Genomic DNA, 141,471 nt, shown 5'->3' on the forward strand with positions numbered 1-141,471 from the left:
TTGTTGTTTAAAAACCGTCGTCTGTTTACTATATTATTTGCTATTAAAACCTTATATAATCTGCTATAGTGATAGTCATTGCTTGTCTTTTCACCTTATATATGTTGTGTTCTGAATATATTTTGGGTTCTTGAAAATAAACTGGGATTTCGATATCTTTTTATACATACGATGACGGTTTTTTTAACAAACCGTCGTTTGTAAATATATACCACGACGCAGTTTTTAACTACCGTCGTGGTTCAAGTTCACTGGCGTCGTTTCTTGCTAGCATTAGACGACGTTTCTTTTAAAACCCGTCGTCTATATATGTGTAATACGTCTGTTGTTGTTTAAAAACCGTCGTCTGTTTACTCTATTATTTGCTATTAAAACCTTATATAATCTGCTATAAGTGATAGTCATTGCTTGTCTTTTCACCTTATTATAGATAATAGGATATAGTGTCGGAGATGGATAAGTCATGGATGCACTCGGATAGAAGATCGAAGGCATATGAGTTAGGGGTGGAAGCATTTTTGCAATTTTTTGGAGAAAATCTTCTAACTACAACGCATATCCGTTGTCCATGTGTTAAATGTGCGAATTTGAAATTTTTTGGGGTTGGAATTATAAGGGATCACTTATACTTTAATGGAGTTGACCAAAGCTATAAGAATTGGACATTTCATGGAGAACCTTGGGAACCAATTGCAACTAGTAATGCTAGTAGAAATGTTGAAGAAGATGATGACCATAGTAGGTACAGTTTTGTGTCTGAAGAAATAGAGATGGATGATAATGATTTTGGTGATTTTGGATCCGATCTTTATGAGTTTGCTAATGTGATTGGGGATGGAGATCAACCATTGTACCCTGGTTGTAGAAAGTACACCAAGTTATCGGCATTAGTGAAGTTGTATAATTTGAAGGCAAAACATGGGATGAGTGATGTATGTTTTACAGAATTATTGATACTTCAGGGCGAGTTGCTTCCAGAAGGAAATACAATACCGGCCTCTTTGTATGAGGCAAAAAAGACTTTGTGTGAATTGGGGCTGAGTTATGAGAAAATCCATGCATGCCCCAATGATTGCATCTTGTATAGGAAGGAGTATGAAGATTCAACTAATTGTCCTACTTGTGGTATCTCAAGGTGGAAGGAAACCAAAGATGGATTCTTGAAAGAGGGTGTGGCAGCGAAGGTGTTGTGGTATTTTCCTCCAATTCCAAGGTTTAAAAGGATGTTTCAATCACATGAGACAGCTAAGAATTTGACTTGGCATGTTGCTAGAAAATCAATTGACGGTCAGATGTCTCATCCGGCGGATTCCCCGTCTTGGAAACTTGTTGATGATAAATGGCCCGAGTTTGGTAATGAGCCGAGAAACTTGAGATTGGCTCTTTCATCTGATGGATTCAATCCCCACAGTTTTCTAAGTAGCAGATATAGTTGCTGGCCAGTTATCTTAGTTACATATAATCTCCCACCATGGCTGTGCATGAAACGAAAGTTCATGATGTTGACTTTATTGATTTCCCGTCCTAAACAACCCGGAAATGATATAGACGTCTACTTGGAGCCTTTGATTGATGATTTAAAATCTTTGTGGGATGGGATTAGAGGAGTGTATGATGCACACATAGGAGAATATTTTACACTCAGAGCTGCATTCTGTGGACCATTAATGATTTTCCCGCCTATGGAAACTTATCTGGTTGTGTTGTTAAAGGATATAAAGCTTGTCCAATATGCGGCGATGATACACCTAGTCACAGGTTGAAAAATGGCCACAAAATTTGTTACATTGGGCATAGAAAATGGTTACCAATTAATCATCCATATAGAAGGCAACGTGCAGCTTTTAATGGGAAACCTGAATATGGCACGCCTTTGGAGCCATTAAGGGGAGAAGAAGTGCTGCATATGGTTGAAGATATTAATTACATATGGGGATCGAAAAAAGGGGGAGGTGGAGGTGAAAATGATGGTGACAGAGTTTGTTGGAAGAAGAAGTCAAAATTCTTTGATCTTGAGTATTGGAAATACCTTCCAGTGAGGCATGTCCTCGATGTTATGCACATTGAGAAGAATGTTTGTGATAGTATCATTGGTACATTGCTGGAGATCCCTGGAAAAAATAAAGATGGGATTGCTGCTCGGTTAGATTTATTGAACATGGGGGTCAAAACTGATTTGCAACCCGAGTATGGAGAAAGAAGTACTCGTTTGCCTCCAGGGCCTTGGAATTTGTCAAGAGCAGAGAAGAGAGCGGTTTGCAATTCTTTCTATGGTATGAAGGTCCCTGAAGGTTATTCTTCAAATATAAAAAATCTTGTATCTTTACAAGATTCAAGACTTCTTGGCCTTAAATCACATGATTGTCATACCTTAATGCAACAATTGCTCCCTGTGGCAATTCGTTCTGTTTTGGAGAAGCCTGCAAGGTATGCAATAACTCGTTTGTGCTTCTTCTTCAATGCTATATGTGCAAAGACGGTTGATGTTTCCAAGCTAGATAAGTTGGAAGAAGATGTAGTAGTTACTTTGTGTTTGCTTGAAAAATACTTTCCATGGTTCATCTAGTAGTACATCTTGTTAGAGAAGTTCGTCTATGTGGGCCAGTATATTTTAGATGGATGTATCCGTTTGAAAGATATATGAAAGTTCTAAAGGGGTATGTTCAGAACCGTACTCATCCCGAAGGTTGCATTGCGGAGCGTTATATAGCTGAAGAAGCTGTAGAATATTGCACTGAACATTTATCTGATATTAGTACAATTGGAGTGCCATCAAGTCAGAAGATAGGAGTTTCAAAGCCATTATCAGGTTGCACAGTGAGCTTAGTTGATCGGGACCTGTTGAACCAAGCACATCTATATGTCTTGGAGAATACGGAGGAAGTTCTACCTTATATCGAGTATGAGTTTTATTCCTTAAGTTTCCATTTTAAATTATTCCTTATGTTTATCTTATATGTTTGGGACCGTAATGCTTGAATTTTTCGTGTCATGTAGGGAACATATGATCCACATCAAGGCCGCTTATCCAATATTTAGAAAGAGAACAAAGTGGCTGCAAGATAAGCACAATAGCACTTTCATTCAATGGCTACACTTCAAGGTATATGTTATTCAATAACATATTGGACTTTTAATTTTCTTCTTTCTATGTTAGATTGAATTAAGATATGATTAATTTGCAGGTTCAAAGTGAACTTGATGAGGGAGGCAATCATGGGGTATCAGAAAATTTAAGGTGGCTAGCAGCTGGTCCAAACATGGCAGTGCCATTATATAGGAGCTATCTTATTAAAGGTGTTAAATTTAACATCAAGGCACAAGATGATGTGCGGACAGTTCAAAATAGTGGAGTTTATTTACTTGCACATACCATGCAAGTTGCTAGTGCCAAGGATAAAAACCCAATTCTCTCAAATATGGGTTTTTATGGTGTCATTCAAGAAATTTGGGACCTTGACTACCAAAAGTTTACAATCCCAGTCTTTAGGTGTGATTGGATAGATAGTACTTCCGGCCTTGTAGTCGACGAACTTGGATTTACCCTTGTAGATTTGAGTAAAATTGGATATAGGAATGACCAATTTGTTTTGGCTTCTCAAGTCAAACAAGTATTTTTTGTTGACGACCCGATGCATCATGGTTGGTCGGTAGTGTTATCAGCGCCTAATAGAGAATATAATGATGATGTTATTGGTGATGATGTCTTAGGTGATGTGAGAATTGAGCGTGAGCCATTTACTAGAGGGATGCCAAATGTTGACACATTTGATGAACTAGTGGGTGAGTTTGGGAGTCAAAATATTCGAGATGGGTGTGAAGATATATGGATTGAATGATGCTCTTGTAATTTATGAAATTATTTATGCCCTAAACAGCACTACTGTATGAAATTAATTTTGTAATAAATTGTAATGTGTTTTCTTCACTTTCATTATGCAGGTTTTGGACACAAAACAATCAGTACATAAAATACTGGTTCAGTATTATAAAACGACGGTCCTTATAAAACTGTGAAAAACAGACGTCTGTTGTCATAAAATTGTCAATAAAAAACGACGTTTTGGAGCATTCAACGACGGCATTGAATTTACCGACGTCTAAAAGCGAACTAAAAGTGAAAAAAGACGACGTTATTGTGAAACTGTTATTAACGATATCATGTCGGAGAAGGATAAAGAGCCGACATGTAATTACAAATAACACGACTTCAGTACAATAATACCGACGTCTAAAAGGACAGATATCGAACCTGAACGTTACAAAAGACGACGTCTTGGATGGATTAGACGACTATTATTTTACTAAAGACGACGTATAAATAGAGAAACACGGCTGTCTTTTACATGATCACGACGTTGTATATCACATACTACGTCGTTTATAGAAATAAATATGTCGTAAGTCATGAGCCTAACATATTTTCCACGTCGGTTATGTAAATATATAAGACGTAGTAAATATTAATAACGTCGTATTTTATTTATTTAAAGACGTAGTATATAAATACACACGACTGTGTTTGTATAAAATAGGTCGTCTATTCTTCTAAATGAAAATTTTTTGGTTCATTTTTCAGTATACAGACGTCGGTTGTTTTTGTAAATGACGTTGTTTATAACAACAACGACGGTGATTTACCTTAACCGCTATTTCCACGTCAATATTAATGGAAAAACTGAAGAACAATACTATTTCACGACGGTTATATAAATATATTCGACGTCGTATGATTTAATAACGTCATATTTTATTTATTTAAAGACGTAGTGTTTTCTTTTACACGACGAATGTTGTATAAAATAAGTCGTCTATTCTTCTCCATGACAATTTTTTGGTTCATTTTTCAGTGTACAGACGTCGGTTTTTTTTGTAAATGACGTTATTTGTTACAACAACGACGGTGATTTACCCTAACCGCTATTTCCACGTCAATATTAATGGAAAAAACGAAGTGGCATTACTATTGCACGACGGTTATATAAATACATTGGACGTCGTATGATTTAATAACGTCATATTTTATTTATTTAAAGACGTATTGTATTCTTTTACACGACGGAGGTTGTATAAAATAGGTCGTCTATTCTTCTCCAAGACAATTTTTTGGTTCATTTTTCAGTATATAGACGTCGGTTGTTTTTTTGTTAATGACGTTGTTTGTTATAACAACGACGGTGATTTTGCGTCGTGGTTTTACTTTGCAAAAGACGTCGATCGATTTTACGACGGTTTGAAAACCAAATTCACGACGGTGAATTCCCGTCGTCTTTTGCCTTTTTTGTAGTAGTGTTTTAAGGTAGGTAAGAATAAGAACCTGAAATCACGTCCAATTTGGGGTTTTTCTCTTGCAAGAATTAATTGCGTGCTTAACACGGCACGGCTGCTGGAGTTGAAGAAACCGTAAATTTCGCTCCTTGTCTTTCGTTGAACCGTAAAATAATGGCTACCACTTCGCCCCAATTTTCTTGCAAAAGGTATGTAAGCTTCCTGCTTGCCTTCTTTCCTTCCTCTTGCTCCCTTTTATTATTATTATTATTATTTTTAAATGTTAAAATATTAAATATTGAGATCGATAAATATTGTTTCTTTTTTTCTTTTTCTGGTTAAATGGAAAAAACACGAGAAGCATAAGAATGCTATATTGAGACCTATAGCTACCAGAAGCATAAGAATGCTAAAACACTAGATACTTGGTTAAATGTGTATATATACACACATATACATTGCTAATAGAAATCATCATTGTTTGCAGTTTCTGCAAGAATACTGAAATGGCAGCCGAAGATGCTAAGAGCTTCGTAAGGAGAGACACACTCAGAAAGATTGAACAAAAGATTCAAAATTTGTGGAAAGAACATGATGTTTACAGGGCCGAATCTCGTCAAAAGCCTCCTGAGCCAGGGGAGAAGTTCTTTGGGAACTTCCCGTTCCCTTACATGAATGGTTTTTTGCATCTTGGACATGCATTCTCACTCTCAAAGCTAGAGTTTTCTGCACGTTATCATAGATTAAGAGGTGCCAATGTCCTCTTGCCTTTTGGTTTCCACGGAACTGGAATGCCCATCAAAGCCTCAGCCGATAAAATCGCACAAGAGATCCAACAGTTTGGACATCCACCAGTCTTTCCTAGCAACAAAGAGGAGCAAGGGAACCATCAGGAAGCTGAAGATGCAAATTCAGGTGCACCTACAGATAATAAGTTCAAGGGAAAGAAGTCCAAGACTACATCAAAGTCAAGTGGACAAGCATACCAGTGGGAAATCATGCGCAGTCTTGGCCTCTCTGACAATGAGATAACCAAATTCTGCGAAGCATCTGAGTGGTTGAACTTCTTCCCTCCAATGTTAATGGAAGACCTCAAGGCTTTTGGCTTGGGATGTGACTGGAGCCGATCCTTTATTACTACAGACAGAAACCCATATTTTGATAAGTTTGTGGGGTGGCAGATGAGGAAATTGAAAGACATGGATAAGGTTGTGAAAGCGAAACGTTACGCGATCTACTCTCCATTGGATGGGCAGCCATGTGCAGATCATGATAGGGCAACTGGTGAAGGAGTTCAGCCCCAAGAATACACGATCATCAAAATGGAGGTGGTGGCACCTTTTCCTTCTAAGTTGGGAGTGTTGGAGGGGAGGAAAGTGTTCCTTGCTGCTGCAACATTGAGACCCGAGACCATGTATGGGCAAACAAATGCATGGGTATTGCCGAATGGGAGGTATGGAGCCTTTGAAGTTAATGAAACAGATGTGTTTATTCTTACGCAGAGAGCAGCACTTAATCTTGCCTATCAGGGGTTCTCTAAGGTACCTGAGAAAACTTCTTGCTTGATTGAGCTCACTGGTTACGATTTGATTGGCCTTCCATTGAAGTCACCACTTGCACGCCATCAGATTATTTATGCCCTTCCTATGTTGACCATCATAACAGACAAAGGTACTGGGATTGTGACCAGTGTACCTGGGGATGCTCCTGATGATTATATGGCCCTGCATGATTTAAAATCGAAACCGGCTTTTAGGGAAAAATATGGTGTGAAAGATGGATGGGTCATGCCGTTTGAGATTATTCCAATCATCAATATTCCAGAATTTGGAGATAAGGCTGCGGAGAAGGTCTGTGGGGATCTCAAGATCAAAAGCCAGAATGAGAAAGAGAAACTAGCAGAAGCCAAGAGGTTGACATACTTGAAAGGGTTTACAGAAGGAACACTGCTCGTGGGAGAATTCGCTGGAAGGAGAGTGCAGGAGGCAAAACCGTGGATAAGGAGCAAACTAATGGAGGCAGGTAGTGCAATCATGTATAGTGAACCTGAGAAGCTTGTAGTGTCACGGTCGGGTGATGAATGTGTTGTGGCTCAAACAGAACAATGGTACATCCCGTATGGTGAAGAAGAATGGAAAAAATTGGCTGAGGAGTGCTTATCCAGCATGGACTTGTATTCTGACGTGACACGGCATGGATTTGAACACACATTGAGTTGGTTGAATCAATGGGCATGTTCACGTTCTTTTGGGCTTGGAACACGTATTCCCTGGGATGAAAAATACTTGGTGGAGTCGTTGTCTGATTCAACCATTTACATGGCTTATTACACCATTGCTCACCTGTTACACAATGGAGACATGTATGGAGATTCCAGAACATCTGGGGTTACACCTGAACAAATGACCAATGAGGTATGGGATTTTATCTTTTGTGATGGCCCTTTTCCAAAATCATCTGACATATCATCATCAATTCTGAATAAGATGAAGCAGGAGTTTGAATATTGGTATCCATTTGATCTTCGAGTTTCTGGAAAGGATCTCATCCAGAATCATTTAACATTCTGCATTTACAACCACACGGCAATTATGCCCAAGAAGCACTGGCCTCGTGGGTTTAGATGTAATGGGCACCTCATGCTCAATGGTATGAAGATGGCCAAGTCCACAGGGAATTTTATGACATTGCGCCAGGCTATTGAGGAATATTCTGCAGATGCAACACGATTTGCTTTGGCTGATTCTGGAGATGGTGTTGATGATGCAAATTTTGTATTTGATACTGCAAATACTGCCATCTTAAAACTCACTAAAGAGATTGCATGGATGGAAGAAATTTTGAATGCAGACTCTTGGAGAACAGGTTCTCCATCTACTTTTGCGGACCGGGTATTTTTGAATGAAATAAATATCGCTGTGAAAATGACTGAGCAGAATTACCAGGCTTGCATGTTCCGAGACGCCCTTACGACTGGCTTTTATGGTCTTCAAACTGCCAGGGATTGGTACAAGCTTTCATGTGGTGCTGAGGACATGAATCGAGATTTGATGTGGCATTTTATGGATGTAGAGACGCGCATGGTTGCTCCAATCTGTCCACACTATGCTGAATATGTGTGGAGGGAGCTTTTGAAGAAGGGTGGGTTTGTGGTAAATGCAGGTTGGCCTGCAGCTGATGCTCCAGATCCAATCCTCCAGAGTGCCAATAAGTATTTGAAAGACTTGATTGATGTAATGAGGAAGAAGCTTGAAAAGTACAAGTCAAATTTAGATAAAGTTGATAAGAATGGTGCTCCAATTACATCTTTGGTACAAGGCAAGAAGCTAATAGGCCTGATATATGTGAAGGAGCAATTTGATGAGTGGAAAGCAGAGTGCCTGAGGATACTCCAGAATAACTTCAACATAGAGACTTGTACTTTTGCTCCGGACAGGGTGATATTGGAGGCATTGCAAAGTAGTTCTCTCGGACAGGCCAATGGTTTAAGACAAATCCAGAATCTTTGCATGCCTTTCGTGAAGTTGAAGAAGAAGGACGCAGTTCAACTTGGAGCTCAGGCCTTAGATTTGAAGTTACCATTTGGAGAGGTTCAGGTACTTGAAGAGAACATAGACTTGATTAAGAAACAACTCGTGCTTGAAGAGGTACAAGTTTTGTCTGCTACCAATCCTGATGATCGTGCAAAAGTTGGTCCTCATGTTAAACAGTTAGAGCAGAATCCTCCATTCCCTGGAAGCCCAACTACGATCTTCTTGACCCGATAATTGTAATCCTTTTGGCACATATCTGGAACTTTTATCAGATTATTTTACTTAGCATCTTAAGTTAGTTGGATCTTATTTGAAGAATTCATAATTCAGTTTTCTTACTCTTTTTTTCGTGTCGTTTGCTGTTATGGTGTTCAGTAGTGGTGTTAGGAACCAAGTATTGTCTTTCTGGAGAAGACACAAAGTTAGGAACGAACTAAGTGATAGATATGGTTGCCTGAAATTTTTTCTAACAAAACTGAAGAAAAATAAAGGTAACACCAGAAAATCCTAACTTGGTGCTACCAAGGTAACGGGTAACAACCACTTTTCAGGTTTCATGTGGAAATAAGGAATATATAACTGAATCAAATGTGTCTCCATTTTCTCTTGATCGAAAAGAGAAACTATGAGGCAAATTTTTCTGATATTTCATTTGTTTGTAGGCTCCAGGAAATTCTTCCAGCAGAACTCCTTCATGATGGTACTTTGGTTTCGGCTTCAATTTAACATTGGGATTGGAAGACAATTCCAATCGCCACGAAAAAAGACTAAATAAACATCCATGTGACTCGAAAAACTCCATTCTAGAAAACATAAGAAAGAAAAATAAACTAAGGGGCAGACTTACTGAACTGTCGTTATGAAAGAATGACAAAGTAAGCAAGCAATAAAGAAAAATAAAGGATTTTAAGGATCTACCAAATTTAAGTAGCTATAAGAGAGATTAGAAGCCTATAGAAGGAACAAATGCATTTGGATCATATCTAGTTAAGCTAAGCTATAAGCCATAGGAATCCACGGTTGAACTTTAAATTTGTAGAGAAACCCATATGTTATATTATACAAAGTGCACACACACACACACACACACAAAACTTACTCAAAAGGGAAAATGCATTTTCATTAAATCAATGAGCTTTCAAGTTGCACTATGTTTTCTATTAGCATTTGCCAGTAATGTACCTAATTCTTTTATTCTTGTATCACCAACATACAAATTATTGTCAAAACACACACACACACACACTGTGACACCATAATAGACCCTTTTAAACTAAAAGTGCCATTTTGCGTCATCAAACTAAGGATTTTGTGTTACAAAGAAAATTTTGCGCATTTTTCTAGCCCTAGGATGTTTCCAGCACGTTTCAGATGTGTTAAAGAAGTTTTTTTGGTCATTGGTTGAAGTTAAATGCCAGAAAATAGCAACATAGCTAAGTAGGTTCTTATTTTGGTCAAAATCAAAATTTCTGCCTAATGTCTTTTTTGTTGTTTTTCAGGTCAATCTGAAGCCACCGACATGTTTAGAATGGTTATTATGATGATTTGGACCAGGTTTGGGGATCTCAGGTGGCCTACATTATATTTTAGGACGATTTGAAGCTCAAAAAAGGACCTAAAACCCAAAAAACCCAGCTGCTGTTTTGCCCAGAAATTTGAAGTTTTTTCGTCACCAAAGGTTTTTAGCGACGGATGTTCATCAAATTTTTCGTTGCTAAACATTTTCTGCAACGGTGTTCTTCAGATTTTTCGTCACGTCACTAAAAGTCAAATTTCCAGATCAACTTCAGACCAAATGTCATCATGATCAGAGACATCTAGGAGTTATTTCAGGTCCGTTGACATTCCAAGAAGCAAGTTGTGGGTGTTTGAGTTCTTCTCGTTGTCTATGCTGAGATGCTAATTGAATGAGCTGACAGCTAACTGAAGTGTCCCTGGATCAGACTTCATGTGCGTTGTTTGGTTTCAATTCAAGTTGTGTTAAGGTACCTGATTTTTTGTATTTCCCCGATCCTGGTTATGCCTTGGGCTCTGGCCAATTGCTTATTAAAATGTATGAGTTGGTTTATGGTTACAGGTTTCTAGACTTATATATACAATTTGTCTAGTTTCTTTTTCTATAAAATGTAATTTTTATTGATACAGAGACATGGAAGACTGATTAAGCTCCATTTCTAAAGCTGCTAGTCAAGGATGCTTTTACAAGCAGAGCTCGAACTTGAAGATGTTGGTCAAGATCATGCACGCAAAACTGTGAGTTGATGCGTCAGAATCATATTATTCCTTGCTTGTATAACTCTGTTTTGACAGTCTCTTACGTGAAACCATGCCTTGTGGATAATGCCACATCAAAAGGATGAGTTTACTTCATTTGCAGGACACAACTGTTTGTAAAGCCTTGACTTATTGATGTTACCCTTTTTAGGCTACTAATTTGTTATTTGTTGCTTGACTTCCTTAGGTAGACCTTTCCAACTCAGGGAAGTGATGAGATCTTCATCTAGATTGCTGTGTTCGTCTTCCTTATGTTATGTTATATTTCAGGTACTTTTATCAGGTTCTTATTTACTCGATATTCACACACTTTCTTCATTGCAAAAGAGTTAACATTGGCTGTTAAGTGTGTATTGACTTCTATTAACCTATGCGCAAACGCTTTGCTACTATTGATGCCGGGATGGGGATGAATCACTAGGGTGGGGCTGAATCACTAGGGTGTCAAGACCATGAGGTGGAGTAATGATGTATATACTTATCAAAAGGACAATGCAATAATGTAAATTATCATTTTTTGGGAGTCTATCAGAAAATTTGTTCAAGGTGCTCCGAATTATCAATAGTATTAGTAATGTACTTTGCAAAGGAAGAAAATTCCTTTTCTATGGCATGTCAAAAATATTGTTTCATGTAGATGCTGGACAGTGGTTTGGTTTCAAAGTTGCTGCTGTATGTCATTGTTTATAACCTACTTTACTGGATTTCTGTTTGGATTTGAAGGGGATTGTAAATGCACTCAGGCGAGGTCAATTGGAGTTGGAAGTTAAAGATGATATAATTTAGACTACTGTATTTGACTAATTCTCAGAGTCTGCTCCCGATTTTGTTATTTTGACTCTATGTACAGATGGCTAAATTTTTTATGTGAAATTCTCTCCGGTGTTGATATTTGTTCCAGTGCATAATTTCCCATCGATTGTTTGATAGGGTGGATTTAAAATTCCTATAAATTGTTCGAAGGCAGAGTGCTTGAGGATACTCCAAAATGACTTCAACATACATAGAGACTCGTACTTTTGGTCCGGACAGGGTGATATTGGATGCATTGCAGAATTGTTCTCTCGGACAGGCTAAAGGTTTAAGACAAGCCCAGAATCTTTGCATGTCTTTCGTGAAGTCAAAGAAGAATGGGGCAGTTCAACTTGGAGCTGAGGCCTTAGATTTGAAGTTACCATATGAAGAGATTGAGGTACCTCAAGAGAACTTAGACTTGATTAAGGGACAACTCGATGTTTGAAGAGGTACAAGTTTTGTCTGCTACCAACCCTGATGATCATGCTATAGTTGGTCCTCAATTCCCTGGTAATTATAATCCTTTTGGCACATATCTGGAATTTTTATCAGATTATTTTACTTAGCATCTTAAGTTAGTTGGCATCTTATTTGAAGGATTCATAATTCAGTGTTTGTTTTCTTTTCTTATTTTGTCATGTCGTTTGGTGTTATGGTAGTCAAATAGTGGTGTTAGGAACTAAGTATTTTCTATCTAGAGGAGACACAAAGTTAGGAACCAACTAAGCCATAGATAAGGTTGCTTGAAATGTTTTCTATCTTTAAATCAGAGTTCAACTCAGAATTTCTTCGATTCGATTCCGCCCCTACTTCAATTAAAGCTAGATTACAAGGTCATTCTTTGATATGTTCATCACAACTCTCTTTGGCTCTTTCAATTCTTTTTATCTTTTAATTTCCTCTCTTTTGGATATGCATCTATCTATGAGGTGCTACCCTAGTAAAATATAAAGCGAGATCAGACCTTCTTGGCCTCCACTGCTAATTTAGATAAGGTGAGAATTAGATGTCTGGTTGATAAACAAAGATAATGCTTGTGACATGTTCTGTGGCTGTGGGCAGAAGGCAAAACTTAGCATCTTAAGTTAGTTGGATCTTATTTGAAGGATTCGTAATTCAGTTTACTTTTTCTCTTTTTCGTGTCGTTTGTTGTTGTGGTGTTCAGTAGTGGTGTTAGGAACCAAGTGTTGTCTTTTTGGGGATTATAATATTCTGGCATAATAATAATGCTAGTGCTCAATGTTTTGTACCATTTCCTTTTCATTTTAATCATTGATATATGCCACCTTTATAGTGATCCAAACAAGGAGATTTTTTTGTCTTAAGTTTTGTTTTTGGCCTCCAAAAAAGTTGAAAGTGAGCTCAAGCAATCCAATTAGTCGGTGTTAATCCTCATTGAATCAACAACCATTTGAGCTAACTGCCCAGTATTGTGTGTGTGGGTTTCTCTCTCTCAACTATACACTTCAAGAAAACTGCTGCCCTCGCTTATCGCTTAAGCTATAAATAATGCTTCCCTTGTGCCCCTGTACCTTTAATTACACTGGATGATCTGTTTACTTCTTATTCAGTTTCTTACGGAGGGCTGCATCTGTTGAAAAGGAGTATGAAGCTGCTTGTATGGAAGTTCTTCTTGATAATGAAGATAACGATGGCTGGTTGGCAACCCATGGGAAGCCAAAGGCTAAGTTACTTCCGTAAAAAATGTACACATTATATTTTCATATAACCATTGACTCAGACTATCTGTTATCTATCGAAGACAGAAGTTGCGATGCAAGGAGGAAAATTTATCCTCCATTAAAAAGTTTAGAAATCAGCAAGAATAAGGCTGTGAAGTTGGTGCGTTCGCATGTTGGAGGGGAAGATGATAAGACGATATTCCTGACATGGCTCACTATGAAGAAGCTGACAATATTGAAATAGATCCTGTAAGTATTTTATATTTTAGGTACTTTGATCAGGTTCTTATTTACTCGATATGCACACACTTTCTTCATTGCAAAAGAGTTAACATTGGCTGTTAAGTGTGTATTGACTTCCATTGACCTATGCGCAAACGCTTCGCTACTATTGATGCCGGGATGGGGATGAATCACTGGGGTGTCAAGACCATGAGGTGGAGTAATGATGTATATACTTATCAAAAGGACAATGCAATAATGTAAATTATCATTTTTTTTTGAGAGTTTATCAGAAAATTTGTTCAAGGTGTTTCGAATTACCAATAGTAATGTACTTTGCAAAGGAAGAAAATTCCTTTTCTATGGCATGTCAAAAATATTGTTTCATGTTTTTAGGACTGATGTAGATGCTGGACAGTGGTTTGGTTTCAAAGTTGCTGCTGTATGTCATTGTTTATAACCTACTTTAATGGATTTCTGTTTGGATTTGCAGGGGATTGTAAATGCACTCAGGCAAGGTCGATTGGAGTTGGAAGTTAAAGATGATATAATTGAGACTACTGTATTTGACTAATTCTCAAAGTCTGCTCCCGATTTCGTTATGTTTGACTCTATGTACAGATGGCTAAATTGTTTATGTAAAATTCTCCCGGTGTTGATATTTGTTCCAGTGCATAATTTCCCATCTATTGTTTCATAGGGTGGATTTAAAATTCCTATATATTGGTCGAAGGCAGAATGCTTGAGGATACTCCAGAATAACTTCAACATAGAGACTCGGTACTTTTGGTCCGGACAGGGTGAATTGTTCTCTCGGACAGGCTAAAGGTTTAAGACAAGCCCAGAATCTTTGCATGTCTTTCGTGAAGTCGAAGAAGAATGGGGCAGTTCAACTTGGAGCTCAGGCCTTAGATTTGAAGTTACCATTTGAAGAGATTGAGGTACCTCAAGAGAACTTAGACTTGATTAAGAGACAACTCGATGTTTGAAGAGGTACAAGTTTTGTCTGCTGCTAACCCTGATGATCATACTAAGAGCATCTCCCCGCCAAAAGGGCAAGGGCAAGGGCAAGGGCAAGGGCAATTCCTATTCATTTTCTATTTTTTACACTTAAACCATTAATTTTGATAAGATTTTTGGATAAAATTTTTAGTTGCCACGTGTCACTATTTATTATAAAATTCTCATCTCAAATTTTAAATAAAATTTTCGGATAAGATTTTCGGTTGCCACGTGTCCATATTTATTATAAAATTTTCGAGTGAGATTTTCAGTTTCCACGTGTCCATATTTATTATAAAATGCACATCTTACTCATCATATAATTGAAATATCTACTCACTCATCATACAATTGAAATACTCTCAGTTCTCATAGTCCGACACAATTGAGTACAATGACGACTCAATCATTGGCGGAGGCGGTTCCATTGGATCACGACGTGGGGGAGTATTTTTCCTTCTGAGGACATAATAGTGCCATTATTTCCGACACAGAACGCACCACTGGAACCAACTGCGGGCATTGTTCACTTGAGGAGCTATGTGTAATGGTTTTCCTCTTTTTTTGTTTTGCCTTCAATAATCTATTAAAAAAATGAAATTGGAAATGAAAGAAATATTATAAAAAAATGACATTAAATTGAATAAAACGGCAATTAATATTTTTTTACCTCGTCGCTAAGATTTTGACCGCTTCAAACTCCGGCTTCGATGGAAGAGGCCATTTGTATTTTTACACAAATGGAATTTTGTAGTAGACAATTTGGTGTGGAAAATGAAAAATATTGGAAGGAGATGAATTTGTATGAAGATTTGGTGTGGAAAGTGAATAATATTGGTTGGTATTTATAGAAAAAATTTCCATAATTTTTTGATATTTTTTAGCCAAAAATTGGATGGCTGTTGGATTGGATAAGATTTTTGGATCGAAGACTCCAAGAGAAGCCACTTGGCTTGTAGCCGTTGCTTTATGGCAGTTGTGGATCAGCGCTAACGTCAGCGGCTGAAATTCAAATTTTTTTTATTGTTGGTGTGTGGAATGCACACACCAATAGTATTTATAAATAATTAAAAAAAAATCCCTCGCTGACGTCAATAGCCTTCGAGCTAGAGCCCAGGCAATTCTTGCCCGGGCTAGACCTTGGGTGCTGGAGGTGTTTTTTGGGCTCGGGCCCCCCCTTGCATGCCCTTCCCCCCCCCCCCCCCCCCCCCCCCCCTTTGCGGTGTAGGTGCTCTAAAGTTGGTCCTCCTCATGTTGAACAGATAAAGCAGAATCCTCCATTCCCTGGTACTACCTATAAGAGATATTTAGTCATATACCCATTTTTAGCACTAAAACTATAAATAAACCTTACATTATTTAATTTCTATAAACAAACCCAAAAAGAACCCAAAAAATGACAGCTGACCCTATTGACTTTAATTTGAATTATTAAATTACTTTAATACCCTATTGAATGTTTTGGGCTTTTTTTATGAGATTTTGGGGTTGTGTTTGTTTTAAGAAATCAATGACAGTTTTGTAATTTAAAAAAAGTTAAAAGCCTTTTTGTTATGTTGTAAATGGGCTTTGGGTGTGTTTCTAAAGTCCATTTTATATAAGGTTTTTTTTATAATTTGGACTCTTATATTGGGTATAATAGTGAATCTCCCTAATTATAATCCTTTTGGCACATATCTGGAATTTTTATCAGATTATTTTACTTAGCTTCTTAAGTTAGTGGCATCTTATTTGAAGGATTCATAATTCAGTGTTTGTTTTCTTTTCTTATTTTGTCATGTCGTTTGGTGTTATGGTAGGCAATAGTTGTGTTAGGAACTAAGTATTTTCTATCTGGAGGAGAAACAAAGTTAGGAACCAATTAAGTGATAGATATGGTTGCTTGAAATGTTTTCTATCTTTAAATCAGAGTTCAACTCAGAATTTCTTCGATTCGATTCCTCCCCTACTTCAATTAAAGCTAGATGAACACATCACAACTCTCTTTGGCTCTTTTAATTCTTTTTATCTTTTAATTTCCTCTCTTTTGGATATGCATCTATGTATGAGGGTGCTGCCCTAGTAAAATATAAAGCGAGATCAGACCTTCTTGCCCTCCACTACTAATTTAGATCAGGTGAGAATTAGATGTCTGGTTGATAAACAAAGATAATGCTTGTGGCTGTGGGCAGAAGGCAAAACTTAAAATGGGGGCCAAACTTGAATCCCTTGTTGACTGAAGCACAAGGTCGGATGAGAACGAATCTGCGTCCAATTAGAGGAAGTTGCTGCGGCAAATGTCATAAAAACAAAGAAGATTTATGCGTAGTGAAATTAGGCTTAAAATTTCAGCCCAACCCTTTTTCGAATTCGAATCTTGAATTCATGCCTCTACATTTTTTTTTTCCGGAGAAAAAACAATAGTAACTTATTGATAAAACAGAATAAAGTACAGAGTAGCCATAGTGTCAAATATGAGTACAACATCTCCAGTGACCAGACACAAAAACAATTTAAGAGAGAATTACGCATAAACAAAAAAAGGCTTTAAACTCCAATTTGGCAAACAAAAGCACATGTACTCAGACTTACAATACAGATTTACTGCGCAATGGTAGAAACAGAAAATTCATATTGAAAATTCGAAATGTAAAATACAAATTTATTTTGTCGACTTAATATTTTATCATTTTTTATGCACAAAACTTGTTCTAACAAGTTAGTTTCAAACTTTCAAGTTAAATTAAAATCACATTGTTTGATGGCTTTTGTTTTAGGCTGACCTATATAACTCATCTCACTTTGGCTTGAAATGTAGTTTTGTTTGTAAACTAGAACCTTAACACGAGTTTCACTGAGAATGATTCGACTGTGGAACCCTAATCACTTGAAAAAAAGAAAAAAAGAAGTCGTTTTAGCTAGCTTAAAGCCCAAACCCTATTGACATTACTCAAATGGGATTCAAATTTAAGCTAAAACCAATTCTCTCATTGATGGTCATGGTTTCAGGGAAGAAACAAACAAGAGTTGGCTTTGGGTTTTGAATTTTAAATTCTAGAAAGAAAAAAGAAAAAGAAATTGTGTGATAAAATATTAGCATTGTGGAAGGCAAAACGCTCTCACATTCCCCTGGACCATAATGTCCTTTGCTGTAGTTGAATTTTGATAGAGACTTGACTCAACGTAAGTTTAGAAATGTGTCGTTGCATGTCCACCGCAGGCCTTCTTCACATGCAGATCGCTCTCAGTAAACCAAGACACAGACATGGCTTTCACACCACCTCAGGACGCATTTGCTCCCTGTGAGCCTAAACGTCCACATTACAATGTCAAATCTAACGTGTGTACTGTTTTACATTTTCCCTAATTAATGTCCACATTGCTCCCTGACACCGTGATCGTTACAACTCTTTTTTAGTTGTATTAATGGTAAATTTACGTGTGGACGACTTTCAACGGTGTTTGCATTGATAGTCATCGTGCGAGTAGGCATGCATAGTCTCACTCAGGATTTTGTTATTTATTGTTTTTTTTTTCTCCATAGTTTACATGAGATGTAGAGTATCAATTTCACATAGTCTACTATACTATTTAATTACATGTAACTCCAAAGCTATTACAAGAAGAGGTCCACTTAACCAAGTTAATGGGAAACACAATTAGCTGGTGCGGGAACATAACAAGATGTGACCAAAATCAAAACTTTGACACCTTTGATATGATGGATTGGATCAACCAATCTTCTGCTCCATTGAAATTTGCAAAAGCTTAGGCACCTTGAAATTAATTTGTCATCTCCCTCCCAATGTTAGGTTTTTTTTAATTATCTTTTTGAGTTTTGAGTATAACAGTAGCTAACTTGTAACATACAATATAGGTTTTTATTATTATTATTATTTTTTCGGGTTTTGAGTTTTACCCCCTGAAACGGACACTCAGTCTCACTTTATCCCATGAAACTGAAATTTTCTCACTTAACCTCAGGATCTCTAAAAATTGCTAAAAAGTTCTCACTTTATGACTTCCATCCATTTCCGTTCACAAAACTGTTTAGTGTACTAACATGACATGGACATTTTAGTAGTTTTAATTATTAAAAACTCCTTTCTTCCCCTCCCCGTTAGCTCACCAACCATCACCTCTATCTTTTCTTTTTTAACTTTCCAACCATCACCTCTATGAGAGAGAGAGAGAGAGAGAGAGGAGCTAAAATTACAAAGATGCCCATGCCACGTCGGTATATTTAATGATTTTGTGGATGAAAATGGACGAAAGTGGGAAAGTGGGAAATTTTCAGTAAATTTTAGAAATTATGGGGGTTAAGTGAAAATTTTTCAGTTTTAGAGGATAAAGTGAGACTGAGCGTCCGTTCTAGGGGGTAAAAGAGTAATTAAGACTTTATCATTATATTATGTTGTTTGAAAGGTGTCCATGTACTCAAAATATGAATTGTAAACCGCAATTTAGAGTTTTTGAGGCTAGCTCAAGTAGGTGACGGAGGGTGGAGAAATGCATGTCTTCAATCCTTCAAATGTAACAAATAAGAACCCGCAAGGTTGCAAAAACTATTACTATATAATAACAATATAAATCAAATTTAATGAACTAAATATTTAAGTTTAAAATGTATTATGCAACCAAAAATTTGGAGCTAGAAAAGCAATTGGTTTATCAAAAACATACATTTAATTGGAAGAAAAAAAAAACACTTTCAAAAGGGGAAACTCGTTGAAAGTACAACTTTTCTAGGGAGCTCATTGAGAATTAATTTACCATTTCTGCCGAAAGTATTTTAGAAAATTAAGATCCCACGATCAAGCCTGGCTCTAGAGAAAATGCTTTTTTCGATGGCGAAAGGACTCGGAAATAAGGATTTTTCCATAATATATCCATACCAAGCCTCCCAACCCATTCTGCACTCTAAGCCTTGTCTTGTTTACCATACACCTAATAATGCAAGGTGGTCAATCAGAAAGCTAGCCCAAGGACCAACCGTGATTTGACACGTATTAACTATTTTGTCAGTTAATAATTAATACCCAGGCACCACACTCCTCAAACTCAATCCTGCATGGAAGGTTTGCATTGTTCTTATTGTCTGTTATATGCAGTCAACTTCCATAGCTAAACGTAACTTTCATTGGTTTATTAATGTAACCAAGATAATAAATAATTATAAAATCAGGTTTACAAAAGAAAATGTGAAAATAGAAAACTTCAGTAGTTCCGGAAAATTAAGGCAGTTTCTATTCACACTCTCAATTTATCGTCTTGCCGTTCGAAATCAATATTTTTTTACATTTTAAAATATTCATAAAAAAAAGAAAATAGAATGACAAACTGAGAATGTATACGATAATTTCTAATGTTTCATGAGAATCAAATGAAATGAGGATATATGCTCAAATTTTTATTCTGCTCTTTTTTTCTTCTCGAGTTTTTCATGAATTTTGTGAACAACAATCGGCCAGGCATGCGTATACTATACGTCTTCCTTTTGTCATTATCTCATAAAGGTAGACACATCATAGTTTCCCAGACAAATGTATAAATAGATGCAAGCCCAGGGAAAGCAAAAGAAAATGAAATGGTGAAAAAGAAATAATTCATATAAGTTTCGTCAATTATTTTAAAATTTGCTTAAATTGATGTAACTGATTCATTTTAGGACAGTTTGATGCATATAGTTTGTCATTGAGTTGATTAAAAAAAGTGATCCCACTTTGTATCTTATTACGTGACAGTGTTTGATGGTGAAACAATTTAGAGAAATTTTCCTATATATCAATTCATGTAGACTTGATGGCACGCAATCTTTCAACTGAATTATTTTGCCCCTTATCATGTTCACATGCCAAAGAATGGCATTATACAAGTCTTCCTTGGTCCATAGTAGAAACAGATTCTCTGAAAAAGCCTCATGAGAAATTGTATTCTCTTTTCCTTTTTTAGGTGAGATCCAAGGGATCCACCGCCGACAGTAGTGACTAATCCCTTTCGCCGCGGGAGCTCTCTCAGGGCTCGTTTGGTACACGGGACTGTCTTGGCATGGACTATGCTTAGGGACTGTCTTGGCTTGGCTTGGCTTGGTCTAAGTTGGATAACACTTATCTTGCGTTTGGTGTACGCTTGGACTAGGACTAGATTTTTTATTTTTTATTTCAAAACTATCTATGTATATGTATATATGTATAAATACATATATTATGTATGTGTACATATGTATTTTATAATATATGTGACATGTATGTGTATATACATGTATATATGTATATTATAAATAATATAAACATATGTACGTATATATATATGTACACATACATGTATATACATGTGTATATATATATATATATATATATATATATTATAAAATACATATATATATTATATTATAAAATACATATATATATATATGTATATATATATATTATATTATAAAATACATATATATTATATTATAAAATACATATATATATATATATATATATATATATATGTATTATACCCATGTATATATGTATATTTTATATATTTATATATAACATATATATATATATACATACATTATACATATATAATATATGTGTATATAGGTGTATATATGTATATTATAATATATACATGGGTATAATACATACATATATATATATGTATTTTATAATATATATATATATGTATTTTACAATATATTATATATATTGTAATATACATATATACATGTATATACATGTATATGTATATACTAGTATATATATAATATACATACATAGGTATATATACATGTATATGTATATAATATACATATATATATATATATTATATATATACACGTATGCTATATTATATATATAATATATGTATAATATATGTATATTATATTATAATATATATTACATATATACACGTATGCTATTATTATAATATTAATATGTATATGTGTATATGGGTATATTATAATAATAATATACATGTATATATGTATATGTATATTATATATATTATATATGTATATATGTGTATGTATATATATATACATATATACATATATGATATATTTATGTGTATATACATGTATATATGTACATTATAGTATATGTGTAAGTAAGTTTAATAATAATAATATATGTTATTAATTTTACAATATAATATATGCATTTTATACATTGGTCACCATTAGGACTAGCTAATCCTCCCTTTCCACGTGGGATTAGTAGTCCCCTCCTAATGAGGTGTTTTTGGTGGGCCCGGTATTAGCAATCCCATCTAAGACTAGGATTAGATAAAACAAACATGGTACTAAATTTAGTCCAAGCCAATCCTGTGTACCAAACGAGCCCTCAATGGAGGTAAACGGCTGGCCAAAATTGTATTCTCTTTTCCTTTCAATTTCTGTATTTCAAAATGATTTCATAACGGAAAAAAAGAAGACGAAAATAGATTGAAAGCAGATAGCAAATCTCAGCTTATGTCAATTTTATTCACAAAACTGGATTGTTGTCCTTTCAATTATTGTTATACTAATAATAATATATTTCTCTTAAAAAAAATAAATAATATCTTTAAGATCTAAAAAATACATAATTCCATGATTTTTGAGTCAAGTAGACTAGTACTTTAATTTATTCACTCTTAATTTATTTATGCTATGATCTTATTAGAGATTTTAATTTCTAGTACATGTTGGAGGCCAAATGGCACTAAAAAATTGCTAAAAGCTAATTAAAGAAATCCCTCACAAACTATCACCAACCACACTATATATGCAAATTTGCATAAATCTTTGTTTAGAATAACCTCATTTGGTTTGCACATGTGTTTCATAAAACTGGAGGTTTCTTTTTTTCTTATGGGTTGGAAATGATTTGCATGTGGGGTTGTATGACGAAATTCATACTAATAAGTGCTTAGAGATCCTTATGTTCCTAAACCGACATCATTGATTTCAGACAAGAAAGCAGCGGCGAAGATAGAAATTTTATTATCGGGGTCAAAATTTAGAATTAATCACGTCAAAATGTGCAATTTAGCAACGAACATGTCTCCCCCTATATCTCTCTATCACAAAAAAGGAAACATGGATGCATCAAAAGCATACAAGTATCTCATGATTAATTGAGCAAAAGCATTTGATTCCCCTCTCTCTCTTTCCAACTGGTCAATTAAAAAGAAATGAGAGATTCCTTGCTCATTGTAAACGTACTAATAATAACTCGATCGCAGTTTCCAATTAATTCATTAGATATGAACCTTGATTAATTATCTTTTAATATACTTGGCTAGCAGTAGTAATTAAGCCATGATTAGTGAAATAATTAACCAATATATCTTTTATCATTAGATTCTTCATGTGTATTCACTGTCTTTGTCCCCTCATGTTGCTTGCTTTCGTTTTTGGTCCAAGAAAGAAAATAGATTCTTCATGCTTGTGGGGTAATGATTTCATTTTCATGCTAGGACACAATGCCAGATCTGAGTACCTAGATATTGAACAATGGTACTATATGTATATATATGGAGCAAATTATCAAGATTTTCTTGTTAGTATGTTATAGATGCTTCCAACTGATGAATTAATTATAAGTAATAACCTAAAAATAATAATATCAGAGCATACAATTATGACAAATAATGTAACCAAAACAAAATATCATCAAATATTATAAACTAATTATTAGGATTTTGGAGGTTTATACTTTGTATAAGCCAACTATGGTGATCATATATTATGGGGTATGCATAACAGTTTGTAACTTTATGATTGGTGTTCCAATTGAAAGACATGAAGAAACTGTTACATGTCCCAAACCATAAGGCCCTGTTTGGTTCACGGAACATATTTGAGGAGAAATCACTTCCCATGTCATTTCCTAAGGGATGAGAAATGGAAGATTTCTTTCCCACGTTTGGTAATGCCGGGAAAGTAACTGGAAGATTTCACTTTATTTCCTTTCCCTTGTTTGTTTTGAGTAGGAATGGAAAACAAAGTTTGTATAATTTTCCAATTATATCATATTAAATCAAATAAAAAAAGAGTGCATTTAATGATATATTGTAATTCTAAATTGTTAATGGAGACAAAATGGTCATAAAAGTGTGCATTGAATGTTGGTTCATTTTCCCAAACTTTTCCATGATGAGGGAAAACAAAACCCAAGTTGAGAGGAGGGCTTCACTTTTCCCCCTGCTTTCCCATGTGCTTGTCAACCATTTCCCATGCCCGAACTTATCAAATATGAGAAAACAATTGATTTCCTATCACCAAGTCTCCTTTTTCATGAACCAAACTGGGCCTAAGGGTACAAATTGTGCATATCATGCATAATTTTGTGATGGATATCTAGAAAAGAGAGTCAACGAGGTCTAATTTAGTGGAAAAGGGCATTGACTTGCATATAAGAGGTGTCAGGTTCGAATCTCCATGTCATCTTAGTTGTGTGTGTGTGTGAGAAATTATTCATCCCCTTTAGTTAGACTATCGCTTGTACTAAAAAAAGAAAAGGGGAGAACAATATGTAAATATCATATGCATGTATGTTTTTTCTTTCCCGTGAGGTTCGATTTTATGCTTCATTAATTAAAATACTTGGAAACTTTGAATGGAGATTAGTTAATGAAAGATTAAGTTACTTTGTGCTAGCTAGCTTGATATACATTGTTGACTGTTTCTCTAATTAACCACGGGCTTATAAGTGATTGTTTAATATGATAGGAGTTTTAGTTTCAAGGAGTCATGCTATGTAACTTTTAAATCTCATCCCTCACAAGCAGATGTATAACCCATTTTCTTAGCAACTTAAGTTTTTCGGCTTCAATTGTTGCATAACATTTGGACAAGTAATATAAAAATGTTTATCCATTTAACCGTGATCAAATAAATCACAATATGTTTAATAAACAATCAAAAGTACCTAATCACAATGATAATCAAATGACGACCTTTCAATTTGTTTAATATTTAATAGGAATGATTCTTGAAAATTGACCTACAATATATAAAATGAATTATTTGGATTATAAGATCGCATTGTGGAGTACATCTAAACGAGTATTTAGCATCATATTAACTTATTAACTAATAATTAGTGTTTGACCGACCGCGTGCAAACAATAAACAATAAAATAAAATGCAAGAAAAATTATCGTTTCAAAGAGGGTGTCAAGAGTAATATCTCAGTATTAGTAAAAACCAATCATCTTCAACTTAGGGTGAGTGCAAAGGACAATTATTTGAGTGATTGTCAAGACCAAATAATCTGGTACGTTAATCACATGTCTTTAATTCTGACTGATTGTATGTGTAAAGAGCAATTATTTGGTACTACTAGAATTTACCTGTCTCTAATTGCGATGACAAACCAACCATAAAAAACACGATGGTTACTGTCAGTACCAAGTAATACAGGAGCCTCAGCTTCCATGACTTTTTTTCTTCATGAAAATTCCACAAATCAAACTCCAATCATCTTTTTAATCAAAAAGGTTTGTCATCAACTATGCACTGTCATTATCATTTTGAGCAACACCCTTATTGCTTACTGTAGCACAGAGAGAGAGAGAGAGAGAGAGAGAGAGAGAGAGAGGATTTAGAGAGGATTTTGGTGTCCTTATTTTTGTCTCATGCTGCAGTGTTTAGCTACCTCCTAATTATTATTATTGTTTATACAAGATGAAATAGGAGCTCAATGATTAGATACTTGTGGGTCTTTTTAGCATTAGCGCTTGCCAGTGTGGTTATGCAAAGAAGATTTAACATGTGGGGACCTATAAACAATTTTTCTGTCTCTCTCTTGAATTTTAGTCCAATGGGCAAATTAAGTGTGGCAAATGAAGGGAGGGAAGACAAGATGGAAGAAGATAATGATGGTGAGATCACTCACCACTAATGCACATTGGAGCAATGGGGCCCTTAAGTTTTTGCTATTAAATTAATTCAATTATAAAAACAATTCTATATTTACATATATTCACATTTGTTAAACCTACCAATTTATTTAGTTTCATGATATTGTCACCTAGCTTTGGGTACCTACATTGGTGTCTACATTCTCTAGAATCCCCCTTAATTAATTTCATTATCTTAATCTTATATAATTAAGAAAATGTGAAATAGGTTAACCCTTGTAATTAGGTGAAATAGTTATAGCAAGTACATGAGTACTATCTCAAAATTGGATTGTATCACTTGAGCTATATATGGGTTTTTCCACCACCAATGGAATCTTGAAGTGTTCACATGGTTTAACTATTTAGGCTTGAGTTTAGCTCAACAAATATTTGTTCTTTAGTGGCATTATATAAATTGAAGAGAAATAGAGTGGCCCTCACCCTCTTCAAGTTGACACTTGAACTTTACAACCCCCTTGAGTGATCAATTTCTTCTAATAATTTTATAAGATTAACTCTTACTGTGGGTAATGATTTAATGCTTTATCACTGACTCTACCAACCCATCACAATCTTCTATACATAAAATTCCAAACTTTTCACTGAAGTTAATCTTTTGACATTGGAACATTAGGCGACTCTTTAAGCTTAGCTTAAAAAGGGGTAGTTTCTACATTTGTATTTGGGTACCTTGTGGCTGATGGTCTTGATGCTCACAGGCGGAATCAAGTTAAAGGTTACCATGTACTCTAGCCCGAGTAGCCTTTTTTTAAAATTAAAATATAATAAATATATTTTAATGTGATTTTAGATTAATTTGCTTGCTCAATTAAGAAATAATCCCTTAGTAAACACTCATGACTTTAACTCTCTACCTTTTTTTATTTTTTCCTATTGTTTTCTTAATTTGTTTTCATCAATATTCATTTTAACGACACCCTTTTCAATTAGGTAGTCCAAAGGGTGGGCGTGGTGCGATTCATATGAAGAATGAGTTTATAGCAGTTTCTATTATTGTCTACATTGAAAAAGTATTTGCCGACAATATCGATTCATACACAATAACAAAAGATCTCAATTATCTCAAGGATCATACGGTACAACTTGAATGTGTAGAATTTCAATTTTGTTGTTGAACATATTTTCATTTTGATACTATGTGTGTTTTTGGGTGCATTTCACAGGTATTTATTTTATGTTAAATTTTATTGGAAATTAGTCAATTTGAGCTATGAACTAGCGTGGTTTATATGCTTTAATATATATTTTATTTCTAAAAAAAACTATAAAGTACAAGAAAAATTATCATTAGATTTTAAGCCAAGAACTTTAGTTAGCCCACCCGTTGAAAAATTCACAGTTCCGCCCTTGTTGATGCCTAAGTTATGAATACAATTATTGCTTATTCTCAAAAAAGAAAAAGAAAAAGAAGGGGGTAGTTTCTAATTAGCTAAGGAAATAGGTGCCACAGTGTTCCTAATGCATAATGGCATAAAGCAGAACAGTTTCCCTAAATTTTCAAAAGATGATAAAGGAAAAGGATTTGTAAAGACATAATTAGTACATGATGTAATTCATCCTCCCAGTATCTTTCCAACAAGATAGAGAAATTGAAAGAAAGAAAAAGAAAAAGAAAGAAGGGCATAATGTAAACCTTAGAAGGTGGGGGTAGCTTTTTAAAAGCATTTTAACATTAAATTTCCATAAATCTGTGAAGTATCTAAATCTATCAAGATGACTAGCTTTATGGTCAACTTCTCTGAACCCCATGAAAGTTGCAAACCTCTTGGTAAAGAAAACTTGGACTAGAGAGTAAATGTTTCTTCAATCATGCAATAAGAAACTAATGACTGTTTATTCTGCTCATATAGTCCATTGCAGTAAAGATTATGCCCTTTTCTCTTTTCTCAGGGCCAATCATAATAAAAGAAACAAATGGTCACACTTCTTCTTCTTCTTCTTCTTTTCTTTTTCCTATTTTTTTTTAATCTCAAATCTCTGCAGCTGCAGGTCCAAAACTGAACAAAACCCATTTCCAATATGCAAATGTTAATTCTTCTGAATTGGTCTGGTGTCTATTTTTGGACCATGCAGTGACCAAATGTGATGAACTTTGAAACTTAATTATTTCTGTTTGATAAAAAAAGAAAAAGAAAAAGTAGATACATAGTCTCTCACTCTCTACACTAGGCACTAGCTAATACTCCCACAAGAAGGGATCCTCTAGCCTGAATCCAGTGTCAGCTGCACACAAATGCCATGTTGAAGAAGAAGAATAGCAAAACTGATCACTTCCATTTGTGCCATCCATGAAAAGATCTGGAAGGTCAAACAATTTGTCATCATCATAATCAGTTGAAGCACAAGTACTAGTTGATTCTTGAGCATTAATGTTGTCCATGGACAAAGTGGAATTTGAGGACATGGGAAGCTTGACTTTGCTGCTGGGCTCTGCTTCTTCAGCCTCTGCTTCACATATAATCTGCTTTTCCTCAGAAGCATCAGCTGCAGCTGCTGCAGCCTTAGCAGCAGCAGCTTGAATGTCCTTTGGAGACTTGGAGTCTGGTTGGGGAAATGTTTGAGCCAATTCAGGGAAATTTAGAAAAGCAGAAGCACCTTTGATGGCTAGAGCTGCCACATCATGAGCTCTAGCTGCCATTTCAGCTGTTGGGTATGTTCCTAGCCATATTCTAGATTTCTTCCTTGGCTCTCGGATTTCGGACACCCATCTTCCCCAGCTACGCATTCTTACGCCGCGGTATGTCGGGTGCTTGCCATCACTCTGATCACTGCTTCTCTGCCTCTTCTTCTTCATGCTGTTGTCTTGCTCATTCTCATTGTTTGGTTCTTCTTGCCCTTTTATTGATGAGCCTTTTTTAGATGTACAATTCTCTGAGTTTTGAGTGTTTTTATCAGCCAAAGAATCAGAAGTTGTTGTTGTTGTTGAGGAGGAGGAGGAGGAGGAGGAGGAGGATGAGGTAAGGAGGTTTTCTTGAGCATCACTCTCTATGTTGATTTGCTTAGCCATGATAGGGGGGGGAGGGGGGCCTAGCTCCAAAGTTAGAGAAAGAATGTGAGTGGTGCATAAAAACAGAGGTCTTGTGTTGGGCTTTTATGATTCTCTAGAAAAACAAGAAGCATTTAAATAAGAAGAAAAAAGGAAAAGAAAAAAAAGAGAATATATATAAAGAAGGCATGGTGTCCAATCGCATAAGAGAAACTACAGTTCAGCTATTTTGTTCCCCATGTGGGAATAGACAATAGAGTAGTGTGTGCTTTGAGACCATCTTTTGCATCCATTTGCTATTCTTTGCTCTTCTTTGCTTTTCTTTATTTTTGTTTTTGTTTATCCCATCTGCTTTATTTCCTCTCTCTCTCTCTCTAAGCTTTTCCATCTGCCCCTTGCTTGGTCTCTCTTTTGCCCTTTTTCTCTTTTTTCATGGTAATATATATGTTTGTTTACTGGTTACAAAACCATTTTCCATTTTTCTTGTTTCATGTGAACATTTAGTATTCCTCCAACAAACCAGTTCAAATATTGGTAGGCCATAAGGTTTGCCATGCCATGAATTTCACATAAAACTTTTCAGGGCCCTCACCACCAGACTCTCAATAATCTCACCATAGATTTTGCTTGGTCCACTGATTTGAATTGAAACCACCTTCTTTATATTTTATGAGGGTTGGGGTGTTCATGTTAACATAGTAGTTAGCACAGTACATATATATCAATCTCCCCAAAATAAAAAACTCAAATTCGAGCTCAAGTAGATAAGATAGCATTTACACCTGCATCCGAGGTTCTAGGTTTGATTCTTCTCACTTTCAATATCTCTTGTGAAAAAAAAAAAAAAAAGAGGAGAAAAACTTATATTTGAGTATTCTAAGCTTGTTCATATGCCACCTTCAACTTGGTCCAATTATGTCTCCAAATTGCTCTGACCTCTGTTACAATCTTGTCACCAACTTCTGCAGAATATATATTTATACATACATATATAAATATATTTATACATACATATATAAATATATATATATATAAATATATATATATATATATATATATATATATGTTTTTTAAACATAATAATGAAATAACTTAAATCAATTGACCAATTCATATGGCTACTGTAATAGAATCTTTGGCAGAAGACAGCATTAGATAATGGTGAAGTGTCGAAGTACCATCAAGTATAGCCATGGAAATATCTCATGTGGGTTTTGGATTTCAGGGAAGAAGACAATGGATGCAGCCCATATACACATGAATATTCAATACTAAGCAACTGCCACCTCATACATATCTTCCCTACAAGAAATTCTACTAATTAATCACTGTCTAAATAAATATATAAAATCAGTATCTTGTATTTGCTATCAACATATCTGCTGTGATGATCTGAGCCGTTGATCTGCATCACCATTGATCATAGTGGAGCACATGCCCTGTGGGACCAGTGACAGATTTTCCAGCAAATTGGTTCACTCTGCAAGCAAAATGTTCTCAACTCCTTTTCATATTCCTCAAAAATATTTATTTTTCTCATGGTTAACTTTTAATTCGAATTTTGTATTGGAGATTCAAGCTTATCATGTTACTTTGACATTTTATTATGAAATCCTTAAACATATATGAGAACACTTGGCTCTGAAGGATTAGTGGTTAAAATTGTTATATTAATTGCAGGGACCATGATTAATTTTTCAGTATTTTGTTGTGCTTGACAGCTTTAAGAGAGTAATTTAGCTCTAATTTTTTGGGTTTTTGTTTGTCGTTTAATCACCAATCATATATAATGCCTTGAAAATTTCATCAAAATATTATAATTGTTTTTGGCAGTTCAACATATCCCAATTATATATTTATATATATATTTTTTAATATGGGAAACAAATAAAACCAAAAATCCCAAGAAGGTGTCTTAGGTGGGTCTTTACCATCATATTAATAAAACTTTCCTCCTTCATGTAATTTCTCTTCATATTCAAACTGTGTTCAGACATTCGGTCAACTGACAGGGAGAGGGAGTGGGCTTTGAGTCTTTAACCAACTCATGCTTTTCATGGAGGAGAAAAACTTACCTATATCGTATCGGAATGTTATTGTAACGAAATTTTAAATTAATCACATATTATTATGTGATAATGTGTGATTGACTTGCATGGAAGTTATTATTCTTGTAAAGAGCATTGACACTTCTTGAGAGGTTTTTAAGTCATCGTCAGCAATAATGCATCCTAGAGGAACCCATCCAGCTTGAACCACAAAAAAACTTGGGACACTAGACATGTGAATGTCACTATTATCATAGTGGATGTTGAATTGAGAGGTAATAGGGAAAATTTGGACCCTGGTCCCCGGCACGTAACCCGAAATATGTATATGTAACAAAGTTATGAGAGAAATAAATTGTTTGTTTAGGGACTTGTCCCAATAATTGTAATTGATGTCACACAGGTGCATGGACCGCATGTCATTATTTGATTCAATTCACTAGTTGTCCCATGTACAGAGAACCTTCAAACTTTCCCTTTTTTAGCTCAAGTCCCAAACTTCTATGCCCCATAAAGTGACTTCAGCTCATTTCTTAGAGCACTTCCATTGCAAAGGGGGAGGGCAGGCAAAATAGGGCCCCAGGCCCCGAAAACCCCTCCTGCGCGCAAGATTCAACCTGGGCAAGGGGTGGGATCCATCAATCCAGGCAACCCACGGGCAAGAATCGCCTGGGCTGTGGCCCAAAGGCTGCTGACGTCTCTGACGTCAGCGGTAAAAAAAATTTGAATTCAACCGCTGACAGAAACCAACGAGAAGAAGCCATGTGGCGCTTCCTAGATGCTCCGATCATGGATATCTGAGAAATCCAATAGGAAAAAATTCGAATTTTTTTTAAAAAATACCAAAAAATTTTGAAATTTTTTCATATAAATACCTACCAATATAATTCACTTTCCACAACAAATCTTCATACAAATTCTTCTCCTTCAAATATTTTCACTTTCCACACCAAATATTTTTCTCCTTGGGGATTTTTAAAAAATACCAAAAAATTATGAATTTTTTTTTTCTATAAATACCTACCAATATTATTCACTTTCCAAAACAAATTTTCATACAAATTCTTCTCCTTCAAATATTTTTCACTTTCCACACCAAAATTTTTTCTCATTCACTAAATTCCATTTGTATCAAAAAATAAATGGCATCTTCCATTGAAGTCGGAGGCACGTGGACAACCGTTGAAGATATTTTGTTGTGTGAGTGTTGGGTCAAAGTTGGTCATTGCCTGATCACTGGCAATGAGATGAATTTCTCTCATATGTGGAAAAAAATTCATGAAGAATTTTGTGAAAGATCGGGTTCGACTTGGACCGAAATGGCATTGGCTAGTAGGTGGAAAATTTTGAATAAAGAGTTAGGGAAATGGAGAGATGCGTTGGCAAAAGCAAGGGAAATGGTTTGAAGCTGTGAAAATCTTGGCGACGAGGTAACAAATTTCTAATTGCCGTTTTATTCAATTTAATGTCATATTTTATTTATTTATATTTTATTGGATTCCCAATTTTAATTTTTAAATAGATTCTTCAAGCACAAATGTGGTTTTGTGCCATTGGCCAAGGTAATAAAAGATTCAAAAATCACCAATGTTGGGACGTTGTGAAGAATTGTTCAGAATTCACTACACGTGGTTCATTCAATTGTGTGAAGAAAACCATTACACATAGCTCCTCAAGTGAACAATGCCAGCAATCAGTTCCCGTAGTGCGTTCTGTGGAGGAAATAATGGCAGGATTACGTCATTCGAAGGAAAATACTCCGCCATGTCGTGATTGGTGGAACTGCCTCCACCAATGATTGAGCCGTCTTTGTACTCGATTGTGTTGGACTATGAGGACCGGGAGTATTTAAATTGTATGATGAGTGAGTAGGATGAGAATTTTATAATAAATAGTGACACATGGCAACCGAAAATCTTATCAAAATTAATCGTTTAAGTATAAAAAATAGAAAATAAATTAAAGTAAATAGTAATTGCCCTTGCCCATAGGGGTGGAAACAAAAAAGTCAAGGGCTGTCACTATTCATATGAATAGTGACAGACCTTGCCTTTTGCCTTGACCTTGCCCTTTGGGGTGGAAGTGCTCTTACTATGAAAAAGAAGTGCCCTTTGGGATTTAATTCTTGTCCCATCCACTCAAAATGAAGGAGTTGTCACAAATTCTAGAGAATTGACACTCACAAAGGGCACTGCCAATAATGCAATCTAGTGAACCCCAACATTTTCATCCAAAATGTTACCAAAAAACCTGGTGAACTCCAAATCGTTCTAGTGGTGTAAACCAAATACAATAAATAGTTTTATACCACAAGTAACTTTTGCCTTGTTTTTGAAGTTTCATGCTCTATTTGGTAATGCCCTTTTATTGGTGAGTGACTTGAGAAGCTTGGTAAAGTGATGGCTGGGATGTAAAGATAAGCACAAATGAACAGTATCAACTTGACTTGAAGTTGGTAAAGATCAAGTTGACTTCTTTCTCTCTCTCTCTCTCTCTCTCTCTCTCTCTCTCTGATAAATTTATAGTGTTTTGAATACCAAATTGGTTGTGTGTTGGCAAAGATCAAGAATCCAATAGCTAGTGTTCATGTCCCTTTTTCTTTTTCTCTTAAGTTCATAGCAATTGGAGTTGAGAAGTTTTAGCAGCTGTTCTAAAAACTTTCCTGATATTCTCAACAAGAATGAAAAAATAAGCTTAAGGGATAGGCAGAATAAGTCAAGGAAAACATTAAAGAACAATATGCATGCCACTCGCAAAATGCGTTCTCATTTATTTACTTCAGGGTGAAATTCTAAGAGATCAAGGTGAAATACAAAATGTGGCTGGAGTAAGCATAGGGTTTATTATTATTATTTTAAAAAATACAAAATGTGGAATCAAATTGCTAGAGTAGCCGTGGAGAAGATCAGCAATTCCTAAACAGAAACAAAACAGACATAAAAACGCTTACCAAGCTAAGCTTTTCAAATTACTACATATTTATGATATTGGATATGGCTGGCCAGGCCCTGTGACAAATGACATTGTCCCAGTCTTGAACAACTTTGGGGATTTTAAGCCCGTACAAAAGAATCTGCAACATGAGCAATAAAATGGAGACGCATCTGTTGAACCTCTGAAGCTAAAGAGGGAAAAACATGAGCAAAATGAGAAGAGGGATAAGCCAATGCTTCATGAATAAAATCTCTAACCAGAGTTTTAAGATTGGAGATCATGCAAGAAGAAATACCAAGCCGAACTGAAAATTTGAATGTTGAGGACACAGCACAGAATGGGAATTTGATTCCAAAATCAACTGTCATTGATTAAGTACACTAAGACAAAAAGTGAACCATTGATCCAAAGTTTGCACACATCATTCAAGACAAGAAATCCTAAAATTTAAAGGTCTTTGGTCTTCATCTGCTGGGAGGATGTTGGATGCCAGGCTCTCTCGGGTGAGTTGTGAAACCAAGATGGGAAGATAAATTCAATAAATCTGAACGTATGCGCTGGAATTCAGGATGCTGCACTCTATCTCTCTCTTCCATTGTCTGTTCAAGATGTGAAAGGCGCTCCACGAGGCCATCGAGATGCTGCACCACCGTAACAAGATCAACAGTGGTGTGTTGAAACTGTGATGATTGTGAAGGCTTCTCCACAACAACTACCTCTTCCTCTTCTTTCCGTACTTGTTGTAGTCCTCCTTCCACCTCTCTTAGTGCATGTCCAATGCTACGTCGTTCAACAGTGGACTGTGCAGGATGTGAGGAGGATCGCTGCTCCTCAGAACCTTGGACCTCTTCCTCATCACCACTTCCTTCTTTCTGTCCTCCAGCTTCTTCCCCTCTCCATGCATGTCCGATCTTACATCGTTCAACATGGGGTTGTGAAGGCTGCTCCTCAACAACTAGGACGACCTCCTCTTCTACCATCCCTTCTTGCTGTGCTCCAGCTTCTTTGTCTCTCCATTCATGTCCAATTCTACGTCGTTCAACAGAGGGTTGTGGAGGCCGCTCCTCAACAACTTGGACCTCCTCCTCTTCTACCATTCCTTGTTTCTGCGCTCCAGCTTCTTCCTCTCTCCATGCGTGTCTAATTCTACATCGTTCAACAGGGGACTGTGAAGGCTTCTCAAAAACTTCGACCTCCTCTTCTCCCATTCCTTCTTGCTGTCCTCCAGTTTCTTCCTCTTCCAATGCATGCCCAGTTCTACCTCCTTCAACAGGGGGCTGTGAAGGCTGCTTTACAACAAATTGGACCTTCTCTTTTTCCATTCCGTCTTGCTGCTTTACAGATTCTTCCTCTCTCCATGCATGTACAGTTCTGCATTGTTCAACAGGGGCAGGTGAAGGATGCTCTTTAACCAAGTGCATTTCCACTTCTTCAACCATTCTGTCTTTCTGTGTGGGCTGCTTGTCAACAGCTTGGACTTCACCCTCTTCTGCCGTTCCTTCTTGCTGTCTTTCTCCAGATTCATCTCTGCATAAATGTGTGACGCCATGGAGCCCCAAAAATAAAATTCAAAGACGAAAATCCAATAAAACAAGTTAGAATTAACCCTATGTTCAGATTCCATTAATACATAAACGCAATATCTAAACTACACATCAACTTATACTAGTTCACTAACCTCATATTTTGATCCAAATCCTTCACAAGCCATCGCACAGAATGAACAATCATTTTCTTCACCTGTTTCAAGAGGATCAGAATAATAAGCCCTTTATAACAAAAAAAATATTTCGCATCAAATAATTATCCTGTGTCCACCACAATATCCTAGCCCTCTGTTCCAACCGGAATTGTTTTGAAGTTAATGGTCACTTAGGTCTTATCTCTGTAATATACCTCCAACAGAACATGAAAAAGGAAAAACCAACTGAAACAGGCATACAATATGGTAACAAAAACCTCAAAATTACACCACAAATCATTAACCTAAAATGAATATAACCTCCCTCCCTAAAGCATTCACCTAAAATGAATACAAAAGCATTTAAACCCCCCCTCCCCAAAAGCATTCAACTAAATTGAATACAAAAAGCATTTAAGCATTCACCTAAAGGCAAGGGGCTTGTAGCTTAAGTGGTTAAGAGCATTTATCCCTGCATTTGAGGTCTTAGGTTCAATTTCCCCCTCCCCCAATATGGCTGGTATAAAAAAAATGAATACAAAAAGTACACAAGGAAGCTTCTTTAGGCAATAATGATTGAATAATCATACCAACCCACAGAATGAAAAGGCCACTTACAACTCATATTATAACAAGTGACATAAGATTGGCGTGATTAACCAAACATATTTGTTGACAGAAGATGGCGTACCTCCAATTTGTCCTCTTTAGCCCTATGATTTTGTGGAAGTGTGCGGAATTCATCTGTCAACCGTATGCACTCCCCAACATTTTCAGGAGAGACAAATTCAAGTGCTACTTTAATGCAAGACTGGGGAGAAAATTAGTATTGTCAAGATTTATGTATATTTGATTATGGAAATGGACCAATCAATACAAAACAATTTCATATTTCACAAACAGAGCAATAAATTTTTACATTGACCATCAAGCATTTTTTAAATCTGAGATGATGTGTTGTGTGTTCACTGCAAGATTGATAGGAATTCAGTACAGAGACGGCCTATGAATGATAAACAGGACCCAGAAAGTCTCAAAGATACTAATTTTTTCTTTCCAATTTTACATAGACAATAAATATATCACCCTCGAAACTGAAAGACTTAAATGAAGGAACGGGTCTCTTTATAACTTATCAAGAAAGCTAATAAAGAATATCTTATTCCATGTCATGAGGAGTCAAATGGGGTAGAAATAGCTTAAATGAAGTGGGTAGATGTAGTTAAAAAAAAAACTTTTGAACACAGAGAAAAATGGATTTGTTTGTTGCTTTTGAAAATTGTTACACCATGGGTCCTAGCTTCAAGCCTCCAACCCCAAACCAAGGCCAGAGTTCGAATCCCTCCTCCCCCATTGTCCTCCCTTGTAACAAAGAAAAAGAAGTGAAATGGTACACCATATATGGAAGGCAAGCATTTATCTTTTTGTACTACAAGTTACCTTCAAGTTTCTCACTTGGTGTGGACATCCTGCCGGAATTAAAACAGCATCCCCCAGTTTTTGGATAAATGTCCATGGTTCAATTCCTATTAGATAGCACAACAGCAAAAGATATATAATTTGAAACCCAGATGGATTATAAATTTCAATCCAACTATACAAAGATATACAATGGAGCAACCATATTCTTCCTTGAGCTTCCTTTTGTGCTCCAGAGTCAGATAAAAGGTCTGATCATGTATGGGATGAATAACCTACAAAAAGAAACTAATATATAATGAAACAATGTTCATATAAACAAAAACATATCAATAACTTTCCTTTTTTGAAATACTAATTCAAATGGGATACAATTTTGCAATTGGAAACAGTAGAAAATAAGATGCAGAAAATTTCTGATGATTGATTCATCTCCAATGTGAGGTATTTATAGCTATACAAAGAGTAGAGATGCAGCTGTACTAACACTAACACAGCTGTAAAGATAGCAGCTGTACTAGCACTAACATAGCTGTACAAACAGCTATACTAACACTCACTAACACAGCTGTACAAACACAGCTGTACTAACACTACACATTCTAACACTCCCCCTCAAGTTGGTGCATGGATATCGCACATGCCCAATTTGTCTAGTGAAGAGTAGAGTTCTCTGCTAGAAATAGCATGAGTCATCATATCTGCAAGTTGGTCTTCACTCTTTATATACGGTACTCGAATGACCTTTTTTTCCAAGTAGTCGCTGATAAAGTGTCTGTCAATATCAATATGCTTTGTTCTATCATGATGTACTGGATTATTTGCTATCTCAATGGCAGCTGTATTGTCACAATATAGAACCATAGGCTTCTTAGGTTCAAACCCGAGTTCCCTCATTAGAATCTTTAACCAAAGAAGCTCAGTTATGCCATGACTGAGTGCTCTATACTCTGCTTCAGCGCTAGATCTTGACACAACCCCCTGTTTCTTACTCCTCCAAGTTACAAGATTACCACCGACAAAAGATACATAACCTGAAGTTGATTTTCTATCAAGTTTTGAGCTTGCAAAGTCAGAGTCAGTGTAACTTTCCACATCTAAATGCCCATGTTTTGAAAACAATATACCCTTGCCTGGAGTATACTTTAAGTACCTGAGAATTCGATCCACTGCACCTTGGTGTGCTTCACTTGGATTATGCATGAACTGGCTGACAACACTAACGGCATAAGACAGATCAGGTCTTGTATGAGCCAGATAAATCAGCTTTCCAACCAACCTCTGATACCTCTCTTTGTTAGTAGGTATCTGATCTGGATAAATTGACAATCCATGGTTAACCTCCATTGGAGTATTAATAGGTTCACACGCCAATTTTCCAGTCTGTGCTAGTAAATCAAGAACATATTTTCGCTGAGATAAGAAGATGCCTTTCTTAGAACGTGCAACTTCAATTCCTAGAAAATACTTGAGAGATCCCAGATTTTTCATTTCAAACTCTTTGGCCAAGTAACTTTGAAGATTCTCAATCTCCTGTTCATCATTACCTGTAACCACCATGTCATCCACATAAACAATTAGTAAAGTAATCTTGCTGCCAACATGTTTAAGAAATAGTGTGTGATCAGCTTGAGACTGTTTCAAGCCATAGTTTCTCATGGAATGACTGAACCGGCCAAACCAGGCCCTAGGTGATTGTTTAAGACCATATAAAGCCTTCCTTAACCTGCAAACCTTTCCCCCTTTAGGTGTAAACCCTGGAGGAGGGTCCATGTAAACCTCTTCTTGTAGATCTCCATGTAGAAAGGCATTCTTGACGTCAAACTGTTTTAGTGGCCAATCTAAGTTGGCAGCCAACGAGAGAAGAACTCTGATCGTACTCATCTTGGCAACAGGAGCAAATGTCTCCTGATAATCGATCCCATAAGTCTGGGTATAGCCCTTTGCCACAAGTCGGGCTTTATACCTCTCTATCGAACCATCTGAATTTTGCTTCACTGTGAACACCCACTTGCACCCCACAGTTTTCTTATCTCTTGGTAACTCAATCATCTCCCATGTAGAGTTTTTCTGAAGAGCCTTCATTTCTTCTACCATAGCAGATTTCCATTTAGGATCATCAAGGGCTTCCTGAAACTTATTAGGAATAGACACAGAAGACAATTGTTGTGTAAAAGTCAAATGAGACTTGGAAAGACGGTGGTATGAAATATAGTTGGAAATGGGATACTTAACATTGTTGGATGAAGGGAAACCCAATTTTTCAGGAGGGTGACGATCACGGGCAGGATATCTTCTCCCGTGGTCCTCATCATGTGGAACCAAGGGAGTTTCTAGTGGAGCTAAATGATCATATTCAGATAATGAGTCAATATCAGAAGAAAGGGATAAGATAGGGATAGAAGTATGTACCTGAAGATCAGTCCCAGAAGAATCAGTCGATTGGTTGGTAGGATCATAGAGAGGAGGATCCAGAGAAGGAGGTGGCTGTTTCTTTTTTCTTCTTTCAAATGTTTTCAAAGTAACAGGTTCATGTTCAGCTAATATCTCCCCCTCACCTTGAGTAGGGAGAACTTTAATTTCAGTTTCAAACCACAACTTCTCCTCATCCGTACTTCTAATCTCCCCCTGAAGAGGGGAAGTTGTGACTCCCCCTGAGAAATATGATTCCTGTTCACAAAATTCAACATCCATAGACACATATGTCTTACCCGAAGGAGGATGAAAACACTTATATCCCTTTTGAGATGGGGGGTATCCGAGAAAGATACACTTAAGGGCACGTGGATCTAATTTGTCCCTGTGAAGAGAATGAACATGGACATAGCAAAGATTTTTGGAGGCAAATTAAGTAATGAAGGGATTGAGTGGAAGTGAGACAATACTTTGATGGGTGTTTGATAATCAAGCATACGAGTAGGCATTCTGTTAATGAGGAACGCAGCAGTCATGACAGCATCAGCCCAGAACTGTTTCGGAACTTGCATAGTAAAGCATAAGGACCGAGCCACATCGAGAAGATGGCGGTTCTTACGCTCTGCTATACCGTTCTGTTGGGGTGTGTAAGCCGTAGTTGTCTGGTGGATAATGCCATGCTGCTGGAAGAACTCAGTAAGAGAAAGATTGACAAACTCACGTCCATTATCAGAATGAAAAACCTGAATTTGGACATGAAACTGAGTATTGATTAGTTGATGGAATTTAGGAATAATAATACTAACTTCACTTTTAGATGTCATCAAATAAACCCAACACACTCGAGTGCAATCATCAATGAAAGATATAAAATATCGACAACCTGAAGAAGTAGGAGTAGAAAATGGTCCCCACACATCAGTATGAATACGAGAAAAAGGAGTAGTACTTTTATTAAAGCTTGGTGGAAATGAGACCCGATGATTTTTCGCATAAATGCAATGTTCACATCGAAGACTAGAAACTGAAACATTAGCAAATAGATGCGGAAATAAGCGTTCTAGATAGATAAAAGAGGGATGTCCTAAACGGCGATGCCATAGCAGAATTTTTTTTCGATCTAAAACTGGATTTCCAGTCACCTGAAAACCACATCCATATTGAATTCAATAACGCTACGGGCACCAACTTATTTACCAACTTTTGGATACCAACACATGTGGCACATGATATGGCAACACATGTCATCTGCCATCTCATCTATTTTAATCACATAATTTGTTATATAAATAAAAGAATTTCACACAGCAAAAATAAAAACAGAAATAAAATAAATTAAAAAAATAAACCCAGCCATTTAATATTTATCGTCCTTCCGTCTTCCTCCTTCGCAAAACCCCCCCCCCCCCCCTCCTCTTCTGTGAAAAACCCTAGAATTTCAACAGTTGGCAGCCACCAATTGAAACTTCTCAAATTCAAAGCACCGAGCCTTTGTGGTTTAGCGTTAAACCACCTTCTTCCTCTCTGAAAAACCGTAGAAATTTAGCAAAAGAATCGAAGCTGTCATCGCACCATTCTACACAACCACGATAACGTCGTCCTCTTCTGTGAAAAACCCTAGAATTTCATTTTCCAGAAAAACACACAAAAACTCAATCTGATTTCTATTATTATTTTGCTCAACAAATTCTCTCCTTCTATTATTATTTTGCTCAACAAATTCTCTCCTTCTAGTAAGTCTCAAATGCTGAATAATAATTAATACTCTTTTTGCAGGACAGCACCTTCTCTTGGAAAGCTTTTCATTTGCAAGGTTCCTTTACGTGTCATTTCCAAGGTAGGGTTTACCATTGTTCATAGACATTTGCAAGGGGAGATGGAAAGGTTCACCCGGAGTATCTGGATTGACACATTCCTCTATTGTTGTTTATTTGGTGCTCTTTTGACTTTCAGAGGTGTTTTCATATTTGTGAATTCAGTAAATGCATGCGTACATATATTGAAAGTATTCCACATGATTTCTTCTCGAAGAATTATCGCGATAATATTTTCTTTTCAGATTTCCTGATGATTGCAACACCTTCTAATTTCTTTTTCTTTGCATTTAGAAGTATCTTGCTGAGCTGAGGTATGGAAACAGAAAGTACTTTGGTTAACATCCATATTGAATAGCGGTGAGAAGAAACAAGATTTCAAAATCGGATGCTGAACCTGAACACATAATGTATCAGAAAACACATGAAGGTAAAGCTCTGTGCATGATCTTTTCTTTGCCTTTAATTTCTGGAGGGGTCTTAAATTTTGCCATTAGCAATTGGAATAATGGTTGTCATTTACCGACAATTTAAAGTTGGGGACCTCTAATCACTTGGGATAACCTTTGGCCATGCCATTCTTTGATTCTGTCTTGTTTTATGGGCAGGTATCAATGTTGGGGACCTCTAATCACTTAGCTTGCATGTCTCAGACGCTGAATTTGAAGTTCATCGACAATTTCTCAGAAGCTTATGAGAGTTCTTTTTATTTGCAAGGTTTCTTTACATGAGCTTATTTGCAAGGTTTCACCCACACAATTTGAAGTTCACCGACAATACAAACTTGATTAACAAAATGGAGTATTAGAACTCATGGAACTTTTATTGTTTTGATTAGTTATGAAGTTTGTCCCACTACGAAAACAACTATAAGTACATAACTAGAATTCTTAGATTTATAATCGCAATTCTGTAGTTGGTGCATTTTCGTCAGTCATTAGGATGACCATATCTGTAGTCGCTACATTCTCCACTCCCGGAAGTTGTTGAAATGCATCCACACGCGCTTGGTACCTCGAGTACAAATGTGTTATATGTTTTAGTGAATCTATTCCAACTTTCTTCGAATTCCTCACATGTTAACGAATCATAAACGATACTTTTGAAGGAAGACTTGATAGGCTCGTATTGTGTGTAGCTTTTGAACTTCTCAGGTATCTTTTTCATTATATGCCATAAGCACCACCTATGTCGTGTATTAGGGAAAACAATCTCGATTGCATTTTGCATAGCTCTATCTTGATCTGTTATTATTCCATTGGGAGCACATCCAGACATACTTGTAAGCCAAGATTGAAATAACCATGTAAATGTTGGAGTATCCTCATTAGAGATTAATGCACATCCTAGCAATGTCGAATGCCCATGATGATTCACCCCTACAAAAGGTGCAAATGGCATGTCATACTTATTTGTTAAATATGTAGTGTCAAATGTCACAACATCACCAAACTCCCTATATGCAGCTCTACTTCTTGCATCTACCCAGAACACATTCTTTAATCGACCATCTTGGTCCAAATCCATAATATAAAAGAAATTTGAGTCACTACTTTGCATCTTCATGAAATATTGTTGGATTGCAATAGCATCACCCTCTCCAAGCCGTAATTGCCTCATTTTTTGAATATAATTTCTACAATCTTTCTCCAGAAAGGGTAATTTGTCATAGCCACCTGCCTCAAAAACAAAAGAATTATAATTTTTATTCGGTCTTATCCCAGCTCGATCATTCACTTCTATCTTTCTTTTCATATATGGCTTGATTGTTCTGCTACTTCTAAAAAACCGAGTTTTACTTGGAGTACTGAGCTCATGATTATGCTCAAGCACAAAAGAGCACACCTTCCACTTTCCATCAAGGCATATACATGCTCTAACTCTAGCCTGACAATCTGTTTTTGTTATTGGATGCAACTTAAGGGAGTTCCTTGAATTACACTTTGACTTTCCGGAACGTGAACATGCCAAAGTCAAATATTTCAGTTCCCCACCATCTCCCTTACTTGAGGTTCTTATAGTAACTTCAAACCCCTTTTCTTTCCCATAATTTTTGTAATATTCATCTAGCTCTTCCAATGAATCAAATATTGCTCCAACCTCTGGGTCCTTCACTTTATTTTTCATATTTGTTGGATCTTCCATTTCATTCACAGCACTTGAATACTCTTTCAAATTAGCTGCATCTTCCATTTCATTGAGTTCATTTGAGTTCTCTTCCAAAAATTTTGTATCTTCTATTTCGTTGAGCTCACTTGAATTATCTTCTAAAGATGTTATATCTTCCATTCTATTCATATTTTTTTCCTAGTAAGTGTTGCCAAATAACTCAAATTAGAACCCTTACAAACCAAATGTACAAAAAAAGAAAAAAAAAGAAAAGAAAAAAGAATAACTCATATAAAAAACAAACATCAAGATTATGCAATCATTCGTAAGGACATATTATCAAGTCATCAAGATTTAGGAGTATTTATGTCATTATGAATAAGCTTATGCAACCATTCGTAAGGGTCCAACAAGAAAAACGATGCCATTGCTGCAACTAATTAAGCTTAATGCTATTGTAGAACGTATCTGCATATATTCATGTCTATTTGTATATGAATCACTGTCTATTATATGCTCAAGTACGTACCTATCGACGACGTTATCGTGGTTGTGTAGAATGGTGCGATTACAGCTTCGATTCTTCAATAGGACTGCTAAATTTCTACGGTTTTTCAGAGAGGAAGGTGGTTTAATGCTAAACCACAAAGGCTCGGTGCTTTGAATTTGAGAAGTTTCAACTGGTGGCTGCCAACCGTTGAAATTCTAGGGTTTTTCACAGAAGAGGACGACGTTATCGTGGTTGTGTAGAATGGTGCGATGACAGCTTCGATTCTTCTGCTAAATTTCTACGGTTTTTCAGAGAGGAAGAAGGTGGTTTAACGCTAAACCACAAAGGCTCGGTGCTTTGAATTTGAGAAGTTTCAATTGGTGGCTGCCAACTGTTGAAATTCTAGGGTTTTTCACAGAAGAGGAGGGGGGGGGGGGGTTTGCGAAGGAGGAAGACGGAAGGACAATAAATATTAAATGGCTGGGTTTATTTTTTTAATTTATTTTATTTCTGTTTTTATTTTTGCTGTGTGAAATTCTTTTATTTATATAACAAATTATGTGATTAAAATAGATGAGATGGCAGATGACATGTGTTGCCATATCATGTGCCACATGTGTTGGTATCCAAAAGTTGGTAAATAAGTTGGTGCCCGTAGCGTTATTGAATTTGAGATTGCCCTGCCCCATCCAAGTAGTAGAGACCCCCTCTCTCCTTACCAGTACCAATCGTCATCTCCGTGAGACGATCCTGAAAGATACAATGAGTAGAAAAAAAGGTTACTGAGCAATTTAAACTGTTGGTAATTTGACTGATAGAGAGAAGACTATTAGAGAGGTTAGGAACATGCAAAACAGAAGATAAAGGTAAAGTAGACGAAAGTGATAGGGAACCAGCCCCTTGAACTGGAGTGAGAGTTCCATCTGCAACCTGAACTGAATGACGAGATGGACAGGAAACAGAGGTGAACTGAGATGAGTCACTAGTCATATGATCGGTTGCCCCTGAATCAATTATCCATGGATTTTTAGAAGAAATAAATGACACTTCATTCTTACCTTTACCGAAATAAACCTGAGATGGTTGTGGTGTGTCAGTAGAGACTGAGTTAGCCTGGGAGGACTTTTTTTCCCTTGCGTTCAGCCTGTTTCAACTTGAACCATTCTGGATATCCTACAATTTTCCAGCAAGTTTCCTTCTCATGACCCTTACGATCGCAATGAGAACATTTTCTCTCTGAAAATGTTGAAGAAGTCTGAGGTGTTGTAGAAGTAGTAGTTTGCCAAGGTTGAGCCCTATGAACTGCCAAGGCTGAAGCTTCTGGGGTTCCTTCGGCAGCCATGGTGACCTGGCGCTGTGCTTCTCTACGAACCATAGAATAAGCTTCATCAATATCAGGGAGAGGTGATGTGGCCAGAATACATCCACATACTTGATCAAGATTATGATCAAGTCCAGCAAGAAATGTATAGACACGTTCTTCAGAGATACGTTTCTTCAATTTGGCAAAGTCCAATGGATTCTCCAAGTCATTTGGACGACGGAAGTCAAGCTCCATAAAGGTGGAATTGAGTTCCGTGAAATAGATGGTCAATGGTCGGCCATCTTGACGCATCTGGAAGGATTTCTTCATCAACTCGTAGACTTGGGAAGCATCATGATACGTTTTCTTGACGGTATCCCAAACATCTTTAGCGGTCTCACAATGAATAAAATTCATCATGAGGGCAGGGGCCATAGAATTGATGAGCCATGACTTCACTAGTGCATTTTCGGCCATCCACTTCTCAAATTTAGGATCTGAATCCTTTGGTGCAATCCTAGTCCCAGAGATGTAACCATATTTTTCACGGGCAGCAATATGCATCTCAAGAACTTTGGACCAAAGACGGTAATTGGTGCCATTGAGCTTTACCCCAATTGAGGAAGGTGTATCTTGCTGAAAATTCATCACTGGGGCAGATGTTTCAGCACCAGGAGAATCTGAATTTTCTGATTTTTCAGCCATAATAGCAGCGGAAATTTGTGTTTATGGTAGAGATAAATAAAAAGGAAATTTCTGATGTAGAAGTTCAGTCTAGCTGCAACTACAGAGCATACTCAGAGATTTCAGTAAGAAATGAAAGAGAGAACACCAAGGTCAGTATACCCTTGGTGAAAAAGATAGAGATCTGTGGTAACACAAAAATAGGAAGGAATAAGAAAGTAAGAGAGCAAATTAGTATGCTCTGATACCAAGTAGAAAAAAAGATGCAGAAAATTTCTGATGATTGATTCATCTCCAATGGGAGGTATTTATAGCTATACAAAGAGTAGAGATGCAGCTGTACTAACACTAACACAGCTGTAAAGATAGCAGCTGTACTAGCACTAACATAGCTATACAAACAGCTATACTAACACTCACTAACACAGCTGTACAAACACAGCTGTACTAACACTACACATTCTAACAGAAACCAAAGCTAACAATAATCCTATTCCAAATTAACTCTTCCTCATCATGCTTGTCCTCAAGAGAGCCAATACAGAACATCAACAAAGATTCAACCAAATAAACCCCCAACCACAACATAAACAGCTTCTAGGGAACATCCAAACAAAGCCAAACACCTCCAACAGATCTGTCTGGTGAACCTGCAGTGCTAAAAATACATGGTCCAAATACTGTGCCTCCTTTGCACACAACACGCTAATGTGCATGCACAGGACCTTCTTCTCTGTAAGATGTCATAAGTGAAATTTTTCAGCTTAGTTGGGACACCGACCTTGAAGAAAAGCTTGAATGAATCAAAGGGAGGATCCACTAGACTCTAATTTGCAACTTAGTGCTTCATTATTATTATTATTATTATTATTATTTATAACTTAACCCTTTTCTGAATCCTTTGAAAAATCCAAAACTGTCAAATCAGAAAGGTCTTTTGGAATTCTGAAATTTTTCAGTCTGAAGTAAAGTGTCTTTGGAATTTTGTAAGTTTGTCTGAAGGCTTCTATTCTAATCTCATCTATCTGAAAATCAACCCTACTTTTGAGAAATGATAATTCAAGGTTTATGTAATTTTACTTTTCTACGTCATAATCATAAAGATAGCAGGCCAAAATGCGGGCCGAACATTCTCTCTCATTCAGAAGGTCGACTCTTGGTTGGCCATTATCATGTTGTCGGCCATTATCATGTCTTGTTCTGAATAATATATTTGTCTGCATATTTACATACTCATTTGCAGGTAGGGCCATGATAATTCTAATTCATTTGGTTTGCCCTACTGTAGGAGATCTTTAAAGGCTAACATCCTATTAGTCTTTCACAAAGAAGAAGATTGGTGAAGGGCATGAGAAGGATAGCCAGTATTCCATGATTTCTATCTTCTTGTCTAGTCCTGGTCATCGCTCATTTAGGTCTATTAAATTCAGCCAGCAGTTGAATCCTTGTCTAGTCTAGAAATACCATCACCATCATGTGTCCTTTTCTCCTAGAGAACATATTCATATAACCAACCCTTCCAAACTGGTTCATACTCATGTATGGGCTCTGTCTAGAAATAAAAGCCAGTTGAGTTTTCTTATTTTGTCACATTTGTTGAGTTGTAAGAGTTAGGGATGCTTATGTATTTTTGCTCTTGTATGAATTAAATATGGGCTGAACCTTCACTGTCTCTGTCTCTCTCTCTCACTCCTAGCTCAAATACGTCAACCATAACAATTAATGAGCAATTAATTACCTGTGGAAGCGGACAACAGTAGGTATGCCTGAATTCCTTGTAGTGCTTCCGGAGATAATCCTGCAGCTTAGGAACATCTTCTCGCCGGAAAATGTCCCATAAAGCACCACCGTCTACATTCTTTTCAGACTTGGATCCCTCTGTAAAACTTCCAGCATTCAAACTAGAAACACAAGAATCACCATCAGGTTGAACAGCTGGATCAGCCAGCCCTTGAAAAGCTGCGCCCTTGTTTTGATTGTCAACTTCAAAAAAAAATTGCTTATCATTTGCAGCCCTGCCACCGCCACCCTTGTTACTACCAACATTGTCATTCACTGTCCGACAATTTCCAAACATTTCCCTTCTGTCTTGTTCAATGTGCTTTTTTTTCAACCTTTTCATAGTTTCAATGTCCTTGGGAGTAAGGGTAAATTCGGCAGTATGTGTCAGAATATTCACCTGAAACAGGTTATTCAAGACAACATATGTTGACAGTTACAATGTGCAGAAAAGCAAAGAAAAAAAAACCTCGATCTTGCAAAAAGCTAGAACTAAATATACAGTGATTTCTGACCAGAAAAAAAAAAGGCCAAAAAAAGAAAATTCAATAATGCAAGTCTTACATACAAGTATAACAAACCTCAAACCAGATACAGAATAGCAAACTGCAAACCAGCTTTGCTAGATTTTCACTACAAAATTATGGGCAGGGAGTAAATTTTTTTAAAGATACATACCCAACTGAAAACTCCAACCTATAAGAAAGGTCAGATGGGAAGTAAACACAGCTATGCGCGGCACCTACACCGCCCCACCCCACCCAAAGAGAAAAAAAAAAGTAGAAATGCAAAACAGCCAAACTCACCACATCACAGGAATTGCAGTGAAGCTTGGTTACAGAATCTCCACGTCCAAGCTCCTCGGAAACACCATAAGCAATATATGTCTTTGGCCCCATATCTGGCTTTACACATTTCTTGGGCAATTTAACAGCAAGGTTCAAAAAGCCTCTGTGAGGATGAGTATATTCCTTAAACGGCAAGTAGCAAATAAACTCAGCACAGTGACGAGGAAGGCGCTCCTTGAAAAAGTCATCCAGGGATGGATCGTTGAGTTTTAGCATCTGCGGCCACATTTTCCGATCAAAACGGCCTTTCGAATATCCAGTAAAAAACTTGTGGATACCAATATCTAGCTGCATTCAAAATCAAATTTATATGAAAAATCAAAATCAAACCATCAAGAAAACTTTACATTCTTTAATTTTCAATTAAAGGGTGCTTGCTATATCAGAACAAAAAATGGAACGACGTTTCATCAAGAATTCTTCTTTCTCCTAAGAAAAAAGGCCAACGTTAAAATCAACTGAGGGATTATCAAATATCTTAAGAGACTACACAAACAGAAGCAGATTAGAAATAAAAAGCAATACAGTGAACAGAGGATTTAATTAGAAATGGTTTGAGATAAGAAAACCACTGGTCATAACCACCCTTATCATCAATTTAGACATCAGAGGGAGGCTGGTGTTGCAAAGAGAGTAAAGATATTTACCGGAAAATCCTCTTTAATTGGTTAACCTTCCATGCTAGTCTAGGGGAAATCTTGCCGGTTATAAATATTTGCAAGTGTCTAAAGGCATGACATGAACTGAATGAATTGAATTTTGCTCCCAGAATCCTTCTTTGGCCACTACCTTTCTTCTGCAATATGAAGGTATTCTGTGAAACCAAGGGTGGGTGTGAAACATATGGTGTGAGTCCCGACTCTGCTATGATCTCTATTAACTTCTTTCCCTCCATCAGTCCCAGCCTACAATTTCATGTTTCTTGAATTTCTTTTTTTCTTTAATGATCAAGTTCATCCACACTTTTCAGTTATTTTCCAGCAAACTAGCACAATCTTACCTTGTTCTTCGTTTTATTTCAAAGCCTGAGTTTAGAACTTGCATTAAGTTTGAACAAACCCAAAACTCTAAGGGGTCTAATCAGTAATTGAGCTCTCCTATATTCAGAGTTTGAGTGAAGTGTAATTTAACTTGATTTCATGCAAAATTCTTATTCTGAATTTCTTAATACATGGATGGGTGAGCATACTAATTAGCTTTGACTTGGTTCATAGTTAACTAATCCATCATCACTCCATCTATATTATTTTTGGTCTTCCTCTTTCCTTAATGAATCACACACTAAATAAATGTCTGACACATGAATAAACAAAATATCGTATAACTCACAAGTCACGAGCAAAGAAAAATATATTATAAGAAATTATAATTTAAACCAGTGACCAATATATGCTTATTTAAACTGCACAAACCAGTAAAAAAATGAAACCCCCATAAAAGGTTCAACCTGAAATTGATGACAACACCTGTACATATATTTCTTCTTAGCATTCCCTTGCTAGAACTTAAATAGTGAACCAGATTAAGAACATCAAACCAACCAGTAGTTAGCAATTGAACAAATAAGTACAAACAATACTGATCAATTGTTTTTCGTACAAGAAATAAAAGTTAACAAATAACCAGAAACGAAAGATAAACATATAGCCATAGTACAAGGTACAAAAGTTTGGTGGATAAGAGATCCACCAACATTCTGATAAAGAAATCATCAAAACAAAACCAAATTACAACTGTCCTCAGTTGTATGTTCAGAAGTTCATCCTGCATCAATCCAACTGACCTCACACCAAAAAGTACTGAGGAATTAAAAGTCATAACAACTGACCTCACACCAATCTAAGCAATCAATGGCCTTGACTTCCAAATGTTTCTTATGCCTAGTATGTTTCATCTGACGACAAGCACGCCACATGACCGTTGGTTCCCAGCTTAGACCTGATGCAGTTTCAAGCACATTGCTCACAATCACAGGCTCACCTCTGATCCAATGACATTGAAAATGCTTAAGCTCCTCATGTTGGATATCTCCAGCCCTTGGACAGTACAAGAAGTTGTCATCAGAACCCTCTCGAGAAGCTGCTTTCCTTAACTTATTGCTGCTCAAGTCAAGAACACCTGCAGAATTAGAACATGAACACCGTTGTGCAGAAGTTCCAGCCGCGTGTGTAAATTTGTAAGTTTGGGCAATTTCCTCTGCTTTCTTAACCAACTCTCTGATATCATTTTCAGAAAACATGCATCTCAATTCTAGAAAACTATGACCGCAACCATCCTTGTTCTCTGGGGGGCAAAAAATACTTCCATCTAAATTTGCTTTCCACTCAGATGTTGAACCTGTACGACATGTGTGGCTAGTTTCTGAAGGCAGTTCTACAGTGTCCCAATTTTCACCATGCAAATAGTTTAGGCCCTGATTGATATAGTCCATAATCACTTCCTCCTCACCTCCCAGCAGGTGTCCATCTCGAATCTCTCGGCAACAGATGAGGCAAAGATCATATGAACATATAGGACAGCTTCTGTGTAAATCAATAATAGAAGTTTTGCAGTTGTTGCTGAAAAAGAAAACAAAAAAGTTAATATTGGATCCTTAATAGGTATACGGAACAAATCTATAACATAATAAATTTCTGGTAAAGGCTCCACCAGTACACTCGATCACCATAAGAGGAATCTGATCTTTGTATCTTTAGCTCCGAAAGAGATAGCCCTGTCCCAATGGACATCCAAAAAGCAAATTACAAAGATGCAGAAAGTTTTGTTAATATTTTGTGTTAGGTCTTAGGTGATAAAGATAATAATATCACACTGATCACTTATTTTGCGAATTAAAGAACCAATTTCACTTTTTTTTTTTCTACAATCAGAAGCAACCCCAAGGAAGAATCAAGAAATATCCACTAGGAAAATCTGAATAAAACAAATTAATGTAACATAAAGAATATACCTATGTGTGCCTGTGTGTGAGACAATGTCATTTGCAAACCTGCTACCTTTCGCCCAAAATCTGTTCATGCAAAGCCATCTTCTAATCTTACATCCCACACCCAAAATAATTATATTTATGGGGGGCAAAAACTCTTCATTGTAGTCACTTGAACACAAAGTTATAAATCCTTTTCAAAATATTAGATGACATTGGAAATTTGGGAACTTTTTTAGGTGGGGTGTGAATCGTTATAACAAATGAAATCTAGGAAATGTAAGAGCTGGTAAATTAAGCGGATAGTTTAAGGTCCATTAAGGCTGGTACTATAACAGAGGAAGAACACGATGTATCGTAATCAAATTTCAATAGGAAGTTTCAATACTTTCCTTTAAATACAAAGAACTTCTGTGTGGGTTTGTTCTCTTGGTTCCAACAGTGTTTCAAGTAAATTCAGTCCCTGTTTTTGCAGTTCTTGGACTGCACTTTTATTTGTATCATCAACAAACTCCATATAATAAGTTCCTACACCTGTCTGACAAAAACAGAATATACCTTGTCTCCTAGCCTCGATCTCCATCTCAATCATTTGTTCATCATTAACTCTTTTCAAGAATGGAAGCAGTACTTGGAGCAAATACTTTGAGTGCTCAACCTTTTTATCTTCGCTAATGCAGAATTGCAGCTCGCTAATGCAGAATTGCAGCTGACGCATTAAAATTTTTTACAGTAAAAACCATAAGATTTTATCAGACTTCACATAAATAACATATGAAATGAAGAGGCATGAGGTGAAAATCAGGAGATGTCCCCAGAAGGTTAAACTGACTTTAGGTACATCTAAGCGTAAGCATGCTTTGCAATTGCAATTTCCACGGCATACAGGACAAGCCTCAGCAATAGCATCCTCTGACATCTGAGGATACCTATACAGTAAAAAACTTCTAAATAAGTAGTCATAAAAACTATGTAAAGAAAAACTTCAAATATCAATTCAAAATATTTGGAGTATTACAATTACACATAAAAAGAGACTTCTCTCAGTACTAGATCCAGTCCTAACATACCCCAGGTCCCACCCATTAATTTAAAGTTGATTCTAAAACCTTTATTAACAAATATTGAGCAATTTACAGAGTAAAGGAAATTAGTTTTATGGGAGTGCATCTATATTGCTTGATTACATACTTAGTCAAACGCATATAACTCTTACCTTTATTAACAAATATTGAGCAATTTACAGAGTAAAGGAAATTAGTTTTATGGGAGTGCATCTATATTGCTTGATTACATACTTAGTCAAACGCATATAACTCTTTTTTTTCGGTAACAGCATATAACTCATTTTAACTAAAATTACAATAGCAGAATGAATTAGTACTTGGGCTAAGAAATTTATATAATTTTCCAAAAACCTGTTCAAAAACAAGTTGCTGGAAAATTAAATCCACAAACGTTCAAGATACATGTACTGGATTTTACTAATAAAACTCACTTCAAAGAATGATGGAAGTCCAACAAAACTAATTCAAAAAATCAACCATCTTTACAAGTTAGTAATCAGAAGAATCAATAAGATAGATCAAGCAAGTAATCCATACCATTTTTTTAGGCAAGAGATACAAAACCGCTTTCTCTTGCACCTTCTGCACCGAACAACACTGGCCTTGTCATTCCTCTGACATTGATGGCACATCAAAGACACCTCCTCAACAAACTGTTAGATCCAAAATCAGAAGTTATTACATAATCACAACAATAGAAAACAATCACAAAACAGAGAATTACAAACATCATACTTCTGCACTCTTCTTATTAACAATACAATTCCCACTGACAAACTTCTCCACTCCCCTTTCAGATGCCTTAACTTTCTCACTTTTCTTACTCTGTCTACCACGTTTCTTTGCTGAAGCTCCTTCAACTTCCTTGCCACTAAAACCAGTACTTCCTTGCCCTTGACCTTCTTGAGAGTCCAACTCACTAAAGACATAAACTTTCTCATTCCCCAGACCCATTGAATCCCATTTCTCATCACTCCCAGTCCGATTCTCAGAACCCATTTGGCATTTCTTTCTACCTCCATCACCACCTTCCCCAACTTTCTCAGGCACCAAATCTCTGTCCCTCTTCCTCCGCCCACTATATTTCTTCCAAGTCGGAGCAACCCAATTGCCTTTACCCTCCTCCCATTTTGTTCCATCCCCACCTTCCACAACTTTCTCACCCGCCAAAGCTCCACCACACTTCTTCTTCTTCAAACTCAAAGCAACCCCATCACCTTCTTCACCTACCCATTTTGTCCCACCATTTTGATTTTCCAAAAAGCCCTCTTTCTTCTCTAAACCCCCATCATTTTCTCCAAAACCCGCTTCTGGGTCTTTCCCTGACCTCTTTCTACCTCTGCCCATCACACTCAACTCAGCACCAGCTTTCTGTTCTATCTACCGCTGAGAAGTTGAGACCTTGAGCTACAGTCGCCCACCGTACAGATGCTACTGGGAGCTGGGAAGTTTTTCCTCCATTCTCAATTTTTATTTTAATATTTTCTACTCCCTCAGCTTGTGTTGTACTTGTACTCAGTTTCTCATCCTCCATTTTCTCTGTGCGAGTGTGTCACTGTCAGGTGTTTTTCCTTTTCTTCTATTTTTTTTCATTTAGATTTTCAAAATTACACGAATAGCCTTACTAAATATTTTGTATTTCTTCCAGGAATAATTACGAGAAGGTACAATATGAGCGCAGAAGGGCTTTTTGTATTTTTGCAGAAAATAAGATATGGCATCTTAATTTTCCTTACTTTTTAAAAAGAACTTTTTTTTTTTTTTTTTTGGGTTTTGGCTTCACCACATTTACAAATTACGAAGTAAATTATTTTTGTTTAGAGAAATTAAAATCAGATGGAGGATCTCAACCGGAAAAAGAGTACCAAAATATTTCTTCCAACCTAGCTAACCTAGCTCACATGGAAAAGCTGGTTCCAGCATTGGATTTCTTCCAACAAAGTAGGGAGAAAAGGGTATTCATAACTTATTTGAAATCAAATAGCTTCGTTTGGACAAACTACATCTCTGTCAATGCAAATAACAAACCAACCACAACTTGTGCTTACCAAAAGTATTAGCATGCAAGCATCCACTGAGAGAAAATTTCAACAATGAATTAAACCACACTAAGGATCAAAACCTAACACAACCACCCACAGGAAATGTCCAACCAAATCACTCATGTGTTAAGATAGAATCAGATATGTTAAGAATTTCAATATAAACCTGACATTACAAGATCAAAAAAGTCGGAACATGAGATGTGATTCAGATTCTTTGAATGACATATGCATGCTCTTAGAGCTTTACTTTTTGCCTGCTTTTTTTCCTGGTTTTGCTGGTCTTGCTGGTCCAGTAGTTTTAGCATGAACTCTACGTTTCCGTGTCATTGCAAATTCTCCAAATTTATGTCCAACCTTTTCTTCAGTGATCTTGCAACGAAAATGAATTTTTCCATTATAAATACGAACCGTAGAACCCACGAATTCTGGCAAAATTGTAGATCTCCGCGACCAAATTTTCTTATTCATAAGAAGATCTTTGTTGTTCTTCATTTTCATCAAGAATGCATCCACAAAAGCACCGTCGTAAAAATGAGACCTACTCAAAAGACAAACACAACCCAAAACCCAAATACCATAAGAACAGAGGAAGAGAAAAAAAAAACCAGTAAAAAAAATATAAAAGCATATACACAAACACAAAAATGGTGTGGTGACAACATAGTAGCCAAAAAGAAATAAAACATAAACCATGGTGACAAAATATTCATGGAAAAAAAGAGTAACACCGTAAAAGATACATACTCTTGCTTGGCCTGGGTACTGTAACCTGCTTTGTCCTGTTTACCCAATCCCACAGCCACTGCCTTTCCGGGGTTCAGCTAAACCAAATGAACCAACCCAACCAACACCAACACAGCATCACACACTATCAGATCCATGTATCAAATGCATAAACAAATATGTATATATCAAGGTAATGCTACCTTGGTGGAGGACTCGGAAAAGAGTTTGCCAACTAGCCCATAGTTAAAGGTTGAAATTAGACGCTTTGCCATCTTTGTCCCTGTTCCCAGACTCTTAGAATTAGAATGGGTTGGGTTTTATCTCTGATATGAGTTACAAAATATGAAAATGAATCAGAAAATAACATAATAACTTTCTTTTCATAAGAATGAGAAGAAGTAGAGTAGCACATAAGAAAAGAGCACACAAGAACACCCATTCCTGATTCCTCCACAAATAACTCTCAGCCTTCATCTAATTTCACCAATTTGTACAAATCAATAAAGTGTGGAATTCAATTACTTTAGTTAGCCTATGATGCACTTATCAATATCCAGTCAAAGAAGGCACAACTACTTAAACAACCCTACAAACCTGGATTACATGTCAAAAATAAAATTTATACAGAAGGCATGATGCTTGAACAGAAAGGGAGAATAGTTGATACAATATAGTCAAAGAATTAAATCCTACAAAGGCAACTGGACAGTGGACAACCTTATAAAGAAAATCCAGGCACTTCCAACAAGTTCCCTCTGTCAAACCCAGAAACAGAACAACCTGAATCAAATAGCCACAAGTAAAATACACAAAAGAATATTGGAAATGATTACAACTGTTACGCATTTTCTCTGCTACCAAATGAAAATTTTAAAAAAAAGTGACAAATTTCCAACAGCAAAAACCCACATGCCTTGAAAATCAAAAGAAACCTTTGAAACACCTAAAACCCACATGAGCATTCATACAAAAGCCAGATAAATAACACAGGCAGATATGAATCTAATACAAATAAAAGGGGAAAAGATAATTTATTTCAGATAAGTGAAGTCGCTAAGCTTCAGAGAAACAAACTGAGCTACATGGCTACATGCACGCATCACGCATATCCACATATGGACAACTATGTATGAATATATGTATATATTTTCAGGTTAGGTTTTTGGAATTAGGGTTACCTGGGAAGGGAAAGGAAATGGAGAGTGAAGTTGCGCTGCCTGTGAAAATCGGAAATGGACGGAGGGAAGGACTGAATCCCCAAAACCTTTTCGTCATATAATATTTTTCTAGTACTGCTTGTTATTTAATCCAACTTTGTAGTATTTGCAAAACAGGTCAACTATTCTCAATAATTCCCACAGGGAACCACATAATTCAAACTGCACCATAATTTATGACAATTCCAGATTCTATGTTATCTGCACTGCAGCTCCCTACCCCCTAAAACCCAAATGGAAAAATGCCATGCCAATACGTGATAAAACCAACAGCAACAACAGTGATAGTTAAAACCCTAGAAATTAAAGAGAAAGAGGGAAGATTGAAATTGAAAAGAAATAAACATAATATGCGCCTCTTACCTGAGTCTTGTGGCTCAGTGTGCTTCAATTGATCCAACAAGAAAAAACTGTAAGCAGAATGGAAGAAAAGGAGAGGTGTGGGCTTTGTGAAGAGATGGCGTAAAGAAGCAACGTGATGTGAGGGAAGGAGACGACGCACCAAGAGAAGAGAGCCTGAAAATAGATAGGGGTATTTTCGGAATTTTGTAAAATTCATCAATGCAAGAAACCAAGTTGTGGTTTAGGCAGAAAGACAATAAATTTCATATTTCATTGGATTAGAGCGTCTACAATCATGCTCTATATTTTTCAGTTAAAATATAGCTAAAAACATACAAAAGTTATTTTAGGAGCTCTCTATAAAATTTGAACTCCAATCATACTCCAATCAAAAGTCAAAAATACTATCATTATTTTTTAATTCAATACAATTGCTCAATCTCAATAGAAAAAATAATATAAAAATAGTTAATACTAATTAAAAATTAAAAATATACATAAAACAAAACGAAGCAGCATTAAATTATAGGGCGCCCACGAGACAATTCAAGATGAATTTGAGGAATTTAAATTTGGCATCCATATCTGCCCGGAGTGTTGATCCGGATTGAGCAGTGGTTGTGATCTGTTTTTGTAGCTCCCAGAATTCTTTGAGATTGGTTTGAAGTTGAAGATGCACATCTTTTTCCTTATTTCTGATAGTTTTGAGGTCTGCTTGCAGTTTGGCAATCTGAGCCTCTACCTCTTGAGCTTGGTTTCTCAGACCTTGCAATTCTAAGTTGTGAGCAGCACACTGAGATCTGCTTTTCTCTAGATGTTCAAAAGAGGTACGCATTGTCTCCCACTGATCTGCAGCTTGTTTGAATTCTTGAGCTGAGACAAGACCAGAATGATAAACAGATCGAGGAATGAGACGCTCTTTAGCCAAGGCTTGCAAATGGTATATCAATTGCCCCACTATTTGATGACCATCTTCGACAGAAAAATCTTTACTTTGCCATTGCTTGATACGTGAGATGGCTTTCTGGGCTCTTGAACTTGGTCTTGGTGGCACGTTGAAGCCAGAGTTGAGGTCTCTGCAGTTGTAAATAGGAGTGATCAAGGAATTAGACACTTTACTCTTGCAGACAAGACACTCCTCCTTTTGAGAGCTGTAACTGTAGAAACAAGGCCTGCAATACAAATGCCCACAAGTAGTCACAACTGGCTCTCTTGCCATTTTCATGCACATGTTGCACTCAAAGTATGATGCAGATCTTGGTGGGGACAATGGCTCTGTAAAATAGGACTCATAATCATCATCATCATCTTGATCTTGATGAAGGGTTGTACATGAATTATTTGACGGCTTTGTTTTCATGAAAAGTTGATCAAATTGGTCAAGGAGTGAGGAAACGCCACCATCATCATCCTCCTCCTCCTCCTCCTCATAATAATAATCATCATCCATATTTTCGTACAAATCGGATTTTGGTTTGGTGACGAGGAAAAACTCAAGGGGGGATATGGAAGGCATTATCAGTGACTCGATTAGTGTTCTAATTTCTTTGTTGGAAGCCACGAATATGGAAGCAAAACAAAGCGAAAACAAGAGAAATAAGACTGGGTTTTTATTCTAAAGAGACCTGTGCATATATAGGGGAGAGACTTCAGAATCTAAAGCAAATACGATTAGAAATAGGATTTGGATTTGGATTTGGATTAGGATTAGGATTAGGATTAGTACTAGGACTAGGACTAGGTTTAGGACTAGGACTAGGACTAGGACTAGGTTTAGGACTAGGACTAGGATTTCTTGGTTTACAAGCCTCCAAATCCGACTGACAAGTGACAGCTTTTTTTTTTTTTTTTTTTTTTTTAAAGAAGAAAAATAGAAACCCATATATAGTAGGATTTTCTTGGTTCATAAGTTCCCAAATCCAACTTGATGTGTTTCTTTAAATAAAACTTTATTTACGCAATATTGTTATTTATCCATAAATTTGAGTTGGGCCAAAGGTGGAATAGTTTAAAAAATAATTAGTATTAGTGTAGTACCCAAAAATAAAATAAAAAAACAAAAACACTCCTAGTTAGCGTGTAACCAATATTCGTACAATTAGGACTGGAAAGAAGAATTAACACAAAATATAGAAGTTGTATTATCATATTTTAGCAGTTTTGGAGGCATTGTTGTAAATAAGCCTATATTATACAGGCGATATTGATTGAAGAGCAGAAGATATAGTTAATACACGTTGAGGTTTTCTCATATCGAGTTCAAGGTGTGTCTTGTTAATTAAGGCCTAATATTTTTGGGTCCAATCCTAATCTTGTCTAACAAACAAGGCCTTAATGTTTGTAGTATTATTCATTGTGTTTTTTTATTGTGCTAAACACGACATGGTTCTTATTTCATATTTCCTGCCCGATTGTCTTAGACCCAATATTGATACTTTCTGGCCCAAATCCATGTTTTTAAAAATAGAATTTTCGCTTAGATATATATATATATTTTTTATTTTAAAAAAAAAAAAAAAAATTATTGTGTAACAAGCATGTAACCTCAGCAGCCAAGATTTTGTGTTTGATTCCTATTTTTATCTGTAATATAAATACAATATCAACCAAGGCATTCGTGTAGCTAATATAATGATCATACCTTAGTCAATCTGAAGGATAATGATATTGTCTGTAATAGAAATATAACATCAACTCAAGCATTCGTTGAAACATTTTGGGTACCACTAGGAGGAAAAGAAACTTCAGAATGTTTGTAACTGTAAGGAACACAGAATAAGTAAAAAAAACCAAGAGGAAAAATAATAATACTAGGAGAAAAAAAAAACCCGAGTATCTCCGGGCGGCTATACTATTTTTTATAAAATTACCCGAGTAAGGCCGCGCGGCTATACTATTTAGAAAAAATACCAGAGAGTATAGCCGCGCGGCTATACAATTTTTTAAAAACAAATTAAAAATCCACGTATAGCCGCCCGGCTATATTATTTTTTAAAAACATTAAAAAATCAAAGTACAGACGTGCGGCTATAATATTACGGTTTATAAAAAAAACCCGCCTAGTGGTATAGCCGCGCGGCTATACTAGTTTTTAAAGTAAAAGAAGCACGAGTATAGCCGAGAGTATAGCCGCACGGCCATACGATTTGTTTTTTTTAAAATCCGCCATATAACCACGCAGCTATATTATTTTGAAAAAGATTAACTGTCAATTTACCTCCTGTACGCTACTTTCAATTTGTACCCTCAACTTTTAAATTGGAAAATTGAGTACATGAACTAATTTTTATTGCCAAGTCCCCACTAATGTCTACAATATATCATCCAATAGTGTGTCAAATCATTAAAAATTATATTTTTATTGCCAAGTCAACAATATATCATCCAATAGTGTGTCAAATCATTAAAAATTATATATTTTTAAATTTTTTTAAAACAAAAACAAAAACGAAAAAGAAAAAGAAAAAGAAAAAAACCTAAAAAAACCCACAACCCACAGTCCCTTCCCTCTCCTCCCTTTCTTTTATTCCACCCACACACCCCCACGAACCCAGAACCCAGAACCCAGAACCCAGCGCGCAACCACCCATTTTCTTCTCCCTCATTTCCCATGGCCACCATTGCAAGCCACCCTCCACCCCAGACCCATCCCCCCCGACAGACCTTCCTCCCCTGCCTCATCCTCAGAGACCATCTCCATCTTGACCAACCAACCAGGATTTGATATCCCAATTTCCAATTTCCAGTTTCCAATTCTCAATAGAATAGACAAACTAACAAACGCCAGTGCCATTGGAGTGACTGATTTCTGTGGGAAAGAAACGACGTCAGACTGAAGGCAGCCGGTGGTGAAATGAAGTTGTTGACCGGAGAAGGCGGTGGTGGTGGTGGGGGTGAAGTTAGATTCACACAACAAAGAGCTGTTGGCACTTATCAAAGTGGCGGAGCCTGATGACAATGTCATCATGTCATCGCCATTCACGTCCTTGGGGAACACCTCCACACCCCCTCGTCTCTTCCCTCTCTCTCTCACTCTAACACTTTCTGCACCAAATCCATGTTTTTTAAAATAGAATTTTCGCTTTGATATATATATATATATTTAAAATTTATTGTGTAACAAGCATGTAATATAAATACAACATCAACCCAGGCATTGGTGTAGCTAATATAATGATCATACCTTAGTCAATCTGAAGGCTAATGATATTGTCTGTAATAGAAATATAACATCAACTCAAGCATTCGTTAAAACATTTTGGGTACCACTAGGAGGAAAAAAAACCAATTATAACTTGAATCGATTCTAACAACACAACTCAACTCAATCAAACTTTAGAATGTTTCTAATTATAAGGAACACTGAATAAGTAAAAAATATCATGAGGAAAAAAAAAATACTAGGAGCCTATAAAGCATCTTAAACCACAAAATCAGCAGCATAAGCAAAACCATAGTTGCCCTGTAAGATAAGACTGACGAAAAACAGACTGCCTCACTGCTGGGCACATTGCACCCGTGGCATTGGCTCATCGTCGTCATCATCTTCATCATATGCCTCCCGATACTGCTGTCTTGGCTTACGTCTCATCTCATCCTCAATGTTGACATCATGCATGGTGGTTTCTTCACACTCATCCAGCTCCATGTCAGTCAAATGCTTGCTTGGCTTAGGGGATAGTACTGTCCGTAAATTTCGGGATTGATCAGGAGAAAGAATCCCAGAATCTGGAAACTCTACATTGAAATGGATGAAAAGGTTGCCCTTCATGAATGGCCTCTGGTAATGTGGCATGCCCTCGTCATTTATTGCTTTTGATTGACCTGCATTCGAAAAAATTAGATGATCCCTGAATGACAAAATTCAAGCCATGCATATAATAAGGCAAGGGAAATTACCAGGCTTGATGACTTCCCCAGGATTTGATTTGACTAGAAGCCGCCTGCCATCAAGATGGGTCAACACAAACTGAAACCCACAAAGGGCCTCAGTCAAATTGAGAGTGTGCTCTACGTAAAGATCATCAAGCTTTCGCTTGAACTTGGCATGCTCCTTGAGTTGCAATACGAAAACAATGTCTCCTGTAATTGTATCTGTCTGCAAACAATATATAACAAATTAATATACAAAAATTTCACTCAAGAAATATATTATAGAAACATTAGAAATTTAAGGCAGGAAATTAAACTGGTCAAAGACATAATGCTGTTTTCAAGACAAAGCTTTATAGGAAGACTGAAATTGAATGACAAGAAAGAAACTAAACTGGTCAAAGACATAATGCTGCCACCTCTTTCAATGAAGATGACAGAATGCTCAAACCACAAGGAGCAGGATGAATTTAGAACTTTGGATATGAAAAATCTAACTTACAGCTTCATCAGCCTGTCCCTCAAACACAATTTTCTGGCCATTCTCCATCCCTTTCTCCACATGCACATCCTTAACCTTCTTTTCCTGAGTAACCTTGTTCCCTTTGCACGGTGGGCACTTATCTCTCTCACTGATGACCTCACCTGTGACATTGACAGATGTCTTTTAAGGACAAAAACAAAACATAAAGCTAGAGTGAGACAAACAAAACATGCCCTTCAGTTAAATACCAGAGCCTTGGCATTCGGGGCAGACATGTTGCATCTGTTGAATCATGCCCAATCCAATCGACCGTGTTGTAATCTTCATTCCAGTACCCTGGCATCCATAACATCTCCCTGATGTTCCACTCTTTGAGCCTTTCCTGAAAATTAAGGGAAGTAGGTTAAACACCCTAGTCATGCCAAACTCCATAAAGAACTAGCTTATTCCCGTAAAAGCAGTATCTGTTCTTGTTGATAAGTCAACTTTGCATATCTAACTGATAAGACACAGCCAAGGTACCTTACTTATCCTATAAATTGTTGGCAACTATTGTCCAGTGAATGCCATTTTTTCGGTTATGCACTTGTTCTGTGTATGCTAGCATCCTGTGTGCAATTGGGACCAGAGATTGCACAAGATGTAACAAATGTGAGACCATCATATTCTTAAACATAAGAACAGCTGGAAGTTGAGGGTACTGAGTTTAACACGTAAGGTTCCCCAAGAAAAATGCTTGTTGAGGGTAGCAATCAGATTAAACAAAAAACAGTAAAGAACATCACATGACTGTAATTAAGCCACAAAATATTCAGAGAGAGAGAGAGAGTTTCTTTGTTAAATACAGGTAAACAGAGTGGCAGGCATACCCTTTACATTTCAGACACAAAATATTCCTAGAGAGAGAGAGTTTCTTTGTTGTGCCATTATACAAGTCCTCCAAAGAAACCCTTAAGGTATGCACCACATCTTCACCTTGCTTCTGCCTTCTTACATGTGAACGATAGCCTGCAAAATCAGAACATCCACAACACAATAATCATAAAATAACATATTCACAGGATAATAAGAAAAATAAAAAAAATACCAAAGATAAAAGGTCAATGAGTAGAAATCATCGAGCTAGCACTCACGGGGATTCAGAAATGCTTCAAATAAATCAAATGGATTATGTGAGGTACTACCACCTCCCGCTCCCTCTTTAAGACCATCTTCACCATATTGGTCATAGATTTCTCTCTTTTCTGGATCACTGAGAACTTCATAGGCTTGAGCTAATTCCTTGAACTGATTCACGATCAAGCGGAATAAGGTAAAACTGAGGAGAAATAATTACACTAAAAAAAAAAAGCACAAAACCAAAACTGACGCCAATATCTGTTACGAAGCATAAGAAGTAATATTTCTGAAGTAGCTGATCACTAAAACCCCTTGACTTGAAAGTTACATGTTCAAATCATAGACTGCAAAACTGATGGAATAGAAGATTGAGAGTCAATAGATTGGCCACCAGAGCATCTCCCGTAAAGACATAATAAGTTGCCAACAAACCAGTTCTTGAGATGGAAAATGTAACTATCAATTTGAACACACAGACAAATTTTCCATAAATTTATCCCACAGGTCAAGACAAAAATGTTTTAGTTGTATAAAGGTATTCCCAAATCAAAGACAAGAAAATTTTAATTTGTCAAGGATTCATCGCAACAAAAAAAGAAAAAACCAATCACAACAATTCTTTCATTCCATACATTAATAAATAATTTAAAAAGATTGTGGATAACAATTGCTCAATAACAAAAAAAAAATGTAATGAAGGATACCCTTTTCTTTGAAAACAACAAAGAAAATCAGGTGAAGCTTTGAGAAAATGTTGTATAATTTTGACGGATTTCAAGATACCACATCCATTATGAACAAATCAACATGTCAAGCCTTATGTCACCTGACACCAAGCCCATGAAGGTGGGCTAGGCCACATATTTGTGCCAAACATGGGATCCTTAATAGGGCACTTTTAGTTCCACACAACAGCATCCAATAGTGCCTCCACATGGCAATATGTCACATGCATATATGACACAAAACAAAGAAAGAGGGAGTGTTTTGGCCTACCTTCTCAGGATCTCCACCTTTGTCTGGATGATTCTTAATAGCAGCTTTCTTATATGCCTTCTTGAGCTCGTCTGCATTTGCATTTTTTGAAACACCAAGAACCCCATAATACTTAGTGTTATCACTCTTCCTTGAAGCATGGCCAAACATGATTGTAGCACTTCAATACTGCTGCTACTGCATCAGGAGAAAATTTGAAAATTAAACTCCACAAATATATAATGGTGAACTCCAAATTGGGAACTATATTATGTACAGGAATTCAGAATAAGTAACTGAAGATGGTTCCAACTAGTCGTAAAACCCAAAGATATAGACAGCCACACAAGCATACCATTAGATGTGCAAGGAAATGGCCACATGTATACAAGATGTGAAAGAATACAAGTGCAACATATAAATGCATTGCACAGAGAAGCTTGTACTCCAACACAAGTCAGTACTGATTGCAGGCAGTCCACAACTCAGCAAGAGTACAGGCACCCCATTGCCTAGTCAATACCAAAGTTACATTTACCCCTAGCTCCCAATGGTTATCATAATAAGTTTTGGAACTCCAGACACCAACATCACCAAGCTCAGCCACTCACACGATCTCAAAGTCGGCTCTACCAAAGCACATAATGAAGCAGTTAAAACGTATGATGTGCATCCAACTCCATGATGCACACAATCTACTTACCATATAAGAAAAATGCACCCCCTTTCTATGTCCAGTTCTGCCACTTGAAGATAATGAAAAAACAACAGACATGTAAAATGTGTTTGGCTGAGTAATATCAGAAACGGCAATTTGAAAACGCGGATACAACTCTAAATATAAATTTCGAAAACGATAGAAGGACTTTTTCACTCTCTCTCTCTCTCTCTCTCTCTCTCTCTCTCTCTCTCTCTCTCTCTCTCTCTCCCTGTAGCCTTGTTCTTTCTTCATCTTTGGCAATATTGTTGTAGATTTTCCCAAGCATCACTCCAAACTCAATATTCCAGCAAAGGGGTCTCATTCCATCTCTGCAACACTATTCTTTCAGCTCAGCCCAAAGCATAACTCCATCCACTTTGCTGTCAAAGTGCTCCACAGGAAAACATGCAAAGCCCCTTTGAATTCAGACCAGAAAAAAAGGTCACTTGTTAATCTGAAACTGTGTACTTCACCATTCTAAGCTGTGGGTTGAATTTACTGCAACTCCCTTGTTGCTCTTACATCAAAATGGAGTTTTTGTTTACAATGAGATTCCTTTTTCCTATCTTAATTAGCAAAGACCTGATTTTTCAATAAAGGTTCATTAGGTGTCACCTAATCCCATTCCCACGAGTTGAGATAACTTAACAAAAGTAGACACATGCATCTTGATTTTCATTTATTTTCTTTTTCTTTACTGTGATGAATTTTCCTTACATGCTTACATGCTTTCATTATTTTAGTGTTTAAGAAACTGTTTTCGAATTTTGGTACCAATCGTATTCTCGAATCTTAAAAATACAAAATTCAATTTCTTGTTTTCGTTTTGCAAAACATTTTTCGAAAATAGTTTTGTACAACTTTACCAGACGGACCCTAAAAACTGCTAATAAAGGACCCAATAGCCAATAATCGAAAAGCAACAGATCAAGCATAAATCTTATACCAAAAATGGATTTTGAAGTAGACCCAATAAATCTCGAAACTTTGATACCTCTCGCATACAATTGATCATGTTGCACAAGAACTACAAAATTACCACAAAATTACAACTATATATGAATCTATAAAGTCAAAAACAACTATAAAGAACTCGGCATCACAGATCAAAGAGCAATGAGAAATGAAAAAAAAAATATAGAAAATAGGTAGAGCGCGACACAGTGATATTACCTTTTGCTAGGTCTGTAGAGAGAGAAAGTTTCAGTCTTCGAGAAGTAGAGAAAGAGAAGAGAGACTCGATTCCCTCAGGTCTCTTCTTCTACCCACAAAGCGCTAGCTATCCTATCGTCGTCAACGACTATAATAAGTAAAGAGGAAATTGCTATTTCCAGAGCTGAAGCTTTCGTGCGTGTAGCCAAAATGTGCCTGGAAATAGCCTTTCAATCGAGAAAGGGCAAAGGCGCCGGAAGCATTTCAAAGTTACCTGCAGGTGATGTGGTTGTTTTTTTTTTCTGGTAGCCGATTGGCCCACGTCAGTGGACCCAAGTGACTATGAATTTCCATGGGTTGGAAAATACTAATTATTTCTTTTTACTTTACTGATGTCGTATGTTTTTTGTGGGGCCCACTTTTTTTTTCTTTTTCTGCGGTATGTCGCAGATCACAGCCGTTCGTTTTGATGATCTGACGGCAGATATGATATCTCTTGAGTCCGTGTGAGTCGGGTGTTTGTGTGAAAGGACCCGCCTGTTGCCGCTCTGTCGCGACGTGTTTGACGGCTCAAAAGCGGCTACGACGTCGTTGTGGTTGCTTTTTAATTTCTGGGCCATTGGCGCCTTTTGGGTCTTCCTTAATGCTTAAGCTTTGGGCCTTCACTCACGGATCAAAGCCGCAGCAAGATTTTATTGGTGCGTCTCAAACTAGGACAGACGTTGAAGTTTTGTTTTGTCTATCTATACTCTGTCAAATAGTATAGGAAGTATTTGATAGAAATATTTTATTCATCAAGAATGTTCAAAGATTGGCATGTTCCTTTCATTACATCTCCTTACTCATGTCCCGCAAGAAGTTAATTTTGAAGTAAATATTCTGGCGTGTCGGAACTGTTGAAGAATATGAGTCATACATCGAAAATTTGACAAAGTAAAGTACAACATGTAATAAATTGTTCTATCACTAATAATATCGAGACCTCTTGTGCAAAACTCTACAACTGTTGAATATGCAAATGGTTAAGTAGGGGACAATATTAATGTTGGTAATAATGGGTCGTGGGTCTGTCCCTCTGAAATTTTCCAACTCACTAAGAACATGTTTTGTATGTTTTGTGTGAGCCGCATTCATGCTCATCAAATCTGAAACATTCTTTATTCAAGCGGAGACAACTTATCTAGTGAAGGAGAAAAAAAAAAATGCTTGGATTTGCCCATTAATTGCTATGCATTAAGACATTTCTGCTTCTTTAATGACTCGTACTCTGTTTTGGCAAGACGTGTGACATGTTAGGCAGCAAGTTAAGCTCAATACGTTATTACCAAACATGAGAGGCTCAATTCACTAATAAAGTATATCATTTGCCAGGAGAGTTCACGAAATATATTTGTTGGCTGATCTCCCAATATAGAAAAACTTCATAATGAATGATGTCCTTATCCAAGGCAATGAAACTAGGGATTCTATAATTGGCAAGGTTTCAGATATTTAAAACTCATCATTAGAATTCAAATATATCTTTAAAAGGTAGGGACTTTATGAATTATTCAAGGTTTTTTTTCATTAAGATGAATATATGAAACTAATTTAACATATATAAGAAGTAATTTTTTTTAGAATAATTATAAAAAGAAAAGAAAATGAACAAATTTTATTATATAACTTTTTGCACGTATTATCGAATCATAACGAAACTTATAGTACAACTAAATATTTCCCTAATATCAATAACGACCAAGAAAGAGAATAACGGTCATCAAAATTGGATTAAGAGAATATACTATTTTTCCATGACGAAACAAGTTTCATTATTTCGTGGCGAAAAGATTCACAACATACATTTACTATTATGTTTTTCGATACGTAAGCATTAGGTCAATCACAAATAGTTTTTCATTATATAACAATGGAAGAACAACATTGCTAGATGGTATAGCAGCTCATGGCCAATATCGTCCCCTAGAATGAGACCTTCTAATAAATTGGTACCACAATTCACAGATATCAAAAGGCTTGATTGAAGAAGTAAAAACCTAATTCTAGAAAAATCCCAGTCAACAAAAATATATAGAAGAAGTACCCTTTCAGAGGACTAGTCCAACATTCTAAAAAACAACATATATCCCATATATATTCCCTAATTTCCAATATATTTCCTTTAAACGTTACACCCCTACAACTCATTCTCGCCTGCCCTTCCATGGCTACAACCTTCATTTCCATATATATAAACCCTAAATTCTTGAGTATAGTCACATTGCTTCCTCATCTTTCCTATATGTAAATCTTATAACTCTACCCCAACTTGTGTCTTCCCAATTTCTCTCTCACAGACCCACAAACACTCTCTCTCTCTCTCTCTCTCTCTCTCATTTTCAATGGAACAGAAGCAGGAGGCGGGCTCTTCCAATGGAGAGGTGGTTGTGGTTGGCCCTGAAGGGTCTGTTGATCAAAGTAATGAAAGCGTTGCATCCGTCGACTCATCATCAGCAGTAACTGAAAGCAATCTCAGCCCCTATGCGGCGGAGTGGGACCCTTTTTACTATCAGGCACCTGAAGACGACAGGTGTTGCTTTATCACATTTTCCAATGGGTTCCCGCTCACTGAGGACCAAATTATGGACTTCTTCAATGAGTAAGTAGATTATTGTATAATAGTTTATGATTATAAGAGCGATAAAAATCATGATTCATATTTGATATAGATATAATTAATTGGATCACAAATATTAATTTATTTAATTGCATTTGTGTGAGCATTACTCTGTTGGAATAAGACCATGTTGTTTGTTGAGTGTGTTTTATGGCATGGGTTTATTAGACTGGTGGGTTTTTTTAAAATCTTTTTTTTTTTTTGTGTAAGAAAAGTTTGGTGGATTGTTTTTTTTTTTTTTTTGGTGATAATTATTTTATGGTTTATTGCAATAAATCCTTAAAAATATTACACGGGTTTCTTTGTAAAAAAACGTATGATTCGCGGATTAATCATTTTTTTTTCTTCCAAACTATAGAGTACGGATTAATTTTTTGTTGAGTATGATAATTATGTTAAGGTTTCTTACAAAAAAAAAAAAAACCACATAAAATCATTCATGGGAAAATTTAATTCCTGGATTTGTTTGTTGAATGTGATATATTATTAATAAAAAAAAATAAAAAAACGGTTTTATTACAAAGAAGCCCGAAAAAAAATTTATGGGTTTGATAAGAAAAGTTTGATCCTGTATTCGTTGTTCTTTCGTGTGAGTTAACTCTTCCTATAACAAAAGTTCGACCCTTATTTCTCCTTCCCATCTTTTAATAAGATATGGAAAACTTTGTTCTATATGTGGCTGCATATATATTCATGTATGGTTGATGAGTTTGATATGGGGTGCAGGAGATTTGGTTCATGTGTTGAGAGGGTGTACGTTCATTGCCCACACCCGTGGGAGAATCCTCTCTTCGGAAAAGTTTTGTTCAATTCAGTTCTGATACCGGCGATCGTGCTCCGAGGCCAAGTTCAAGTGAAGTTTAAAATTGATCGAAGGCCCCTTTGGTGCAAGAAGTTTGACAGGGGCAGGCGTCGCAACCCAGCATTGATTAATTGACTAATTAGTCTTTTAACTTTCAAAATTTTATGCATGGCATAATCGAGTAGATGAGTAGCATTCATCAGACAATTGCTCTATGACCAGTTTCTCTTTTCCTCTTCAGTCCCTAGCTTTTAGCATATATATATATTCTCTCATCCGGATTTCCACATATTATTATCTTGCGGATGCCATTGTATACAAGGAGGAAAGACGGGAGGGATAGTAGAAAATACATGGCGTCCACACGATAATAACATCCGGACGTCCACATTAGAGAATATATATATATATATATATATATATGTGTGTGTGTGTGTGTGGGTGTGTGCGCGCGCGCCTGTGTGTGTATGTATCAAGTCGAGTGAAGTTTAGCTTTTAAAATATATTTACTCTATAAAAAAAAGGTTTTCTTTCGATATAAAACTAGATATATCCTTTTTAAATTATATTAATTATACAATAGGTTAAACTGGTGAATTGCCTTTACTTGTACCTAATTTTTAATTTACCTCCTAGATTTTTTTTTATAGAAAATTAAGGATTTTTTTTTTGGCCAATGTCCCCCCTCTCGTCTACATTCTAGACATTTCATCCAATTTTCTGTTAAATCATTTAAAAAATTATTTTTTTTGGAAAAGAATTGAAGAAAAATATAACATAAAAAATTATAAGACAGCCCACTGACCCAAACCAACCGCCCCACCCTGCCCCCAGTTATTTCTTCTCAATTCCCCATGACCACCACCCACAAACCTCTTCCTTCTCCTCTCAAACCCCCACCCCCGATTTCTTCTCCCTCATGACCCCCACCCACAACCCAATTTTAGTATTTATTTATTTTTAACGTACGGGAGGTAAATTTTTTCCCACATATATTTAATCTCAAATTGGATGAAATGTTGAGGATTTATACGGCAAGGGGGACATTGGCGAAAAAAAACAGGTTCATATCCTTAACTTTCTTTAAAAAAAGTTCATATCTTTATTAGGCGAGGTTGCCATCCAACAATCAAATTTAAGTCTGGTGGTGCCGTCCTATTTTTCTTCTTGAGCAAATGCCAATCCAAAGTAAGAGTATAAAAAAGTTCATATAATTATTAGACGAGGTTTCTTCTTCTTTAAAAATAAAATAAAATAATGCGACATTTTCATGATATGAAACCTTATCAGCATCAATTGTAGGTTATTGTAATGCTATTTTTTTCTATGACTTATGAGTGACATTGGTATAATGTTTAAATTATAAGGATATTTGGTTGTCAATTTTTTTTTAAAGCTTTTAGCCTTTCAAAATTGCACCCCAGCTCAAAAATTCATGGATCCGCCAATGGCAATACGTAACATACGATTAATTGGCCATAGTCAATTTTTTTTCCTTTTCTGTTTGTTTTTTAAATGGGGATCATTTCATTTTTCTACTAATTGTAGGCAACTATGTGTTTATCCAAAAGGGTATGGGCAGTTCGATCCTTGTTCTTGTACGGAGTCACCACTTTGGCCAACACTTTACCCCTTACGGGCCGACCCGATGTGAACGGGGATTAGTCTGGGTTGTGGTTAAGGCTTAAAGGTGCCACCCATAATTGGGGCCCATTCGGGACCACCTCGTGGTTCAGACAAAAAAAAAAAAAAAGGGGTATGGGCAACAAAAGGACAAATTAATTAGTATCACTTTACCTACGATCAGCTGACGATTTTTACACCCTTCCCAATGTTTATCCAAAATTCAAGCTTCGGGTAATGGATCAAAACCTTAAGATACGCAATATTGAACGGAGAGGTTCATTTTGTACCTATTTTTGTTATATTCCTAATTATCTACTTATCAACTCATTAGCCACACGTGACAAACAAATGATGGCTAGTCATGCAAAAAGCAAAACGTGAAAACAACTTGACTAGTCATAAAAGAGAACGCTACAATGCATGTAATGCAATCAAACATAAATTACCTTCAATGAGCTTTGAGAGCATTGAGCCATTATGAAATTATTAGAGCCACAGTAGATTATCCTATCATTATCCTAGATTAGTCTAGCTTCTTGAGCTTGATTAAGTGCGTAAGAAATTACAATCAAATTTACATGTTTGTCAAGGAAAGCTAAAAAGTTAGTTAACCAAAACCTAATAATCTCCCTCTTTTTAGCTTTCATTGACAAAAACCCATTAATTCACAATTCAGCTCACAACCCAACCAAATGAGCTAAAATCAGTGATTCCAGATAGCAACACATACAAAGTGCATAACCTCCAAACAAAGAGCAAGTGTAAAATCACATAAATTAGTTGGGTATTCTCTCCCATTTTGTCAGCAAAGAACAAAAAGTAAATTGAGTGAATTCGCCAAAACATAGGATGTCCAAACAATGCATAATGAAAACATAGCAAAGAACAAAAGATAATATCCATTAAAACACGTTGATCTATTATCATTAGCAGAGATACATTGGTTTATTAAGAATAAAACAAGTACATCCACGCAATCCATCAAAATGTTTGATAGTGCAAGTCAAAACATAGTGACTCCCCCTAATTTTGATACATCAAAAGTAGATGAGACAAGAGACCAAAGGATGCAAGATACAATGCATAAGAACCCCATTTCAAAACAAGAAATTTACTCTCCCTCTAAAGCCAACAATCACAAAAGCACATCACGCTAAAGAAAATAAGAAATGGAGCACAAGTTGCAAAGAGTCATAATCAAAGCAATGAGAATCATGTGATTGAAATTGAATTCTATTTGTAGGACATTACACAAATATCACATCAAGGGACAGTCATAAAATTCCCTTTACTCACCAAAGTGTGAAAGCCAAATATATCACAAGATTGCAACATTTGAGGCATCGATCAATCATGGTAAAATTTGAAGAAAGCACTAAGCAAGATGAACTTTCAATTTGTGCTCAAAATTGGGGGTGTGTAAGTATGTATAAGTAAAGACATAATACATAAGTCTTTATGTCGTCCTAATAAAACCACATAGCTTGACAAAATCCCAAGAAGAAGAGAGTTGACTATTGAAATTGTCACGCCCCAGACCCGGGGATAGGTGGAAATCCGGCGCCCGGTGCGTGAGAAAATAAAAAGAAGCCGGAACATAAAATAAACTTTCTCTTATAAAAATAGCTCCCAAAATCTTACAACTTTACAATAAATAAATCAAGCTCTATTACTCTCATCTAATTCAGCTTCAACTGGTTTAGTCCTTGTCTTGCCCACTAATTCATTTGAAAAATTAAACAGGGTGAGAGATGAGCAACTACCGCTCAGTGAGTAGATTATGTAATATGCCAGTCAAGTAAAGCCGTTTTACACACTCTAGAAAATATCATGAAAAGATACACCAGTCCATATCATATCACATCATCCCTTCATATCTCGGTTATCCTTCATAGCATGTAACCAACCACGTGACCCCTATTGGCCTCACTGCCCTATGTCTCCGTGTGGTACATCTATCCCTCGGATACTCCAACATTGAAGTTCTCATATTCCATGAATAATACATACTTCATAAATATTCCAATCAATATATATATAGTGTGAAAGATTGCACCAAATTAGACATGCTTGACTTGTAATAGAGAGATATTTGTAAATAGAATAAATCCACGATAATTCATGGTTTTCATATTTTATCACAAAATAAGAACTTTTAGAACACATTACATAAACCACTCACCTCGATAATGAGAGCCCTTAAAATAAATTGGCAAGACAACCCATCTACCTATCTTTACATACTATCACTCAAAGCAAGCTCCAAGAGTTTCATCACCACTCTCTCTCCTTCTTTCTCTCTTAATTTTTCCTCTTTCTATTTCTTTCTCTCATCTCATGCACAACTATGCATGAAAACAAGAAATGATGATCCTATTTATACTAAGAAGAGGCAGCAACAAACTTGTTATCCAAGTTTTGGATAACTACATCCCAATGACGGTACAAAATATCTTTTATACTCTAATATTAATGGTAGCCACTTGTAAGTCATTTAAAAAATTTGCATGTGCTAATGCCACCTCCTGCTTTCAATATTATAAACTAAAGAAAAAATTAATTAATTAATTAATTAATATATATATTAAATACGATATTTCACAGAAATGTACTAGTCAAGCATGCCTAAATTTGAGGTTATTGCCTTGAGGTTATTGCCTAAATCTGACTAGTATCAACTTCGACAAGTCTAGTTTGGTCTTTAGCTCAAATACTCCCTTGAGTACCAGAGTGGCTATTGGTTCCCTCTTTGCTGTCCAGTGTTCTTCCGATCATGGTACTTATCTTGGTCTGCCTTCTGCTTGGGGGAGATCTAAAAAGAGTGCTATGGCTTTTATTAGAGACAGAGTCAAGAAGAAAGTGGCTGGGTGGAAGAACGGAGTCCTGTCCCAAGCAGGTAAAGAAGTCCTGATCAAGGCTGTTGCTACAGCCGTCCCATCCTATCCGATGATGTGCTTCAAGCTGCCCCTGTCCTTGTGTAAAGAAATTAATGGGGATATTGCCCGGTTTTGGTGGGGCAACCCTGATAAGGATTCTCAGATCCATTGGAAGTCTTGGAATGCTCTTTGTCTGGCAAAGAAGGATGGAGGGCTTGGTTTTAGGGATCTTGCCACCTTCAATTTGGCCCTGCTTGCCAAGCAAAGCTGGAGGATTCTGTTGAACCCCAACGCTATGTGGGTCAAAATTCTCAAAGGGCGCTATTTCCCTGATTGTGATTTCCTAGATGCGAAATTGGGCTCTCGCCCTTCTTGGGTGTGGTCAAGCCTACTTGATGGTAGAGACTCCATCCTGTGTAAAGCTCGCAAAGTGGTTCTATCTGGGGAACAGACTAGTATTTGGCGGGACAACTGGTTACTTGGTATAGGTGTTATCTGTCCCACTGCTCCTGTTGTGCCCACTGCTCCCCAGCTGGTCCGTGAATTAATGGACATTGATACTTGCACCTGGCGTGTTGAGGCTATTCGTGATTTTATTGATTGGAAGACTACCCGAGCCATCCTGGCTATGCCTATTGGGCGCTCCAATTCCTCTGATAAAATTTTTTGGCCGTGGACCTCGGATGGGCTTTACTCTGTGAAATCCGGGTATCACAGTCTGTATTCTGAGAACCGTGGACTCTCTTCTGGCAACTCTCACTCTTCCGTCTCAGTCCCCGTTTTGGTTTGGAAAGCTTTGTGGAAAATCCGTACTCTCCCTAAAATCAGTCACTTCCTTTGGCGGACAGTGGTTAATGCTTTACCAACTAAGCTTAACCTCTTCAAAAGAAAAATTGCTCCTGACCCTCTCTGTCCCCTTTGTCAGCTTTATGATGAATCCATTGAGCACCTTATTTTTTTATGTCCCTGGACCAAACTGGTGTGGTTTGCCTCATCCCTTACCTACAAGGTTGATCTTCAGAGGTTTACTACTATTGCTAGCTGGCTCAATGAGCTTTTTGGATATCAGAGCTGGAGTAAATCTGATAGGGACTGGGTGCTCTCGTTGATCAGCTTCATCATTTGGGAGATTTGGAAGACCCGCTGTAAAGCTGTGTTTGAAGGCCTTGCTCCTGACCCTCTCGGCGTCTTGGCAAGGGCTGACCGAAATGCAAAGGAGTATTTGGATGCCACTGCCCTTTCTCCCTCCCCCCTCCCCTTTCGTCCTTCGCCCCCCACTCTGACCCCGGTCTCAGTGTGGCTCCCTCCCCAGCGGGGGTTTGTAAAAGTCAACCTTGATGGTTCTTGGAAGCCGGACTCGCATAGGGCTGGGTTGGGAACTGTGATAAGGGACGCTGATGGTCTCTTCTGTGCGGGCTTGGCCTGCCCCTACCGGTGCTTCTCTGCCCTCCAAGCTGAAGCGGCGGCTGCGATCAAGGGTCTCCACCTTGCTTCTCAGAACGGGTTTACAAATATCGTGTTGGAAACGGATTCTAAGGTTCTTGTTACTGGTGTTAATGGCAGTACTTTGAATCATGCCTGGAGTATCTTACCCCTCTTGGAAGATATCCGTCGGCTCAGCCATAACTTCCAGGAGGTTCGCTGGAACTGGGTTTCTAGGATTGCTAATCGTGCTGCCCACACTGCGGCGTCGATAGGTTTTGAGTCTGTGGAACTGGAAAGTTGGGCCTACCGGCCACCGCAGTCTCTGGTTCATGTTTTGGTCTCTGATGGGCTGCCGTGCCCTCCTAGCTTTTCTGTCTAAGGTTGTAGTCTGAATGGGGAAAAGCTTCCTGCTGGTCTCTTTCGAGTCTTGTTTTGCTTTTCTTTTTTCAGTCTGCTTTTGTGAGACTCTGTCTCCTTTTGTTTGGTGGTCTGTAGTTGGATTGCTATCTTTATAAAGTGTTACCTTTCGACCAAAAAAAAAAAATTTGAGGTTATTGCATGAAAGGACTAAGAACCTCAAAAAAATTCCAAGATTGAAGGAGAGCAATCAACCAAGATAAGGCTTAGGATGACAATATTAATGTATGAAAATGTTAAAAACAACAAGCAAGAATGTGCCAAAATAATTGCGTGTCAAAGAAACTCCCTCTAAATTTAACAACAATAAAATACATTAGCCAACAATCATAAACGCATTACACAATATAATCTCAAGGGTTTCAAGGAGCATGTTAGGCTAAGTCATGAAATGTTGGAACATCTATGTTTTGTGTGACTGGAGTATATTTTATATCGTTATCATAATTAGGATCAAGCTGGAGAAGACCACTAATGACAATAACCACTACAAAATAGAATGCCTTTAGCGAGGGTATTTTGTAGTCGCAAAAAGCCTTTTGCCGTCAGAAATTCGCTTTTCTGACAGCAAAAGTTCGTCGGAAGTCGTCGGTAGAACGCTGGTTGGAAATACTTCTTTTCCGACCATTCCGTCGGAAATAATGTATTTTCGACACCCATATTTCGTCAATATTGCTTATATTTTTATCGAAAATAGATTTTCAAAATGACCATACAAATTCATTTCCAACAATAAATGTGGTCGCAAATACTTGCGCACCCGTTGGAAATAATTTTTGATCGAGATCTTTTGTTTTTGCCATGCTATTTTTTCAACCAATGACTATTTGTCAAAAATAGTATTTTCAACCCTAGATTACTATTTGTGATAAATATAATTCGTTGGAATTGTGCTTTTTCAAAATGGAAATTTGTTGAAAAAATGTTTTTCCGACTACATTTATAAGCATTAAACGTACAAATATTTTGTCGAAAAATATAAATAATATTTCAATTGAGAAATTGTTGTTCGAAGAATAGTTAATGTCATTATTAATAAAAGACAAATGTAATAAATTACAAATATTCATTACAATCCTAAGCTATGTCCTATATCACTAGTCCTAAAGTACACTTCCAATCGAACATTAAAGAGTTCGAATCCATGCTTCACAGCTTCTTTTGAATTTTCACTAATGATGGGCTGCTGCTACTTCCCATTAACAATAACATTGTTTGTTAATCTTGCCAAAACAAGAACAGAGCTAGTTCTGTTACCAAAACAAACTTTTGGTCAATGTGTGAAATCAAATATATCAAGTAAGAAGACAATACATGACAGACAATAATGAAATAAGAACAGAAAAATAGATACAAACTCAAGGTAACTAAAACCAGAGAGTAATTATTAGATTCATATCGAACTGAAACATATTGTTACATTACTGAATACCCTAGACCATCTTTCAGCACTATGTCTCTCAACTTGCTTGATTATGAAGTCCTGAATGCAATAGTAGCTTTTAATTTTACCAATAACTATGACATTCATGAAGATCCTGCCCTCTAGGGAATTCCAACAGAAACACATTGAGAACAAGAAAATTCCAGCTAAGACAATACTAAAAACTCCACTGAAATTAAACTAAGATTATAAACATAAGAACTCCAATGTCAAACAATTCCAAGGGAATGAGAAGCTCCTAGGAAATAGGCAAACAATTCCGACGGAATGAGAAGCCCCTCGGAAATAATCATCTTATTTCCGACAAAAATATTTTTTGTCGTTAATAAAGTTGGCGCCAAGTTTTCCCGCCAAATAAATTATATTTCCGACGACCTTATAGACTTTTTCCAAGGGTAGTTCCTTTGTCAGAAATAAATTTCAGCCCTATGACATATTTCCAACGGATAATAATTTTTGGTTGGAAAAAACACTTTTACCGAGGGAATTTCGAGGCCCTCGGAAAAAGTTGGTCGGTAATGACACTTTTTTTTTGTAGTGAACGTGAATCCAAAAAGATAAGACAACTTACCAAGATGACTAGTCAAATGAGACAAAATGTTTTCCAACGATAAGTAAAGAGCAAGCTCCCTCTTAATAAACAAAAAAATCACAAACTACAATAGATCTATAAATTCAAAACATGAGACTACATCCAAAACAACCATCATTGGAGTTGCTTATAGCAACAACACCAACATTAGTCTACTTGAAAAATGTCTTATGGAAACCACAAGAGGCCCACATACAACTAAGTCACATAAGGTAATGCAGGTCAAAACCACAAAGACTAATCATATGGGCTTAGTAGACATACTCCAAAATTACATAGACATATAACTTGAAGCCTCTGTTTTGAATTAAGCTATATGGGTATTATACAGATTTGATTATCTTATATATAACTTGAAGCCTCTATTTCGTGAATGTGCTATGATGTCTGTTTCCTTCTAGGCCGCTTGGAGACTCCTTGGCTGCTAGGGGTCTGGCCCCTCGAGACCCTTGAATTTGGGCCGCTTGGAGAGCTACATTTTTGGTCGCTAAAATCCCTCTTTTGGCCGATTTGGAGATTTTCGACCACGTCAAACAATGGTACCTGGTTATCTATGGCAAACCCCATTCCTCTTAACAATGCAGCTGTTCATGAAGAAACACTATATAGGTTTTAACAAAATAAGGAAATCTTTGAAATGATGGACCCGCCGCAGATAAAAGGCACACGTTATCACTAGAGTTAAAGTTGATTGTTAGAGATATCATAGAGAATGTATAGCAACGAGTTCAATTAGGGATTAGTACGGGGAGTCTCTCACCACTTATGATCTTAGTAGTGGATAAATATAAAGTCATTCTTCCAGACTCTATGGGTCATATCCAAGATAAACCCTATTTTGTAGGTTTTCATGGCCTCATATCATTCTTGTTTGGAAGGGGTTTAAGTTTAGGTTGCAAGTACATGAAATCAATCATGGTACACTTCCAGACCTTGTATACTGACACCTGTGACACTGGAAACTACTCGAAGCTTCGATTGCTTGTTTTGCATCTGCTGCTAATGAATAGAAGTAAGAGATTTTATTTTCCCATTGTGTCATTGGTGCACTTCAAATACCATAGGAAGATTAATAACATCTTTTGGAAAGAAGGGTACAATAATTCTATGTCAAGGAAGATAAACATCTGAGATACTATTAAAGATATACCTGAGTGTGTATTGGTCCACCACTATTGTGATCAATATCATGAAAAGAAGGATTACAATAAGGGTGCAACCTCTGAGCTTAAATATTCCCGAAATTACTCTATGTACATCAATCAATTGGCACAACCTGCTAAGGGGCAAAAGCAAGTTGAGCGTTTTCTGGCTGAAAAATTTCAAGATCTCTTGACTAGCTTGTTTGAATATTGTTTTAAAAACAATAAAAAATTAACTTCTTGTTGCAGTGGAGCTACCCATATTGCAAGTGAAGGAGGATGTTCGAATCCATGTGCTGCTAGAAACGTTGGACTCCAACACAGGGAGCAATGTCTGCAGGTGCTTTACAAATTTGAGGAATGACCTTAAATTTATGTGCCTTAACTATATAAATATGTAAGCTACATCAAAGTTTATGATATGTCAATACTGTTTCCTAGCTTTTTATGAATGATCGTATTTAATTTTGTGTAAGAAGAATCCAATTATATTTTTAACAAGTTTAGGGTTTTCTATTGCCCGACTGCAAAAAAAAAAAAGCCTTTGTTTTTCTAGGCTTTCTCTGTGTGCTTCGCTAATTCATGACTCTCAAATTCTCCTCATTTTTGGTACTTCCTTGAGCTTGTGGATGTATCTTTTAAAAATATCTAATGAACGCATATTCAGCAGATTGGCTACTAAATGTAGCAAAAAGGAATAGTGTAAAACTCAAGTATGATGTTACCCGAAACAAGAAATCGGCAAGGGTGTGTCACGCCTCAAATTTCTAACACTAGGATAACCTGCTTATTTAACGAACACAATTCGGGAGGGGAAGCTTGGAATGCACAAAAATGAACCACAACCTTTTTACTTATCTTTCAATACACAACTATAACGAACTCACAATGTTAATACATACTCATACTTCCAAGTCATATATTTTATTATAACATTACATAATTGAGACATCCTGGGATCGACTCCGCCGTAGCACAATATTGTCTGCTTGAGCCCCCAAAAGGCCTCATGCTAGATGGATGCATGCATGTACATATAAGGCACATCACCCCCTCTCCGTTGGTCGATGTGGGATGTTACAATAATATATTTCACTATAATATTACATAATAAATTACTACTTAGAGGCAATAGTCGATCGTGTATTAGCACTTCCTTAAACTCCTGAATGTGGGTCTAGTAACAAGACACATGCTTCCACCTTTGACGAAGTAGAAGTGATTACAGGATCCCCTTCAGCAATGTTAGAAGAAACTGTCAGGTATCCTCCTAAAGGATGTGTGTTGATTTTCCCTGACATGTTCAAAGAGGGGTTTAGGTTGTCTTTACATTCTTAGGTACAGACAATGTTGGTGAAGTTGGGGTTTGCACCGGGGCAATTTAATCCCAATTTTTGGATTAACCTACATTGTGTATACATAACTTTTAAATTGGTCGCCTTTCTTTGAGAAATTTATGTACTTATACTATGTGTCAAGGCAGAAGGGTAGATTTGGTTGGGTTCAGTTAAACTGCATAAAGGCTAAAAAGAGGGGTTATTTCATTACCCGATGCCATCATCGCAGAAATCCTGGAAAAACTGATGGTAGAAAGATATGTGCCTACTTATTTTCAGTCCATAAGTGTTTGCTTAATATCCTTGTCATGATATCCCTATCACATTTCATGCACTTTTGTGATGTTTTTGCCGAATGCAAAGTGAGTGAAACTAACAAAACTTGTATGGATATAGGTACATTAAGGCATGCAGTTGTGCCAAAGGAACATGCGGAAGAGGTCAAGGCGGTGAGAGAATAGTTGTTAGAGGAAGCCCGTTAGTGGAAAAACCTTCTGACGATTGACAACCTTCAGAACTCCGTTCTTCTGCAAGAGAGTAAGTCACTAGGATTCATTTTGTTTTGTTTTTCTTATGGTTTTTGTTGTTGCTGTATGCATAATGATGTGGTCATCGGCAATGACGAGGCATGGTTGGAGAGAGAAAGAATACTCCAATCGAAGATGGAGAGAAAAATAACAACTAATTGATAAAAAAAAATCCAAAATTTACAATAACAAGAAAAATATTAAAAATTCAAAGAGCCTTTATAAATTTGTTTGGGGGGTTATTAGGTCTATTAGTCCTTGAACTTTGACCCGATTCGCATTTTAGTCCCTCAATTTCTAAAACCATTCCCGTGGTCCTTCAACTTCAGTTTCGTTAGGACAAATGGTCCTGCCATCAATTTTGTTAATTTTTTTTTCTTGTTAAATGCAAGGCAAAATGGTATTTTTGTATTGAAACAAAAAAAAAAGGTATTTTTGTATTAAAAAAAACCAAAAAACCAAAAAAAAAATCTCTCTTTTTCTCTCTTTCCTTTCCCTCTATCCCAATTTCTTCCCTCATAGCCACCCTCCACCCAGCACCCCTCTTCGATTTTTGTACAAAGGTCAAGGAAGAATAGCAGAAATCAGGTTCCAAAATCCACAATGGGTTGAGGTTATAGGTTCTGTGTTCATTGGGGGTTGGAGGTCGGTGGTCATGAAGGAAAGGAAAATCAAAGGGTAGGGGGCGTTGGGTGAGAATGGTGGCTGTGGGTTGCCCTCTTTGCTCTCTCTTCCTCTCATTTGAATCTTGAGTATGCATGTAAGCTTCCTTGTTCCTGATAGAGGGAGAGGAGAAATCTGGGTTGGGGCGAGAAGAAATCGGGATAGAGGTTGAGGAGAAAGAGAGAAAGATTTGGTTTTAATACAAAAAACAAATTTTCCCCTACATTTAACAAAAAAGATAACAAAATTGACGGTATGACCATTTGTCCTAACGAAACTGTAGTTGAAGGACCACAGAAACACTTTGGAAATTGAGAGACCAAAATGCAAATTGGGTCAAAGTTCAAGGACTAATAGACCTAATAACCCTTTATTTGGGCCTAAACTTTGATATTTTCCAACTCATATTGGCTGCTATCTGATGGAAAAATTGAGCACCTAGGTGACATGATCAATCAATGCTGTTACAGTGTCTAGTGACTATTCCTCTCTTGCCCTCCATCAAATGATCTGCTCCACTCTCTTATACCCTCCATTGAAGCACATAATCAACATAACCTCAGGTATTTTTATATTTTGCATATTTATTTTCTCTTATTTTATTATTTTTCACTTATTTATATATTTCTAGTGACTTAAATTTTTGGGTGAACGCCTAAGTGTTAATGCATGGTGGGCTAGAAATACCCTTGCCAAATGACTTTGTGGGCAAAGAATCTAGCGCTAGAATGGTTTCCACATATACCTTCATGCACCTTATGAAGAACGTAGTTACCTTCTTGTGTTGTAAGACATTTAAGATATGGTATGTTGAACCCTTACTTGTATAGGGTGCTTTGGATGATCAGGTATTGAGCAGATTGGTAACGGACATGTTATGCTTCGGCATAGTCGACATGTACTATCTGGTCCTTCAAGAATTGGAATATGTGCTCCACCATCCAGGTGAAGCTTTGGTCAATGTTGCATACAATAGATATATGTGTGCTAGGCGTCTCCAAGAGTTCAACGTGTATATTGCGACCGAGGCTATTGTCAACTGCCGAAGCTAACTGTGCTAGAGTGTTAGCATGACTATTCTTTGATATTGGGATGTGTCAGCATGACTATTCTTCGATATTGGGATTTGGCTGATTCGATAAGAGATAAAGGTCTTCAGCATCTGGTGGGTGTGCCTAAAGTAGTATTCATAGAAGTGTCATTGGCTAAGAAGTCATGGTTAACATGATAAATTACCAACTAGGAGTCAATGAAGACCTTGATTTACTGAGCTTTCATATCCTTTGGCATCCAAAGGCTAGCTAACAATGCCTCTTATTCAGCCACATTGTTGGAGGTTCGAAATTCGAAACAGAGGGCATACTTAAGCACCACATTGTCTGGTGATGTAGGTACTAAACATGCACCACATCTTTGCAAGTGAGAAGAACTATCTATAAGAAGAGTCGAAAGTGGTTCATTTGGATCTAAGTTTCCTTCAGCAAAAAGGTGGACTATGTTCGATATGGAAGTAGAGTCAAGTACTACTTTAGTATCCGTCAAAGGTGTAGGGTCTGTGAATTCGAAGATGAAATCAATGATAGCCTGTCCTTTTTCGGCAGGTCGTGGCGTAAAGTTTTATGTCAAATTCACCTAGCTCAATGGCCCATTTGATCAGCCTACCAAATGTCTTTGGATTCTAGAGAACATGTCTCAGAAGGTAATTAGTTAGGACATGAATGATGTGTGCCTGAAAATAAGGTCGAAGTCAACATGCCGAAACAACCAAAGCGAAAGTGAGCTTGTCAATGTCAGAGTAGAGAGCTTCAACATCATGTCTTTGTTGACGTAGTATATCAGATGTTTTGCACCATTCACATACCGAACCAGGACTGAGCTGACATCAATGGTAGATACCGATAAATAAATGAAGATGGTCTCCCCATGTTCTAGTTTGGATAAGAAAGGTGCTTTACTCATATAGTTTTTAAGTACAGTAAACACCTTGTTACATTCAGGAGTTCATACAATGTTGTGCTTATTGCCCTTAAGGGCTTTGAAGAATAGGGTCGATAGCCTTGGAAATAAACCTAGTAAGAGCAGTCACACATCCAGAAGAGCCTGGATTTTCTCAAGGTTGGCTCAAATTCCTCTCCGACTAATCATGAAGCCTAATCACTTTCCTACAGCCATGTCGAAGCCGCATTTAGTCAGATTGAGGTGCATTTTATAATGTTTAATCACGTCAAACATGGTAGACATATTAGTAATGTGCTGATTGGTAGTTCGGCTTATGACGTGCATGTCGTCCATGTATCCCTCCATGATACGACCAATCTGAAAGGTGAAGAGTTGGTTGACCAGGCACTAGTATGTAGCTTAGGCATTCTTGAGGCTGAATGACATGACCTTATAGCAATAGAGACCTATGTCGGTGATGAAGGATATGTGCTCGTGATCTGCCAGATGCATGAAAATCTGATTGTAGCTAGAGTATGAGTCCATGAAGCTAAGTAACTCATGACATGCTATAACATCTACTAGTTGATCAATTCATTGCAGAGGAAAGTTATGCTTTGGGCAGGCACGATTGAGGTTGGTGTAGTAGAACACATATGCCAATCAGCCTTGGGCTTGCGTACAAGAACGACATTGGCAAACTAGGATGGGTAGTCTACCTTCTTCATGAAGTCAATGCTTCATAGATTCTCCACTCTAGTCTTTATGGCCTCATATCGTTCAGGATCATAAGCCCGGCGTTTCTATCGAACGGGTTCTATGCCAGGGTTAATGCGGAGGTTATGATGGCTAATATCTGAAGAGATGCCAGACATATTGCTATAGGACCATGCAAATACGTCAAAACTCCATTGAAGGAAAGCAATGAGGTTAGTGTGGAGCTCAGGCAAGAGAGAGGAGTCGATCTTGACTTGTCGATCTGGGTGTTGTTTATGCAAGAGATAAATTCGAGATCTTCAACAAGTTCGGCCATAGGAATGCAGAATATTCCAAGGAACCTCAGGACGTTCGGTGCTAGCAATGAGGAGGGGTAAGGGTTGAGCTACCGATGGGTTGGACCGCTGAGGTGCCGAACTAATAGCAATCAGTAGGTTGATGCTTCCAATGGGTTGGACCACATCACCGAAGAAACTTATTCATTAGTTAAGGAGATGAACACCTACCTAGAGAGCATTGAAAGCTTTGAAAACATGAAATTAACCAAACTACCAATGTCGACAATGCGCCCAACATCAAAATTTGATATATTAGCTCGGATGATCAAATGATCATCGTGAGGGAAGATAATACCTTGCTCTTCCTCCTTGCTAAAGGTAATAGACTCCCATCCAACCTTTGACATCTTTGGCATGTGCTCTTGTTCAGCACTAAAGACTTGATGGGCATAAGAACATACATAGTGCTTCAGAGAGTGTTGGGATGTACCAGCCAAGGTAGGTTCGTCACTAATAGTATAGATCATATTGATCTATGTCTTCGGTGAGGAGGTTGTGCAGGCTGGGTGTTCACATATTTGTTGAGTTTTCCTTCCCGAATAAGACACTTGATGATATTGCAAAGGCAAATATTATGCACAGTACTTATCTTGTGCTAGTCCTAGACTTCTACACAGAGTTTAACTCTTCTTGTATAATATATGTTTACACTGAATCAATGAAATCATTCAAAGGCAAATATTCTTCACAAAGATGTGAAGAATATGTTGGCAATTGCAAATAAGGTCCTTTTGTTTTTTGTTTTTTTTTTTGCCAGAGGGTCCTTTTGTTCAGCAAATAAAAGAAGATATTTGTTATTGCTATCCGTGTTTATTTTTATAGTTTTTTAATAAATAAAATTTGGCATTGTGGGCACGGTGGGGAATTCTGTGTCTAAATTGAAAGCAATATTATTATCACTTGTCAAATGGGTGAGATGTAAGTAGTGGGACCCATCGCAAATTTGGCCACGGTTTGGCTATGCTATGTAAAAATGCATTGGCAACACCATGTAAAGGACACCATGACAGGATTTGTGGCCAATCCGTGGCCAACACTCCTTGGCCATGGGTTGTTTGTGGCTGACACTAGTATCGACTATGAGTGTATATATGGCTTATATGGAGGTTCTCTAAGAGCATCTCCAGCCTTGGCACAAGACTGGGCAAAAGGCCGCCCAAGGCAGCCCAAAGATGCTCCAGCGGAAGAAAAATGGCCCGGGCAAGGCATGGGTCCCACGGAACTGGGCAAGCCCACGGGCAAATCTTGCCTGGGCAGCAGCCCAAAGGTGCTGACGTCAGGCGTGACGTCACGCTGACGTCAGTGAGCGGTAAGTTCAAATTTTTTTACCGTTGGCGCGTGAATTTCACATGGGACACGTGGCGCAATTTTAGAGGGTGAAAATCTTATCTAAAATCTGAGATTATAATTTTTTAAAAAAATATGAAAATCTTATCTGACATGGACATGTGGCAACCAAATATCTTATCCGAAAATTTTATCCGAAAATGTTATCTGAAATTTGAGGTGATAATTTTATAATAAATAGTAACACGTGGCAACCGAAAATATTATCTTAAAAGCTTATCAAAATTAATGGTAAGTATAAAAAAATAGAAAATAAAGTACAATGAATAGTATTTGCCCGGGCAAGCCTTCCAAGGGTGGAACCAACTAAGGCAAGGCTGGCACTATTCACATGAATAGTACCATCCCTTGCCTTGCCTTAGCCTTGCCTAGCCTACATGGGTGGAGATGCTCTAAGAGCACCTCCAGCCTTTACCCAAGACTGGGCAAAAGGCCCCCCAAGGCAGCCCAAGACAGCTCCAGCGGAGAAAAATGGCCCGGGCAAATGGTGGGTCCCATCGAACTGGGCAAGCCCACGGGCAGATCTTGCCTGGGCTGCAGCCCGAAGGCACTGACATCAGCGAGTAAAAAAATTTCAAAAAAATCCAAAAAAATTTCAATTTTTTTTTTAAAAAATACCAAAAAATTATAGATATTTTCCCTATAAATACATAACAATTTTATTCACTTTCTAAATTGTTTATATTTTGTTGCATAATCTTTTTTTTTTCTTGCCCTTGCCCTAGCCTTCCAAGGGTGGAACCAACTATGGCAAGGCTGGCACTATTCACGTGAATAGTGGCAGCCCTTGCCTTGCCTTAGCCTTGCCTTAGCCTACATGGGTGGAGGTGCTCTAATAGTGTTTTACAAAATTTCGGTGAAATTTGTAATATCACGCAATGCGTGCATGCCACGTGGTGTTACAATTATACACAAAACTTCTTATGAAAGATTGTGCACTGGTAACCTTTGCACACCCTCGGAGCTATAAAATCATGCAACAACAAAAATTTAAAAAGAAAATGGATAATCAATAAAAGACTACAGAATTAGTTTTTATTTTTTATTTTTATAGATATAATTCTTATTTCTCTGCATTTGTTACATTCCTACGTATCATTCACATTATAAATAGAGAGGTTCCTACAAATGAACGTCTCCTCATTTGACCAAAAGAAAAAACTACGACGTTTCGCATTCCATAGTCTTCTTGGTCTTCTTCGAAAATGAAATAGAAATAAGATTCCTACATATCATTACAGAAAAACATTCCAACTGCCACCTTGTCATTGACTTGTGTGAACTACCTAATATTCGATAGGTCTTTCTTTATTTATGAACATGAGTAATTGGCATGACTAATTGAAATTTCTAGAAACACCAAGTTTGAGTCGCAAATGTTATAGCAATTGCCTCAGTAACTTTAGATTTTCTTCTAGGAACGAAACTAAGAAAATTAATATTCAGTTGATTAACCATAAAATTATCCCACCACCATTTAACTTGCTCCGCCGCAGCGCCGCCTCTGCTGCTGGCTGCACCACCATGCTGCCCCTTCACTCCTGATAAGTTTCGCTAATTTTCTTAATTGAAAAATTGATAATAAGGCAATCATGTCCACACACGAAATTTCTGATGGCTCTTGTACTTCTTGAGTTTACTATGTATTTAATCATGTAGTCTTTTTTTAGTTGTCCAATTTCTGTTTACATAATTTTTTAATTATATATATATTACAGTGAAGCCAATGTACAACAACCATAGATAGTAACGTTCAATTTTTTGCATTGTTTATTGTCTTCCTCTATGTCCATCCATTCCGATGGCTCTAATATTCTTTGAGTTTACTATAATTAATACTCTAGTCTTTTTTAATTGTCCAAATTGATATTTACATAATATTTATTTTGGCTTCAGGTGTATCTACATAAAACATATAGTCAAGACCGTCACCTCTGACTAGAAAATAAAAAAATAAAAAAATTCCCCCTTTCAACTTCCTTTGCAATGTTTACTGTCTTCTCTCTATGTCTCTATATGTATATATATGTGTGTGTGCCTTCCTTTATACTGAAGTACTAATTCAGCATCATTAGTTGAAAAATTCGTATTCTGCAATGGCGAGCAGATTTGGTATGTTTTGCTAATACCTTGCCCTCTCAACATTTCCTTCGCATAAAATCATGACAGGCATTTGTCTGTTGATTTCCAATAGATGTTAAATAAGTATAATTTGAATGAATCATATATCAAATATTTCGATTTTTTCCTTTTCCTTTTCCTATGATTTTTTTTAGTACAAGCTATAGTCTAAACTATATGGGAGGAGGGTTTGTCACACACACACGCACAACTAAGATGCGATAGGGGTTTGAACCTGAGACCTCTAGTCTGCAAGTCAAAACTCTTTTCCACTAAGCTAGACCTCGTTGCCCTTTTCCTATTATTTAGATCATGTTTATCAATTTGGTTTCACTTGAAGCTTTCTGTCATATAATTTTCTTCTGCTTTTGTAAAGATATTGCAATGATGAAACCATACAGAAGAGACTCTCTACCACTTCACTTTAAGTTGGAAATAAATTCATGCTCCTCCCTATTGACGACAAAAAAGTATGAATCTAAAGTGTTTGAAGCTGGCGGTCAGACATGGTGGGTTTTTTCAGTCATCTACTAAATTAGCATTTTTTTTTCCTTTAATCTTTTACATGCATTTCCCACTTAAATAAGGATGCTGATCTAATTTCTCTTCTTTTTTTTTTTAAAAAAAAAAAAAGAAGAAGAAGAAACGGATCTCTTGTTTTTTTTTTTCCTTTTTGCTTTTACATGGCTTTGCATGTGGAGCTCACTTTCCATTGTATTCAAGGATCGTTCTTACAAAAAGATCAATGAAATAAAAAACTATGCAACCATTTGATTATCATAACAAGATTTCATTGTCTACCTGAAGTACTATATTCGTCTATTTATTATCATAATTAGAGATCTTCATAAACTTCCATTTGGCTAATTGTTTGTAATAAAGGGGAATTGATCAACCGATTAATGTTCTAAAACATCAACATTAACAAGAAAATTTTCACTGTATTTAGGGAAATCTGGAGATATATAATTTAGTTGTAAGTCTGTGTTGCAGGAGGTTGGCTGTTTACCCAAGTGAAATGATAAATGGAGAGAAGTACGTCTCCCTTTACTTGGCAAAAGCGAAGACAAAGAATAATGGTATTATTAACTCTGTGATGTCAGCTTTTAATGGGCCGGCGGAGGTTTATGCTAGTTTTAGATTGTCTGTATTTGATCACAACCAAAAGAATTACTTTACCGTCGAAGGTAAAGTCTCTGCTACATATTCTATGTCTGATTTACATTAACACGTGATTTGAATGCTGCACATATTTATATATAAATAAATAAATATATATACATACATTAATTGAAGAACATATTTTGGACGACGTGAGAGCATGTTAGCTGTTGAGCCCAACGACATGTGAATAACACGCTTTGATACTATCCCACTCAAAATCAATTGGCAATGAGTGGAGATCGCCAATAATATTTGTACTCAACCAATTTTGAATTTGAACGTTGATGGTTGTACAGATAAGGCCGGAGCATTAAGCCGATTTGAGAGTGGGACTGAGGTTGGTTTTGCAAAATTTCTTTCCCTTCGTACTTTCCAGCGCCATTCAGAGGGATTCATTTCGAATGACTGCTGCACATTTGGGGCCGAGGTTTTCGTCTTTACGAATCAAAGGACACCTCACAGGGAATCGCTTTCCCTCGAGACACCTGCCATGTGTACTTTCCGTCGTGATTTGGGACAGTTCTCCAATCAATTTGACATGGAGTACGCATTTCCACAATTGATCACTGCCGGAGGAAGCAAATGGTATGTACAATCGTAGTAATAAATGTGGTTTATATACATATTGATAATTGGCTCAACTAAAATGATTTATACAATAAGATACTAAAATTTGAGGCCATGACGACTTAGGGCCGGTATTGTGACTATTATATGAATGTAGGTTCTTACCATTAAAAGACTGGTTTTTTTTTTTCTTTTTCTTTTTTTCTTTTGACTGGGATCATTACCTCAATTACCTCAATTTTTTTTTTCCTACTAATTATGTAGGCAGTTATGTGTTCATCCGAAAGGGTACGGGAAAGAGAAGAACAAATCACTATCACTTTACCTACGATCGGCCGACGATTTGGACAAGCTTTCCAGCGTTTATGCAGAATTCAAGCTTCGGGTAATTGATCGAACCCATAGGACGCACAATACTGAACGGAGAGGTAATTCACTTAACACATATTCTTTGTCATCTTCCTGATTATCTACTACTCATCAGCTCATTGGCCTCACTTGTAATATCTCTAATTTTCTGTTTCAGGCAACCACTGGTTCTCGTCCTCAGACCGCATTTTTGGTTGGCCAGATTTTATGTCGTTGCATACTCTAAAGGGGTTCCTTAAGGATAATGTATTATCTGTTGAAGTTGAAATGCTAGCTGTGTCTACGTCGTTATGAGACAGAGAGATGGTTTCCATCTTTGGAATTGTGTTTGAAGCCCTTTCTGATTATGTTGTGTTCAAACGGCGAGATGTCTCAATTATTGTGTGTCAATTTTATCAGTTACCTTTCAAGTTTTTGGATTGAATATGAATAATGAATAAGAAATAATAATGTTTTGATTTGGAATAAAAGTAATTAGCAGTGTTTTGTTATTAGAAATGTGTCCGCTAGCTGGTGTATCGCTTGTAATCCACACAAACAGATGAAATAATTTTGACAAAAATGGTAGCAGGTGTATTTTTGTTGGGGTAAGCACTATAAAATAGTTATCTTGGATTCTTCTATGGTGTTTATTTATTTTAATTTTGAAAAAAATGGTAGCAGGTGACCAAACTAGTACCTAATGACTCTGCTGACACCTGCCATTCGCATGGTAAGCAAAGTTTGAAAAAGCCAATCCTTAATGACTCTGCTGCAATAAGATCACTAGATTACTAGTTGAACCAATTTGAACATAGACTCTAGGTTAAAACGCTAACAGAGGATAGATAGGCACATGAAATCAGGTGACCTATGAAACTTAGACTACACCCAAGGATACCTTAATAACAACCAAGCAAACAAATTGCACACGGACCAGACCGTAACTATACTTATGGTGTGTTTATTAATTAGGAATTGGAATTCAGATCAGGAATTGAATTTCAAGTATGGAGAATTCATTTGTTTACTTCATATTAAGGAATTAAAAGTAAGTAGGGCGAGGAATTCAATTCTTGGGTGGAAGGTGTTATTCTAATTCGTGGAGGAGATCCCCACACAATTTTAAAAATTCTAAATTTGTCATGTACTTTAACCCAACAACGAGGATATTTTAGTAATTAGAACCACTCCAACCCCAATTCCATATAGTTTAGTAAACTACTTCAATTGAAATTTGGAATTTAACTGTCCTCAATCTATATGGTTTAGTAAACAACTTCAATAGGAATCCGGAATCTAATTCTCCTCAATCCAACTCCTCCTAATCTAATTACAGATTAGTAAACATGCCACGTATTCAAAACTAGTCATCCAATACAACTTTCTCCTGAGAAGAAACAAACATCTTAAATTAATTCACAAACTGAAAAACTCATTCAATCAATTTATCAAACAACATTGCAAAGATGAGCGATTAAGAAGATTTTTAGAATAAAAATCAATGAAAAATCATTTTCTCACAAAGAACACTCTCTCTCAAAAAATAGAGCCAAACTTTGCAATATGAGCGATTAAGAAGATGTAAAAACTGCAAATGTTAGGCAGCACGAAATGCAATCCATGTACCAGGCAACAGAGAGTAAAAAACTTCAAATTTTAGAAAGAATGCAACATATACATGAATGATTTACTTAAGGACAATTAAGTAAAGTGGGCCCTACATCTGTCAAATGTTGGATGCATGAGATTCGTCACGAATTTCTAGAGAAGGAAATCTCACACATAACTTTAGACCCAAGACTAAAGCACACCAAACACCCCGGCCATTCCAACTGGTACCCTATTGGTGTGCATTTTCGGTGTTGATGACTAGTATTTTTTGAGCTTACTAGGTATAAGTTTAACAAATAACGTGGTCTTTTTTAAAGGTTCAATTATTGCTATTTGGATAATGTACTTTTTCCTGGCCGGTGCATCTTAGTTAAGCCACATGGATGGATATATGTACACCTGGCGCTAGTACTATTAATCTGACTTTATGGAGTCTTCTTTTAATTGACTTTTTCTAGACTATCTCCATCTTTATATGTGGTTGTCTTAACTCTGTCCTAATCCACGATCAGTCGGCATTTCTGCAACTGCAATGGCGAAATTTGGTATGTTTTGCTTATATCTGAATTCTCAAGTTTCCTTGTCATAGAATAGAATTAATAATTTGCTTCGTTTTGGCATAAATTTCTTCTGGTTTTGTGAAGATATTCCAGAGATGAGAGAATACAAAAGAGAGTATCCACCAGAGCACTTCATCGTGGAAATAAAGCCATACTCCTTGCTATCAAACACCAAAGCAGAAAAGTACGAGTCTGGTGTCTTTGATGCTGGTGGTTACAGATGGTACGTTGGTTTCTTTACATCTCTTTTCTTTTCTGAAAGCTGCTTTGATTATCTGCTTTCCCCGTTCTTTCTTTTTTTCTTTTAAAATAAAATTGCTGATCAAGTTACTGCCTAGCTAATTTCTCAGCCAAATCAATATCATTTTGACTGATATTTCTCAGCTACTGATCTAGCTAATTTTATTTTGATCTCAGTTTTAATGGTTAAACTGACTGGTTTGATTGATTTTTTTATTATTTATTTACTGAAATGAAATTAGCCTTATTTGCTGTAATTTGTGTTGCAGGAGGCTATCCCTTTACCCAAATTATGAAACAACAAGTAAGAAGGGTTACATCTCCCTCTTCTTGGTATTAATAGGGAGTGTGTCCGAGAAGCAGTCGCCAGCGGAAGTTTATGCCACTTTTAGATTGTTTTTATACAAGAATACACCTGAAACACAGGAATACTTGACCATAGAAGGTGAAATTCTATGCAACATATCTGATTTATCTGCTCACAGTTGACTTACGTATATGTCTATGGTTATGTATGTACAAAAAGTATTAATTATCGAAGTTTCTTTCCCATTTGTTCATACATTATTAGTGATTATGTATAACAGATGGTTCCGGAAAAGTAAATCACTTTCATGAGGAGATGAGGCGGGAGTTGGGTTTTGCAAAATTTCTTCTCCGTTCAACTTTCGAGAAACGTTCTGAGGGATACGTTTGGGACGATTGCTGCAGAATCGGGGCAGAGGTTTTTGTTCATAAGGGCCAAACGAAAACTCTTGACGAATATCTTCCCCCTCGGGAACTCAAAAATCCAACCTCAAGTGTCCGTAAGTTTAGGTTGGGAAGCATCTCATCAAAACGTGACCCAAAGTGTCTATCTTCAGATAAATTTCATCTTCAAGGAAGAAAATGGTACGTATGTGCAATATGTCTTACGTACGTATATAAAGAGAACTGTTATTAACACTCCATATAAAAAAGAAACATTATGCAATCCTTTATTCGCTATGGAAGTTATACGGGAATCATTGTAACTTTCTTGTGTTTATTAATTTTAGGAAGTTAAGTGTTTGTCAAAACGGAGAACCAGAGAACAAATCACTGTCATTTATGTTAGAATCGAAAGAAGATTGGAAGAACTTTCCAAGCTTTTATGCAAAATTCAGGCTTCGGGTATTGGATCGAGTCCATGCTAAACATACTATTGAAAAAGAAGGTAATTCCCTTTACAACTGTCTCTGTTGCTGTATTCCTTATCTACGTATCAACTCATTGTCCTCACTGAAAAAGAAAAAATGAATCAAGAAATTAAGGCCACGTTTGATATGGAGGGTTAGACTCAGCTATCCTAGACTAGTTACTATTGTTTCACAAGAGAACATTACTATTGTTTTACATAATTCTCTAAAAATGTGATTCTCTGTTTCAGTTCAACACTGGTTCTGTTCCTCAAACTGCAAAATTGTTTTCCCAGACTTTATGCCGTGGAAAACTCTCCGTGACTCGTCGAAGGGGTTCATTAAGAATGATGTATTAACTGTTGAAGTAGAAATATGCTCGCTATCTGTGGTTGATGCTCCTAGAATATTAAAAAAACCATAGTTTTATGATTAAGATAGATGGTTGCAGATCTTTGAATAGTATTTGGGGCCCTATGTGTATATGCTGTGCTAGAATTGCAGAGTGGTGTATCCGGAACATATAAAAATTCGTGTGAACTTTATCAGATAATTTTCATGTTTGAATTGTTCACATAAATAAAGGATTAATTTCTTGTGCTAGATACCACACTCGTTTTTAGGTTTTGCATAATTAAGGAAAGACATGATTTGTTAGTATCTTGTGCTAGATACTTTGAGTGGACAAGAGCATAACAATTTGGATCCAACTTTAGAGTTTGGACTTAAATCTAACACATCAATCATGACACTATGTACCTACGGTTGATATTCACCTCATGAGTATATGGACCTAAATACAAATACCTGACTATGAATCCAGCCCAGTTAGTTGAAATACCAGCCTAATTAAAATCATTCCTTATTAAGCGACATTTGGAGAGGAGGGAGGACAACAAATGCAAGGATAGATGACTTCGGACCATGCACAGTTAGCTAAAATACTGGCCCAATTAATTAAACTCATTAACCTGGAGTCATTTTATAATGAGGATCTTATATATGACCCTTAAGTGAGGTCACATATCTTAATCGTTGGATACGACTAATCAATTTGATCCAACGATTAAGAGATAGAGTCTCACCTAAGGACCATATATAAGGTCCTCACTATAAAATTCATGCATTAACCCGTGCCTTAATTTGGTTCTTTGATCCAAATGAACATGCGTATCCTCAAAGGTTGGGATCGATAGGAGTTTTTTGTCAACTTCAAATTGTTTGCATTAGATATTTTGCACAAACATGATCATAAATCCAAGAACTCTCTACTATATTTGATTTGTGCACATGTTAAACTATCAAAGCTCCCCCAACCATCATATCCTTGATGCTAACGACTTCTTGGGAGTTCTGGTAACGATGGTGAACATTTCTAGCAGAGCTCAAATCCCCAATGAGCAGAAAATCATTAAGCTCATCGAAAATTAACTTTGATATACAAATAGACGGTGTTCAATAAGAGAGAGTAGAGTTTCACACATAATGCCAATATATCATGAGAGTTTAAACCTAAGACTACTTGTGTGCAACTCTATTATTTTTTGAGTTGACTACAACTAATACTGTAGTCTTCTCTTTACTATTATTTTCTTTTGGCTGGGTTTTTAAAAAGCAAACCTTATAGTCACTCAACCATTAGACATTAGTATCTTCCAACTTGATTTGCATTGTTTTCTGTCTTTCTCTATGTCGATATACATGTAGTCTTTGTTTAATTGTCCACTTGCTATTTACATAATAATTCTTTTTGGTCCGTGTATTTGAATAAACCTTATGGTCAAGCCAGCCATTCACATGAACCATGGATCAGTAACTCTTAACCTGATTTCCATTGTTTTTGGTCTTTCTTTATCAGGATATATGTGTGCACATGGTTCTAGTACTTTTTTTGACTTGATCACTATAAGCAATAGAAGTCTTTTTAGTGTCTTTGTGAGCATGAATTATAAATGTCGTCTTTATCTCAAAATAGTGCGAGTCTTTTTAATTGTCCAATTCCTATATACATAATAATTTTTTTGGTCCATACGTATTTAAATAAACGTTATGGTCAAGCGAATGACAACTATGGTCCATGGATAGAATTATAAACTTTCAACCTTTATCCTTTTTTGTTGTGTTATACTTTCAACTTTATTTGCTTTGTTTATTGTCTTTCTCTCTATTTATATGCGTCTGCCTTTGCTCTACTAATCCATGATCAGTTGGCATTTTAAAATCCGAATTCTGCCACTACAAGAAAAACTGCCTTTATTGACGGTTAAAAAGTGTCAAGTAAATAGATTCTTGACGCCTCAAATACCGTCAGGAATACCAATGACATCATCAAACGGGTAAGCAAAAACTTGACGGTTTTTGTGTGTTAAGAAATGGTTTTTGCTTATAGATAAAAACCGTCGCAAGATAGGAAAAAGCATCAACTTATGGTAATCCTTGACACTTCCTAACTGTCAACTAATGTCCTCCTTTACATTTTAAGGAACTTACTTGATGGATTTTAGCCTTCAAGAAACAATAAATTAATATATTAAAAAAAGAATAACAAATATAGTGCTTACGAGAGCGTTGGGATGTACTAGCCAAGGTAGGTTCAACACTAATAATGAAGATGATGTTGATTTGTCTTCGATGAGGAGGTTTGGTGTTTACATACTTTTCGAGTTTTCGTTCCTGAATGAGAGACTTGATAATATTGCTTAAAGTAATATAGGACTCTGTATTATGGCCATTGAATTTGTGGAAGTGATGGAAGACACCATTGTCCGGCGAGGGTTTGTTGGTTTGCCTTTTGGCAAGAGGCTTGGGCATAATAGGCGCTTCGTTTACCAAGACTTTCTCATAAGTTGTGTTTAACGTGGTGAAGACTTAAAATCGAGGCTTAGGTTCAAATGGAAAAGGTGCGCGATCCTAAGTTTTCTCGCGATAGTTGTTATGTTTGTGACCATTTCCACGTTTGCCATTGCTGAAGGGCCAATGGTATCCATCCTTCCTCTTAAAGTTTTAACCATGCTTGGCAATCATCATTGAAAGAGTAACAATTAGGCTTCTAGTGATTGGTTGGTGATGGAGGAGGGTATAGATTGTAGGAGGGTGCCGAACCTTGTGGAGGGTTGCTAGACCATACTTGGAGTTGAAGTATGCTACCTTAGAGTGAATGGTGGCTTGCCTCATTAGTTCATCATAAGTATTCCAGGGGTGTGTACCAAGTAGTGGAAGTTGGACTCATGACGGCCACTCTTGATGATGCCAAAGGACGTACGATCATTCGTCTCGGAATACCCCGAGTAGTTGCATACTCCTGGAGAGGTTTGTCTTCACGTTGTTGAATTCTATACAAGTCATGTGCATAATTTAACTGATTAGTCTCAATCATGAAATGATCCAAGAAGATGTGCTTCGGCAACATAATCGCTCCATATCGATATGTAGATCAGCATCGGGAAGTAGCCTCCTCCTAGAAGATTCTACATGAAGGGTGTTATGTAGGGTGCCAAGACTGGCTTTGTTTGGCATGTTAGAATATAGGTTTTCGAAGAGCCGAAAAGGTGTGCTAGGTGAAGGAGCCAGCAGAGAAGTGGGATTCATAAGTCAATTCCCACATATGGCTCCAATATGTTTGTGGGAGCAATTTTCGTCCCACGAGAATATTCGTATAAGATTCCATCTTCCTCTTTGCTTCTCTTTCTCCCTGCAAACAAATCGGAATAAGAGGACCGCACCCGGGGGGTGTTGGCCAAAGGCCCTCTGATGCCTAAGTTAGTTCAAGTGTATGTAGGAAAACAATAGCTAACAAAAGGGTACGGAGATGTATGTATGGTGTGAATCGGGTGGCTGAAGCCGTGTGTGGTGGCCGGAGCCTTGTGTGAGAGAAAGAAAGAGTTATGGGGGCTAGGGGTTTGTGAGATGGAATTTCTGTAGAGTTTCAAACAGAAGTTTAGACGTAGGTTTAGAATTATCTCAAGCCTTAGAGTAGCCATGTATTTATAGGAGGCTCGAAGGCTATAGTTTTGAAAGAATAATTCCACAAATGGAAAAAAAATTACTCTTCTCCAATTTGGAGAGATTGACGTAATTAGGGTAAGAATCGAATAATTACCAATTAAATCAAATAACTCCCAATTATGCCAAATAATCATAATTACCAAATTGATTGGCTTAATTATTTGACCTAGGATCCATAGATATTTTGCTTCCACAAATGCCCCATAGCTTCTAAATGGCGCGTGGTGGCATGTAAGAGATGTGGATTGATTATTGGGTTGTCCAGTTGTAACTGGGCTTCATTCTGTGACTTGGGCTCCTGAGTGGAGGAGGTATTTGACTTGCTAATTTTCTGAAATTGGGTTCCCAGTTGGAATGGGCTTTTGACTGTTCTTGGAGTTGGGTTCCTAGTAGGAATGGGCTTGTGATTCCTTCTTGACTTAGGATGCCTAACCTATATAAATGCATGGCTTCTCTTCACTCTTTTTCACATCGCAAACTTAACTCCTCTACTTTCTAGCTTGAGAGAGATCTTGGAGAATTTGTATAGCTTGTCGAAGAAAGGAGTTGCCGTGCATCCCAAGGTAAGTGGAGCACGTGTATATATTTTTTAATTCTTCGTCTTCTCTTTTTCGTTGTGAGGACTAGCTGGGTGGGACAAGGCTGGTGGGGGTTGCTAAGCGAGTATTAGGAGGAAGTTGGTGATCTACCCCCTGCCTAGGATGTTGAGAGATGGAAGTAAAATGGTCCAGACTCTGATGATTTGCCGGCTGGGCAAGAGGAGTGTTCTGCCGGACCCCTCCCTGCCCCCTTCTCAAAAAGAAAGGTTAATGTCAAGTCTTCAAGAAATGGAACTAGGTTTAGAAGTTTAGAGTTACATTGAATGATGAATGAAGCCATCTATTTATAAGAGCCTCAGAGGCTAAGGTTTCGTAGAGAATAAAACTCTTATTATGAAGGAGTTTATTCTTTCCCCAAATTGTAGAGATTGAGTCCATTAGGGATTATATTGGGATCCAAATCTCCTAATTTGATGATGATTATATCTTCTTATTAGGATAATATCTAAATTAATGGCATTATCTTATTAAATAAAGATAATATCCTATAATTAAGATATTATCCCTATTAATTAATTGGCCAAATAAATTGGTTCAATTAATTAATTTAAGTAATATTCTTTTTACGTGCTATAATTGGAAACGAAAATATTTACTCCCACAACTTTGACTACCATATACAACCAAGTAGAACACGGGTCTCTTCTCCTACCTTGTCTTTTTTATAACAAAACAAATCAAATCCAATTTAGCTTTTGGTTAGTGGTGGTGTTTTTGCCACAAAAAATGACATATTCGCTGACTGGCAGGCAGTATATGTGGGGTCACCACTCACGAATGGCTGTGTATAAATATTATAAATATACAACACTATATTTATAAATAAATAAATAAATAAATAAATAAATAAAAACTGTATTCTGACGAGCAGAAAATACACAACAATATTAGCATATTGTTTAGTTTTCTTAAATAATGGAATATTAACTTTAAAACAAAGAAATAAGACGACGTTGTACTTGGAAATTACCAAATAAAAAATAATAATAATATGTATTTAGTATGAACTCAACCCAATATCCACAAAATAAAATTTAAAATTAAGTGACAGTCCTTTATCACTGTAAATTGTCCATTTCATTGTAAGTCTCGCCCTCCATAGACGGGGAAGATGTAACTGTATGTTAAATTTAAAAGGGATTGGAGTAAAATAATTATAACTAATTAAGCAGCAAATTAATGAAATGAGTCTCCAAGCTTTAGATTAAACCAGAACATACGCATGCATACCTTCTTGCCTCAAGGACACCGCCCGTCGGACAATAAGAGTTGAACTTGAAGGACTGGAGGGCATCTGTGATGGAGTCAACAGCTGACTGAGTAGTCCAGAATGACCGGAACTCAGTCGGCGCTATGGCCCAACATAATGGTGGGCCTACCGTCATCTGGGTTGTTAACATTTTTCATTAGCATCGCGAGAGCTCCGCGAACGGAGATTGTTGTCGTGTTTAGCTCTTCGTTCCCTCGAAATTGCCATTTCTATTGTGAATCATTTTCCATGGTGGAAGCTGCAATGGTTTTGGTGGGTTTCTCATATACACGCACACAACTAAGATGTCATGGGGGTTCGAACCTGAGACCTCTTGTCTCTAAGTCAAGGCCCTTTTCCACTGGGCTAGACCACATTGGCATCTAGGGAGAGAGAGAGATGGAGAGTTTCATGTATTTTCTCGGGTTGTAGAATTAGATTTTGAAACAATAGCTAAAAAAGGGTACGGAGATTTCTCTAGGGTGAGAACCGGGTGGCCAGAGTCGTGTGGAGAAAATATGGGGAGAGGAGAGCAATGTGGGCGGCAGCAATGGAGTAGTCGCCGGCTAGGAGAGAGAGGGGAGAGGAAGACGGAATCTTAGACAAATATTCTCGTGGGACGAAAATCGCTCCCAAGATGTTGATGTTCAAAATTGGATTCAACTGAAAAGGGATGAAGTATGGTTTCTTCAGCAAGTGATGAGAAGGTGAAGACCTTCAATAATAACGCCTTTATCAGGTAGACGAATCTACAGAAAATTAACATAACAAGAAATCGTCAAGACCTTGGCACCAGTGTGGTACAAGCCGAAGGCTCTCCGATACTGAAGTTAGCAAAATGTAAGGTAAAAGATAATTTTGGTAGAGTAAGGGTGTGGGTAAAGATTAGTTGCCTTTTTACCTTGGCACTATTCCCTTTTATAGGCAAAAGAAAGTGGATGTTTGCCAAAAGTTTCTATGTGGGACTTTGGGCAAATCATTGTAGTGCTGACACATGTCTCAAGATTTAGGTTCAGCGAGTTTTGCCTTCGATGACGTCCGTCGACATGCCATTGTAGAATCGGAGTAGAAGGTCCCTTTGGTGCCCTTGGTCATGATGACATCATTGGGGTTCTGAGTCAGTGGTTTTCCTCGTGTTTCCCTTGGGCAGTTTGTGGGTCTATACCAATTCCCAAGTGTTGAATGTGCTTTGTGTTATAGTACAAAGAACTTTTAACCACTTGAGCTACAACTTAAAAGTCTTTTGCCAAAAAAAAAAAAAAAAAAAATCTATTTTTAATTGTTCATTTGATATTTACTTAAACCAGTCGCGAACATGACCTTCCACTGGATTTCCACAAAAAAGGTTTGCATTGTTTATTATCTTTCTCTATCTTCAAATATAGGTGTTTTCTGTTTTTTTATAAGCGATAATTTAAATTAAATTAATCTAAACTATACATTTCCAATTCCAATTGTACATGCATTTTCTGTTGGCTCTAGTATTTTTTTATCTTACTAGGTATAACAAATAATGTGGTCTTTTTTTAAATGTTCAATTATTGCTATTTAGATAATAAACTTTGGTCTGGCCGGTGTACTTAAATATGTTTTAGTCAAGCCATTCATATGGATGGGTAAGTTTCAACTTTTTTTAATTGTCCAAATTGATATTACATAATATTTATTTTGGCTGCTTGTGAATTTAAACAAAACTTATAGTCAAGACCGTCAACTATGACCAAATGAAAAAGAATTCAACTTTCAACTTCCTTTGAATTATTGTTTCTTGTCTTTCCTCCATCTCTCTCTCTCTCTCTCTCTTGTGTATGTATGTGTGGGTGCTCCTGCCTCTGTACTGAACTACCAATCCGCGGTCAGTTGGCACTGGACTGCAATGGCGAACAGACGTGGTATGTTTTGTCCTCACAATTTTGTTCTCCATAAAATCATGACATGCATTTTGTCTTTTGATTTCCAATGGAGTAAAAAATTAAATAAGTTGTTTGAAACTCTAAATTAAACCCTCCTAACTTTTCCGTTTTCTATGTTTTTTTACAACATATTTGGTTTCATTGAAGCTTTCTGCTATAATTTTCTTGTGCTTTTTGTAAAGATATTGAAGCGATGAGAACATACAAAAGAGACGCTTCACCACATCACTTTAACTTGGAAATAAAGTCGTACTCCTCATTATCAACCACGCTCGCAAAAAAGTACGAATCTAATGCGTTTGAAGCTGGCGGTCACCAATGGTGGGTTTTTCCAGTCATCTACTAACGTAGTCTCTCCGTTATGCAAAAGAAGGAGGGATTCCACTTTCAATTAAATTCCACTTTCAATTATGTTGTTGAACATATTTTCATTTTGATAATATGTGTTTTTTGGTTGCATTTAATTTATATTTATTTTATGCTAAAGTTTATGGGAAATTAGCATTTAGCCTTGCAATCGAGGAACTAGCGTAGGTTATTGTTGCGTAGATACAGCTGCACCAAAATGGATTCAGTTGCATCCTCAACTTGTGATACTCGCAAGTGCACGAGCCGTTTGGTAGTATAGCATATGTAAGTGCGAGGTCGATCCCACGAGGATTGGTGATTGAAAGATCCAATTCATTTTTCCTACACAAAATAGAAATGAAAAAGAAAGGAAATAAATAAAACAAGGAAGAAAGAAATAACTAACTCAAGCAGATAAGTTCCCAAGTTCAATTAGATTAATGGATTGATTCTAGCTAAAGTATGATTAAGCCATGGTGTGTGGTCATAACCTTGTGTTCCTAATTCCCTAATTTGATCATTTGTTGTCTAACCTAAAATTAAGCATTAGGAACCCATTAAGCATAGAAGAACATTTTAAACAACCAAGTATGTATCTAATCCCTGTTGTCGAATGTCCATACATACTCTTCCTATTCATAGTTCAATTCGAATTAAAGCATGGTGTCTACTCTTAATTCAAACCAAGATAGCTAACATGCAAGCCTAAATGGTGATCAATCATTTAAACTAGCATATTAACTTATAAGCATAATGAATAAGAACAAAAACCATAATTGAAACTTGGAAACTAATCAAACTTGAAACTAAAGAAAAGAATTTACATAACAATGAAAATTAAGTAGAACTTGGAAAAACTTAAGGAGAATTTCAGCACAAAGATCTCATTATAACAATTGAAAACTAGAAAGAAAAACTAAGAGAATTTGAGGGAGAGAAGGGAAGGGAGCTCTAGAGAAGTGTTTGAGAGCTCCCCCCCTTGGGGTGTTATTACAAGCTTAGAGAACTTCCCTATTTATAGGCCTAGGGGAAGTGAAAATCAGAATTCAATAAGACTAATGCATACAACACTTGAATTATAAAATCTGAAATGGTTGATGCACTTGTATTAGAAAATCTGAAATGGGTGATGCACTTGTATTAGAAAATCTTGAATTGGTTGATGCACTTCACCACTAAATCCCACCAGCAGCCCTAGCTCATCTTCATGTCACCATGACCAAGCTTCCAACCAGAAATGATAGCTCATACCTAGCTCACCATGACCAAGCATCCAACCAGCACATGCTGAGGTCAGCATGACCAGCAACTTCAAGGGCTTACAACTTGGGCTTCTCTTAATCAAATTAGGACTTTAAGCACTCTAAATTGAAGTTCAGAATGTCTTCTTTCCAGCCATATGTTATTTGGGCCAATCCAAGGTCGGAGGAAGAAGTTAAGGCCGAAACAAATTGCTAACTCATTTTCCGCGCTGATAAGATCCATCCTGAGTATGGTTCTGTGTTTGCTAGGTAACGGACTCCAGATTTATCCAATGGGGCTGAATTTTGGATATGTTATAGTACACACCAATTGGAACAACTTTCATGAAGAATGTGGCCTCATTCGAGCTATGTAGGTTGTTGAAACAAAGCTTGCAATATGACCTACGGAACTGGACTGGCAGGGGGCTGTAGCCAAAATGAGTTTGTCTTTAAGCTCTTCATCCATTCATCCAAATTAGGCCTTAACATGCTTGAATTGCATGAATTATGCTCTCTAAAGCCATCATTATTACCTAAAGCTCAATGAACTGAAAGATAAACACAAAAAGGATTAAAAGCACAAGTTTAACTCAAAAACATAACCAAATCATAAGCTAGAAGGGTACAAAATGATATACAATTATGAACCGATCAAATACCCCCAAACCTAGATTTTGCTAGTCCTCAAGCAAAACAAAAGAAAAAATAAAATAAAATAAAATAAAAATAAAATAAAATAAAAACAAAACAAGAAGTTAACTAGACCACTTTCGTAGGTAACTCGATTGCATTGAGCGTATGCAACAAGCCTTTAAACCTCTAGGCATCCCTAGTAGGAGGAGTTGTGTCTCCTGAGGATTTAACAGATACGATACCCACAAACGTTTTACTGACTCTGTAAAACAAAGTAATTAGAAAACTTAAAAGATTTGTTAGTTCTTAAGAAAAACAAAAAAAAAACAAAAAAAACAAAAACGTTAACCTTCCAACCGGACAAAAATGTTAAACTTCATAGACATGGCTCAACAAGGAACAAAACAAGCACTAAGGAAGTTCTAAACATTATTCAAGTGCTACCACAATCTCACAAAAATCATGCTCAAGGTGTGTGTGTGAAATAGCCATGAAGATACAACTCATGCTTATCAAACAACGATATGAATTCCTGCAAGAATGAACACAAGTTTGCCAAGCTAAACCAAAATCAATAGGACTTTACTCATGGATGTAATGTAATGGTTAGAAAAGGAATGGATATTGGAACACAAAGTCTAAGGAACAAAGTAGAGCATATCATGTAAACAAGATCATTGACATTTGAAATGTAAGGCACATAAATTGAAAAGCTCACAATACCAGATTTTGCAATTGAATCACTTCACAATTTGATTTTGACATTTACACACTTTGTATAATATTTGGCCCAATTTTGCGGCTCTTTACCCTAGATCACCTTTATTTCTCCTTATATCACCCTAGGGTCGTGACTACATTGGCCACACTTCTTTTCTCTTTTTATTTTCAATTTTTTTTTATAGCTCATTTATTGCCTTGAATACAATCTGAAATACAATCATACTCTACATGTTCCCTAGATGGTAGGATGTTTAATGGATGATAAGGTGATAGAAAGAAATTGCTAAGTGTTTGAGCACAAAGGGGTTTACAATGGAATATGTATTGTATAGGTTGATGGAGGAAAAAAAAAAAAAAAAAAAAAAAGAGGCATAACAAAGATGGCCTAAATCATATCTTAGTTATAACTTAACATTCCAGTGAATCACACAAGCAAAAATGCATACAATTGGGTAAGACATGCAAGAGGTGTATAATCATGGCTAAAGTGCATAGAAAGCTCAAGAATAATTATGTGAGACTTAGCTAGCAAAAGAATAAGATTCAGACCTAACACAATGCTTATCAAATTCCTAAGAGCGATATTAGAAGTTAGACTCATGATTTATCATTGGTGTGGGAAGGAAAACTGAAAATGACTCAAAGAAAAGAAACAGAAAGAAAAACGTGAGGTTTCAAATTGCTGTTCTGCTCAATTTCAACATATAATCTGTTTTGACATGTAACTTTCAAACCACTTGGTCAAATTTAACGTTCTTTATGTCGTTGGATTCAGCATGAAAAAATGAAGAACACAACGCGGACCAAACTTTCAAAACAGTAGCAGAAAAAAAAAATTGTAGCAATGAAGAAGCCTACGTTTTCAAACACAAACACACAAACTAAAAAACTTTCCAGCACCCCCAAACTTAAATGAAGCATTGTCCTCAATGTTAAAGCAAAGTAAAGATGATTGAGAACATGTAAATGATAAGGGGAAAAGTTAAGAAGAAGGTTTAGAAAGAAAAAAAAATAAAAATGAATATATAAGCAACTCACGGATGACCAGTTAAGGGTCTCAGAAAACACAGCCAGGGGATCCGGGAAGGTTGGAGGGGTCACAATGGTCCCGCTTAAAACCCAAACTTCTTAGACACCGAAGGTGTCGCCTAAAGAACTCCTAGACACTGTATTGACGGAAGTGCTCACTGGAGTTACCATAAGTCAGCTTATATGAAAAATCTTTTTAAATTTTTAAATTTTTTATTTTTTTAAATTTTTATAAAAAAAGAAACATAAATTTAAAATAATAACAAGTAAAGAGAAAGGATTGAAATGCTCCCCCTTGAAGCGATTAGGTCGAGCGTGATGCATTTGGAGGTCGCGACTTCTCCCACTACTCCACACTTCCTATCTTTGAAGTTGCCATCTCTCTCCATTTTTATTGAGCTATTTACATTGCTAAAACAAACACACAAACTTGAAATGGAATTAAAAGGATTAGGAAATAAAAACTAAAATGAAAAGGAAAATCAACACACATCCAATTCCATGCTTCAAAGCAACAAGCACCAATGGGTTGTGTAAGCTGGGACTTAAACCCAGTTCTCTTGCTTGTTGGGCAATTGTCCTTTTCTGTTGGACTACAAACACAACTTGTCCATTAACGTCATTAACTTTAAAACTTGAAATTGTCTAGAAAAACATGAAAATGAAAAATAAAAATAAAACAAGTAGGGACAAGAAATAGAACCAAACTATGTTGCCAATCCCCGGCAACGGCGCCAAAAACTTGTTGCGTAGATACAGCTGCACCAAAATGGATTCAGTTGCATCCTCAACTTGTGATACTCGCAAGTGCACGAGCCGTTTGGTAGTATAGCATATGTAAGTGCGAGGTCGATCCCACGAGGATTGGTGATTGAAAGATCCAATTCATTTTTCCTACACAAAATAGAAATGAAAAAGAAAGGAAATAAATAAAACAAGGAAGAAAGAAATAACTAACTCAAGCAGATAAGTTCCCAAGTTCAATTAGATTAATGGATTGATTCTAGCTAAAGTATGATTAAGCCATGGTGTGTGGTCATAACCTTGTGTTCCTAATTCCCTAATTTGATCATTTGTTGTCTAACCTAAAATTAAGCATTAGGAACCCATTAAGCATAGAAGAACATTTTAAACAACCAAGTATGTATCTAATCCCTGTTGTCGAATGTCCATACATACTCTTCCTATTCATAGTTCAATTCGAATTAAAGCATGGTGTCTACTCTTAATTCAAACCAAGATAGCTAACATGCAAGCCTAAATGGTGATCAATCATTTAAACTAGCATATTAACTTATAAGCATAATGAATAAGAACAAAAACCATAATTGAAACTTGGAAACTAATCAAACTTGAAACTAAAGAAAAGAATTTACATAACAATGAAAATTAAGTAGAACTTGGAAAAACTTAAGGAGAATTTCAGCACAAAGATCTCATTATAACAATTGAAAACTAGAAAGAAAAACTAAGAGAATTTGAGGGAGAGAAGGGAAGGGAGCTCTAGAGAAGTGTTTGAGAGCTCCCCCCCTTGGGGTGTTATTACAAGCTTAGAGAATTTCCCTATTTATAGGCCTAGGGGAAGTGAAAATCAGAATTCAATAAGACTAATGCATACAACACTTGAATTATAAAATCTGAAATGGTTGATGCACTTGTATTAGAAAATCTGAAATGGGTGATGCACTTGTATTAGAAAATCTTGAATTGGTTGATGCACTTCACCACTAAATCCCACCAGCAGCCCTAGCTCATCTTCATGTCACCATGACCAAGCTTCCAACCAGAAATGATAGCTCATACCTAGCTCACCATGACCAAGCATCCAACCAGCACATGCTGAGGTCAGCATGACCAGCAACTTCAAGGGCTTACAACTTGGGCTTCTCTTAATCAAATTAGGACTTTAAGCACTCTAAATTGAAGTTCAGAATGTCTTCTTTCCAGCCATATGTTATTTGGGCCAATCCAAGGTCGGAGGAAGAAGTTAAGGCCGAAACAAATTGCTAACTCATTTTCCGCGCTGATAAGATCCATCCTGAGTATGGTTCTGTGTTTGCTAGGTAACGGACTCCAGATTTATCCAATGGGGCTGAATTTTGGATATGTTATAGTACACACCAATTGGAACAACTTTCATGAAGAATGTGGCCTCATTCGAGCTATGTAGGTTGTTGAAACAAAGCTTGCAATATGACCTACGGAACTGGACTGGCAGGGGGCTGTAGCCAAAATGAGTTTGTCTTTAAGCTCTTCATCCATTCATCCAAATTAGGCCTTAACATGCTTGAATTGCATGAATTATGCTCTCTAAAGCCATCATTATTACCTAAAGCTCAATGAACTGAAAGATAAACACAAAAAGGATTAAAAGCACAAGTTTAACTCAAAAACATAACCAAATCATAAGCTAGAAGGGTACAAAATGATATACAATTATGAACCGATCAGTTATATGATTTTTATCTCTAGAAAAACAATAGAAATTTTAAGTGAAAAAGAAAATTATTATTAGATTATTAAACTAATAACTTTAGCTAGCCCACCCGTTAATAAATTAATAATCCCACCCACTGTTGTACTTTTTAAATCTCGTCGAAAACCTTATAATCATTTGATTATTATCACAAGATTTATTTCTTTTTATAATTTGATACATGAATACATGCATAAACTCGAAGTTTTGCACTGTATTTAAGCAAATCTTAAGATGTATAATTACTTGTAAGTTTGTATTGCAGGAGGTTGTCACTTTACCCAAATCAAATGATAAATGGACATTGTTACATCTCCCTCTACTTGGCAACAGCGAAATCAAACGTTGGTTCTTTGAATGGCCAGCGTTCTTTGAGATTAAAGTACCATGGTATTAGTGGCGGGGGAGAGGTTTATGCCACTTTTAGATTGTTTGTATTTGATCAGAAACAGAATAAGTATTTTACCGTCGAAGGTGAAGACTCTACTATAATATTATTTCTGATTTAAGTACACACACACATGTACTTAATTAACTTTGAATTTGCATGTTGACGTACGTGCAGATGGTGCCGGAAAATTAAGCCTATTTGATAGCGTGACAACGGAGGTGGGTTTTGCAAAATTTCTCCCTCGCGATACTTTCGAGCATCCTTCTGAGGGATACCTTCTGAATGACTGCTGCACATTTGGGGCGGAGGTTTTTGTTAATACGGATAAGAGGACGAGTTATAGAGAATCTCTTTCCCCGATACACAATTCCCTTCGCCGCACGAGCATTTTCTGTTATGATTTGGTAAAGTTCTCGTCACAATTTGGGCTGGAGCACTTATGTCCAAATCTGATCATTTTGGGAGAAAGAAAATGGTATGCACTTTCACTCAATTAAATTGTTGGAGAGATCAATATCCTTTTTTATTTTTTTTTATTTTTATTTTTGGTTTTTTAAAAGGGATCATTTTTTCTACTAATTGTAGGCAGCTATGTGTTTATCCAAAAGGATACGGGCAAGATAAGGACATATCACTATCACTTTACTTACGATCGGCCGACGATTTGTACACCCTTCCCAGCGTTTATGTAGAATTCAACCTCCGGGTAGTGGATCGAGCCTTTAATTTACACCATATTAAACGAACAGGTACCTATTTTTGTATCTTCCTAATTATAAACTTATTAAGTCATTGGTCTCACTTGGAAAATCTCTACAAATTTGATTTTCTGTTTTCAGGCAAACACTGGTTCCTGTCCTCGGACAACACTTTTGGTTGGTCAGATTTTATGCCATTGCGAACCTTAAATGTGTTATAAAAAATATATACAATATAGTTTTTCTTTTCCGTAAAGCCAAATACAAAACATTATTATATTATAAATAACATATAAATAAATAGGAAAGCTTTTAAGGTATAATGAAATTGAAGAAAACAAAATAATAGGTAAGTAAAAGGAAAATAAATAATAAGTAAGAAGGTGAGTTTGGTACGGTGAAGCACGTCAAAGACGCTGTCCTAAAGCCTTTGTAGCCTCCCTACGTGCAGGTACTGACGGTCTACAAGACTCCAAGATACGACCCCTTGTACACAAACTCAAGATCCGCTATGAGCACGTTCATAGACGGATATGGGTATCCAAGTCACAGAACCATTGCCAAAATAATAATGTAAAGTAGAGAATATATATAAAAATAGAAAAGGAGAGAATTAGTTTATGGTGGTGATTGTGGTATGTGATATTCTGATGGTGTACTGTGTGTATCTCAAATGTGAAGGAGGAGTGACCTTTTATAGGCATCCAAAACATGTAACCTTTACCAACCATAAAAGTTCACCAACCAAAAAATTAAGGCATTCACCAACCAGAAATAAAACCTGAATATAAAATATTTATAACCCCCACAATAAATAAAATAAAACAGAAAGATAATTAAATAAATAAAACGGTTAAATTTTTTAAATCTTTTAAAATTCCAACAATCCCCCACAAGATTTTTAAAATTTTACCGTGACAAAAAACAGTGAAAAATATATAATATATATGGCAATATAATACTATGTAATAGGTGTAGGTGCCTTCCGGGCTTGAACCTTCACTTAGTGATGATAGTCTCCATTTGAGGAACCTGAGTGTACACAGTATTGAACTCGGCACCTTTGACCAAACTTCAACATATCCCACACATAGTATTAGTTGAGACTTGGATGCGGGGTAGCGCTATTTATGGCCATGCGCTCATCTTGATTCTCATGAGAGTTACTAGAGAATAGCCCAATTCTCATAGTCGCGGCCTCACGACGTCTCTCACTTAGGTGAGTTCTCCAAGAGTACATGTGACCTGCACCCTGCGGGAGTTTGCCCGCCTCGAAACTCATTCAGGGATAAATCCCTTCCTGACGTCACATAAAATAGCACTTTTGCCTTAGGGATGAGCAGAAGAATATCTCAAGGATATCTCCATAGTTTTATGAGTGCTATATGAGTCACGCAATATGGATTGTTTCTACCACATTGAACTTCCTTCATGGGATCTCCAATCACAGAAGTTGGGTTACCTCCCTAGGTGACTCCCTTATGGGCTTAAGCACATCCCCCTCGACATTTTGCATTAATAGCCTCCTCCACGAGGCATGCATATCAAGACTAGCCTTCACAAGGCATATATAATGTAGGTCATATCTTTATTCTTCGTTTTAGCGCGCTCTAAACCTGCATGTTATTGGAAATATTTCCTACACAATCTTGCACACAAATGATTAGTGGATTTCACCTCAGTATAATCGGAAATTAGATACGGATTGGTATACATTTAAGTATAACAAAAAACATCATACATTAAATCTTATGATCAAGAGTACCTCTCAAGTCCATGAAACTTTGAGTACACCTGCTACCACTTATGAACAACAATATAACAATTAATTCTTTAAATAAATTTAACTATAAACACTGAGTATTTCAGGATACTATTACTCCCTTTTGTGCACTCAAAGTGGCTGAAATCATGATCGCATATCCAGGTTGAAATTGTATCTTCTTGATTCTCAATAGGAACCTATAAGACAATAAGAAGTCTCTACCAAAATTTTATACCAAGGTAATCATTAGTTGCACACATTTTCATATCAAAATTGAAGACAAATTAGTCTCATAATAACATTTCATAATGAAACAAATTTCACACATGACACAATATGTTCGCCAAGGAAATATAAAATTATTATGTCACTAAATGAATGTAATGAATCTTTCCCACGAGAGCATAAAGATTGAAAACACACTCAAAATTTTGGGAAAGAGAAAAGGAAAGCCTACATAAATGAATCTAATATTTTCCAGCATAAAAGCAAAAATTGCTTAATGATAGTAACAAATAAAATTACAGCAATAAAGTTCCCATTTAGAAAAGTTCAACTTCCACAAATTGTCTACACTATTTTTAAAATGAAATAAATTAAGAATGCAAAACTTTTATAATAAGTATACAACATAACTTTAGTTTTAAAGAGGTAATTAAAACCACTCAAAATCTAAAAATTAAATTCAAAAAAAAAAAAATATTGATATTAATTTTGTATTTGAAATACCCACAAAAATTACAACAAATACCTACATAGTTAAGGAAAACTCAACCCCCACAAATTTAAGGGAATTTGCAAAATATATGAAGATTATACTAAATTTATATTTAATTTTAAATTCGTAAGATATGCCAAAATACTTTAGAGGATTTACGGGTTGAAAACCTTACACCAAAATTCAAAATTAAATGCCGCTTACAGTGATATAATTTATCATTTATGTCAGTTTTCTCCAGAAGGTTTCACAAAGTACACTTCCTGGCAATTAACTCAATGTGGCAGCTATCAAGACTTCACACTCAAAAGAACATTAGTTCACTTAATATATTTTATCAAGATTAACTCAAGTAACTAATATGAAGGATTGCACAATTGAAACATATAGGCGTTGGCAACTTTAAAAAGACTCCAAGGCATTAAAACAAAGATGTAATTAAATTGCATAAATGTTTAGTAATGTTAAATGCAATAAACACCCAACAATATCAACAACTGTTGCCAGACATAAATCTCTAAACGTCCTAAAATTGATAATATGCAATTGCGGCACTAAAGTTTTGAAATTAAAGCTGCAGTAAATAAAATTATCTCGTAATTGAATGTGCAATGCAAAACTTCTAAATAAGTTAATATCAATTAACCAATTTTCGAACAAAAAAAAACTAACGTCCAAAACCAATTATAGCATATTGGAATACTTTATATCCGGGAAATTAATCTCAACATAAAATAAGTAATGAAATTTTGAAACATATATGCATATGCATAAAATATAATTTCTCCACAAATATAAAAGTTTTGATTCTCAACATTTATGTATCAGTCAACTAGCTAAGGTTTTAAATAGTAGTGGATTGCCTCCCAAATTAGACCAAGGTATATTAAACTAATGCATTTATACTACCAAAAAAAAACTGTATGTTTTTCTCCTAAATTCAAAGCAATGACAGTCAGCAAATAAAGAATAATTAGGGTCAATAAAACTTGCAATAATGTCACATAACTCTCTGCCCTTTTTCACAAAAATTAATATCTATAAATGAAAATAAATAATAAATATAACAATTGAATACACAATAGGCCAAAACTAAAATTGACGCAATATTAGATTTTGAATTCAAAATGAAACTACAACTTCAAGAATTTGAAACCAAAGTAAGTAGTATACCGATTTGCGAAAATGCAACAATTGAATATTCAAATCAAAGTTATCTTCATAAAAGGAAAACTTAATTGTCTGTTGACCAATAATGCTTTATTCCTTCATAATACATTAAACCACATAAAGATAGTGTATAAAAATCCAACGTTAAAAGTAATTAAATGCTAATATCAAATCAATTTAAATTAATTTGCAGTTTTTTTTTTCCGAATTAAAACAAAGAAGGTATTAGCACAAAATTTCATTAAGTTCATAACCATGTTAAGGGCAATAATCACCCAACATTATTAGCAACTTTATTGCCAAAAAAAATGTAGGAATTGAAAACAAGTGTGACCATTAGGCCAAATCTCGAAAATTAATTTCAACAAGAAAAAGTATTTTTGTGTTTTGAAAAGGTGTAAGTGTATGCAATCAAGAAAAAGCATACTCATGAATTGACATTTCTAGATTAAGTAAAACAATAAACAGACACAATACAAACTCTGATTTGTAAAGAACAAAGGGACCATGTAGATAAGATCATGAAACAGATTTCCACTTTCCATTTCCATTTCAGGTTATTTATTTATTTATTTAAAATTTGACAAAACTAAACAAGTGCCAAATGATAAGTTTCTGTATTGTCTTATTCACAAAATTCAAACTAAGTTAATTTCTTCGAATCACATAAATTTATAGCAATGCTCACACTTGCATAAGATAAAGTATTAATTGGTAGAACTTATCTTGTGGTACATGATATTGGACCCCTGATACCGATTCCATCATAACTCCAAATTGAAAATAACGCAAATCTCTATTCCCATAAATAAGATAAACCTTGAACACAATCGTTAGTGCAATATATATGTACATTTATATAAAATACTCGAAAGACACCACACATAACGTAATTTGATCCATTTTCCAAAAACTAAAGATAATTGATATCCAAAATCAGCAATAATATGATTAATATATCAACGCTATTGAAATAAGGTCATTAATTAGACATATTAATAAAATAAGTTGCAGAACTTTACAAAATATCAATTAGTCAATCCAAATGAATGGTCAGTGTAATGTAAATTATTAATTAAAGACAATATATTAATAGGCTCTTAAATTTCATCAAGGCAAACTCTCAATTTCAAAATACAAGTGTTCTTTGAATAACTTACAACTGCAAATCACAAATTAAATATATAACTAAAATTTATACAGAGGAATAATGTCTGAATAAAAATTTAGAGGAATAATAGCATAATCATAAGAGTCACAATTTCAATAATTCAAAGTATATAGCATCATATGATATAAATCGGCCAAATGCGTTTTAATTTTTAATTTTGAAAAAGGCCGAAACCCAAACAACAAAATGAACTGTGCAAAGTTTCAAGTATACAAAACGAACTGTGCAATATATATATATATATATATATATATATAGCATGACAAAGATGCAACAAAACAAATAATTTTTCCTCAAAATTATACAAACCAATAATTATGTTTAACCAACAAACTGATAAAAATACATTTTGATAGAACTTTGAAACTTATGGATAAACAGGTCTTTGAGCAAAAGGTTGAGAACATATTTGGTTGTTCAAACAATAAATTCAAATCATCACACGGTCACACCAATATTTTCAAACCAGCACGCCTTTTACCAAACACACTTAATAAATATTTTGTAAAATTAAACTGTGCAGAGCTTACATATATATATATATATATATATATATATATATATATTATAAATATAGATATTGAATTGCAACAATTGTAAACTACAAAGAACCTATAGCAGTACGGAAAGAAAATGATTTTAACATACAAAGGCTTTAGATTGTTATAAAAAATATATACAATATAGTTTTTCTTTTCCGTAAAGCCAAATACAAAACATTATTATATTATAAATAACATATAAATAAATAGGAAAGCTTTTAAGGTATAATGAAATTGAAGAAAACAAAATAATAGGTAAGTAAAAGGAAAATAAATAATAAGTAAGAAGGTGAGTTTGGTACGGTGAAGCACGTCAAAGACGCTGTCCTAAAGCCTTTGTAGCCTCCCTACGTGCAGGTACTGACGGTCTACAAGACTCCAAGATACGACCCCTTGTACACAAACTCAAGATCCGCTATGAGCACGTTCATAGACGGATATGGGTATCCAAGTCACAGAACCATTGCCAAAATAATAATGTAAAGTAGAGAATATATATAAAAATAGAAAAGGAGAGAATTAGTTTATGGTGGTGATTGTGGTATGTGATATTCTGATGGTGTACTGTGTGTATCTCAAATGTGAAGGAGGAGTGACCTTTTATAGGCATCCAAAACATGTAACCTTTACCAACCATAAAAGTTCACCAACCAAAAAATTAAGGCATTCACCAACCAGAAATAAAACCTGAATATAAAATATTTATAACCCCCACAATAAATAAAATAAAACATAAAGATAATTAAATAAATAAAACGGTTAAATTTTTTAAATCTTTTAAAATTCCAACAAAATGACCCTTCAAAGGGGTTCCTTAGGGATGATATATTATCTGTTGAAGTTCAAATGCTGGTTAAGCATGGGTCCTAAAAATAGATAGATATTTGTATTTGAAGCCATGTACGGAGATGTCCCAATTAGTGTGTCAATTTTATCAGTTACTTTTCAAGTTTGAATTCATCAATGAATAATAAATAATGTTTTGTTTTTGCAATAAACGTAATTGGGTTTATATATATGAATTTTTTTTTTTAAAAGCGATAGTAATTATTGATGAAACATAATAAAGTACAAAGCAGCCATAAGCTAAAGATAGGTACAACGTCTCCAATAATGACCAAACACAACTACATGTTGATTTGATCTTGATAGAATTACGCTTAAATATAAAATAAAATAAAAGACTTAAATCCTCGATTTAGCACCAAAAGCACTTGTACTTAGATTTACAATACAGATTCACCGTGCAATGGCAGAAACGGTAAATCCATATCGAAAGACGAAAACTAAAATACAAAACATAGTATATTTTTAAAGAACAAACAAAGAAACAAGATTACAGCTCCACATCCTCTTCGACAATTGAAGAGACTCATAACGCCATACTGGCTAAACCCAAATCCACACAAGCTGACAATTTCATTTTTTGTAATTCCAAAATGTGAATTGGAGCCAAATCCTTGTATATGTGGGCCAAAACTGTAACTATATTATGGCGACAATGGTATTTCACGATAACTGCTTTAACAACACAAAACACATCATCATAGCAACTGATGCTACATTCACCGACATTGACATCGTTGATCAGTGCATAATTATATATCATTTTGTACCCTTCTATATTATGATTTGGTAATGTTTTTTAGTTAAACTTTTGCTTTTAATCTATTTTGTGTTTATCATTCATTTCATTGAGCTTTAGGTAGCAAGAGTGGCTTTGGATAGAAAAATGTGCAAAATGGTGCAAAAACGTGCAAACTGAGTTAGCAATTTGTTTCGGCCTTAACTCCTTCCTCTGACCTTGAATTGGCCCAAATAACATTTGATTGGAAAGATTACATTCTGCATTGCAAGATGGACGGCCCAAAGTCATTAGTTGCTTAAGGGAAACCCAATTCGTGAGCCCATGAAGTTGCTAGTCATGTTGACCTAAGGATGAGCTGATTGTTGCTTGGTCATGATGAGCTATGCATGAGCTATGGTTTCTGGTGGGATTTACTGGTGAAATGCAACAACTGAAAAAGAAAAGAAACTGATTTTCTATTGCATTTATGTGTTAGGTAAGGTTGGTGAAGTGGGTGTTGTAGGTGGAAGCCATGCTCAATTCAAATTTCTCACTTCCTTCTCCCTATAAATACCACTTTCATTCCACACCAAAAGATGAACCACATCCTGGGATTCACACTCCCACAAATCACTCTATCCATCATTCACACTCCCATTATTTCCCAAACACATTCAGAAATCATCCTCCACACTCCCACAACCCTAAGCACTCCAGCAATCACCCAAAGCTCTAAATAGCCCCAAATCACCAAACCTGTCCCAGCAAGCCTTTCTTCCCTTTCCCTACGAATTTCCTCTTTCTCAACCATCACCACTCACCCAAACTCATCCCAAATCCCCTTCTTAACCTTCATACATCATTCGAGACATGGGGAAACTCTTGAATAAGCATTAGACGTAGAGAAACTCTTGGAGAAGCATTGGACACCACAAGAACTCCAGAAAAAAGGTTTTTCTACTCTTATTGCATTCATTATGTTTTCTTATTTCTGTTTAAGTTTCTTTCCCATTTTGAGTAGCTAAATCCATAACTAGGGCTTCGATGTAACCTAACATGAATATTCTGGGTTTATAAATTTCAAGTTTCAAGTTTGATTCATGATTCATGTTCTTATTTATTATGCCTACCTGCCTATATGCTAATCAGAATGCCTAGCTACCATTCAAATTTGTGTATTTTGGTTGAAACTAAAGTAGACACCATATGCTTTTGTTTCAATTGAACTATGAATAGGAAGAGTATGTATGGACATTCGAAAACAAGGATTAGATACATGCTTGGTTCTTTAAAACATTCTTCTATATTTGATGGATTTCTAATGCTTAATTTAGGTTCGACAACAAATGATCTAATTAGGGAATTAGGAATACAAGGTTAGGACCAGACACCATGGCTTAATCTTACTTTAGCTAGAATCAATCTTTGAATCTGAATAAGACTTGTCACTTGAATCCTTATAACCTAGAATTGGATTGTTATAGTGAATTGAATGCCCTAGTCCCCAAATATATTTTTCAACCCTTAAGACCACTCTTTGTTACACTTGTTTACTTGCTTCCGTTTACAATTTCATTTTGTTCGTTTGTTTTCACAATCACAAGCACTCTCACTTCAAATTCCAATTTTATTTTGCTTTCAAACTCAATCTCACTTTAAAATATGTGTTAGACTTAACTTCTTATTTCTAGAATTGGGTAATCTAAGTACATAATTAATCTGAACTTCTCAATCCTCATGGGTACGACCTCGTTCTTGTCTTCCTATACTACTAATTGGCTTGTACAATTGTTGGAAAAAATTGGCTCACCTAAAATAAGATGCAAGTTTTCAGAGGAAAAGCGACTAGTCGCTGGGTAGATGCGACCAGTCGTTTTGAAGCAGAGTGGAAGACTTGAAAAATCGCCAAAAAGAGACTGGCGGGCCTCTATTGCAACATGCAATTTTAAGTCTAAATGCACGCCAATGAACCTGCTTCAAAGCGACCGGTCGCTTCAGTTGTGTTGTTTCATTTTCCACACGTTTTCAAGAATCTTTTTCATGTGCTTGTCGCGTAGATACAGCTGCACCAAAATGGATTCAGTTGCATCCTCAACTTGTGATACTCGCAAGTGCACGAGCCGTTTGGTAGTATAGCATATGTAAGTGCGAGGTCGATCCCACGAGGATTGGTGATTGAATGATCCAATTCATTTTCCCTACACAAAACAGAAATGAAAAAGAAAGGAAATAAATAAAACAAGGAAGAAAGAAAATAACTAACTCAAGTAGATAAGTTCCCAAGTTCAATTAGATTAATGGATTGATTCTAGCTAAAGTATGATTAAGCCATGGTGTGTGGTCATAACCTTGTGTTCCTAATTCCCTAATTTGATCATTTGTTGTCTAACCTAAAATTAAGCATTAGGAACCCATTAAGCATAGAAGAACAATTTAAACAACCAAGCATGTATCTAATCCCTGTTGTCGAATGTCCATACATACTCTTCCTATTCATAGTTCAATTCGAATTAAAGCATGGTGTCTACTCTTAATTCAAACCAAGATAGCTAACATGCAAGCCTAAATGGTGATCAATCATTCAAACTAGCATATTAACTTATAAGCATAATGAATAAGAACAAAAATCATAATTGAAACTTGGAAACGAATCAAACTTGAAACTAAAGAAAAGAATTTACATAACAATGAAAATTAAGTAGAACTTGGAAAAACTTAAGGAGAATTTCAGCACAAAGATCTCATTATAACAATTGAAAACTAGAAAGAGAAACTAAGAGAATTTGAGGGAGAGAAGGGAAGGGAGCTCTAGAGAAGTGTTTGAGAGCTCCCCCCCTTGGGGTGTGTTTACAAGCTTGGGAAACCTCACTATATATAGGCCTAAGGAAGCTGAAAATCTGAATTAAGTATGGCTAATGCATACAACACTTTGTTTTATAAAATCTGAAATGGTTGATGCACTTCACTAATGCATACAACACTTCCATTATAAAATCTGAAATGGTTGATGCACTTCACTAATAAATCCCACCAGCAGCCCTAGCTCATCTTCATGTCACCATGACCAAGCTTCCAACCAGAAATAATAGCTCATCCTGAGGTCAGCATGACCAGCAACTTCAAGGGCTTACGAATTGGGCTTCCCTTAAGCAAATTAAGACTTTAAGCACTCAAACTTGAAGTTCAGAATGTCTTCTTTCCAGCCATATATCATTTGGGCCAATCCAAGGTCGGAGGAGGAAGTTAAGGCCAAAACAAATTGCTAACTCATTTTGCGCGCTGATAAAATCCATCCTGAGCATGGCTCTGTGTTTGCTAGGTAACAGACTCCACAATTATCCAATGGGGCTGAATTTCGGATATGTTATAGTATACACCCATTGGAACAACTTTCATGAAGAATGTGGCCTCATCCGAGCTATGTAGGTTGCTGAAACAAAGCTTGCAATATGACCTACGAAACTGGGCTGGCAGGGGACTGTAGCCAAAATTGAGTTTGTCTTTAAGCTCTTCATCCATTCATCCAAATTAGGCCCTAACATGCATGGATTGCATCATTTACTATCCAAAGCCCTCATTATTACCTAAAGCTCAATGAACTGAAAGATAAACACAAAAAGGATTAAAAGCACAAGTTTAACTCAAAAACATAACCAAATCATAAGCTAGAAGGGTACAAAATGATATACAATTATGAACCGATCAAATACCCCCAAACCTAGATTTTGCTAGTCCTCGAGCAAAACAAAAGGAAAACAAAGATAAAAACAAACAAGAAGTTAACTAGACCACTTTCGTAGGTAACTCGATTGCATTGAGCATATGCAACAAGCCTTTAAACCTCTAGGCATCCCTAGTAGGAGGAGTTGTGTCTCCTGAGGGTTTAACAGATACGATACCCACAAACGTTTTACTGACTCTGTAAAACAAGGTAATTAGAAAACTTAAAAGATTGTTAGTCCGTAAGCAAAATAAAAAACAAAAACAAAAATAATTACAAAAACAAAACAAAAATAAAAATAAAAATAAATAAATAAAAACTCAAAACAATCTTTCCGAACATTTTATGAAGATAAATGACTCATGCACATGACTCAAAAGTTTAAAAGCTCAATTTTAGACATTATTTACAAGGCGGCAAAGTTCAAAACATAACATGTTCAAAGTGTATTAGTGTGATAGCCAAATGCAACAAATTCCCCAATCTTAGTTTTCACACAATTTCAAAAATCATACCAAGCACAAATGCTACTTCAAATCTCACCGAAGTTGTCCTCTCACAAATGAATCACTCAGAAGAGGGCTACAATGCAACACTCAATTATGAACATGAGATTAGAGTTAAATCATAAGGGACTTAACTCAAAATAGGAAAATGAAGAACTTGCATTAATATGATCTCAAGAAGGATGCCAAACACTTAAAAGTAGAAAAATGGATGCAATTTAACCACATGACATTTAAGATCAATTTAGGTCTTTAGTATAGGTTGTAATGGGGCCAAGGGTGTAAGGTGAGTAAGAAATGAAAGGTATGGATAATACAAAGTCCAAGGAACTCGCAATGTAAGAGCATAAAACAATTGTTTACAAGACTTCGAATCATCACGATTAGATTTTTTTTTCTTTTACATGATCAAAACTCCTTATACCTTCATTTACATTGATTCAAACTCCTTTCCAAACACCAAATTATTTTGAAGGCCCAAAAATGAATTTTCAAACAACCGCCACTTAATCACAACTTTCTCTTTTCTTTCACCAATTGTGTGATTTTTTTTTTTTTTTTTTTTTTTTTTTTTGGATGTAAAATCCCTTCCCAAACTTAGCTTGAAAAACACATCCGAATTAGAGCTCATGAATTCCTTAGAAAGGTAAATATTTGTTTTTCGGGCTAAGGTGAGGAAATATAATTGGTAAAATGAAAGAAAAGGTTTACATGTAGGCTCAAAATGGTAAACAATGGAAAATCATGCTTAAGCATGCATAAGGTTAGCTTGAAAGGCACAAACGATCCAAAGAAGGCCTTAATATATCACTTCTTAAAATGTCATGAAGTCAAATTGCATAAGAATGAATGACTTTTAAGTGATCAACCAAATCAATGAATAATGAGATCAAACAACAACTTTGATGACAAGAAAATAAGAGTATGTGTATAACACTCATGAAATGAAGCACAAGGCTCAAAAGCTCACATTATATGGTTATATAAGTCTAATTTATGCTTGATACAATTATTTGGGTCATGCAAATCCTTTAATTGGAAAATTATGAAACAAATGGCAAGTGCAAAGAAGGTTTCGAACATGTCATGCTAGAACGATGCCAAATTAATTAATTAATTAATTTTTTTTTTACAATAAAAATTTACAAGGAAAACAAAATAAATAATAAATAAAATTCAATTTTCATTTAAGTCATGCAAACATTTATCACAATCTCATCAAATGTGTTCGGAAAGTGAATAAAATCAAAATCAAAATCAAAATAAAAATAAAAGCAAGACTTAACAAAATAAAATAAAAATAAAAACAAGCAAATAAAAAAATAAAAAAATAAATTAAGGAAAAACCAAATTTACATGCTAAACTCCAATACCCCCAAACCTAGAAATGAACATTGTCCTCAATGTTTAAAATTTAGGCACAAGCAATGTCAAACATAACAATTGAAGGTTTTAAAGCAAATAAATAAATAAATAAAACAAAAAACAAAAATAAAATAAAATAAAATAATTACAAAATAAAAATTACAAAACAAACAAACAAATAAAAAGAAATGAAACAGTAAAACAGTCGAAACAAAAAGCCCTAAACAGACAGTCTTACGCAAACCAAAACCCAAACAATTAAAAGCCCAACCCAAAAGAAAGTTAACCCACCTTGAAACCTAAACAACGGTGAAAACCTGACCCACAATAAAATCCGAAGCCCAGACGTTTATTTTTTATTTTTTATTTTTATTTTTTTTAATTTAAAAAAAAAATGTGCATTGGGAGCGCAAAGAGTGTGATTTCTGAAAGGGAAGAGCGTGGTCCCTGATGCCTTGGTTCCTGGGGAGTCACGGGTGAAAGGGGTGAGGGACGTGTCGGCGTGCAGAGGCAGCAGTCACATCCCCCAAGCCAGAATTATTGGCTTCTTGGGTGAAGCGGGACGACTTTTTCACTAGAAGGTGGTGAAAGGTGAAAATGCAATTAAGGGGGTTGGGAAACGGGTGCGGCGACATATAGAGATAAGCGGTAAGGGCCGCACAGAACTCAGAACCGCAGCGGCTAGGGTTTAGCAGACTAAGTCTATAAAAGGTAAAAAGAAAGGGTAAAAACACACAAAAGAGAAAAGAAAGAAAGAAGAAAAGAGAGTGAGAAATCAAATGGCCTCTAACTACCCATTTTCGTTGGATCTCAACCTAGCTCCACCGACTCAGACACGAGGCCAAGCAGCGGCACCAGTATGGATGCCCTACTTTGCTTCCGCACGGGGGCCTGTGACAGTAACTGACTCAATACTCCTGGACAACGATGTTGCCATTGGAGTGGCTAGAAATTTAGTGACTCCTAAAGATATACGTGTTCTGGGGACAAGGGATGACAACAGGGTCGTGAGCGATGCACTGGCACTGAGCGTGCAGAGTACGGCAACAGTCGCAAGTTTGGGTCATCGCCTACTTGCGAAGTCCCATGAGGTAGAGGTGCTGAAAGGTCAGTTGGCGGCGGAGCGAAGTATGGTTGAGGAGTGTCAGACTGCTATAAAAAGCTTGAAAAGGGAGAGGTCAAGGATAGTGGAGGTGAATCGACACCAGCTAGAAGTATTGCGGGACGAGAATAAAAACCTATCAAAAATGGTAGAGTTGTACTCTCGCGACATGCGAAAACAGCTGGAGGACCTAGACCGACCGGGTAAACGCAAACAAGCAGATCGCGAGAGTAGTTACGCTCAAGCTAAGATTGCGATCTTTGGGAGCTCAAGTGATGAGCCCCAAGAAGCTGTGCGTGAAGCCCCGGAAGAGGACAGCCAGAGGGCCAAACTCAAAGCTCCAATGGTCGAGACACCAAGCACCGAGAAGAAATGATTTCCTACTGCATTATTGTTGTTTTTATTTTATTTTGTTGTTTTTGTATTTTCGTTATTTTGTTTCGGAAATAAAAGAGTAAGGTTGCAGAAAGAAAAAGAAAAAGAAAACACACTTCCCAACTAAAATAAAACAAAGACGACAAACGGAAAAGAAAACACATTTCCCTAACTAAAATAAACTAAAGATGATAGCCGAAAGGGAAAAGCAAAAACACAAAGCTCTAGAAAATGAAAGTAACGGGCAAAAACATTAAACACCAGAAAACACGGAGGAAAAAAAAAGAAAAGTAAAGTAAAGGTGCTCCCCCTTGAAGCGATTAGGTCGAGCATGCCCGGGAAATCCGAAATGGTGTTGGCTCTCTCTCATCAGCATATGTCTATTTAAACCACACCTCTGCAAGCGGATGATACCCAGCATTTCTTCCTGCAAACTCAAGGAAAAACATCAAAAAATTCAGAAGCAAAACAAATGGCATCCTCATGCACTCACCTTGATGATCTCAACCTTGAGCTCTCACTTGCACCACCGAATGCCCAGACAAGGGCTCCTCCAAACACTGTCTTTCCAAACTCTTCATATCATCACGGCACGGCCTCAAACTTTGCTGAGGAAATACCGAACTTTTCTGAGGCACTGTCGAACAAAGCAGTGCTGCTAGGAGGCATGATTAGTAGCAAGCTCACTCCGACAGATCATCTGCATGTGGCACAGAGGTCTGATAAGGCAGCGGTAGAGGAGTCCCACAATTTAACTGTGCTCCACGCGGTCTCCGCTACCAATTTGGGCATGCGATTACTGGCGAGGACAAGGGAGTGTGCCGCGATGAGCGAGGAAATAGTTTCCTTGAAGGCTATGGTGGCGGACTTGCAGAAGCGGCTCTACTGTGCCAATCAGCACGTGGAAGCACTGCAGAGAAAAAATGAGGACCATGTGGAGCTGCTGCAGATTCTACAAGTGCGAGAAAATAGAGGCAAGCCATGATGATGATGGAGATGAAGAAGATGAAGAAGATGATGATGAAGATGATGATGATGTTGTTATTTTGTTTTTTTTGTTTTTTTGTTTTTGTTTTTTTGTTTTTTTTGTTTTTATGCAATGTTTGAATTGAAATAAAGTTTGTTTTTAACACTCAGAGAAAAAAAAACTAACTAACCATACCACGTAAATAAATACATAAACTAACTTAACAAAACAAAAACAAAGACTTAACAGAAAATAAAAAAAATAAATAAAAATAAAAAACAAAAATAAAAATAAATAAAAAAAACTTAATTTAAAAACACACGAATATACAAGCAACTCATGGATGACCAGTTAAGGGCCTCAGAAAACACAGCCAGGGGATCCGGGAAGGTTGGAGGGGTCACAATGGTCCCGCTTAAAACCCAAACTTCTTAGACACCGAAGGTGTCGCCTATAGAACTCCTAGACACTGTATTGACGAAGGTGCTCACTGGAGTTACCATAAGTCAGCTCATATGAAAAATGATTTTTTTTTTTTTTTTAAATTTTTAAACAAAAAAAAATATATTCTCGTAAGAAAAAGAAACAAAAACAAATTAAGATAACATGAAACAACAAACCATAAACGAAAATGAACTAAGTACTCTAAACAAACTCAAACAAACGATATAAATTATTGTACTAAAAGAAACAAACCAAGAAACCAAAGAAAAAAAAAACAAACAGCACTTTCTATCACCTATTTATCACCATTTGGACAGATTCGTTTCTATGTTTTTCAGCTTCGACCTCTGTTCAGTTTTTAGGCTATACCTTTCCAACCGTAAGTCCAAATTTTACGTTCTTTATATGGTTGGATTCAGCACAGAAAAACAAAGAACTCAACGCGGACCAAAAGGTAAAAACAATGACGGAAAGAAACATAATTCAAAGAAGAGAAAGGATTGAAATGCTCCCCCTTGAAGCGATTAGGTCGAATGTGATGCACTTGGAGGTCGCGACTTCTCCCATTGCTCCACACTTCCCATTCTTATGATTGAGGTTGCCATCTCTCTCCATTTTTATTAAGCTATCATAAATTGCTAAAACAAACACACAAACTTGAAATGGAATTAAAAGGATTAGGAAATAAAAACTAAAATGAAAAGGAAAATCAACACACATCCAATTCCATGCTTCAAAGCAACAAGCACCAATGGGTTGTGTAAGCTGGGACTTAAACCCAGTTCTCTTGCTTGTTGGGCAATTGTACTTTTCTGTTGGACTACAAACACAACTTGTCCATTAACGTCATTAACTTTAAAACTTGAAATTGTCTAGAAAAACATGAAAATGAAAAATAAAAATAAAACAAGTAGGGAAAAGAAATAGAACCAAACTATGTTGCCAATCCCCGGCAACGGCGCCAAAAACTTGTCGCGTAGATACAGCTGCACCAAAATGGATTCAGTTGCATCCTCAACTTGTGATACTCGCAAGTGCACGAGCCGTTTGGTAGTATAGCATATGTAAGTGCGAGGTCGATCCCACGAGGATTGGTGATTGAATGATCCAATTCATTTTCCCTACACAAAACAGAAATGAAAAAGAAAGGAAATAAATAAAACAAGGAAGAAAGAAAATAACTAACTCAAGTAGATAAGTTCCCAAGTTCAATTAGATTAATGGATTGATTCTAGCTAAAGTATGATTAAGCCATGGTGTGTGGTCATAACCTTGTGTTCCTAATTCCCTAATTTGATCATTTGTTGTCTAACCTAAAATTAAGCATTAGGAACCCATTAAGCATAGAAGAACAATTTAAACAACCAAGCATGTATCTAATCCCTGTTGTCGAATGTCCATACATACTCTTCCTATTCATAGTTCAATTCGAATTAAAGCATGGTGTCTACTCTTAATTCAAACCAAGATAGCTAACATGCAAGCCTAAATGGTGATCAATCATTCAAACTAGCATATTAACTTATAAGCATAATGAATAAGAACAAAAATCATAATTGAAACTTGGAAACGAATCAAACTTGAAACTAAAGAAAAGAATTTACATAACAATGAAAATTAAGTAGAACTTGGAAAAACTTAAGGAGAATTTCAGCACAAAGATCTCATTATAACAATTGAAAACTAGAAAGAGAAACTAAGAGAATTTGAGGGAGAGAAGGGAAGGGAGCTCTAGAGAAGTGTTTGAGAGCTCCCCCCCTTGGGGTGTGTTTACAAGCTTGGGAAACCTCACTATATATAGGCCTAAGGAAGCTGAAAATCTGAATTAAGTATGGCTAATGCATACAACACTTTGTTTTATAAAATCTGAAATGGTTGATGCACTTCACTAATGCATACAACACTTCCATTATAAAATCTGAAATGGTTGATGCACTTCACTAATAAATCCCACCAGCAGCCCTAGCTCATCTTCATGTCACCATGACCAAGCTTCCAACCAGAAATAATAGCTCATCCTGAGGTCAGCATGACCAGCAACTTCAAGGGCTTACGAATTGGGCTTCCCTTAAGCAAATTAAGACTTTAAGCACTCAAACTTGAAGTTCAGAATGTCTTCTTTCCAGCCATATATCATTTGGGCCAATCCAAGGTCGGAGGAGGAAGTTAAGGCCAAAACAAATTGCTAACTCATTTTGCGCGCTGATAAAATCCATCCTGAGCATGGCTCTGTGTTTGCTAGGTAACAGACTCCACAATTATCCAATGGGGCTGAATTTCGGATATGTTATAGTATACACCCATTGGAACAACTTTCATGAAGAATGTGGCCTCATCCGAGCTATGTAGGTTGCTGAAACAAAGCTTGCAATATGACCTACGAAACTGGGCTGGCAGGGGACTGTAGCCAAAATTGAGTTTGTCTTTAAGCTCTTCATCCATTCATCCAAATTAGGCCCTAACATGCATGGATTGCATCATTTACTATCCAAAGCCCTCATTATTACCTAAAGCTCAATGAACTGAAAGATAAACACAAAAAGGATTAAAAGCACAAGTTTAACTCAAAAACATAACCAAATCATAAGCTAGAAGGGTACAAAATGATATACAATTATGAACCGATCAGTGCTTACCTAATTGTAAGGACCACCTAAGTCATTTATGAGTTCTATAGGGAGGTTGGCAATCTGCTAGGAGAGCTAGGATAGCACTTATGGTTGTTTGTTGACTTGTTTCAAAGGCTTCCTACTCTTTGGTTCTAGATAAGGTGGTTGAAGTTAAGGGGTGTGTAGCCTTTGCTGACTTGCTTTTTGGTTCCCCTAACTTTGGATCAATGTAGGGTTGCTGAAAGTTGAATGTGCAGCAAAAGGAAGCTTTGTCCTAGGTTCAAAGGCATATCTATCCCAGCATTATAAAAGGGAAGCAGATGCAAGACAAGAAGTGTGGCTGGAAGCTAGAATGAGAAGAGAGAAAACCAAGTGTGAGAAAGTTCACAAGTGCATCTAAGTGTTGAACAAGGGGTGTGAGAGAAACCAAATTTGTAATCTATCTTCATTAGTGAAATTTCTTAGGAAGATCATAAAAAAGGATGTAGGCAAATTTCTGAAACTTTATAAATACTTGTGTCATTTGTGCGCAATTATTTTCTGTATATGTGAGTGTTTGACACATTCATCATTGTGTTTGTCTAAAGTCCATTAACAACAAGATCCTAAGGGAGTTATTTGCACAACAAAAATGAACCACCAAGATAGCCATGCACAGCCAACAAACTAGCCCAAATGGCAAGAGCAGCGAACTACCCCCAAAGGGGGTGTCGCGCGCCTGAGTTTTCTCTTGCTAGAGCTCTCTCTCTCTCTCTCTCTCTCTCTCTCTCTCTCTCTCTCTCTCTCTCTCTCTCTCTCTCTCTCTCTCTCTCTCTCACGTTTTTAGAGTTTTAGGCCTATTACCAATAGGTTTATATATAATTTAAATTTGTAGTAGGTGTTTTTTTTTCAATGTATGTTTTGTTATTTTGAAAGAATGACAGTAATATATTATTGAAATAAGGATGAGTAACTAGTACAAAAACCGGGATATGTCGTCAAGGATTAGGCGAGTGTCTTTATACAAATGGGCTCAGTCGTTGTTCTAGCTAAGTAGCCTTACTCACTCAATCGCAAGTTGGAGCACTAAATAAAATAGATGAATATAATATTTTTCCTTATAAAAAATTCAAATGTGAGATCATGTGCTAATAACAACTCTTTTTTTTTTTCTTGCCGAGTTGAATTATTTGTAGAATAATGTTTATAAATAGTGATGCCTTGAATTTATTTTGACAAAGCTCTAGTTACTATAAGGAATCACTCCCAAAAAAGACACTCAGCTTGACCACTCTTATGCAACATGATTTGTTGACAGGAGGAACATATACCCATCCTTTTAATTTCGATCCAACTAATTATTCTACTTAAGTGTAAAGGACAGGCTAAGCTTTAAAAACTAGCTTGGAATAATGCCGTAATTTTATTACAGGAATACTTAATCACTTGTGCTATAAATCCTTTGCAAAACAAATGATATTTGCTTAAATTTTGTTTTTCTCGGCTGGTGTATTTAATAAGATTTGTAGTCAACCATACACCAACACGCTTTCCACAAATTTTTTTTCGCATTGTTTATTTATTATCTTTCTCTATCTTGAAGTATAGGTGTTTTCACATGCATTTTCTGTTAGCTCAAGTATTGTTTAGCTTACTAGGTATATTAAAGAGGAAAAAGTCACTTTTGGTTCTGTAGTTCTCGTTTCAATTTGGTCAATTTTGTCCTTATAATTTCACTTTGAAGCAATTCAAGGATAATATCTCATTTCTATCAAATTAAAGTAACTTTTGTTACTTTGAGCATTTCCACCGCTCCCTACCAGCCCAGACAAGAGGGGCCCTAGGCCCCAGAAGTGTTTTCAGCGCCCAAGTCTTGCCAAGGCAAGAGATGGGATACACCTACCCGGGCAAGGACCAAGACAAAATCAGCCCGCCCTCCTGCCTGATGGCTATGGCGTCACCACTGATGCCAGGATGGCGTCAGCGGACGAAATCAAATTTTTTTACCGTTTGAGCATAAAGAATTGGTTTCTAGGAGAAGATCTCTCTATCTTTTTGTGACTGTTTCATTCGACTCCATGGTTGAACAAGGTTAGTATATTCGGTTTTTTAACTTATTAAGAACTTGCATATCTTGGGAGGTAAAGGTCTAACCATTTGAGAATCCAGAAGTCAACTTCTGCTAACACTTTTAAATTCCTAAGTCTTTCTTAAGTATCTGATGAGATCTCCCCAAAGCATTATCAATATGGAATTTGAGATATTACAAGCCCACTCGACAACTATCTTAAAATAATAAGCTCTCTCAAATAGTAAGCATGTTATGTTGTCAAACCATCAATTTAATACCGTACATTAAAAGAATTTGTTTCACAAGAGAACATTTATCTGGCCATTGTACATATCACAAAATGGTGCACATACTCGTTGATGGTGGATCATGGATGTAGAATTCCAACTGAGGATGGTGAGAACAAGGTTGTGGTCCTGCATGTGCATTTTCGGCTTTCTTTTCCTGTTTAGGTTCAACTTTGTTCTCAGCTTTCTTTTCAGTTATTTCTTCGACACTCACCAAGTCTGCATAGCCAAGCTTCTTCCTCAACGACTTCGCCATGTCCGCAGCATCAACTCCATCTCCAGTTATCACCATTTTGTCTCTGTTGGGTCCCTGGAAAGCCACTGATATTACACCTGCAACATTATAATTCATAAACAAATTATCGAACTAATTAAACAAATCTCCTATTAATATGAAAGAATATAGTTTCAAAGTATGAAGGGCACCATCTTCCGCAACAGCTATCTTCATGGCCTTGGACCGACATTTATCACATCGAATCTGCGCCTCAATGGTTATCTTTTGCTGTAGGTCATGCATCCAACGAAACAAATATGTCAGAATCAAACCATGGACTAAATATGACATGCTGCACCTCAAGGGTTTCTTTCCTTTTCTCCGGAAAATATTTTTGGAAAGAAATTCTTATTAAATAAAACGACACAAACTCGAGATTAAGAGAACATATATAAATTGTATGTTTCTGGGAGAAGTGATTTACCTTCATATTGTCTGCTAGTATACTGAACAAAATTAAACTCTGGGGTTTCCAAGAAGAACGTATGGATGTTCTAATGCTGTAATAAGAATGTGAAGCTGAGTGCCGTTTTTATAATGTCAACCGTTCTGAAATGGCAGTGGCAGCTAAGCCTACACGTGATTATCTTCACTAATTGAGTTTAAGGAACAAGTTTGGGGATCGATTCACGTTTTGTGGGTTCAACGTGCGCTGTCCTATCAGACTAAGTCCAAAAACTTAGTTAATTAATTTTTGCTAATTTGATTTAAGACTGTATTTACAAGTCAATTCTTGTAGTGACAAGTCAACATAGGTAGTGCTCTAATGAAAGTCAGCACCGCTAGTGTGTAAGCAAGAGTAGTGTTATTAGAATATTATGAAGCATCACATGTTATACGACTTAATATATCAATTCTGTACGAGCCATTCAACCAAAGTAAAAAGGAAAAATCTGTTCTAGCCAGGCTCATTCATTGTACAATGACTTGTTGCCATCAGGAGATAGAATTTAAGAAAAAGGAAATCTAAATTAAAGATCTATCATGACTAGTTGCCATATAAAAATTGACTTATTTAATTTGGAAGCTGGTCATGCACTCCTCCACAATTTTTTTTATATTTTTTTAACCAATGCAGTCCTAGAATTCTACCTTGAAAAAGAGGTTATGGAAACTCATCTCTGTGAATCTTGAGCAGTGTGGGTTCGGAGAAATTGTAGAATGGTACTGCTGGAGTACAATAATGTGGTATAACTTGTACATGGTGTATAATATGAATGGACGATAAGGTTGATATTCCATTCTAAGGAATAATATCAATAAATATCCACTTATCATGTGACCGTATGACCATACTACACTAATTAATCATGGGTTTGAATTCGTAGAGGTAAAACTTAAAATCCAGACCGAATTTCAAGAGCTCCAAGTGTTACGAAAGTCAACTAATTTCCCCAATTAATTGGGGATTCCTGATATGTTGGTACTAAGGAAAAGATACTTACCTGTTGGGAAAATATTAGGTCTGTACATTTGCTTAATTGTAGGGATTACTTTCCTCTACTGTAATCGTAGTGTACCTATATATATATCTTGTAATGTCTTCTTGTATATTCATATTGAAGTGAATAAGAATTTCTCTTCTGTCAATTTTATTACCAAGTGTTCAAGAAGGAAATGGCCTCTCGATTGGCAGAGCCAAAGAGTTGATCTTTAACTTGGTGATGGGAGCTAAAACCAAGGGATTGCAGGGTATTGTACAGGAGGTTGAAGAGAGTAAGTCCCAATTGCAATCGCTTAAGTTGTCGATTTGAAAGATGAGGAAATTAGAGCCAAATAAACATTGATTGAAGAATATGGCAGAGAGATGAAATCCAACGAGCAAAAACTTGGTTCGATTCAGAAATTAGTGCTGGAGTACTCAAATGCATTTGAATCGAAAATAAAGGATTTTAATTTGCTTGAGAGTGGGTCCGTGATGGGGGGAGGGGCCCTGGGAGAGGGAGAAAGCAGAGGATGGCTGCAGGTTTTTTAGTTTTTTTATTTATAAAAAGACTAAATTTTCTTTTAAAATTTTTTATATGAATTTTAAGTTTTAAAATAGATTAAATATTTTATTTGAAGTCATGTGGCTCTATACCATTGGATGTGTGGCTACACATATATGTCACACCATCAATTTAACAGAAAATTATATGGAAGCTAACAAGGACCATTTTGATGTGTGGAGGGTAACCTTAAGGACCATTAGTGTTATAAAAAAAACCTTATGAACGAAAGGTGATAATTTCGCAAACCTCAAGGATCATTTGTGATTAAAAAACAAACCTTTGTTTTATATACAAAAATTAATGTAGGGAAAGTGGGAAATATAAAAAAAATGTTTTTATTTCCACCTTCCTATCCTAGTTCCCCACTCACCCTATCTTCCCACCCACCATGTAAATTTGGAAAAACACAATCTTATCTTTCCACCCACCATTATTCTTAAAATACCATTTAATTATTAATTCAAGCAAATTCTCTCTCTCTCTCTCTCTCTCTCTCTCTCTCTCTCTCTCTGTGGCGGATCTGTGCAAAGGGCAGGATGGATGCCTGCCAATCCCAAAGTTTTTTATAAAAAAAAACCTACATATGTTATAAGGGCAGCCCCAAATTTAAAAAAATTAAAAGCTAACCCAATATACACATGTTGCCCATCTAAGTTCCAAGAGGAAGTGGTCTCACATCTTTTCTCTCCTCTTTTGGCACATCAGCTTATTTATCTCTTCTATTCTATAACAACCCAATGGCAGCAACATCTTTTCCCCCCTCTATTTGCTGCATCTTCCTGTTATCTTAGCTGGGCAGTGGGCATCTTGGCAATATTTTCTCCTCTCCTTTCTACAACAACAATTATTTTCTAATTCTCTCCTTTTCTATATATCTTCAATTATAGTATGATTGTATGATTATATATAGTATTAGGTAAAGAGTAAGTGTTATTACATTTTCCATAGACTACATTACGATTTTTTTTATCATTTTAGTATTGAGAAAAATAATTTAATGAAAAAGGTTATTTGGGTCGGAATATATATGATGGAGTGGGGTTGACGATAGCATATCCTACCTCGACTCATCCCGTGATTATACGTACCCAGGTCTAACAATATTTAATGAGTGCTGCTATATGAACCCTAAAATTAACTGAGTACACCCTACTATCAAACTATTTATTGAATTACAAATTTAGCCTAATATAAAATGACCAAAAAGAATATATTGAATTGACCCATGTCTAAAGCTCTCTCCAATTTTGCCTCAAATGCAGTAGACTTCCATTTCACTTTCTGATCCTGCTTTCTCTTTGACCTCCTTCCATTGAGTAAGATTTTCAATGGGCTTCAGCACTGATTGATCCCTAGCATTTTGGTTTGATCCTATTCGATTTAACTTCCTGGTTAGAGGCATTGAGCTTTGGCATTGGACTGTTGACCTCCTTCTCATCTATTTCAGCATCATAAACTTGTTTCCTGGAATCTATCGATAGTGAAAACAATGATTCGAAAGACTCTTCTTGAATTGAGATTTGCTGCTTACTATCAAACTCATCATCGACATGTCCTTCTTCGTAATCATCAGCTGCATCCAAATCACTTCCTTCTAAGTCTACCACATCTTCATATTCATCCTCATTGTTTTGGCAATTTTCGTATCTTTTGTTTAACGGATGAGCTGGTGCTACGCCTGATATAATGGAACCCAGAATCAGTTCCATCTCTTTTTGTATTTCCTCTTTCTCATCAGAGCTTTCCACCAAGCCATTGGTGACTTCCTTGGTAGTGGTATATGATTCTTCATGATGGACCTTGGTAGTCAAATCCAACGTAACTTTCTTTTTGGCATCATTCATTGATTGTTCTTCATTCGCCTCCTCTCTGTATACATTTATTATTGAAAATAGGACACGAATTCATGTAAAAAGAGAAATCTTGTTTAGGATTGGTATTAGGGTGTTGTGTGATAGATTGTATTAGGGATATTTTTGGTAGTTAAATAGGGTGTACTTAGTTAATTTTACATTTTGATTAAAATATTAGGGTGTACTTAGATCATAGGGTGTACTCATTTAATTTTAGGATTCGTTTAGCAGCACTCTATTTAATTGACATGACGTTAAGAAGTATTCATGTTATAGTTTTTTTAAAATTTATCAAATTACAAAATCCTAAAAAACATATGAAATTTGGGGACCTCTTCTAAACATGTAATTCCTAATTCCAGATATATAAACATGTGAATTGTATGGAACCGATAATTGGAAAGAAAAATTCCTTGACACATCATCCGCCCTGGGACGTCTTTGATGTCATATTTCATAAATTTATATGATGTATCATACAATCACTGAAAAAAAAAATAAGTTTATGTGAACGGCCAACAATTGAAGATATCTACACAAAGTCAATGCCAGATTAACCAATTATGATCACCACTAACAGGATGAATCGATGGAAAGTTTGTATCCATGCAGGTCCGATTGGCATGGTTTTCTCCTTCTATCATTATATCATATCTCTTCCACTACTTCTTCCACATTCACTAAGTTGGCATGGCCAACCTTCTTCCTCAAACACAGAGCTAAGCTAGTTGCATCAACTCCATCTCCAAGTATCACCATCTGATCTTTCTTTTCCTCATTGAAAGCCACTGAATTAACTCCTGCAATATCACATATAAATTAATTTCATAGAAATAAAATCGTCCAATTTTTTCGTTCTTTAATAGAGATGAAAACATCGAACATATTGGGAGTAGTAATATATATACCATCAGCAACAGCAGCTATCTTCATGGCCTTGGCACGATGTTTTCTGCTTCTCATCTGCACCTCAATGACAATTTTTTGCTGTGCAATTAATTCAAAAAAGCATGTCACGTATAACATATTTATTTGGCTTTGCAGCAGTACTTCTCCTCGTACAATAGAACTTGTTTTCTTTTACCCTTTTCTTGAAAACTAAATTAGCGTTCACATATCCAAATTTGATCGAAAGGTACACGCAAGTCTTTCGATCCATGTGTAAAATCAAAATAATCAATCTTTTATATGGAGAAAACCAAAAAACATATTTGAGAACTTTTTCGAGTTAAAAAGATTCAAAAATATAAATATAGCTTTGGAAAACAGATAGTTTCTCTTTTCATATAGAAAATCATCGGCCAACCTTTTACATATCATATGTATGTATAAAAGAAAGGAGAAGTATAGAAATTAAAGAAGTTGACAACCATTGATGTATGTAAGACACGTAATAAAAGCCCCTTATAATTTTGTTTTGGACTGATTATACTTACCATCATATTGCACCTTGCACAACAAGTGGCTCTGAGTATAAATGATTTTGTTCTGTAGCAATCCTATAAAGAAGAAGATGAAGAAGTATAAAGATTTATTGAATCTCTATATGTATATATATTTGATGTCAACGATTCTTCTCTTCTTCTTTTTCCTTAGTTTTTGGGGTTCAAATGATTTCAACCATTCTAACATCGCAAGTAATCCACATGTGAGTTTCGTTCATGGAGCTGGCGATCCACTTTTTGTGGGTTCAAAGTATATATACCGCGTTTCAAACTAGCTACAAGTGGCAATCAGAATGCTTTGCTTATGACTCTGTTTCTGCGATCTTTCTTAATTATGACTTGTTAGAGTGAATTATTGAAGTAACATATTGTAGCCTAACCCAAAATGTATCGAGTCAATAATTGCCCAAAATCCCCAAGCCATCAAGTTTGGACTTAGAAGGTCGTGAGGCAATCTCATTAGGTCATCAAGATGACCTCATGCATGACCAAATAACTGTACTGACATTGCATGCATTCAAAAACTTCGTCACAGGAATTTGAGATTAAATAATAAATCTAAGACTTTTTTCCATTTTAACTACTAAAAATTGTTATGATAAAGTTTAAGGCTTAATTGTTGATTTGCCCCCTGAACTTGTACATAACTTTTGATTTACCCTAATTTTTTTTTCTACATAGTTGGGTTTTCTACTATTTAATGTCCCTCTGTTGGGCCTAATCTCCAACTCCTATCTGTTTAGTCAACAACCTAAATTAGTAATTAATATTATAATTAATTAATTTTTAATATAAAATTTATCAACTGTGACGAAAGTATTGGGGCCTAAGAGTATCCACAATGGACTCCCTAAACCATCTCTTAAGATAAAATTTAGGGAGGAAGTGAGAAAACCCACCTCCAACCATGCTCCCTATCCAACTCCTAAAATAGGGAGATATCTAGGAGCTCCTAAATCTAAGGAGAGAGAAGGGACTCCTAATGGCTCCTTATAATTAAATAATGTTTTACTTTAATGCTATTTTAAGTATTTATTTAATGCTAATTATTTAATGTTATTATTTTATATGAAGAGGGTGCATTTATGCTAAACTAAAAAGAGAAATAAATCATTTATGATTCCCTAAACTAGAGAGTATGGTTGGAGTTGAAATTTATAAGGAGCTCATAAAATAGCTTTCTAGTATTTTTAGCTAAATTTTAACTAAAAATAAGGAGCATGATTGTGGATGCTAAATATCATGTACTTTTCTTGTGAGTAGACTCTATGTTGCATGAACACGTCAAACACCTGGAGTGTCTGAGTGTGAGACACTGCAACACGCCGACATGTCATGGACACGCCGGACATGGTCAAAACACGCCTGAGACACAGTCAAGACACATCGGAGACAGAGTCAACCCAAGGTCAAGACACGGCAGGGATTTTTTTTGCAATTTTAAAAATAAAAACTCTATCTCAGAGGATGAAGAGATTGAAGATGCTGAATATAGAACATAACCATAGAGAGAGAGAGAGAGAGAGAGAGAGATGAACCCACCCACAATCACAGTTTCAACTGAAGCCTCTACTTGAAACTTTCCCGATATAATTAAAAAAAAAAGAAAAAAACAAGAGGCAAATGGGAGATGGTGAACTGGGGAAAAAGGGTGATGTGGAGGAGGTGGGTTGTGATGAGAGAGAGAGAGAGAGTGCGGGAGGTTTCTTGATTGAAGAAAAAAGAGAGAGAGAGAGAGAGAGAGAGAGAGAGAGAGAGAGAGAATGAAGAGGTGGGGTTGGGTCTGCTGGTGATGGGACCCTTTTTTTTTGTTTTCGATAATTTTAGGTTTTATTAATGATTAAAAATATTATTCTATGTTTTTACTACCATAACCCTTTTTAAAAGAGATGAAAAGTATAAGAAACGGGTGAAAGTGAGATATTAATGGCAGTTTCATTTCTTAAAATTCCTCATTAAAAATGTTTTTATTGAAAACAATTGTATTTAAAGTATCGAGTATGAATTATTTTAAATATATAAAAGTTTATTATTATTTTAATTACCGTTTCTTAACCGTGTTCGTGTCCTAATTTTTTGAGATTTCCCATGTTGCCCTGTTCTAGTGTCGCGTTTTCGTGTCCCTGAGTCTATCTTCAAATAAATTCAATCTTCAAGGAAGAAAATGGTACGTGCGTGCAATATGTCTTACGTTTGTATATAAAGAGAATTGTTATTCACACTCCATATAAAAAGAAACATTATGCAATCCTTTATTCGCAATGGAAGTTAAACGGGGATCATTGTAACTTTCTTGTGTTTATTAATTTTAGGAAGTTAAGTGTTTGTCAGAACGGAGAACCAGAGAACAAATCACCATCATTTATGTTAGAATAGAAAGAAGATTGGAAGAACTTTTTGAGCTTTTATGCAAACTTCAGGCTTCGGGTATTGGATCGCGTCCATGGTAAACATATTATTGAAAAGGGTAAATTACTCAAATGGTCCTCAAATTTGTACCCGATTTACATTTTGATCCATAAACTAAATTATTCGTTTAAATGGTCCACCAATCATTTATTAATTGTCGCTTTGGTCCTACCATTACATTTTCTATTACATTTAGTCATGTGAGCAGCACATGCTACATCTGTGGGGTTAAATAAGACTTTTGACCTATGTATCACCCCTTTCTCACCCCTTTCTCACCATTTTATCACCTATGTATCACTACTTTATTACCTATTTGGGGAACATAGGAGAGTTATGGGCGGTTTTACCCTTACATTTGACGGCAACATTAACATAATTTAACGGTAGGATCAATGGAGCGATTAATATAGAGTTGATGGACCATTTGAACGAATAATTTAATTGAGGGACCAAAATGTAAATTGGGTATAAGTTTGAGGACCATTTGAGTAATTTACCCTATTGAAAAAGAAGGTAATTCTGTTTACACCTATCTCTGTTGCTATATTCCTTATCTACATATCAACTCAATGTCTTCACTGGAATAGAAAAATTGAATTAAGAAATTAAGGCCGCGTTTGATATGGAGGGTTAGACTCGGCTATCCTAGACTAGTTACTATTGATATCCAGCTTTAGCCCAAGTTCTCCCACCCTTCCCCTCCACTTTAGCCTATGAGCCTATGACCGTGTTGAGTGGGATTTTCTTGAAGCCATTATGAAAAAAATGGGTTTCGGTAATATTTGGATTAACATGGTTATGAGATGTGTAACCACGGTGTCTTTTTCTATGGTCATCAATGGCAAACCAAGTAGCTCTTTTATTCCTTCTCGTGGCCTTCGTCAGGGGGATCCACTATCTCCCTATATTTTCATCTTGATCAATGAAGTCCTCTCTCATAATGTGGATGATGCTGTGCAACGCGGCTGCCTACATGGAGTCTGTATTTGTCAGAGTGGCCCAACCATATCCCACCTCTTATTTGCTGATGATTCTCTCCTTTTCATCCGTGCTACAACACAGAACTGCAGTGTTTTGAAAACGATTGTCAATGACTATTGTTTGGCATCGGGCCAAAAGCTCAATGTGGATAAATCCTCCTTATTTTTAAGCCCAAATGTCTCTTGACTCTCTTGCTGGGGAAATTAGTAATACGCTGGGGATGTCACCAACACTTGATCCTGGCAAATATATGGGTCTGCCATCTATATGGGGGAGATCCAAAACTGCAGCTCTGAACTACATTGTTGATCGCATTCAGAAAAGAGTACAAGGATGGAAATCAAAGTTTTTAAATCTTGCTGGCAAGGAGGTTTTGATTAAGGCTGTGCCAACGTACCCGATGTCTTGTTTTAAATTCTCGTCGACCACATGCAAACAAATTAATGGTGTTCTTAGTAATTTTTGGAGTAATGGTGACTCCAATGCTCACATTCACTGGAAGAGGTGGGAGGTTTTATGCCTTTCAAAGGCCGAGGGTGACTTGGGTTTCAGAGAACTGGATCTTTCCCTCCTGGCAAAACAATGTTGGCGTGTATGGCATAATCCTGATGCTTTTTGTGTGGGTCTCTTGAGAGCCAAGTGTTTCCCTGATGGAGATTTCCTTAAAGCTAGAAGGGGGCCTTCTCCTTCTTGTGCATGGGCTAGCTTACTGGAAGGTCGAAAGATTATGTCTGATGGTGCCATATGGCAAATTGGCAATGGGTTGAAAGTGAAGATTTGGAGCGACAACTGGCTGCATCACAAATCCATCCTGCGTCCTAAGCCAACTATCACTGTTTCCGGTCCTATTCCAATGTTGGTTAATGATCTCATTGATCGTGATTTGAGAGAATGGAATTTGGCGGGCATTTCAAATGTCATTGTACCTACTGTTGCAAACCTAATCCGTGCCATTCCTCTCTGTAATCTTACTAGCGAGGATATTCTGATTTGGCCTTGGAATAAAGATGGAATATTTTATGTTCGTAGTGGTTACCATTGGGCTATGGAAAATTTGGTGGTTGTGTGTAGTGTGCAGGAACATCACTCCCACCAAGTAGAAAAAAAGTTATGGAAGTCATTCTGGAGCATGAAAGTCATACCAAAGATTAAACTTTTCTTTTGGAGGGCTCTGACCAATTCCCTGCCCACTCTTAAAAACCTGTTTCATCGCAGAGCAAGGACTACTTCAGTTTGTATGTTATGTAATACAAGTGATGTATCAGCTGAACATGCTATTCTCTTGTGTCCTTGGACTGCTTGTGTTTGATTTGGTATCCCCTTAAACTACTATGTGAATGCTCAAAGCGTGACTTCCTTTGACAGATGGCTTTTGGGAGTTACTGCTTCCTTGGCTCTTCTTGAAGGGAGGAACAAGGAGATTCTTGTCTTGGTGGGTATCACATGTTGGGAAATTTGGAAAGAAAGATGCTCTGCTCTTTTTGAAGGTCGTCTCCCTTGTCCTTACTCTGTTATTAGAACAGTTACTTCCTTATGGGGGGAACTTTGTCCTTCTTTGGGTGTAACTACTAGTCCTACTCCCTCTTTTTCTCGCCCCCATGCTCTCTGGAGGGCTCCTCCACAACCTTATGTTAAGGTTAATGTGGATGGAGCTTGGCACAAGGTCTCTCTGCAAGGCGGTGTGGGTTGCTGTTTGCGTGATTCTGAGGGTAGTATGTTGGCTGGTATGAGTAAGGCTATTCTCCGAAACTCTGCAGTCGAGGTGGAAGCCGAAGCTGTATTGGAAGGGTTACTGCTGGCAGAAGAGGAAAACTGTCAGGAGATTATTCTTGAAAGTGATTCAATGGATGTTATCTCTTGTATGAGAAACTAAAATCTGCGCGGCAACTGGAGAATTATCCCGCTCATCTTGGAAATCAGGAGGCTCTCTTCTTGGTTCGCCTCAGTTAAATGGGAATGGGTATCTCGCCAAGCAAATCAAGTTGCGCATGCTGCTGCAGCTCTGTCAAACATGAGGGTGCGAACTATGCGTTGGGCCTCACAGCCTCCTCCCTCTTTGGTTCTGGTGTTGGCTACGGATGGTTTGTCATGCCCCCCTAGTAATTAGTTTATTGTTATAAGGTAAGTTTACTTAATGTATTTCCAGTTTCTATCTCCTGGGAGGTGTCTTTGGCCTCCCTGTGATTTGCTTGTATTGCTCTGGGGATCTCCCCTGCCCCCTGTATGTTTCTTTCTTGCTTTTCCTGTTTGCTGTAGCTTGAGCCTTTTCTGGCTTTTTCAATGAAGTAATTTTCAGACCCAAAAAAAAAGACTAGTTACTATTGTTTCACAAGAGAACATTACTATTGTTTTACATAATTCTCTAAAAATTTGATTCTCTGTCTCAGTTCAACACTGGTTCTGTTCCTCAAACCGCAAAATTGTTTTCCCAGACTTTATGCCGTGGAAAACTCTCTATGATTCGTCGAAGGGGTTCATTAAGAATGATGTATTAACTGTTGAAGTAGAAATATGCTCACTATCTGTGGTTGATGTGCCTAGAGTATTAAAAAAAGCTGTCTTATGATTAAGATAGATGGTTGCAGATCTTTGAATAGTATTCGGAGCCCAATATGTATATGCTGTGCTAGAATTGCAGAGTGGTGTATCCGGAACATATTAAAATTTGTGTGAACTTTGTCAGATAATTTTCAAGTTTGAATGGTTCACATAAATAAAGGATTAATTTCTTGTGCTAGATACCACATTCGTTTTCAGGTTTTGCATAATTAAGGAAAGACATGATTTGTTAATTTCTTGTGCTAGATACCTTGAGTGGACATGAACATAACAATTTGGATCCAACCATTGATTTTGATTAAGAGTTTGAACTTAAATCTAAACAGTTGATGCGACGGTCATGACTTAATGCAGAAATTCTGATGCATACAGTTGATATTCACCTCATGAGTATCATTCCTTACTAAGCGACATTAGGGGAGGAGGGAAGACAACAAATGCAAGAATATATGACTTTGGACCCAGCCCAGTTAGCTAAAATACTAGCCCAATTAATTAAACTCATTAACCTGTGCCTTAATTTGGTTCTTTGGTTCAAAAGAACATGTGTATCCTCAAGGTTGGGAGGATCGATGGGAGTTTTTTGTCAACTTCAAATTGTTTGCATTAGATATTTCGCACGAACATGATCATAAATCCAAGAACTCTCTACTATCATGCTAATGAGTTCTTGGGAGTTTTGGTAACGATGGCGAACATTTTTAGCAGATCTCAAATCCCCAATGAGCAAAAAATCATTAATCTGATAAAAAAATTAACTCCGATATATAGATAAACGGTGTTGAATAAGGGAGAGTAAAGTTTCACACACACTGTCAATGTACCATAAGAGTTTTGAACCTTAGACCATTTATCTACAAGTCTATTATTTTT

At 36.4% G+C, this 141,471-nt stretch overlaps 11 protein-coding genes, 1 long non-coding RNA gene and 1 pseudogene across 28 annotated transcripts; 5 read left to right on the forward strand and 8 right to left on the reverse strand.

Annotated features, from left to right (window-relative positions):
- The first annotated feature begins 5,742 nt into the window (after positions 1 to 5,742).
- On the forward strand, positions 5,743 to 9,113 carry LOC110755551 (leucine--tRNA ligase, cytoplasmic pseudogene; annotated as a pseudogene).
- An 18,630-nt stretch (positions 9,114 to 27,743) lies between these two features.
- LOC110755415 (Integrase-type DNA-binding superfamily protein) lies at positions 27,744 to 28,854 on the reverse strand. Its single transcript, XM_021956613.2, has one exon. The coding sequence runs from the start codon at positions 28,665 to 28,667 to the stop codon at positions 27,837 to 27,839; it is 831 nt and encodes a 276-aa protein (XP_021812305.1). The 5' UTR covers positions 28,668 to 28,854; the 3' UTR covers positions 27,744 to 27,836.
- A 5,102-nt stretch (positions 28,855 to 33,956) lies between these two features.
- On the reverse strand, positions 33,957 to 53,680 carry LOC110755425 (lysine-specific demethylase JMJ29-like). Of its 2 annotated transcripts, XM_088249314.1 has the most exons (14): positions 52,899 to 53,680; positions 52,701 to 52,816; positions 51,929 to 52,025; positions 51,655 to 51,805; positions 51,121 to 51,180; positions 50,820 to 50,883; positions 49,999 to 50,728; positions 48,129 to 48,458; positions 47,282 to 47,722; positions 36,931 to 37,003; positions 36,750 to 36,835; positions 36,001 to 36,120; positions 35,307 to 35,368; positions 33,957 to 35,155 (listed from the first exon to the last, which is right to left on the reverse strand). In XM_088249314.1, exons 1-14 carry the CDS (start codon positions 53,508 to 53,510, stop codon positions 34,093 to 34,095), a joined length of 4,005 nt encoding a protein of 1,334 aa, XP_088105440.1. In that variant the 5' UTR covers positions 53,511 to 53,680; the 3' UTR covers positions 33,957 to 34,092. The 2 variants fall into 2 exon arrangements, with proteins under 2 accessions (XP_088105440.1, XP_021812315.2); XM_021956623.2 differs by lacking the exon at positions 51,121 to 51,180 and having other exon boundaries at positions 52,899 to 53,679.
- On the forward strand, positions 40,917 to 41,593 carry LOC148296812 (uncharacterized). The gene is made up of 3 exons (XR_015833944.1): positions 40,917 to 40,980; positions 41,252 to 41,387; positions 41,566 to 41,593. It is a non-coding gene; the product is annotated as an uncharacterized LOC148296812 (long non-coding RNA).
- LOC148296813 (protein FAR-RED IMPAIRED RESPONSE 1-like) lies at positions 41,622 to 46,205 on the reverse strand. 3 transcript variants are annotated; one of them, XM_088249317.1, is made up of 3 exons: positions 44,615 to 46,205; positions 43,596 to 44,306; positions 41,622 to 43,264 (listed from the first exon to the last, which is right to left on the reverse strand). In XM_088249317.1, the coding sequence occupies exon 3, from the start codon at positions 43,253 to 43,255 to the stop codon at positions 41,888 to 41,890; it is 1,368 nt and encodes a 455-aa protein (XP_088105443.1). In that variant the 5' UTR covers positions 43,256 to 43,264; positions 43,596 to 44,306; positions 44,615 to 46,205; the 3' UTR covers positions 41,622 to 41,887. The 3 variants fall into 3 exon arrangements, with proteins under 3 accessions (XP_088105443.1, XP_088105442.1, XP_088105444.1); XM_088249316.1 differs by having other exon boundaries at positions 41,622 to 44,306; XM_088249318.1 differs by lacking the exon at positions 41,622 to 43,264 and having other exon boundaries at positions 43,357 to 44,306.
- Positions 53,681 to 54,238: 558 nt separating the features above from the next.
- On the reverse strand, positions 54,239 to 56,714 carry LOC110755349 (small ribosomal subunit protein uS19m). 12 transcript variants are annotated; one of them, XM_088247935.1, is made up of 6 exons: positions 56,515 to 56,647; positions 56,113 to 56,374; positions 55,652 to 55,689; positions 55,135 to 55,214; positions 54,953 to 55,029; positions 54,239 to 54,746 (listed from the first exon to the last, which is right to left on the reverse strand). In XM_088247935.1, exons 4-6 carry the CDS (start codon positions 55,204 to 55,206, stop codon positions 54,452 to 54,454), a joined length of 444 nt encoding a protein of 147 aa, XP_088104061.1. In that variant the 5' UTR covers positions 55,207 to 55,214; positions 55,652 to 55,689; positions 56,113 to 56,374; positions 56,515 to 56,647; the 3' UTR covers positions 54,239 to 54,451. The 12 variants fall into 12 exon arrangements, with proteins under 12 accessions (XP_088104061.1, XP_088104058.1, XP_088104059.1 ...); XM_088247932.1 differs by having other exon boundaries at positions 55,135 to 55,257; XM_088247933.1 differs by having other exon boundaries at positions 55,652 to 55,714.
- A 302-nt stretch (positions 56,715 to 57,016) lies between these two features.
- LOC148296814 (uncharacterized) lies at positions 57,017 to 57,959 on the reverse strand. The gene has a single exon (XM_088248636.1). The coding sequence runs from the start codon at positions 57,941 to 57,943 to the stop codon at positions 57,017 to 57,019; it is 927 nt and encodes a 308-aa protein (XP_088104762.1). The 5' UTR covers positions 57,944 to 57,959.
- A 2,728-nt stretch (positions 57,960 to 60,687) lies between these two features.
- On the reverse strand, positions 60,688 to 65,977 carry LOC110755496 (dnaJ protein homolog 2). The gene is made up of 8 exons (XM_021956717.2): positions 65,817 to 65,977; positions 63,965 to 64,141; positions 62,983 to 63,136; positions 62,719 to 62,857; positions 62,098 to 62,231; positions 61,868 to 62,010; positions 61,393 to 61,591; positions 60,688 to 61,317 (listed from the first exon to the last, which is right to left on the reverse strand). Exons 2-8 carry the CDS (start codon positions 64,112 to 64,114, stop codon positions 60,989 to 60,991), a joined length of 1,248 nt encoding a protein of 415 aa, XP_021812409.1. The 5' UTR covers positions 64,115 to 64,141; positions 65,817 to 65,977; the 3' UTR covers positions 60,688 to 60,988.
- A 21,702-nt stretch (positions 65,978 to 87,679) lies between these two features.
- Positions 87,680 to 90,448, forward strand: LOC110755535 (uncharacterized). Its single transcript, XM_021956766.2, has 6 exons — positions 87,680 to 87,754; positions 88,140 to 88,272; positions 88,757 to 88,950; positions 89,224 to 89,512; positions 89,759 to 89,922; positions 90,021 to 90,448. Exons 1-6 carry the CDS (start codon positions 87,739 to 87,741, stop codon positions 90,155 to 90,157), a joined length of 933 nt encoding a protein of 310 aa, XP_021812458.1. The 5' UTR covers positions 87,680 to 87,738; the 3' UTR covers positions 90,158 to 90,448.
- Positions 90,449 to 91,851: 1,403 nt separating this feature from the next.
- On the forward strand, positions 91,852 to 94,016 carry LOC110755520 (uncharacterized). 2 transcript variants are annotated; one of them, XM_021956747.2, is made up of 6 exons: positions 91,852 to 92,001; positions 92,101 to 92,239; positions 92,526 to 92,701; positions 92,844 to 93,147; positions 93,294 to 93,451; positions 93,665 to 94,016. In XM_021956747.2, exons 1-6 carry the CDS (start codon positions 91,989 to 91,991, stop codon positions 93,835 to 93,837), a joined length of 963 nt encoding a protein of 320 aa, XP_021812439.1. In that variant the 5' UTR covers positions 91,852 to 91,988; the 3' UTR covers positions 93,838 to 94,016. The 2 variants fall into 2 exon arrangements, with proteins under 2 accessions (XP_021812439.1, XP_021812446.1); XM_021956754.2 differs by having other exon boundaries at positions 91,885 to 92,001; positions 92,110 to 92,239.
- A 7,003-nt stretch (positions 94,017 to 101,019) lies between these two features.
- LOC110755435 (uncharacterized) lies at positions 101,020 to 114,993 on the forward strand. Its single transcript, XM_088247801.1, has 7 exons — positions 101,020 to 101,158; positions 101,362 to 101,500; positions 107,898 to 108,106; positions 108,198 to 108,498; positions 108,609 to 108,772; positions 108,863 to 108,929; positions 114,879 to 114,993. Exons 1-7 carry the CDS (start codon positions 101,143 to 101,145, stop codon positions 114,955 to 114,957), a joined length of 975 nt encoding a protein of 324 aa, XP_088103927.1. The 5' UTR covers positions 101,020 to 101,142; the 3' UTR covers positions 114,958 to 114,993.
- Positions 114,994 to 129,126: 14,133 nt separating this feature from the next.
- On the reverse strand, positions 129,127 to 129,833 carry LOC110755486 (heavy metal-associated isoprenylated plant protein 47-like). 2 transcript variants are annotated; one of them, XM_088247799.1, is made up of 3 exons: positions 129,782 to 129,833; positions 129,507 to 129,585; positions 129,127 to 129,413 (listed from the first exon to the last, which is right to left on the reverse strand). In XM_088247799.1, the coding sequence occupies exons 1-3, from the start codon at positions 129,785 to 129,787 to the stop codon at positions 129,127 to 129,129; spliced, it is 372 nt and encodes a 123-aa protein (XP_088103925.1). In that variant the 5' UTR covers positions 129,788 to 129,833. The 2 variants fall into 2 exon arrangements, with proteins under 2 accessions (XP_088103925.1, XP_088103924.1); XM_088247798.1 differs by lacking the exon at positions 129,782 to 129,833 and having other exon boundaries at positions 129,507 to 129,648.
- Positions 129,834 to 133,695: 3,862 nt separating this feature from the next.
- Positions 133,696 to 134,346, reverse strand: LOC148296815 (heavy metal-associated isoprenylated plant protein 47-like). The gene is made up of 2 exons (XM_088247800.1): positions 134,110 to 134,346; positions 133,696 to 134,001 (listed from the first exon to the last, which is right to left on the reverse strand). The coding sequence occupies exons 1-2, from the start codon at positions 134,225 to 134,227 to the stop codon at positions 133,850 to 133,852; spliced, it is 270 nt and encodes an 89-aa protein (XP_088103926.1). The 5' UTR covers positions 134,228 to 134,346; the 3' UTR covers positions 133,696 to 133,849.
- Between the last annotated feature and the right edge of the window lie 7,125 nt (positions 134,347 to 141,471).

This window comes from Prunus avium, chromosome 2, assembly GCF_965620075.1.
Source record: "Prunus avium chromosome 2, drPruAviu1.hap1.1, whole genome shotgun sequence".
Classification (NCBI taxonomy): domain Eukaryota; kingdom Viridiplantae; phylum Streptophyta; class Magnoliopsida; order Rosales; family Rosaceae; genus Prunus; species Prunus avium.

What these genes read in the sequence shown, in the direction of transcription:
- LOC148296814 (XM_088248636.1), bottom strand. Translation starts at nt 57,943, where the DNA reads ATGGATGATGATTATTATTATGAGGAGGAGGAGGAGGAGGATGATGAT.
- LOC110755486 (XM_088247798.1), bottom strand. Translation starts at nt 129,648, where the DNA reads ATGTCATATTTAGTCCATGGTTTGATTCTGACATATTTGTTTCGTTGG. An exon ending in GATAGCTGTTGCGGAAGATG is followed by an intron (nt 129,414 to 129,506) that starts GTGCCCTTCATA and finishes ATAATGTTGCAG; the next exon opens with GTGTAATATCAGTGGCTTTC.
- LOC110755520 (XM_021956747.2), top strand. An exon ending in GATGCTGGTGGTTACAGATG is followed by an intron (nt 92,240 to 92,525) that starts GTACGTTGGTTT and finishes TTTGTGTTGCAG; the next exon opens with GAGGCTATCCCTTTACCCAA. An exon ending in GGAATACTTGACCATAGAAG is followed by an intron (nt 92,702 to 92,843) that starts GTGAAATTCTAT and finishes TATGTATAACAG; the next exon opens with ATGGTTCCGGAAAAGTAAAT.
- LOC110755535 (XM_021956766.2), top strand. An exon ending in GAATTACTTTACCGTCGAAG is followed by an intron (nt 88,951 to 89,223) that starts GTAAAGTCTCTG and finishes ATGGTTGTACAG; the next exon opens with ATAAGGCCGGAGCATTAAGC. An exon ending in GCACAATACTGAACGGAGAG is followed by an intron (nt 89,923 to 90,020) that starts GTAATTCACTTA and finishes TTTCTGTTTCAG; the next exon opens with GCAACCACTGGTTCTCGTCC.
- LOC148296815 (XM_088247800.1), bottom strand. Translation starts at nt 134,227, where the DNA reads ATGTTATACGTGACATGCTTTTTTGAATTAATTGCACAGCAAAAAATT. An exon ending in GATAGCTGCTGTTGCTGATG is followed by an intron (nt 134,002 to 134,109) that starts GTATATATATTA and finishes GTGATATTGCAG; the next exon opens with GAGTTAATTCAGTGGCTTTC.
- LOC110755435 (XM_088247801.1), top strand. An exon ending in ATTTTGGGAGAAAGAAAATG is followed by an intron (nt 108,499 to 108,608) that starts GTATGCACTTTC and finishes TACTAATTGTAG; the next exon opens with GCAGCTATGTGTTTATCCAA. An exon ending in TTTATGCCATTGCGAACCTT is followed by an intron (nt 108,930 to 114,878) that starts AAATGTGTTATA and finishes AAAATTCCAACA; the next exon opens with AAATGACCCTTCAAAGGGGT.
- LOC148296813 (XM_088249317.1), bottom strand. Translation starts at nt 43,255, where the DNA reads ATGAATAGAATGGAAGATATAACATCTTTAGAAGATAATTCAAGTGAG.
- LOC110755415 (XM_021956613.2), bottom strand. Translation starts at nt 28,667, where the DNA reads ATGGCTAAGCAAATCAACATAGAGAGTGATGCTCAAGAAAACCTCCTT.
- LOC110755349 (XM_088247928.1), bottom strand. Translation starts at nt 56,710, where the DNA reads ATGAATTTTACAAAATTCCGAAAATACCCCTATCTATTTTCAGGCTCT. An exon ending in TTTCCGAGTCCTCCACCAAG is followed by an intron (nt 55,030 to 55,134) that starts GTAGCATTACCT and finishes CATTTGGTTTAG; the next exon opens with CTGAACCCCGGAAAGGCAGT. An exon ending in AGTACCCAGGCCAAGCAAGA is followed by an intron (nt 54,747 to 54,952) that starts GTATGTATCTTT and finishes TCTTTTGAGTAG; the next exon opens with GTCTCATTTTTACGACGGTG.
- LOC110755496 (XM_021956717.2), bottom strand. Translation starts at nt 64,114, where the DNA reads ATGTTTGGCCATGCTTCAAGGAAGAGTGATAACACTAAGTATTATGGG. An exon ending in AAGGTGGAGATCCTGAGAAG is followed by an intron (nt 63,137 to 63,964) that starts GTAGGCCAAAAC and finishes ATCGTGAATCAG; the next exon opens with TTCAAGGAATTAGCTCAAGC. An exon ending in TGGGGAAGTCATCAAGCCTG is followed by an intron (nt 61,318 to 61,392) that starts GTAATTTCCCTT and finishes TTTCGAATGCAG; the next exon opens with GTCAATCAAAAGCAATAAAT.
- LOC110755425 (XM_088249314.1), bottom strand. Translation starts at nt 53,510, where the DNA reads ATGGGCAGAGGTAGAAAGAGGTCAGGGAAAGACCCAGAAGCGGGTTTT. An exon ending in ATCTCTTGCCTAAAAAAATG is followed by an intron (nt 52,026 to 52,700) that starts GTATGGATTACT and finishes TTTACTGTATAG; the next exon opens with GTATCCTCAGATGTCAGAGG. An exon ending in ACTGTTGTCCGCTTCCACAG is followed by an intron (nt 37,004 to 47,281) that starts GTAATTAATTGC and finishes TTCTTTTTGTAG; the next exon opens with GTTATTCATCCCATACATGA.